Source organism: Mytilus californianus, unplaced genomic scaffold (genome assembly GCF_021869535.1).
Source record: "Mytilus californianus isolate M0D057914Y unplaced genomic scaffold, xbMytCali1.0.p SCAF_2, whole genome shotgun sequence".
NCBI lineage: Eukaryota > Metazoa > Mollusca > Bivalvia > Mytilida > Mytilidae > Mytilus > Mytilus californianus.
This window is the reverse complement of record NW_026262668.1, coordinates 127,516,344-127,660,522: the sequence shown is the minus strand read 5'-3', so window position 1 is coordinate 127,660,522 and position 144,179 is coordinate 127,516,344. Positions and strand designations below refer to the sequence as shown.

At 33.1% G+C, this 144,179-nt stretch overlaps 3 protein-coding genes across 5 annotated transcripts; 1 reads left to right on the top strand and 2 right to left on the bottom strand.

Moving 5' to 3' along the window:
* Window positions 1-9,423: 9,423 nt before the first annotated feature.
* On the bottom strand, window positions 9,424-18,840 carry LOC127730968 (ADP-ribosylation factor 2). Of its 2 annotated transcripts, none has more exons than XM_052239606.1 (5): window positions 18,683-18,840; window positions 17,433-17,632; window positions 15,146-15,256; window positions 14,224-14,348; window positions 9,424-11,032 (listed from the first exon to the last, which is right to left on the bottom strand). In XM_052239606.1, the coding sequence occupies exons 2-5, from the start codon at window positions 17,578-17,580 to the stop codon at window positions 10,871-10,873; spliced, it is 546 nt and encodes a 181-aa protein (XP_052095566.1). In that variant the 5' UTR covers window positions 17,581-17,632; window positions 18,683-18,840; the 3' UTR covers window positions 9,424-10,870. The 2 variants fall into 2 exon arrangements, with proteins under 2 accessions (XP_052095566.1, XP_052095567.1); XM_052239607.1 differs by having other exon boundaries at window positions 18,696-18,835.
* Window positions 18,841-47,023: 28,183 nt separating this feature from the next.
* On the bottom strand, window positions 47,024-76,352 carry LOC127730967 (RING finger protein nhl-1-like). 2 transcript variants are annotated; one of them, XM_052239605.1, is made up of 3 exons: window positions 76,254-76,352; window positions 57,995-58,096; window positions 47,024-50,203 (listed from the first exon to the last, which is right to left on the bottom strand). In XM_052239605.1, the coding sequence occupies exon 3, from the start codon at window positions 50,192-50,194 to the stop codon at window positions 47,561-47,563; it is 2,634 nt and encodes an 877-aa protein (XP_052095565.1). In that variant the 5' UTR covers window positions 50,195-50,203; window positions 57,995-58,096; window positions 76,254-76,352; the 3' UTR covers window positions 47,024-47,560. The 2 variants fall into 2 exon arrangements, with proteins under 2 accessions (XP_052095565.1, XP_052095564.1); XM_052239604.1 differs by lacking the exon at window positions 76,254-76,352 and adding an exon at window positions 60,087-60,401.
* Window positions 76,353-76,575: 223 nt separating this feature from the next.
* On the top strand, window positions 76,576-141,646 carry LOC127730966 (mitogen-activated protein kinase kinase kinase 20-like). Its single transcript, XM_052239602.1, has 21 exons — window positions 76,576-76,623; window positions 83,696-83,869; window positions 86,240-86,327; window positions 87,514-87,612; window positions 88,887-88,952; window positions 91,281-91,309; window positions 92,717-92,800; window positions 95,082-95,135; window positions 96,022-96,108; window positions 96,565-96,694; window positions 97,770-97,821; window positions 101,146-101,281; window positions 101,970-102,014; window positions 106,265-106,292; window positions 108,138-108,274; window positions 110,741-110,803; window positions 113,221-113,319; window positions 130,428-130,553; window positions 134,821-134,895; window positions 135,499-135,736; window positions 138,333-141,646. The coding sequence occupies exons 2-21, from the start codon at window positions 83,723-83,725 to the stop codon at window positions 139,427-139,429; spliced, it is 2,880 nt and encodes a 959-aa protein (XP_052095562.1). The 5' UTR covers window positions 76,576-76,623; window positions 83,696-83,722; the 3' UTR covers window positions 139,430-141,646.
* The last annotated feature ends 2,533 nt before the right edge of the window (window positions 141,647-144,179 follow it).

The following is a 144,179-nucleotide window of genomic DNA, read 5'->3' as shown; positions in this document are numbered from 1 at the left end:
ATGAAGGCATTTATGTAAAAGACATTTTATGGCAAAATAACTGTGTTGAATAAACTCATCTTCAGTCTACAGATATGAATACAAAGGACTTAGTTATGACATGTAAAGAGTTTCTGAACTTCTTAAGTTGAATTCAATCAACAATTTCAGACGAAATGCTCATGTTCTATCACTGACATTTCGTAGCATGTTTACCAGATGACCCTTCATTTGTCTTTATTCTAAATCACTGTATTACACGTTACTGCTCGCTCTGTAGTGTGTGGACGTGGTATAAATGAGGGTCCGGATTAGGGGGGTCTTCGTTTCTGTATTCTGTAATTTTTAGGGCATTTGTCCCTATTCAGTAAAAAATATGCTTATTCTATAAAATTATTGTGTTCGGGTCCTACATATGCAAATTTCCTATCATATCACAATTTTTCCATGATAGTTCTTCTTGTCTGTTTCAACCTCCAGTATTATTGAAAAGTGATGGTTGCTCGTGTGTGCCTAAGTCTGAGAGCGTTACAAAGAGGGGACGTCAATTTGCGAAAACATTATAGATACTGCCGAGCGGAGGGAGGCAAACATTTAAACAATTTTATGCTAAAAAATTATATATTTTCCAATCAAAGTACGCTTATGATGTTCAAAGTTGGGGTATGGCGACCATACCCCCACCTCCGTGAATCCTTCACTGCACACCACAAAGGACACCATTTATCCATTTTGATTAATATCTGATTATAACCAAAAATGGAAAAAAAATAAGTCATCTTAATTTCTTTGTAACAATCTGGATATTTGGGATAATAAGCAGTAGATAAAATTGGGTATATTTGATAATATTTGATATGTGCTATATGTAATAGTATTGAGAAGCATCATAGTTACCTTGTTCAGTTAACAGACAATAGAATCTGACAGTTAGAAATCACAAAATAAAAAAGCTAAATTTCGTCAATTTACATCACTGAATAAATATCGAGAACCACACAGACAAGTATACGGTGGCAATTTGTATATTTGATATGAAAAATTAAAATTCGATCGCCTGAACTAGATAGCCTAACTTTCCAAAACAAATATCGAAAAATTGTCTATCAATAATTGTTTGGGCGGGAGAAGATTAAAATATATTTTACATTTATTGGAAGTGAAAAAAAATGTTATGTCCAATCTTTTATGAGACACTGATTTGGTCAAAATTATTGTATTTTAGGAGGTTCTGAAATACTTCCATAATTCGATTTCGGGATATCTTGAAAGATTTCAGGACCTCCAAATTCCAATTTCGGGAATAATGGAGGTCTTGAAACGAATTGTAGAGGTCTTGAAACATTGCAGGAGATCCTGAAATCGAAATATGGAGGTCCTGATATATTTCAGGATATTGTCTGATTTTTTGGGGTATATTTTAATATTTGCAACAACAATTCAGGATTTCCTTTAATACAATAATTTTGGTTAAATCCCTGCATCATAATCATTCTGAAAGAGAAGCAGAATATTTCAAAGGGATATTCTAACTCATAAGTCGAAACGAACTGACAATGCCATGACAAAAAACGAAAAACTAACAAGTTAACAAAACACAACATAGACAACTAAAGACTGAGCAACACAAAACACAACAAGAACCGGGGTGATCTCAGGTGCTCCGGAAGGGTAAACAGTCTCTCTGTCATATCATTTGTAACATTTAAAATACTAAAAGTATACACAAAAAAGAGTCAGTCAGAAGAAATTGAAGTTATATATCAAATAAAGAAAAAGATCAAAACCAAAATGTCAGTCCAGAAGAACAGAAATGCAGAGACAAACCAGGGGACAATAAAAAGGAACATGTCCTCCTATTATATGCTTTATACGACTTCTACAGATACGATCAGATACTCTGCAATTTCTTTGTATTGCTATGCTTTTTGTCGTCAATGATTATCCTGGTCTGAACTCTGTCACAAACTGCTTTATCGGTGTTGCAATATGTATATCATTGCTGGTACAATGCAGGAGAAGGATGTAGGAATAACTTTGTCTGCACTTGCGCACAAACTGATAATTCGAGATTTTTTAACTTGTGCAAGATCGTGTTTTCGGAGGGAAAATATCGATACCTACGATGGTATAGAATTGGCATGGCTAAGATCAATGAACCGATTACGATCATTTCGACATTTCATACCAAATGATCTACTAATTTATTGTCAATTATCAATAATAAATTGTATGTGCAGAAAACGCGCAATTTCATTATTATGTTAATCATTTATTTCTTTATTTCTGTAATCAATTTTTTTACCTTATTCTTTTTTTTTTACACAATTATTCTTTATATTTTAGCACCCCCATTATTCTCTTTATTTCTTTGCCCATTTTCTCTATTCTTTGTTTTTTTGGCAATTATTCTCTATTCTGTAAACCCCATCCACATCCTCATAAATAATAAAGTTATGTTTCAAGAAAGTAGGAATTACATTAATCATTTTTTCCTGTGAAGACGGACGTATTTGTTAGACTATTGATTTTGAATAGTTTATGAGGGAATAATGTGCCAACCATTTTTCGGGACCTTTGTATACTATTGTCAACAAACTTATATTGTAATCTCTTAAAGTTATGCATATTTTGCTTTGTTCGCTTGATCGCCAGCTTTAGTTTTTCATCAAATTCAGACTTGATACCAAGACAGCTTAAATTGATTCGTTATAACATTGAAAGTAGCTGTATTTCATCTTTGTCAAGATTTTGCATCGCTGAGGGTTATATTTTTTTGAATTACATGACAACACATATATATTATCATTAAAGAGATTTTAATAAACAAAAAGATTAAAGGATAAGTGTACTATTTTAAGATTGGTACGTAAAAATGTTGTTAGATGTTTTGAGAATTGAACAATAACTCTGTAACAATTATGTATCCAAAAATGCCGTGTGGTGCGTTATCATGTTAAGTTTTGAGATTTAAATAAATGTTACTATCAAGTCATCATCTTACTACCATAGTCTTACACATGTGTTGTTTAACTTTCAAAGTTATAAATGATTGTACAAAGCGGAATAACTCAATAATCACGTTCAAAATCTGCTTGATTATTACAAAAATGACATAATTAAACATTTCTCTCATTTTAATTATACGATTGAAAAAATTACACACTAATTCAAAAACAGTCGGTGACGAATATTTTTTTAAATCTTCATGTACTTACGAACAAATGAAGATATTAAGGGAATGGAATATATCATATATTACACTAAAATCCCTCTCAGTTAAATTTACTATCGTCATATTGTAATTTGCCAGTTTTGACAAAACTGTGCACGTTTCTTAGGCGTAGTGAAAAGATATGTTAATAACAAGTTGGTATCTTTATAGATATTATAAACATAAGTTTTATTCACATTACATTTGGAGGTATTTACTCAGCTATCGGTTATATACTTCAGTTGTTATGTATTATATTGGTCATTTATATTTACAGTCTGACATGCTTGCAAATGTATAGTTTTGTATTTGTTAATGTAGAATTGCTATCATCTTGTCGCACCTTACATGTGCCTACGTTGTAAATAAATTGTCTTGTCTTGGCTAAACAATATTGAAAATAAAATCATTACTAATTAAAATTGTTATTTTCAGTATATTATCTATAAGATTACAACATTCGCAGAAAATAGTAAGATTATATATATTCAGAAAATAGTAATTGAATATTGCACTCCCCAAAATATTTTAAGTTGATAACTCATACATGTTTGTAATAATGTAGAAGTGTTTCGGTTTTTTTTTGATTTTGTATTAACAATATACATAAAAAGCGGCCGTTTTTGCTGTTTGAGTCATTTTGAAAAGTTTTAATAATTTACGAAAGCTTAAAACAGAGCGATGTTAGTATACACTTGTTTTGTTCTTTTGATGCTGTTTTCACTCTACATATCGAGGCTAATTCTACTAGATAAACGAATAAATGTAAAGCATTTATTCCAACATTAACCAATGAACCATACAAATGAGGTCAAGGTCATATGATCCCTGACACACAGACATGTACACCTTACAATGATTCTACACATCAAATACAGTTGACATATAGCTTATAATATCCGAGAAATAGACAAAACAACAAAAATTTAACATTGTCCAAAGAACCACGAAAAAGGTCAAGGTAAGATGAAACCTGCCAGTCGAACATGTACGTCTTCGCCATATAGTTGACCTATTGCTTATAGCATGTAAGATACGGACTTGACCACAAAAACGTAACCTTGATCACTAATCCATGAAATGAGATCGAATTAAGGAGAACTCTGACGGACATGTAGACCTTGCAAGAAACCCATATACCAAATATAGTTTAACAGACTTATTCACAAGGGATATATATAGTAACGATACTGTTGTCAAGTCATTAAAGATGGCATTTTTTGGAATTAATATTGATTCAATCATAAAGTCTTTGCATCAGAAGCAAACACATTTATTCTAAAATCAGTTTTTGGCATGATACGGGCTATGTTTTCCCGTTTAATTTATGATGGCATGACACTAAACCCCCAACGGGAGGGATTGTGGTTGATTTTCATATGATGAAGACATAATCTTTCTATCAGTTTAATTGAGATCTGGTGCTGGCATGTCAGCAATTGCTAGTAGTGCTTTGTTAATTTATGTTGATCATTTTGCTTATTTTCTTCTGATACCTATATTCAAACATCGGACAAGCAGCGGTGCCGACCGAGTGGTAGTAAAAAAACAAATGGTATAATCTTTTTGTGTCTGTAATAACTTTCGTTGGGTATGCTCTTCATAAAAATACTTTACACACAAGGCAAAAAGTATAAAACATGTTGAAAGCATAAATACAAAAAAGGTCTAAATACAACAGCTAAACTTGTTAAAGATAAACTTTGTCTGATATTGATTGATTGATTGATTGGTGTTTAACGCCACTTTCAGCACAGTGCTATTTCGTGGCGGTCTGTTTTTATTGGCGGAGGAAGCCGGAGTGCCCGGAGAGAACCACAAACCTTCGGTAGGAAAACTGACGATCCTAGTCAACTTTGTCTGAGAGATAAAGCCTTAACACAACTATATCATTTTATGAACTCGTTATTTACAAATATAATGTACATGAACCATTTAAATCCTTCCAGTGTCGATGATAGTCTTCAGCTGTCCAAACTACAAGCATGTGAAATTAAATTGCAGCTAACCCATGCATTGAACGCGGTTTTAAACTTTGAAGTAGCCGGAGGTCATGGGATTCTTTTCACAAAAAAAAGCTTAATTATCAATCCTTTAAATAAACTTATTCTAAAAGGTTACCAATTCAACACTGTAATTAGATGCTTGAATATTTTTTTTTATTGGTATAAATATTGATTTTGTTATCAATGAATTAAAACCATACTAAATAGTGTTGTTATACACATATGGTATGGGTACTACAATATGTCGGTACCTATATGTTAGCATTGCACAAGGTCATGTTTTTCTCTGACTGTTAATGACGGTCTTTACACTAAATCCATTGGATGTTGGATGTGTACTGATTGATAAATTAGTCTTAGATACATGATTTCTTTTATTAGTTGTTATTGGCTTTGAACCAGCTGTCAGTAACTGCGAGCACTCTCAGATCTGTACATTGTGTCTTTTGTTGTTAGGGATGCATAAATACCCTGCCACGTCCAGTCTGTTTTTTTCTGTTAGATGTTTTTCTGCTTTGTATCGATCTGATGAGTTTAGCCATTTTCAACATATATTTATAGTTTGTTCTTATGTTCTGCTGTAACACCACTGTCATATTGTTTTTCGTTAACTGTTTTGTTATAAATTAGGCCGTTAGTTTTCTCAATAGAAAGGCCGTACGGTTGCCTATAATTGCTTACATCCACTTCATTTGAACTCGGATGGATAGTTGTTTCATTGGCAATCATACCACATCTCCTTATTATTAAATTACTATAAAAATTGATCGTAAATTAAACTGAAATGTTCATGACTTACGAGTATTTGTTTTCTGGCAATATTTTAATTGTGAAAAAATGGTACTAAATTTAGATACTTATTTTAAACTAAAATATTAAAAGTTGTTTTTTCTCGCTTATCTATATCTTTTTTTCAGTTGATGTGTGTTTTTGGAACAAGCTATATACCATCAAGTGATCGTTATTATGATTTGGATTAACTGTGTCCCCTTATCACAAATTTGTTTCTTTTACTACAAATATATCATAAACTTAACATTATCATTGATCCGTGAAAATGCGGTCAATGTAGATAAACCAAGATGGACAGAAATAAACAACTAACAATCATTCCAAACCCCAATCGAAGTTGACCTATTGCTTATAGTATACAAGAAACAGACCATGCCATGAAAACTTTATATTGGCCAATGAACCATAAAATGAGGTCAAGGTCAGATGAACCCTGGCAGACATAAATTTACACCTCACAATCATCCCATGCATAAAACGTAGTTGACCTAATAGCTTGTGGAATCTAAGAAACAAAATTAACCAGGAAAACTTAACATTGAGCAATGAACCATGAATATAAGATCAAGGTCAGATGACACCTGCCAGACAAACATGTACACCTATCAATCATTCCACACCAAATAAAGTTGACCTATTGCTTATAGTATCTTAGAAGAGGACCTAACTACTGAAACCTAATATTGACCAATGAACCATGAAATTGGGGTCAGAGACATGATATTCACGACAGACATGTACACCTTATTCATTCCATACACCAAATATAGTAGACAAATTGCCTATAGTATAAGAAAATAAGACCAAAACACAATAAAATGCTCCGCTGGGCGCAGCTTGATACGACCGCAGAGGTCGAACCCTGAACAGTTGGGGCAAGTATGGACACAACATTCAAGCTTGATACAGCACTGAATTTGGATTGTGATTAAATATTTGAAAAGAAAAAATCCTCCCCCCCCCCCCCCAATTTTTTGAACCCCCTTATGATTCATCACACCCAAACTCAATCCCAGCCTTCCCTTAGTGGTATGGTACCATGCAATACAATTTCAGAGAGATCCATACACTTGAACACAAGTTATTGTCTGGAAACTAGAAAAATGCTTGTTTTTAGGCTCCTTTTTGGCCCAAAATTCCTAAACGTTTAGAGCAATTACCCCCAAACTCAAACCCAGCTTTCCCTTTGTGACATGGAACCTTGTAGTACAATTTCATAAAGATCCATACACTTACACACAAGTTATTGTCCTGAAAATAGAAAAATGCTTGTTTTTTGCCCCTTTTTTGCCCCTAATTCCTAAAATTTTGAGGCAATTACCCCCAAAATCAATCCCAGCCTTCCCTTTGTGCTATGATACCTTGCAGTACAATTTCAGAGAGATCCATACACTTGAACACAAGTTATTGTCTGGAAACTAGAAAAATGCTTGTTTTTTGGCCCCTTATTCCTAAACGTTTTGGGCAATTACCCCCAAACTCAATTCCAGCTTTTCCTTTGTGATATGGAACCTTGTAGTACAATTTCAGAAAGATCCATACACTTACACACAAGTTATTGTCATGAAACTAGAAAAATGCTTGTTTTTTGGCCCTTAATTCCTAAAATTTTGAGGCAATTACCCCCAAAATCAATCCCAACCTTCCTTTTGTGGTATTGAACCTTATGGTTAAAGTTCATAGAGATCCATTCACTTTAACTAAAGTTAGAGTGCGAAAACCAATGTGTCTTCGGACAACGACGACGAAGCTGGACGACGATGACGCCAATGTCATACCAATATATGACCACAAAATTTGTTTGCGGTCGAATAAAAACTTAACACCAACCAATGAATCATGAAAATGTGGTCAAGGTCAGATGAAACCTACCATACAAACACGTACACCATACATCTTATAGTTGACCTTTTGATTATAGTATTCAACAAGAATGTGTCCATAGTACACGGATGCCCCACTCGCATTATCATTTTCTATTTTCAGTGGACTGTGAAATTGGGGTCGACAATAATTTGGCATTAAATTTAGAAAGATCATATCATAGGGAGCATGTGTACTAAGTTTCAAGTTGATTGGACTTCAACTTCATCAAAACCTACCTTGACCAAAAACTTTAACCTGAAGTGGGACAATTGGACAGACGAATAGACGCCCAGACCAAAATACATAATGCCCCTAGGTGGGGCATAAAAACAAGAATGTGTCCATAGTACACCGATGCCCCACTCGCACTATCATTTTCTATGTTCAGTGGACCATGAAATTGGTGTCACTCCAATTTGGCATTAAAATTAGAAAGATCATATCCTAGGGAATATGTGTACTAAGTTTCAAGTTGATTGGACTTCAACTTCATTAAAAACTACCTTGACCAAAAACTTTACCCTGAAGCGGGACAGACGGACAGACGAACAGATGGACGCACAGACTGAAAAACATAATGCCCCCTAGGTTGGGCATAAAAACAGTCCAAAACACAAACACTTAACATTGACAGAGTAACTGTGAAAATGAAGTCAATGTCAGATGCAACCTGCCAGACTGACATATACTTCTTACAATAGTTCCATACACCAAAATAACCTTCTTCTTATACTCATAACAGTATCAGAGATTAAACCTCACCACATATCTTTAACCTTGATCACTGATCCATGAAATGAGGTTGAGCTGGGGTATTATTAAGCTTTTACAATAGGGATATATCTCAAATATTGCACTACATTTTATCCCAAATACAGTCATACATGTAATGTTTGGAATGACAAAAATAGTTTCATTACTAAATAACTTTTACAGTAGGGATATCCACATCATTCATTGTTCGAAATTTTTCTTCATTTTATCAAAAATCAAGACTTATTTAGGTGGAAGATAAATGGGGAATGTGTCCATGGGACACAGATGATGCCCCCGCTTGCATGTGACATTATTAAGGGACAAAACTCAAAGAAAGGTAAAAGTGACGCTACCCAAATTCGTACTTGATTTGAGTTTTGTGGTAATAAGCATTGTGTATAAGATTCATAGCATTTTGTTGAAGCAAACTAAAGTTAGAGAACTGAAACGAAAAATTCAGCAATCTTTCCATTTGTAAAGGGGCATAACTCAGTGCATCACCCAAATTCGAACTTGATCCGTGTTTTGTGGTAATAAGCATTGTATATAAGTTTTATAACATTTGGTTGAGGCAAACTAAAGATAGAGAACTGAAACCAATTTTGGGACGTCGGGACATATGGACGTGGGTCAAACTTAATGCCCCCTCTGCTACCGGGCAAAATTTATGAACAGTTGGTTGAGTGCAGGAGAAGTACATTTAGGCTTCGCCTATCCAAGAGAATTGTCTAAATATGATCTTTGCCTGAGGAAGAGAGTGGCTTTATGATACCAATTATGCTAATGACTGGCCATAAAATTGAATATCAATTTCTGTATTGGTATCCATGTTTATTTTCTACAAAATACATAAACAGTTAACATATCTATGAGATTTCTACCAAGATAGAAGTAGAAGTTTCATGGATATTACATATCTGATCAGTGGAATATCCACCATTGATGAATGTGGTGGAGACACCACTAATTCTACATAACATTCACTAGATAAATATACAAAACTCCCATCAGAAAATCTCATCATTACAGCTTCATGACAAGCAGTGTTATTGTTATTAACATTGTAGATTAATGTAGGCTAAATAAGAAGACATCTTTTATTAGAGCATACTCTAATACACAAATTTATCTTGTCTGATATTGATCTCCATTGTCTGAATTCATTACATGGAGTGTGTATTCTTAACTAGACATATGCTTGATGGAAATGAGGCTTTCAAACAATTTTATTCTCATTTTTCAATTCTAAAACAATTAATGGGAACAATGGCAGTATATTCAATCCATCCTCTGTCAAAATAATAACAGAGTTCAAAGTTTAACATTCAATTAGGAAATTTAAATGCATGCTAGGTTCTTAATCCATATAAACCTTAACAAAAAAAAAACAACTTTTGAACAATTTATAGATTTAATGGGAAGGAAAGTTAGAAGAAAATATCCCCAAATGAATTAAGCAAATTAAGTATTACCAAAATTATATGAAATATAAGGGATAAATAGTTTCACTTTAATACAGTTGTGTATCAACATACATCAATCATCCACTTGTAAAATGAAAACAAAAACAAAATGATAAATAAATGAATAATACAATATAAATCAATTTCAAAACTTAGTGAAAAATGTCACAATACAGTATGTACATGTTTTACACTTTAGGTCCAGAACATGAAAGATTTTGTTCACAAATACTATCTTAAGATAAAATAAACATATATGATTTGTTTTTTGTTGAATGATAATGTACATGAGAAAAAAATTGCACACATCCAACAATTGTTTGTCAAGAATTATATCCGACTTGTTCCAAGTGGAACATGATGATCCACTAGTAACAAAAAATCATTGGATTTCCTTTATCTTAGTGCCCTGTATTTTATTCTATACTTGTACATATATTCTGAGTGAGAATTTGTTTTTGAATATTTGCTTGCTGAATAACCCAAATCAAAGTAGCAAACAAGATTTCAATAGTAAGTGATAAGGGCATTCTGAAGAACTTACAGTATAATAAGGAACACTGTAAAAAATTAGGCCCAACACCAATATTCCTTGGAATGTTTATACTTAGAGTCTGAAAAATACTTCAGTTGGTTCTAGGAGAATATTGATAAGTGATAAAAACAAGATTTCATAGTGACGCTAACCTTCATCAAAACATTTCTGTCCATAAAAACACCTTGAAACATACTTATTATTTTATCCTCAACAAAAACTGATAATAAATTATATTATTCCCGGCTCTACTTTCATTTTACATATTTTTTTTTAGTGTATTTGATAACCAATCAAGTCCTTCATATAGTCCGTCTCCACTTGTAGCACAGGTTGCCTGGATATACCATCCACGTTGACGCAGACTATGTAGACCTAGTTTATCTGTCACTTCGGCAGCATTCATTGCATTAGGTAAATCCTGATGAAAATAAATAAATGTTAATATTATAAATTATCTTTTATCTTTCAATAATGTATTTCAACAAGAACAGGGTTTGAAATTAGTGGTCGCCCTCAAGCCATTTGCTAGTATTTTTTTATGTGGGATCATAAATGTGTAATCTCATTAGCCCACATGCAGAGTACATTTTAAAATTATCATTCATTAAAATCGCATGATATCAATTGTAGTTCACGGAAAACCAGTTTTAAAACGGTCACTTTTTTTCCAAAGCATGGTATCCTTGCTCATTATTCGACTGACACAAACTTCAAATTGGGCCAGGATTACCTCATCAATGACAATTTCATTTACACATGTGTGTGTCAAACTCTTCTTGCTTTTCTGTCTATATGGTTTCTACAGGTAAATTTGTCATAGAACTGTTTTGGTCTGATACATGTTATATTCGTCTCGTAATATTACTTTCCAAATCGCTTGTCAAACAGTTTATTTTTGTAAATTTTCCTTTGTCCATTGAAATACATTACGAGAAACGGACCAACTATAAACAAAATCCATATTCTAGCAATTATAGCTTCAGACTCACTAATGACACAGCTGACAGAAGAATAATAATCACAAAAGTGAAAATTACGCATTCCACACACAATTAGAGACATTTGGTAGGATCACCTTAGTTAAATGTACTTATATCAATGCAAATGCATTGTTGCATATTTATTGAATTAAGTTGCTTAAATTTGTAAAATTTATATATCTTTTATATAATGCAATTCAATTCAAATTTTTATTGTCTTTATACTAAATTTCATAGCATGAATTTGAGGGCTATTAAAGGGGCATTAGCTACGAGATATAAAAAATAAACAGCTGCGCCAAGAGCGCATGATACGCCCCTCGTCTTGTGTGTGAGGTTGTAAGCAATAATCATAAATATTTTCTGAGATACGGCGTGACATGTGAAAACCCCCATTTTTTTTATAAAAAAATCAATAACTCTAAAATAAAAATTTGAATCATCACCAAAAAGTATACAGATCTTTAGATTAATATAATTAAGAAGTGTGTAAAGTTTTAAGCAATAATAATAAATCGTTTTTGAGATACGGCGCGACATGTGAAAAAAACACCCCCCTGTTTTAGTTACAAAGTCCCGTAAAACAAAAAGTTTTAATCTTATTTTCACCAAAAAGTATACAGATCATTTGACCATCATAAGAAACAACTATGCTAAGTTTCATGAAATTTGGATAAGTCGTTCACAAGTACCGGTGCGACATGTGGACGCCGGACAGCAGACATTTGTATACCATAATATGTCCCGTTAAAATTTTGACGGGCGTATAATAATTAAAATATGATTTTTTTTTGTTCAATCATTAATGAAAGTGAAAAAGTGAAATAATAATTCGCTCTTAGCAGCCAGTTTGGTACAATTTTGTCAAAATAAGTTAAGAAACATCGCTTATGAATTATTCACTTGCAAGTGAATAATTAGACCTCATTGGATCCGTGTTCATGTGACCTTCAATTTAACTCCTTAGCTAGAGATGGGTTATGCATGAATTAGGCGTGTTCAGTTATTATAAGAAAAAGAAGGTCAACATTGAAAGTGAAACAAGGGTAAACCATTTGATTGACAGATTCGATCCACAAAAACTTATTCTGATACAGGTAAAAACGATGATTAACATGTATTTTTAACCTATAATATGAAATCAAACAGACCTAGAAAAATCCAATTGCATGAGTTCGCTATCTATTTATATCTATATTTATGTTTATATCGGGTTATATGACCGTCAACAGTCTTCAGAGGTCACCTCGATGGTTAATTAGATGGCTTCTCGACTAAAATACACACGAAATTGTGATACATATTATAGAGCTCATGCATTGTAAATTGTTTAAGACTTTTTATAATTTGGATTTACGTTTTAGTATGTTAAAAATCAAATATGAGAATTTGAGTCTATTCGGTGAACATGACTTTGACAGCTAATTATATATATATATATAATGCCCCTTTAAGATTAACTGTGGGCCTAAAAGTCTATCATACTAGGGGCCCACATGGCTCCTTGAAAATAATCAAAAGTTCAAACCCTAAAGAAGTTACACACAATGTAATACAAAAATATCCCAATTTGTTTTTAAATATTGACAGAAAATTCGGTGTTCAGTGGGCATAATCCTTACTTTGACCTATAATTGTTTACTTTTTACACATTGTGACTTGGATGGATAGTAGTCTCATTGGCACTCATACCACATCTTATTTATATAATAAATATTCCAAGTATCAAAGAAGAAAAGATTACCTTGCAGATTAAAAATCAAGCAGAGAAACAAACATCTTTACAGCTTTTCCAAAATTAATTGAATAGGGTCAAAGGCTCCATTATGAAAATTTGATAAGTGATGGTTATTTTTAGACATATAGCCTTAACATTCTTATGAAAATTTGATAAGTGATGGTTATTTTTAGACATATAGCCTTAACATTCATATAAAATATTTAATACATTCATTTCTGGAAAAGCCCTTAGACAATATTTGGAATTGAGATATCTGATTTTTTTCAGGGGCATAAGGAGATGTGGTATGATTGCTAACAAGACAACAATTATATTTTATAGTTTATACATCGTTATACCGGTTCCCGTCTGACAACTACATCTTGAACCATAGTGTTTAATCAAGTGGATTCCAGTTTGCATTATGCAATGCCATTCAAAAAATGAGAAATTTGCAATTAAGCATTTAATTTTCATATTTATCAGTTTGTAATGGATTTTTAAATCAAAATTGCATATCAATATGGATATGGTAAATTATTAGTGTTTTGAAAAGATATAATGACAGCCTCTACCATTTCAATAACAAAAATGTAGAACTTTAATATTGAAGTTTCTTCTTCTATTTCTTCCTCTGTAATACATATCCTTGCCTGGGTATTTTATTAAAAGACTGAGGACAATATAAGACAATAATTTGGAAAAAACATGTTCATTTCTTCGAATATCTGAATCATGTACATTTTGATGGTCAATTTTTTCAAAATCATAAGGTGACATTTAGGAATTTTACTGAAAATCCAGGTTGACATCAACTTCTCCTTAAAGATTCATTATCGATGTCTGGAACACTAGGACGATAATATCTCTCACTTGGCATAGTGTGGTGACCCCTGTAATATTACCCACCTGTTTATTACAGAACACTAATAAAACAGCATCTCTAAGTTCATCTTCTTGTAACATTCTGTGTAATTCTTCCCTAGCCTCATTAATTCTTTCCCTGTCATTACTATCTACTACAAATATCAAACCTAAAAAAGAACAGGGTTCAATTCACATTATTCTAATTTTTCTAATTCAATTACTCATTATATGTATATTTTCTGGTACATGTACCCAAAACAAATCTAAATTACAAACTAGTGATCTGATGTGTTTTTTTGTACATCTAAATGAAAATAATGTGTGCAGAGGTTATGTTAACAATTGGTCTTTTGTTGGGCAATGTATGACAAATGTATATTGAAAAACCTTGTCCGTAATTATAAATTATGTAATTCATTGACCGCTCCCGACATGTGTAACTTCAAGGCATATTTTAGCGGCATTCTTTCAAAATTACTGCACTTTTCTTGTATCCCTGGTGCTTTCGACTGGAGAACTGTTGTACACAAGCATCGCACAAGTTGGCACTCCGAGGGGGGTGGGGAGCAAGAAGGTGAACTGTGGTTTATTTTTATCAATAGTACCGCTTAAGTCGACGCTAGGGGTCGTCTTGACCTTGTTGTAGGGTATGAATGATTTGTTCATTGTTGAAGACCCTACATCAACTGTCAAGATGAAGAACAGGAATAAAAGCCCTGTTCATTGATAATTATCTATGTATTGTGTGCTATTTTGTCCCATGTACATTTACTCCATATCCTTTCATTTTCTAACTATCAAATGTAAGCTTGTATCAGCACATATAAAAAGTATGACTAAAAAAAGGGAGATAATTTTTAATATTTTGGGGATATTTTCAATTCACACATACATGTATGAGATAGAACCCATCTATGAGATCCTAAATGATGTATACTGTACTTTACACTTTAGTCATACGTACCTTGTGTATTTTGGAAATAATGTCTCCATAAAGGTCTTATTTTATCCTGCCCTCCTACATCCCACACCGTAAAACTTATATTCTTATATTCTACCGTTTCTACATTAAAACCTGAAAAATATACACTTCTATATTGTAGAGTTTTTCAAAAGAATTGTACATTTTACAGACATCTTTGAGTTGCAAGGAATGAATTTTCTTTCTAAAAAAAAGTAGAACATTTGACAAAATATAAGTTGACATTATAACCTGTAAACCACATGTTCCTGTACAAAGAAATCTGTAAAACATACATTTAATATGAAATAAGGAAATGTGGCACATTTATGCATGCCAATGAGACAACTATCCAACATACAAATGTACATATACATGAATCTCTTAATATTCATTTCACGCTAAAATGTCACGCCTGCTTAAGTTATCATGATTGAATTCTAGTTGACCAATTGATTACATTGAGATACGGACTTGACCATGTTAACTTAACCTCGATCACTGATCAATAAAATGAGGTTGAGGTCAGGTGAACCTGTCTTTAAACTAACATGTAGACCTTGCAAGGAACCAATATACCAAGATAATTATCCTATTACTCATAATAAGTGAAAAATTCCCATGACAAAATAAAAACAATTTTTCAAGCAGTCCTACCTTTTCCATGAAATTGATGTCAAGGATAATGGACATACCTGTATGACAGATGAAAAATTTGTAACAAAAGGCATCTGCATACATGAACAAGGTATGCAAAATCCAGGTCTTCTACCTTCAGAATTATAAAGCTTTAAACAAGCAGTAAATGCCGCCCCCACCAGATTGTAATCCCTATACAGACGATATAAAAAACCATTATCACCTTTATCAATACCATGAATACCATTCATTTGAAAATATCAAACAAATGTGAAATTTAGGAAAACAAGCATTTTAACAAATTAAATGCTTTCTCATCATGTTCAGTTACTAATTTATTTGGAGAGGGTTTTCTGTGGGTTAATAATGTCAATATTCTGTGTTCTTTCACAAAATTATGCATATCAAAACCAAATCTGTATCAACCCCAGACCAGAGATGAACATGGCAGCTCACTGTCGAGATTGTTTATTGATACTTTGGAAAAATGATAAACCATTTTTGTCAATAACGGCAGTATATAAATTTCTCAAACAAGTACAAAATTTTAAAAATTTGTTCTTTCTACAAGTAAAGTATCATGGTCACTTGCCCAAAGGCCAAAAGGTTAAATAAGTTAATGTTAAACCCTGTGTTGTACACAACACACATATCACATAAGTAGTGTTAACAAAATAGCAAAATACAGTTACAGCAGTCACTTTCAGAATTATAATAATAAGGGGAAGTGAAAAGAAAAAAAAAGGGTGCACTCTACATTGAAATAAATGGAGAATGTGTCTATGGGACACCATGGACACTGATGATGCCCTGGCTTGTATCTAACGCAACGTTATTAACGTAATAAAGGGACTCAACTCAAGAAAGGTAAAAGTGACACCACCCAAATTCAAACCTGATTTGAGTTTTGTGGTAATAAGCATTGTGTATAAGTTTCACAACATTTGGTAGAGGCAAACTTAAGTTAGAGAACGGTAACAACTTTTCCATTTGAATTTTAAGGACACAACTCTAAGCGTAAAAGTGACGGCACCCAAATTCAAACTTGATCTGTGTTTTGTGGTAATAAGCATTGTGTATAAGTTTCATAACATTTGGTTGAGGCAAACTAGAGTTAGAGAAAGGAAACCAATTTCGGGTCGTATGGGTGTACAGAGGTAACACTTAATGCCCCCTCCGCTGCGGCAGAGGGCATAAAAAAAAGATGGTGGAACATAAATAAGCATCTCAAAATCAAGTTTATCACTTGTTTCTTGCTTGTAGTACACTTTAATCAGCAACCTGTCTGGCTATTTTAATGTAGGAGTAAAAGACAATTCAATTTCGAATTCGGGAAAAACATGTTTGTTACGGCGATTATCAAATCATTTGGGTTTGAACTGAGATATTACCAAAATCATGAGGTGACATGAGGGAATTTTATGGTTAATTGAGGGCAATATGGTCGCTTAATTTGCCTGGTGATGTGACCACTGCAGTTATATTATTAGAAACTTGCATTGTTGTCTTGAAAAGAAAACATGAGCTACTGCACTTCTGTCTCACCATTTTTATACATGAGACATTGGACAAACGTTACTTCTCATTTTTGTTCAGGGTGCAAAACCCTTTGTAATATTGAAAGATACATTTGTAGAAATGTTATTCTTACCTATAGTAGGTATAGTTGTCACTATTTCTCCTAACTTCAACTTGTAAAGAATAGTAGTTTTACCGGCAGCATCCAATCCTACCATTAATATTCTCATTTCCTTTTTACCAAATAACGAGGAGAAAAGTTTCCCAAAAACTGATCCCATGTTGATGAATTATTTAATTAAAGCTTCTAACGATTTTCCAATTCTGTGTTATCTGTAATACAAATGTCATAAATATCAAAAGGACATTGCTTTAGTTTAATATCTTATACATGTGATATTAAAACAAACTCTAAAATTGTTCAAAAATCCTCATTAATTAGGGCAATAACTGTTATAAAGACATAATTGTGTACATGTAGATCCTGTCATGCTTTTTACTTTCACTGGTTTAACTTTTCTATCTACTAAAGATGTAGCTGCGGAACTGTAGGTGTTAGGTCCTTATGATATTTTTTGACAATTTGCGGACCATAGAGCTACGGATTTTTCCTATTTCAAAACATTCGGAATTGCGACCCAGGTTCAGGCCACACTTATTTCCCAAATTTTTATTATTCATCTGCCCCTCATAGCTTGTCAATCTGGGTGACTGGTCCCTACTCATCCATCATACTCACTCACAGTGTCAGTGTGCCCACTTTTCCCCAACCTACATATAGCATTAACAAAACTACTGCCTCATGAATGATTTCCTCTAAAGAATTAGCAATCAGTGAGCAGCCAAATGTGTACCTACCTTCAAGAGAACCCTGACAATAACTCTACAAATGTAGCAAAATTGTGAACTCCTACTTACTGATTTTAATCTATACAGGAACTAACAAGCTTGAGAAGCAAGTCTCTATTTAAGTGTTTCGAATGATTTTTATATAAAGAGAATGTTATAACAGCTTTTCAACACAGTCTTTATACAGATTCTAGTTACTATAAACTTAGTGTAAAATAAGTATTATTTTGAAGCCGGTGAATTATAACCTTCAACTAAACAAAAATGACGATGGGGCGGATAGTAGAATGTAATTATCAATGTTTAATAATGCCACTTTTACACATTGTTTTAAAAGAACAACTTTAATATTTGAAGTATCAGGATTTCGATTAAATAGTAAGTTCAACCTTAGAATTAACTCTTAACAAATAAAATTACTAAATGTCACTTCGCTCAGTCATTCCTTTATAAACCGGAAGTTCACATTTTCATTAGTATTCCTGTATCATTTAGGTTATATTGTACATAAATATAATATTTTCATCAACAAACCTGTTTAATGTACCTGTCTGCCAAAACTGTTGCAGTGAAAGTGTTTAAGTAACGATATATGCTTGATTTCGTATCTAAGACCTGTCAAAACAATGTAAAATGGCGGACGTGGAGAATATTTCGTTGCACATGCCACGTCAATATCCCGCATTTGGGATGTATCAATTGGTCAATACAAAGTACCCTGTCATGTGATCTTTAGCGTGATATATCAAAGTATTGAAAGTTCTTTAAATCAGATTAAAAAAATCTGAATCATCTGACTTCTATCAGAGACATATATACACATATATATGTCTCTGCTTCTATAGGTCAGAAATGAACAATGGTTTTATTCAAATAAGCGTTAAAAAAACCCGCTGCATTTGTTTGCACCTGTCCTAAGTCAGGAATCTGATGTTCAGTAGTTGTCGTTTGTTGATGTGGTTCATAAGTGTTTCTCGTTTCTCGTTTTTTATATAGATTAGACCGTTGGTTTTCCCGTTTGAATGGTTTTTACACTAGTAATTTTGGGGGCCCTTTATAGCTTACTGTTCGGTGTGAGCCAAGGCTCCGTGTTGAAGACCGTACTGTGACCTATAATGGTTTACTTTTATAAATTTTGACTTGGATGGAGAGTTGTCTCATTGGCACTCATACCACATCTTCTTATATCTATATAACAAAAACAACCAAACTAGACATGCAATTCCCCCTGACCAGGGACTTTCTATACTAAAGAAAGTCCCTGCCCTGACTGGGATATAGAAAATCCAGGTTCCACACTGACTGCAGTCACTATAATGTTTGTAAAAAAATAATTACAAGTATTAATTCAGTTTGATACATCAGCATATGCACATCAATATTTCCAGTCAGGTATGCCCCCCAAGTCAATAAAAACAGTATACTAGACAATATTCATTGTTGAGGAACCCCAAGAGTGACTGGAATACCCTTTACCGTCAGGCGTCAAACAGTAATTTTCGGCTACCGTTAGCGTCAAATTGATTAAAATTTCACCGTGATTCGTCAAAATATCCTTATCGTGATTCGTCAGAAGTCTCAAATAATTATCGTTACCGTTATTTTTGGAAAAAAAATTAACGTGATTCGTCAAAATCAGTCGATTTTTTTATCGTCTAAAAGAAAGTACATTTTATCGTCATGCACCAAAAATCAGTACCGTTATTCGTCATGAAGGTATCCCCCATTACGACCCTCAGAAATATGAATCATTCTTGGTCTCCCGTTCCGATCGTCAGTAAAACCCTTGCCAAAGTGAGGTGTCCGTTTGGTTGTGCAGATGTATGCACATCACGTCGCGTCAGAATGGGGACGTTAAATCTGATGCCTCCTGTAAAGAGAGTGCAAGGCTCCGATGGTCTGCACATGATAACCCATGCCTTGCAACACCTCTTTGGTTGGTGCCGACCCGTATGAGGCCTGTTGCAAGGCTACATATCTGTCCCTATACAATTTACCCTCACTTTCCATTGGTAGTGCAAATTTCCATATCCAGGTCGACCCCTATTACAGGACCTACCTATTGTATGCATTGTTAATTTGTTCTCGTCCTGAACATGGGTAAAATAATTGTCACTGGACATTTTCAACTACCAACTAGTCAATCGATCATTGTTGAGGTAACAACACTCATGATATTACATGCTAAAATGCATTTACAAACATTCGTTCAGCGCATGTCTATATATATACACCAGTAAATCAGTAAATCAATATCATGTTTCTAAATTAAGTTACAAAAGGGGGTTGGGGTCTTGGAAAAATCTATGAGAATTTTGTTTTTTTATCCTACATTGCATTAAGTAAAACTTATAAATAGTTAAAACAGACCACGTTAACTACTCTAGCACCCCCCACCCCCCTCACCCACCCACCCACCCACCCAATTAAGTGTATGCTAAACAATGAATCAAACAGCACTGGAATATTTTATATACCTTATAATACTTGAAATATAATCCGAAGTTCAGTACCTCAGTACTTTGATTTATATAGATTAGACCGTTGGTTTTCCTTTTTGAATGATTTTACGCTAGTTATTTTTGGGGTCCTTTAATATAGCTTGCTGTTCGTTGTGAGCCAAGGCTCCGTGTTGAAGGCCGTACTTCGACCTATAATGGTTTACTTTTACAAATTGTGACTTGGATGGAGTGTTGTCTCATTGGCACTCATACCACATCTTCTTATATCTATTTATTTTTAGCAATAAGATTTGACCAATCGGAAACCGAGATATGTATAAGAGAGGGGAAATATACCAAAGGGACAATTATAATTGACCGTTTACTGCGAGATTAATATTTCCAAATGCTGTGAGAAGACGAAATAATTACGTTTGACATAGTTTGGGAGGTCTGCTACGAATGATACCGACAACAAAGGTAGGCGTGTTATACACCATTGTGTAGATGAATCAATGTAGATTCACGGCATAACAAGTTTTAGTGGGGTAGACAACCGAGGAATCGAAATATAACGAAAGTTCGCGACCTATTGTCATTTTTTTTTTTAAAAATGCGAGTTTAAAAGTACCTTGTGTCATATTAAGGTATATTAGGGGAGGGGGGATTTCAGAGACAAGTGCCTGTGGAGAAAAAGATGAAATGAAAGCCAAAAAGGTAATATAATATGTGTGATGTCATCTTTGTATTTATAACTTCTGGTAAAACAATCCCTCGAAACATAAAATGGTATCTGGATGATTCGTTCTAACTCCGATTCCTACAAACCAATTCGCCCTAAGATAGTTAATAAATGCGTTCCAACTTAAATTGTTTAGGGAGATGATGATATTTGTGTGCAACTATACAAACACTTTAAGAATAAGCTTATTACATTTTCTTTGTATGCTGCAAGCGAATACATGACAAATCGGACCAATTAAAAAAACAAATCGGACCAATTCAAAAAACAAATCGGACCACGTTTAAAGACAACTACGACCAACTTAAAGATATAACTCGGACCAGTTCGATAGACAATTCGGACTACAACTACGACCAACTTAAAGATATAACTCGGACCAGTTCGAAAGACAATTCGGACTACTTATTACAACAACTGTTTTATATTTGTTTCTTAATTATTCTTTATTTTTGTAACATTTTCCCGTCTATTCTTTATCTATGTTTTCCCATTATTCTCTATTCCTTATATCTTAACACCCATATTCTGTCGATTCTTTATTTTTTTGCCTATTTTTCTCTGTTCTTTATTTTTTTCTTTTATTCTGCACTTTTTGTCCTTATTCAATATTATGTAAACCCCTTCAATACTCTCTTAAGTTGTCCGAAATTGTCTTCAAACTGGTCCGAGATGTCATACAAATTGGTCTCAGTAGTAGTATTTTCAAACCGGCCCGAGTTGTCTTTAATAAAGGTCCGAGTTGTTCAAGTGTGTTAAATGTTATTTTTTTTTAATTCTTTTCTTAAGTTTTTTTTTATTATTATTTGTTTAATGACAATTTGTTGCACCTTGGACATATATAACTAATACAATTTATCTTTACGTTCCAGGTTGTCTACTCCTTCTGTTGTTGTTTTTTTTTTTTGTATATCAAAGACTACCTGCTAACTATTTTTAGAGACATTATATTTGATTATAATTGCTTATTGTATTTCAATACTAGACAAATAAAAGTTTTTAATGTGTTCATCAAAAGAAAATATTTGTTTTAGGTGTATATCAGGAGTGATTTATATCGCACAGTGTGCAATCGATTGCTTGTTAACGGCAAAAGTTTTAAAATCTTTATTAGAGATTTGTTATAATAATACCAATTACATCATATAAAAGAAAACAAAAAAACATTCATGAATTATGAAATGTAATAAATAAAATTTATTCGACAATCTTTTATAGAAAAAAGTTTTCACTTTGAATCGGATAATGTTTCTAATAGTTTTAACTGTTGTTTATCAATGATGTCAAATCGAAGGTCGGTGGTTTTCTCCGGGCGCTCCGGCTTCCTCTACCAATAAAAACTGGCCGCCACGAAATAGCCCAAAAGCGGTGCTTAAAAGTGGCGTTAAAACACCAAAAATCAAATCAAATCAATGATGTCACGCTGATCTGCTCACTTTCCACAGGAGTACGCTCTTTGTTTAAGTCTAAAAAGAGATAAATGTGTATCTAGATGTTTTAGTTCAGCTTTACAGGTCCTAAATAGTTTATCTGCTACCTTTATCAGTCATCTATTTAGGGAAATTAGTTATCAGAGGCGAATTAAGGTTTGTACAGGGCTTCCTTTATGGAGCTATAAGTGTGGTTGATGCATATAGACATTTTACAAGTCCTACTATTGTTGGATTGGTGGACCCTTTTTTCAAAAGCATGGATCCGCGTCGGTTTATGATTTTATTGCAAAGTTTATTTCTTTATATATCTTCTAATACACTTTGTTTCTATATGACAGAGTTTTTTTTCACATTTGAAAATAATCATTTTATCTAATATGCAGTAGGGTTTCAGAAATATCCACCTTTCATTAGGTCTTTCCACTTTTCTGTAGTCTTATTGGAGTTATTGCCCCTGAAATGTTTTATTTTAAGGTAAATTGATTATTTCTTCAGATTGGTACATGATAAAGCCATAAGCTCTTTTGCAAAATGTTGGGTGACATATGACCTTGAAAAATGTCAACCGGAAGTGACCTTTAGTGAACCGGAAGTAGTAATTTTTGCACTTATTTCATGTAAAAGTACATAGAAACCATATATTTTTTGAATGGTCATACATTAACCTATCATTTGAGACCGGAAGTGATTTTTTGGAATCAATGTGAATAAATCTATCATATGAGACCGGAAGTAGCATTTTCTAAACCGGAAGTATCCAATTATCTCCCTTTTTACAGGCAAAAGTATATATAAACCATATATTTTTGGAATCAGTGTAAATAAAGCTATCATATGAGACTGGAAGAGAAATTTTCTAAACCGGAAGTTGGCAATTATCTCCCTTATTTCAGGCAAAAGTCTATAGAAACCATATGTTTATTGAATCAGTATGAAGAAACCTCTGATTGGATGCCAATAGTAGCTGTGAGTAAACCAGAAGTATAGCTTCTTATCAATTATTTAGAAAATTGATGTAGAAAGACCTTCAATTGTTCTTTGAACAATTGGTTTTTAATTTTATAAGGATTTACATTGTAGTAGATAATGAAATTCATCATTGTATTATGATGACTTCTATAATACAAAAATATCGAGGTCCAATTTGTTAGTCGGCATGCAGTTAAAACGACGAATCAAAGAATTCAACTTTATATATAACTAATTATATAATACAGAACAATGATACTGATTAAAAATTACACCATTCCATGCCCTTTTGTTTTCCACATAATTAATAATACCAATAATTAACAAGTTCAGGGTCGAATCTGAATCCGATACCAATAATATATGTCACATGTAGTTTCCGGTTGTGTGTATGTTCTGTATCTTCCTCCTTAAATAGGAACACCACCAAGGGTTTGGTGTAAAGAGGGAAATTTAACACAGTGTATCGGTACAGATTTAATGTGAGCATTTGTCTATACCCAGTTTCCAAGCCTGGTCGTGACGGGTCTTACTACCGGAAAAATAACCTTCCCCAAAAACAATAAGTATAATGCAATAAAACGGGTTCAAAAAGAAAGATTTTTGAAAGCAGAGAAAACTGTGCACCTTATAATTAGCATGACTTTATCAGATGACAATACCAATACTAAAAATCCAAGCTAAAAATAAGGCGAAGGTACTTAAATTCAGTCACGGATCCGCGATGGCGCGGGTGTGTTCTAGTAGTGTTTAAAGATCATTGACTGGATAAATTTATTTTTGCCGACGCCGTGAAAGTACCATGCCAATACATTGTGGTGTCCCAGCACAAGTTCACCCGCTACCAGAGAGGATCAGAGAGAAGCCACTAAGCGATTAATTCCAAGTTGATGGATCTTTGGGACGACTACAGAAGTCAAAAGATCACTGTGACTGAAATTATGTCATCTGTTGGACTTACCATTCCTCCAACCGTTGGCCAGTCTATGATGAGTTGGAAATACGACAAAAGCGAAATGGTGACAAATTCATTGTTCAAAATTTATTTCCAAGTGTTATTAATTTCTAAATTAAACTCGTTTCGGGAATTCATATATCTATGACTAAACAACAAACATAAAAAACAAAAAAACAAAACAAAACAAAAAAACAGATTATTTTGGAAATAAATCTTATTCTTACTTATTGACAAATGTATAGGTCGAAACCGAAAGAAAATGAATCTGGCGTGAAAAGGTTTGAAAGAAAATTGCAAATAAATGGGAAATTAAAAAAATATATTAATTTACACAAACAACTTTAAACTTTCAATCTAATGATAATGCTAGTAATATTTTCCTTGTCAATTTTAATTATAGCAAAAATTACAAAAAGTTTTTGGAAATATCAAAATTTATTAAGAAGAACAATTTATATTAAAATTTTGATTTATCAAGTCGAATACCTTGTGTGGTCTCTGAAAACATTGTCGAATTTGGATTTGGCTGACCTCAAAGGACGTCACGTTTTATATCAATAATCTAGATGATGTATTCTTTTTTTGCCTTTTTTATTGGGGGGGGGGGGGGGGGGGGGAGGGTTATCTCGCCCCCTAAATTATTTTTTTTACAAAAATAGGTTTTAGGGTCAGGGCTTGCACATAGGTTGCTGATTGGAAAAAAAATGTGACAGATAGCCATGCCTACATTAAACTGATGTCCATCAGAAACATAGCAAACATGGATACAGTTACAGAGATTTGGTTGCGTATTTTATTACTAGGGGGTGTTTAACGATATTGACTACCCATGAGGGTCTTTCACGGTCGGTTTCGATATTTAATAAAGTTTATATAGTTACCATTGTGTAATAAAACGTCCAAAGTTAAATTGTGGGAAATTGTTGTGTACACCCCCCCCCCCCTTTAGACTCTGTACCAATCATTTCTTATACCTATACCAAACCAATTGCAACTAAAATTTTCAATTACAAACACGTGTTGCAGGATCTCAATATTGACGACTTCAAGTCTAAACCTCCTGATTGCACCTGTGCTAGTTCCCCATTCTTATATAATCCGGCTGGCCACGTTATTACCGGTGACCTCAACATTGTCAATAACACTTCCCTGCGAAATGTGTTATCCAGAGGTCCGAAATATCGTGAGCCTAAATTCATCAATTGGAAACACAACTTCAATATACTGATGGATTCAGTCAAGGATTATGCCAGGCAATGGGTTAAACGCGAGAAAGAAGACCTAGATACTCTTTGCGAATGGATTAAGGCTGTGAGGTCGTTGATACAAATCAGAATTAAGGATCCGAACTAAATGGGTCTATCAATATCCATGCTACGTCAATCTTTAAAGACCTAAATCTTGCAAAACACTTGTCCTACCTCCATGACAAATATGTTGTCCCCGCAGATAAAGCCCCAAACAATATCGTTTTTATGTGTAAATCACATTACATAAACTGCTTGATAAATGAATTAGGTATTGACAATTCACGTGGAAACCCAACATATACCCCCACGACACTTATTAAAGAAGAAATCCTGGATAATCATAGGTCTGTTCTATGTTCCTTTTGAATTTCAACCAAAGATGAAAAACTGGATCTTCTATCACTGTATTGGATACCTAAACTACATAAGTGTCCTTACAAACAAAGGTATATTGCTGGGTCTTCCAAGTGCTCCACGAAACCTCTTTCTAAATTATTAACATCAATTTTATCAGCAATCAAAGCCGGGCTTCAAAGTTATTGTGAAACTGCCTATTCTAGAGGTGGCGTGAATCAGATGTGGATACTAAAAAAAAATCCAAAGATCTTTTAGAGTACATATAATCTAAGACTCTTTCATCTTGCAATAGTATTAAAACATTTCACTTTTCTACACTTTACACAAGAATTCCCCATTTCAAACTAAAAGACAAATTGAAAGAGTTGGTATTGCTTTGTTTCATAAAAAGGAATGGCCAACGTAGATACAAGTATCTTGTCTTAGGGAGGGATAAATCCTACTTTGTAAAAAATCAGTCTGATTCAAACAAAAAATTCTCTGAAACTGACATTATCAAGATGCTTGATTTCTTGATCGGCATTCCCATGGGAACCAACTGTGCCCCTCTTCTTGCCGACTTGTTCCTTTATTCTTATGAGGCTGACTTCATACAGGAACTTCTTAGGAAGAAAGAAAAGAAGTAAGCAGTATCCTTTAACTTTACTTTCCGCTATATAGATGATGTTCTCTCACTAAATAATTCAAAATTTGGTGACTATGTTGAACGCATCTATCCCATTGAACTAGAGATAAAGGATACAACAGATACAATTAAGTCTGCCTCTTATCTTGACTTACATCTAGAAATTGACAATGAGGGTCGGTTGAAAACAAAAGAGATGATTTCAGCTTCCCAATTGTGAACTTTCCATTTCTATGTAGCAACATTCCCGCAGCGCCTGCATACGGAGTATATATCTCCCAATTGATACGATATTCCCGGGCTTGTATTTCCTATCATGATTTCCTTGATAGAGGGTTGCTGCTCACAAGGAAGCTATCAAACCAACAGTTCCAAATGGTGAAGTTGAAATCATCCCTTCGTAAATTTTAAGGACGCCATCACGAGTTGGTTGACCGTTATGGAATATCCGTTTCACAGATGATAGCGGATATGTTCCTAATGTCGTAACTACAATCCCGTTCCCTTTTCACGAATGTGACGTACCGTATTAGACTATTTACCGGGTTTGTACTAACATGAGCAACTCGACGGGTGCCACATGTGGAGCAGGATCTGCTTACCCTTCCGGAGCACCTGAGATCACCCCCAGTTTTTGGTGGGGTTCGTGTTGCTTAGTCTTTGGTTTTTCTATGTTGTGTTTTGTGTACTATTGTTTGTCTGTTTGTCTTTTTCTTTTTTAGCCATGGCGTTGTCAGTTTATTTTCGACTTACGAGTTTGAATGTCCCTTTGGTATCTTTCGCCTCTCTTTTACCAGGCTTTCATGTCTGACGTGGCTGTAATGCAGTAAATATAGATATTTGACGGTATATATAGATATAAAATCGGTTTTCCCGAAGAACGATATTAGTCGCCTACAAATGTGTCAACTTACCTTGAAGGAAGCCGTTTTTATTTTGAGAAAAAAGTAATGGAAAAGTAATGGACATACGCTCACCGTTTCAGTCTAAAACAAAGCAATGCACATATTCATGTCACTTTTATATGTTCCTCGACACAATTTATATAAGGTTACAATTGTAGCATAACGAACTGCATTTTCACTGAATCCAACTTTAAATTTTTGTTGAATCAGTTTAACATCTAAGCGGTGATTCGTGTGTAATACTTGCCGTTGGACATTAAATAGTAATCAATGTATTTCTAACAATCATTTATTTACAGTAAAATACTTTTGAATATACAAGTATGATACCAATGCCTTTAATTTAGTATAATTGCATTTTATTTGATCGAAATTAAAATGTTATAAACTGCTCCCGGTTATTAGTACACGTCAGTTCGTGACGTTACTATATAGCTCTTTTACAAATCCCTAAAAATCATAAAGGAAAAATTAATGTTCTCGGTAAAAGAAATGATCCCATCGGAAAAATATTTTCCCATGGGAAGAAAAATGAGCTCCATTGGGAACAAAAATTCCCTTGAGAAATTTAGAATTTCCCATGGGAACAAACAATTTATAAAAGTTCCCATGGGAAATTGTAGTTCCAATGGGAACTTTAAATTTTCACATGGAACTTCAAATATTCCCATGGGAATTCTTAAATTTCCCATGGGAAATGTATTTTTAATCAGCTGTAGTGACAACAGTGACAACAGCGACAGTCCCGTACAGTGTTTGTTGATACTAAAAAATTCCGAAGATCTACAAAAAGAGTACAAACAATCTAAGACTCTTTCATCTTGCAATTAGTATTAAAACATTTGACTTTTCTACACTCGACACAAGTATTTCCCATTCCAAACTAAAAAAAAAATTGAAAGAGTTGGTCCTGCATTTAAAAAGAATGACCTACATAGATACACGTAGATACAAGTTTCTTGTCTTAGGGAGGGATAAATCGTACTTTGTAAAAAATCACTCTGATTCAAACAAAAAATTCTCTGAAACTGACATTATCAAGATGCTTAATTTCTTGATTGACAACATATTTGTTACGTTTGAAGGACGTGTTTTTCAACAAACAATCGGCATTCCCATGGGAACCAATTGTGCTCCTCTTCTTGCACTTGTTCCTTTATTCATATAAGGCTGAATTCATACAGGAACTTCTTAGGAAGAAAGAAAAGAAGTAAGCAGTATGTATCATTTACTTCACATTCCACTAAATAGACGATGTTTTCTCACTAAATAATTCAAAATTTGGTGACTATGTTGAACGCATCTATCCCATCGAATTTGGGATAAAGGATACAACAGGTACAGTTAAGTCTGCTTCATATCTTGATATGAGTTAAGCCTTTTTCAACTGATTTTTATAGTTTGTTCTTATGTAGTACAGTTACACCCCTGTCCCAGGTTAGGGGGAGGGTTGGCGCCTTTAAACTAGTTTAACCCCGCCACATTCTGTATGTGCCTGTCCGAAGTCAGGAGCCTGTAATTCAGTGGTTGTCGTTTGTTGCTGTGTTACATATTTGTTTTTCGTTCATAAGTTTGTACATAAATTAGGTCTTAGTTTTCTTGTTTGAATTGTTTTACATTTTCTGGGCCTTTTATAGCTGACTATGCGGTATGGGCTTTGCTTATTTGTTGAAGGCCGTACGGTGACCTATAGTTGTTAATGTGTGTGTCATTTGGTCTCTTGTGGAGAGTTGTCTCATTGGCAATCATACCATATCTTCTTTTTATATTAACATCTAGAAACTGACAATGATGGTCGGTTGAAAACAAACTTTACGACAAAATTGTGAAATTTCCGTTTTTATGTAGCAACATTCCAGCAGCGCAAGCATACGGAGCATATATCTCCCAGTTGATACGATATTCAAGGGCTTGTGTTTCCTATCATGATTTCCCTTGACAGAGGGTTTCTGCTCACAAGGAAGCTATTAAACCAAGAGTTCCAAGTGGTGAATTTCAAATCGTCCCTTCGTAAATTTTACGGACGCCATAACGAGTTGGTTGACCGTTATGGAATATCTGTTTCACAGATGACAACGGATATGTTCTAATTGTCGTTACTACAATACCGTCCCCTTTTACCCGAATGTGTCCTACCGAATTAGACTCATCACCGGTTTTGTACTAACATGAGCAACACGACGGGTGCCACACGTGGAGCAGGATCTGCTCATCCTTCCGGAGCACCTGAGATCACCTCCAGTTTTTGGTGGGGTTCGTGTTGTTCAGTCTTAGGTTTTCTATGGTATTTTATGTACTGTTGTTAGTCTGTCTTTTTCTTTTTTAGCCATGACGTTGTCAGTTTATTTTCGACTTACGAGTTTGAATGTCCCTTTGGTATCCTTCGCCTCTCTTTTACTAGGCTTTCATGTCTGACGTGGCTGTAATGCAGTAAATATAGATCTTTGACGGTATATATAGATATAAAATCGGTTTTCCCGAAGAACGATATTAGTCGCCTACAAATGTGTCAACTTACCTTGAAGGAAGCAGTTTTTATTTTGAGAAAAAAAGTAATGGAAAAGTACTTTGCGTGTGACGTATTATCCTGGCCATGTATTTAAACAAGTAAATACGCTGACGTGAGAGTGAATTCTATTTTTATCGATTCGTAATCCTTATTAAATTTATAAAAAAAAACATGGGCCGTCATGGGTGGATTATTTGATAAAAAGCGTCCACTGTTTTTAAACGAGACGCATAGGTTGAGAAAATTTTGAGTTTCCCACCCTATCCCTCCCTACTTTGATAGTAATTCATATTTATATAAAATCGAAATGTTTGTCAGTTAGGACACTGCTGTAAATTCGAGAGTATAGATATATCATCCTTTACATTTCACAGCTATTAAATGATCACATCAAATAACTACGAACTCTCACACACGAAATCTCATTCGAATCTGTGTCATCAAATATATCTAGACAACTCAAGACCAGCAGTCCAAGACTAAAATCACAAACCTCAACGATAAACTGCATACATTTCATTAGTACGATCAACGATGGAACATGCAGCAACAGTGTGTGACCAGTACAGTATATATGTAGGACTCACATCCATATGGCGAGTTCCAGATATATGGCAGATTCCCAATATATGGTAAATATGACGTCATGCCATCCCAAATGTATGGCGGAATTTTTAAAATCCAAAATTTTCTAGTTTCCTAATCTATGGTGGATTTTCTAGTTTTCAAATCTATGGCACAATATGAATGCGGCACAAGTCGCAATGCCAAAGTAACGAAAAAGCCGGTAGTAAGTAAGACCCCGTTCACACTTAGACATTTAGGTCGATTTTAAACTAGATCGGTTCACTAAAAGATCGATTTAAGCCCAACGTAAACGATTTGAATCGATCTTAAATCGGTCTAAACTAAAACACCAAAAGAGGTAGTTTAGTTTGAATCGACCTAAAGTGAATCGACCTAACTTTAAATATGAACGCAAAGGTCGATCTAAACTAGTACGATTGAATCGAAAATAATTTGTGCGCATGTATCATAGTATGGAAGGGAATATCCGCCATAATTATACATTTCTTAATTTGTAAAATGCAATTTCTTAATTTGTAACATGTAATTTCTTAATTTGTAAAATATAATTTCTTAATTTGTAACATGTATTTTTTCCATCCGTTACATGCATTTCTACATTTCTTGATTAGTTAAATGTAACTTCTTTAATGTGTAAATGCAATTTCTTAATTTGTTAACGTATTTTCTTCGTTCGTTACATGAAATTCTACATTTCTTAATTTGTGAAATGTTATTCTTTGTTTGAGTCACGCTTTGGGAGAATGTGTCAGTGTAATTGTTACCGCTGCCAACCAATGAGAAGTTCCGTTTCTCAAGAAAAACTACAAGTTACAAATCAAGAAGTTTTACAAATCAAGAATGGAAATAGTTCCACAATATTCCGCACGAGGTCGCTGTGGATCCATATCAAGTCGTACCTTAGCCAACTCGTACTTAATATTTACCAACTCGTACTTCTACCCACTCGTACTTTTTATACACATTAAAGTTTTTATGTTCTTTTATAGAATATACAAAATACAATACGGTACAACTTTATTGATTGGTAATCTGATGCGATTAGTTTTCAAATCACAAATATCTAAAGTTAATCATTCGTCTTTAGAAGTAAGTGATTAATATATGAAATTGTTTGAACGATGATTTATTTCATATACATGTTGAATAATTATAATCATACAATATTCTAATCAGTGACCATTAGTCAGTGGCGGGTTGGGATGGAGAGTCCGGGGGTTGATACCCCCTATATGTTTGACAACTAGTGCTTTTATATGGGGACATATGGTAGGAAACCCTTCTTTTTATATGACTTGCATGTGTTGGAACACCTTTTTAAAAATAGCTGGATCCGCGCCTGATTAGTGGATAATAGGCCCGGACCTACAAAAATAGAATGGGGTTGTTTAAATGAAAAATAAACATAGAAGGGTTTATGAAAACACAGATTTCGGAATAAATGCTGCACTTTTAACACAAAATTCCGTTGAGTTTTAATTATTAACTTTGTAAAAAAGTCCGTTGAGTTTTACTTATTAACTTTGTAAAAACCAAAATTTTCGGCGAAATGTATGATCTTACATTTGTAATCATGGTTCGTATCTGTTATAGTATTTAAATAACTGTATATGTAAAACGTTTGGACTATGTTTAATTCCTGCACTGCCTTTATCGCTTCAAAAAGATTAGAAAAGCCTTCATATTCTATGGAGCTTTTATTTTTTTACTAATTTTTGCGTTGAACATGTGCTCAGGAAGATTTTTCTAGTCAGTTTGAATATGAATGCCTTTTGAATCTTTTTGAGGCGATAAAGTCAGCAAAGAAATAAAACATAGTCCCAAAAATATAGATATAATCGTCTGATAGGTTTAAATCATCTAAGACAGTTAACATCGTTTCAACAAAAATACTGATATCATGTCCAAGCAAAATGTCATTGAAATCCGGAGACAGCAGTCTTTTCTTCAGCCCACAAACGTTTAAGAAAAAAAAACTTTAAGCTATCGTTGTTCAATTTATATTTACTATTTACAGTTCCATTACTGGTCGATTTCTTTTAAGATAGTCATCTTACACCAATCCCCTATCTGCCAGAAGTCGGTGGAGCATTTGCGTTCGGTGTACGATGGGACGGCCCAAGTCGCTGTCTTTTGCTAGGTGGGATATCACTAGAGTAAGACCTTTTTGGGGTCGTGTTATGATTTGTTGACGAAGAGCTGGTACGCTCTGTTATAGATTCGTCTGAAACAGTACCAGGAATGTAGAGCTGATTGTCTAAGGCGAATGATAAACTTAAGATACTTCTGATTTGAAAACAAATTGCATCAGATTACCAATCAATAAAGACTTTATTGATTGGTAATCTGATGCAATTTGTTTTCAAATAAATTGTACTTTATTGTATTAAATATAAAAATAAGGAGATGTGGTATGATTGTCAATGAGACAATTATCCACCAAAGTTCAAATAAAGTGGATGTAAGCAATTATAGGCAAATGTACGGCCTTCAACACTGAACTACAGACTCCTGACTTGGGACAGACACGTAAAAAAATGTGGCTGGGTTAAACATTTTTGTAAGCGCTCAACCCTCCCATAACCTGGGACAGTGGTATAACAGCACAACATAAGAACAAACTATAATAATCAGTTGAAAAAGGCTTAACGCACCAGGTCGATACAAAGCAGAAAAACATAAAAAAAAAAAACAACACAGACCGGACGTGGCAGAGTATTATCCATTCCTCATCCCTAACAACAAAAAGTACACTTAAGTACAAACCTGAGAGTACTCGCAGTTACTGACAGCTAGTTCAAAGCTAATAACAACTAATAAAAAAATCATTTATCAGGCTAAGACTTAAATATCAATCAAAAAACATAACAACTTTAATGCGTATAAATAATAAAAATATTTTGTACAAGTTGGTGGAAATACGAGTTGGTGAATTTTGGGTACGAGTTGGCTAAGGTACGAGTTGACACTGATCCACAGCGACCTCGTGCGGAATGTTGTGGAACTAATTCATTCTTGATTTGTAAAACTTATTGATTTGTAACTTGTTTATTTGTAACTTGTAGTTTTTCTTGATAAACGGAACTTCTCATTGGCTGGCAGCGGTACAATTACACTGTCAACACATTCTCCCAAAACGTGACTCAAACTAAGAAATTACTTTTCACAAATTAAGGAAACGTAGAATTTCATGTAACCGGAACGAAGAAAATAAGTGAACAAATTAAGAAATTGCATTTACACATTAAGAAGTTACAGGTCACAAATCAAGAAATGTAGAAATTCATGTAACGGATGAAAAAAATACATGTTACAAATTACGAAATTTCATTTTACAAATTAAGAAATGTATAATTATGGCGGATTTTCCGCGCCCTTCCATATGTATGGCGGAAAAATTACACGTGCAATGTATTACAATATGGGTGACCAATATAAAAGGGCTGAAAATAAACGAAAACTATACGAACAGCAGTTTCAACATTTGAACTTGTAATTCAAGAGAATCAATTACTTCATCCATTATTTTTTTGTAAGCGTGTGTATCAACACATTAATTTGATTAAATATTTCTATACTATATATACACAGTGTTTACAATTTCACGGGTAATTTGTAGATCAGATTGATTGCATTTTACTTGTAGTGTGACGGAGTGGTTCAGATTAGACCGATAGAGATCGTTAGGATTAAAGATAATGTGAACGCTAACTGGTTTTATTTAGATTGATTCAAATTTAGATCGCTTAAAAAAATGCTAGTGTGAACGGGGTCTAAAAGTCGTTATAAGAGAAACCGATTAGTACAACAACGGGAGCATATCCATAACCATTTGTGAAATGAACCTTCCATAATGGTCAACCAAATCATGATGGCGACCATAATGTTCCCTAAGTGAGGAAGTGATATACACAGAAACAAACTCTAGGATGGAAATGGTGTGCCCTGGAGAATAAGCATTTCCTACTTTGTGCATGATACCTGTTTAACCCAGTCAATAAACAAACTAGTCACAATGAAAGTCCATTAACAAACCAAAATGCAGTTTGATTAAAAAGGATTAAACAGTTTGCCCTTTTCCATAATATTTATTTGGGCGTTAAGAAATCTGTTTTAACTGATAACGATTTAAGTCAAAGTGGTATCCTGTGATTTCATCCCTCACTTTATATACTTTGCCAGCCGTAGACGATACAATATTAACTATAATTCCTTTCCTGAAATATTCGCTTCTAAAAACAGTGGTGCCTTTATTCATCGCGGGATTATTACGGTACAACACATAAGCTACGCAAGGACTTTCTGTCACTGAATCTAAGTTTAAAAAACAGCCTTCATGTATTTGATCATACAATTAAACCTATTCTCTTATATAGTTCAGAAATTTGGGGATATTTTAAACCTTTCAAAAACCAATTAAAATCTATGACTACAAATGTAGATCAGGCTTATCCTAAACTTCTTTCAGAAAGGCTACACATTAACTTTTGCCACTCTTTCTGAACTAAGTAGATTCCCTCTGCATTTTGACATTGCAAAGTCTATGATCAGTTACTGGCACAGCTTGATATTTTGGGATCATCTTTTCCACTACTAAAGGAGGCATATTTAGAGTCAAAATTACTACATGAGTCAAAAATTCCTTCTAAAGAATATTAAAGGGGTTGTCAATTTAGCTTCTACAAGTAATTACAGCTTTAAATTTTTATACAAAAAAAATTCTGTACCAGTGCTATGAGGATCAGTGGAGACTCCAAATGCACAACTGTTCTGATGGAAAGCTCTGTAACTATAGCACTTTCAAGACCAATTTTGGTTTTGAAAGATATCTTATTTTATTGCGATCCCCTGAGCGGAGGAGAAATTTTACTCGATTGCGTATTTCCTCATATAGACTTAGAATTGAACAAGGTAGATATCATGGTGTTTCTCGACAAAACACAATATGTCTCAGGTGCACCTCAAATGAAATTGATGATGAAAAACATTTTTTTATTTTCATGTACATCATCTTTAACTAGAAGAAACTGCATATACTCCATGATCAACTCACTGTGTCCTAACTTTAAGCACTTGATTCCTAGCCAAAAACTAATCTGGCTTCTTGATGTAGAGAATGTTGATATATTAATATGTGTTTGTGATCTGATTGATGAAGGCAAAATATAGATCTAGCTTATCTGCATCAGGCACGAGGATGGCATGGTGGTTACCTAGATTCACCTATAATAATAGTAATGTACCTTCTTGTATTTATTTTATCATTGACAATCAGAATTATTCCCATATATATTATTTTTAAGTATTTTTCTATTTCGTACTATGAAAACTTGGGCATGTCATTTAGCATCGTCCCTTGGTGCCTCTTGCAGTCGGGTCATCTTACAATATGTACCAACCCTTTCTGCATCAGGCACGAGGATGACATATCAGGTTTGTGCATCTGCTCATAATATCATAACCAAATTATCTATTTTACATTCATGTATACCATATGAGTCTATCTCCCACCTTGCCATGCAGCACCGTCCCTTGGTGGCTTTTGCAATTAAGTTAAATATCCAATACATTGCCAATTTATTTTAGGAACTTTTTCATGTTGGGGTGTACCTGAGAAGGAGGGAAATACTATTGAACGTATATCTATATATATTTATATATGTGTGTAGTTCATGATGTTCAAACTGCTTTTTTCTTTTCTTTGTATGTATACTAGACTATTGTTGTTTCTTTTTGTTATTGTCTTATTAATGTCTTATATTGTATTATGCTCCTTGTGAGCCCATTTAATGGAAAATAAAACATCTTCTTCTTCTTCTTCTATTGTCCCTCCTCTGGATCAAGGCCATATCTTCCTGTAAACCATCAAGAGGGAAAGAGGGAACTATTTCCCTGTGTATTTAGATATAAGAAGATGTGGTATGAGTGCCAATGAGACAACTCTCCATCCAAGTCACAATTTGTAAAAGTAAACCATTATAGGTCAAAGTACGGCCTTCAACACGGAGCCTTGGCTCACAACGAACAGCAAGCTATAAAGGACCCCAAAAATGACTAGTGTAAAACCATTCAAACAGGAAAACCAACGGTCTAATCTATATAAAAAACGAGAAACGAGAAACACTTATGAACCACATCAACAAACGACAACCACTGAACATCAGGTTCCTAACTTAGGACAGATGAAAACAAATGCAGCGTTTTAAACGTTTTAATAAGCGCCAACCTTCACCATAACCTGAAACAATAGTGTAACATCACAACATAGAAAGACATATTTGTTTGTAAAACTCTCTTTGAGTCCCGGGTTATATGACGTTTTTAATTGCGATCTTTTCCCCGGACAATTACGCAATTTCAAAATCTGCCATAGATTTGGAGAAAACAAAAAACTGCCATAGATTTATGATTTGTATGGCGTTTGTGACGTCATATTTGCCATAGATTTGAAATCTGCCATAGATCTGGAACCCACCATAGATTTTAGTCCTACATAAAGGATACCAACAAGCCAGAAAAAAATACAACGGAAAGAGGCAAGGTTCATAAGAGGCGATTACTAAACAAAGGAAAATGGATGCATGATAAACATGCTTGCCAAACTAAAACTCCAAGAAATACAAAATAGACGTACAAGCCAAACGCTAATATTTTAGTTAAAGGTGGCTGAGGGACTAGTTCCTGCTATTGACCTAGACGATTATATAAAATCAGCAAAACCTAGGAGAACCATTACAGCTAAAGCGTCTGCTAAACTTTCAATCATCAAACATTACAACCAGTAGAACTCATGTTATTGTGTCTACAATAATATAATGGAGCCGTAATTAGACACTGGCGTACGAACAACAAGCGTAGAGAGCTTTAATTTTCTCGAGAACCACGCCTTCACCACGTTGTATTAAAGCTAGTATTGGGTATTTCTACAGTGCCCATATTACCCAGTCATTGTTTCAACATAAACTCATCATAGATACCAGGATTAAAATTGTGTACGCCAGACGCCCGTTTCGTCTACAAAAGACTCATCAGTGACGCTCGAATCATTAAAAGTTAAAAAGGACAAAACAAGTATGAAGTTGAAAATAAGTAAATGAACAAATTCATCCTTGTGTTGGTCGGTTATCGAAAACAACAACCAGACCAACACAATGATATAGACAAAGGTCTTTTATTGTGCAGATATTCACTATAGGGCGCAACACAGAACAGATGGAAACTAAATTAAAAATAAAACTTGTTTATTAAAATGAATTTGTAGTTACTAGTAGGATTAGTTTATAGATCACCTTCAAATAGGACACACTATTTATATTAATAAGCTCAACACATAAACAACTGAAGCTTGTAACAATAGCTTCCCACATATCTATATTATGGAAGATATTGATTTTTTCCAGATATAATTGGGACAGTTGGAATTCTCCAGGTGACAGTACAGCAAGCATTGAATCTAAATTTACCGAAAACCTACAAGAAACAAGAAAACAAACCAGGGAAGCAGACCTCCTCAAGATTTTGCATCAAAACATGAGGACACTATAAAATGTACATATAAAAGACATAAATCTTTCTAGTAGTCCTTTGTTAATTTACTAGTATGTTAATCCTTGTTATTTTGCTTAGCTTCTTCTGTCAAATATTCTAACATTGGACTCGGATTTCTCATAAATTTAGTTTTATTGTGTGTATTGCTGTGCGTTTGTTTATTCCACATTGGATAGATGTATAATAGGAGGGTTGAGATCTCTCAAAACATGTGTAACCCCGCCGCATTATTGCGTATGTCCAAAGTCAGTAACCTCTAGCCTTTGTTTGTCTTATGTTCTTTTTAAATTTTGGTGCATTTGTATGTTTCGGAGTTTAGTGTGGCGTCCATTTCGCTGAACTAGTATACATTATTTTTTAGGGGCCAGCTGAAGCCCGCCTCCGTTTATTGAATTTTCTAGCTGCATTGAAGACCCGTTGGTTGCCTTCGGCTGTCTTCTGCTCTTAGGTCGGTTTTTTGTCTCTTTGACACGTTGCCCGTTTTCATTCTCTATTCTACTCAACATATAAGCCTCCGTAAAACACTAATTGTTAGATATTTTATCGATACCATCGAATCATTAAAAAACTGAAAGAACGCTTACATCTAATTTATAAAAGTAGACAACCATGCTGACAATAATAAAAAAGACATAGACATAAGACATAGGTGCGATCAACATACTACCAACTTTGCATTAAAAGTGTAAAGGACAAATCGGTTTTCCGTATAGCGTATCGTGAAGTTATAAAGTTTAAAGTTAGCTTTTGATTGTTCTAAAAAAAGATTCTGTATGACGTCTTGTTCATATAAATATGAATAAAAGAGAAAAGGGGGGGGGGGGAAATACCAAAGGGACATCCAAAATCACAAGTCGATAACAAACTGGCAATGCCAATGGCAAAACACAAATTTGTCACAAGTCGATAACAAACTGGCAATGCCAATGGCAAAACACAAATTTGTCACAAGTCGATAACAAACTGGCAATGCCAATGGCAAAACACAAATTTGTCACAAGTCGATAACAAACTGGCAATGCCAATGGCAAAACACAAATTTGTCACAAGTCGATAACAAACTGGCAATGCCAATGGCAAAACACAAATTTGTCACAAGTCGATAACAAACTGGCAATGCCAATGGCAAAACACAAATTTGTCACAAGTCGATAACAAACTGGCAATGCCAATGGCAAAACACAAATTTGTCTCACAAGTCGATAACAAACTGGCAATGCCATGGCAAAACACAAATTTGTCTCACAAGTCGATAACAAACTGGCAATGCCATGGCAAAACACAAATTTGTCACAAGTCGATAACAAACTGGCAATGCCAATGGCAAAACACAAATTTGTCACAAGTCGATAACAAACTGGCAATGCCAATGGCAAAACACAAATTTGTCACAAGTCGATAACAAACTGGCAATGCCAATGGCAAAACACAAATTTGTCACAAGTCGATAACAAACTGGCAATGCCAATGGCAAAACACAAATTTGTCTCACAAGTCGATAACAAACTGGCAATGCCATGGCAAAACACAAATTTGTCTCACAAGTCGATAACAAACTGGCAATGCCATGGCAAAACACAAATTTGTCACAAGTCGATAACAAACTGGCAATGCCAATGGCAAAACACAAATTTGTCACAAGTCGATAACAAACTGGCAATGCCAATGGCAAAACACAAATTTGTCACAAGTCGATAACAAACTGGCAATGCCAATGGCAAAACACAAATTTGTCACAAGTCGATAACAAACTGGCAATGCCATGGCAAAACACAAATTTTGAGCAACACGAACCCCACCAAAAAAACAAGGGGTGATATCAGGTGCTCCGGAATGGTAAACATGTCCTGCTCCATCCGTCGTGTTGCTCATGTAAGTGTGACAGAGGAAAATGCAGCTTCGTTTATTATTTTGGACTTTAATATAAAATTCTCAATTTTGATATTTTGGACTTTAATTCTCTGTGTTTCATAATTTCTTTTTAATTTATGTTTTCGTTTCTATTTACATTTAATATCCAGGACTTAAAATCAACATGCTTTGATATGCAATTTAATTCTCAGTTTGGACATTGAGTGACATGTTTTATTCTATTAGCTAATTAGTGACATTATACCTTTTTCATTATTATATATTTTTAAATATCATAATCAGATTAGTAAATTAAGTTTATTCTTCAAGTTCTAAAAATAGTTTAATCCTTGTCAGTGAACAATATTACTCAAATTAATTGTTATTTGTTATGTCTATACTTGTCAATTCAATTGTGTATAAATACTTGTTTATAATTTTTATAAGCAAGATTTGGACTCAGGACTTTACACTGAACACAGTCCATCTGTAATAAAAGTATTAGTATTCCATGCTGAATTATTGGTTTATTCATCGCTAGTTCCAGAGTCTCAACAGTTAGTTTTCACCAGAGTTTCAGTCTCAGAAGTGTTATTGCTATTCAGAGCAATCGTTCGTTGTGTGATCAGGTGCATCACACAGTTTCAGTAACAAGAGGCCATTCAGTCAGGCTCTTGTTACACAACCTTACAAGTCACCCAGTTTCCCCGGTGACAGATTGGTGGACGACGACGGCGTGCTGACTTTTTAGCTCAGCACACGATCCAGATACCTCAAGCAGCCAAGCGAGTTCCCCAGACAAGTTGCGTAGACAATATTCAGCGATGGAGTACAGCTTTCGACCACAATGGAAACCATGGAACGTCCAGTCAGGTTATAGTCCAGCATGTGGAAGATGCGGTAAATTTCATAAACACTATATATGTAATTCCATCAATCAGAGATGCTTTTCTTGTGGAAAATTCGGACATTATTCGAGTAAGTGTTTTTCAAAAGCAGCAAAGAACAGACAAAGTACACCAGTTCATGTAAAATCTCGAAAGCAAAAAGAACGTGATATAGCTAGAATACACAGCTATATTGAGCGCAAAAATATTATCCGAGCCTTACCGTTCTCTGGTATGAGAAATTCAGCTTTCGTTCAATATTTGGATATTGCAAATGTGCTTAAAACAGAACTAAATGGTGTTAAGCTGAAATTATCAGAGGAAAAACGTAAAAATTCAGAACAACAAAAGTGCATCCAGGACTTAAAATTTCAATTGAACAATATAGAGAGTGTTAAATCCGAGAGAGACCAGTTAAAACACGAACTTGAAAACATTCGGCAACACAAAGAACAAAATGTTTCGCCTATAAACGTACAAGAATATGTACATCAAATTCAGGAATTGGAAGACCAGGTTATTGAAAAAGACAAGACTGTGAAAATGGTCCAGGATCTTTACTATTTACGTTCCACCGAATTTACGGATGAAATACAAACATTGAAAAATGAAAAATCAGACCTTCATTCAAAACTGCAATTTCATGAACATTCTATCAAACAGCTGACAGAAGAACTTCAAAGCCTTCGTCATGAAAACTACATGTTGTCTTCCAGCCAAAACCAACAGCGACCCAACTATAACAACAGACACTATAACAACCGCAGAGGAGGCCGATTTAGATAGTGCTAAGTCCGAGGACGGACTTAATTGGGAGGAGAGGCATATGTGACAGAGGAAAATGCAGCTTCGTTTATTATTTTGGACTTTAATATAAAATTCTCAATTTTGATATTTTGGACTTTAATTCTCTGTGTTTCATAATTTCTTTTTAATTTATGTTTTCGTTTCTATTTACATTTAATATCCAGGACTTAAAATCAACATGCTTTGATATGCAATTTAATTCTCAGTTTGGACATTGAGTGACATGTTTTATTCTATTAGCTAATTAGTGACATTATACCTTTTTCATTATTATATATTTTTAAATATCATAATCAGATTAGTAAATTAAGTTTATTCTTCAAGTTCTAAAAATAGTTTAATCCTTGTCAGTGAACAATATTACTCAAATTAATTGTTATTTGTTATGTCTATACTTGTCAATTCAATTGTGTATAAATACTTGTTTATAATTTTTATAAGCAAGATTTGGACTCAGGACTTTACACTGAACACAGTCCATCTGTAATAAAAGTATTAGTATTCCATGCTGAATTATTGGTTTATTCATCGCTAGTTCCAGAGTCTCAACAGTTAGTTTTCACCAGAGTTTCAGTCTCAGAAGTGTTATTGCTATTCAGAGCAATCGTTCGTTGTGTGATCAGGTGCATCACACAGTTTCAGTAACAAGAGGCCATTCAGTCAGGCTCTTGTTACGCAACCTTACAAGTCACCCAGTTTCCCCGGTGACAGATGTACAAACCCGGTGATATAAGTTTAATTCAATAGGTCACAAGGAACAATGCGATATGATTGCCAATGAGACAACTATCCACCAGAGACCAAAGGAAAAGTATATAAACAACTATAGGTCACTATACGACTTCATAGTAAGTTAAAAATGACCCGACACAATTTCAGACAAATTAAAAGATTAAATCAACGGGACCTAATTTTTGCTAAAAACAATAAACGTATGACAGCTTGCAAACCAAAGCTAACCAATGAATCAGCTTCCTGACTTAGGACAGGCACATACAGAATGTGTTTCAGAGTAAATAGGTGGTTTGCTCATTTACTCATCTCGATGCAACGTTAACAATTTATAAATAATTATTGGTCAATTAGTATCAGGGAATAAGTTTTACACTAAATACATTGGATGTTGGATGTGTACGGATTGATATTTTAGTCTTAGATACATGATTTTTTATTAGTTGTTATTGGCTTTGAACAAGCTGTCAGTAACCGAGTACTCTCAGATCTGTACTTTGTGTCTTTTTTGTTTGTAGGGATGTGTAAATACCCTGCCACGTCCGGCCTGTGTTTTTGTTATATGTTTTTTCTGCTTTGTATCGATCTGATGAGTTTAAATCCTTTTCAACTGATTTTTATAGTTTGTTCTTACGTTGTACTGTTACACCAGTCTCGTTCCAGGTTAGGGCTTTCAAACATGTTTAATCCCGCCAGATTATGTATGTGCCTGTCCCAAGTCAGGAGCATGTAGTTCAATGTTTGTCGTTGGTTCATGTCTGGCATATTTGTTTTTCGTAAATTGTTTTGTTATAAATTATAGCCTTTTATAGCCGACTATAGGGTATGAGTTTTTCCTCATTGTTGAAGGCCGCAAGATTATCTATAATTGTTTACATCCATTTCATTCTAACTGTGGTGGATAGTTGTCACATTGGTGTGTCTTTTTGTTAACTGTAGGTCACTTATTATGCGAGAACTGATCAAGAACGTGAATCGGTTATTAAAGCATGGAACTTTGGTCAGATTGATCTTATTTCCCCAGCAGACTACTATTCATCTTTAATAAAAATGGATCCTTACACCACGTTATGTGGTTGTAGTAAGATAATTATTTGTTCACAGAAAATAAAAGCCAATGAATTGTTCATATACGAGACATGTACGGTGAACTGTAATTATTCCTTCTTTGGTCATTATGGATAGTTGTCTCAATGATAATCATATCACATCACCTTATTTTGATTTATAGGAGTAATTCAGCACCAATACGTCACCTTTTGTACCGTATTCATTCTCTCCTAAGGTCACGTGTTTACATATGGTGCTGCCCCAAAAGTGGCTGTGAATGCGGACCTGTAAGCAGATGTTACTCTACGTGTAATGACCAATGGTTTATTGTCCCCTCCCTCCTTTAACTTCATCCTGAGAGACTATAGAATAAAGATAAACACATCATAATTTAATAACAAAAAACAAAATAACACAAAAAAATTTACATCTGATTAGCATTTTAAGAATTGGCACAGAATAGACATATTTTAATATAATACTGTATGATGACTGGTCAAACGTATTTGTCATGATGCTCACTTAATCACCTTTACAAATGTATAGAAAACAGAAAACAGAAAAGTGAAAAGTGAAAATGTTACCCATGTTCAATTGAAGTTTTATTGTTAAACAAATTATCTCAATCCCTTTATTTAAATAAAAAAAGGCTTTGATTCAAAATGAGGTTTGAAAGATATGTACTGAGATGTCCACGTGTCTAATAATGTAGTAATAAACGCTTACGGTCACTGCGTCGGGCGGGACTATAGTACATCAAATTTTAGTAAAAAGTTATTTCCATTTTTTCTTATATTTGTTTCACTCAAAGTTAGTATAAGAGGTAATAAACCTTAAAGTTTTACAAAAATGAACATTCTAATAAAAAGTTTAAAGAATATCCATACAATCAAGTTCTAATTCAGTTCTCAAGATTGATATTGATGACAATTTTGATAAATCATTGTAAAAATGAAACGATTTAGTAAATTATTGCACTAATCGATACCCAATATAAGTAATTAATTAAATTTTTATCTACAAGATAATGCCAAAATGTATTTGCAACAGCATGTTATTTCTCTTTTTCTCTTTTTTTCTTTAGATTAGTAAAACACCTATCAAATTTGCAGTTTTGGGTTATCTGTATTTATTGATAATATGATAAGTCTTTTTAAAAGATGCCAGCATCTCGAAGTATACATAAAGCTATGATACAAAAAAATTGAGTAAAGACTCCGAGGTTTATTTGAAAATGACTCCGTTCGTGAAATATTCGAGAGATACAGTAATATTTAGACTAGTAATTGCAGAAAAACATGACCAAAGACCTGACAAGATGACCCCAACATAATCGTTGGATCGAGGTATGAAAAATATCTCACCCGCTTTCAACAATAATTGCAAAATCAATCTAATCTGACGAATGTTCCCATACAGCAAGTATGACGTATGTTCATGGGTTTAGTTTTCAATAATTAATCATTTCTAAATGTGACCTTATATCTAAAATGAATGATTAGTACTTACGTAAAACACTTAGTATGTAAAATAAGCAAAACGTGCAATGTTTCTGTTCTTTGGTCGGTTGTTGTCTCTTTGACACATTCCACGTTTCCATTCTCAATTCTAATGATTGTAGAGCAGGGATATGTAATCTTTGTGGATATAAAATCCGCTGATGCTGAGGCATACTTAAATAGCATATCATAAACTAGCCTTGGCATATTATTAAGACCTAAAAAGCATTCACTATGTCTTGACTTTTGCGATTTTCGACGCCTTGTATACGAAAAATGGTTAGCACTACATCTTAAATACAATGTCCACATGAAGAAAATATTCCAATATAAACAAAATTAATAATTATTCCATTGGTTGTTCGTGTTTTCGAAAATATACAAACTGTGAAATAGTGCACTGAAATAAAAGTTATCTACACTTCTTTAGTGCTAATGTTCACAAATAAATAAATAATTTCAAGAAATGATGAGCACGTGAATTAAAAACAATTCTACATTGCATACAATATAAAATACATACAAATACTTAAACTTAAATAATAAAACATCTTTTAAAAACATTGCACACGTGAACATCTCGACTGGTGTTTCGGGTATTCTTTTCAACCCAAACGTATCCATGAGACTTTAACACAGAAGTCATGGGCATATTTCACATGATTCAAACTATGAAATGCTAACAACTTCTATATCCGTCTTACATTGTCGAACAGTAATTGCATAAAAAAGGGATAGAAAACGGAAATAAACTGCAGCAAAAAATCGGCAGTAAAACAGTAAGAATGTGTTTCTAACATGAAATTTACAGTGGCTATTTTGTAAGCTCTGCACGATATATAAACAAACCCAAAGTCGTCATACAGCAGGATCCGTAAATTTGTAGACCATATATAGATCGTTGTTTGGTAAACACCCCATGGCAATAGAATTCATACAGTGTCAGGACAATCTATAATCTTTATTGCTTATTTGGAAACATATTCTAAAAAGCATAAAATCTGCCCCTTGCAGTATAGTAAAACAAAGTTGGATTTCGAAGGAAAATTGTGTCCCGAATGCTTTGTTTTGATTTATGTGTGTTTGAGGATCTTAGCTAGGCGTTTAATATTATTTGTTTGGCCCTCTGCAGTACTGTCTGTACATACCGTAGTGTTTACCACGGAATAATTTCTTAAAAATTAATATCATAGAAATGATTTTTCCCTTTGTTTTTTTTAAATTTGACATAGAACGAAATATAAAGTAATAAATGAAAATAGAAAACGCAAATTTGACTAGAGTGGATATTTAAATATTCAAAATTTACTATTCAAATTATTAGACTAAGTATTGAATTGCATTACATGAATGGATTATGTTTACAGCACTCAGCAAATAGCTACTGAGGGTATATTATTACAGTTGTTTTAATGCATCTGCTATGAAATGATTAGATAGACACTTAATATGTATGTGTTGGTGTTTCCAAAGGATATCATAAAGTCATTTGCCAAACTGGAAAGGGATTTTAAGTTTCTATTTTATCGATTTTTCAGCTATCTGACTTGTGAAAGAAAATCATAACAAACCTTCGTTGTAAAAGCCTACAAAAGTATAAAAGAACGTTCACATTGTAGCGCGAAACCATGTAGAGATATGGTGTCATGGACAATTATGGTGCTTTTACCTTCTATTCTGAAAATATTACATAATTGTACCTGTTTAGGTATACAGACAAAATAAAATCTCTTTCGTTTATTCACATCACATTCCTTCCAAAATTTGAAAGAAGAGGGGAAAATTCAGTCAATTCTATGGTTCATTGAAATCACAAGTAAATAGTTCTTAACAAATAACAACAACATTTACTTTTCGAAAAAAAATCCCAGAATTATTTTGACATTTTGTTTCTTTTTCCTTTAGCAAAACGTGAACCAAAAACATACATCGCTATTAAAAAGATGCTCTTGAAAAACATGTTTTAGAATAGCCTGTCGAAAACTAATTATAGAACGTAATTTGTGGTCTGATACATATATATCAATAACGACGTCACAATGACATTACTTTAGTATAATAATTTTGCCAAAAAAATAACCATAATAATTAACTGGATTACCAAAGCAAAAAAATTAATTGACATATTTTTCAAAGTTTATGCTTTTAGGACTAACTGATAGTACAACCAATACCTCATTGTGGTCTAACGAGCGGTTCACATAATTTGTATGATATGTCTTATTTGTGTTTACGAACTTTATATTCACAACCTGTATCCTTTAAAAAATCTGTATTCTATGGTTTTCTCTGTCGCTGACAACCACATTTCCGTTTGCTAAAATGGCGACACCTTCTAATCCTTTGAACTGACCATTTCCACTCCCATAAGTTCCAAACATACAATAGAATCGCCCGTCGCCATGGAAGACTTGAATACGATTATTGCCACTATCCGCCACCACAACAAAGCCTTGTTCATCTATAGCAATTCCTTTAGGAAACTTTACCTGTCCTTGCATTGTTCCTGGTGATCCAAAGCTAAACAAGAAGTCACCATACATACTAAAAATTTGTATCCGGTGATTACTACTATCACTTACGTATATGCGATTGTCGGGGCTTATCGCTAGATAGTGGGGGTTTTCCATTTGACCAAACCTATGCCCAAGTCCTCCTATCTTACGAACAAAACTACCATTCGCTTGGAATACTTGTATCCTGTGATTTTCCTTGTCACATATATAAATGAAACCCATTTTATCACATGCAACGCCCCATGGATATAGGAGTTGACCATTATCTACACCTTCCTCTCCGAACATATGCTGAAACGTACCATTGTGATCAAATACTTGGATTCTATGGTTATAGCGATCAGATGTGATTATTTGGCCAAAAGTGTTCACAGCTACACCAGCTAAGCAATCGAACTCGCCATCACTCTGACCGTATGATCCAAAAGTTTTAATGAAGCGTCCTACTGAATCGAAAACGTGCAGTCTATGGTTGCTACTATCTGCAACAAGAATTGTATTATCACGACCTGAAACTGCCACACCACGTGGCCAAGTGAACTGCATTTCATCACTACCTCTTGTTCCAAACCTTATAATAGCCCGACCTTTGTCTTGATAATTATTTATCGCTTCAGAAACCATTGTACTTTCATTTCCTTGAAAAGACACCACCTGTAAATTCATAACTTGTTCTTCTCCGGAATCTGAGTCTCCAGAGCCATTAATATCAAATCTTACAGCAGGCCTTGATCTTAGTCTCGCTTCAGCCGAATTAACACGTGATAATGGATGTCCCGGGTCTGGACTTTCCTCTCTTTCAAAAGTCCGACTACGTGCATTAGCATAAACGAGTGCGGGTTCTTCTTCTTCAATTGAGTGTTGAACGGGTCTTTGGTAAAAGCCAGATGCTCCTTGAATATCCATTAATGTCGCACCTGTGGTTAAACTTCTTTGCCTTCTCGGCTGAGTGGCTGTACGATTATAAACGGAAGGAGCACTGCCACTTAACAAACCTGCTAATCTGCTATCAGTCATGTGGTGTCGCCTGCGCTCTTGCAAACTTCGTCGATGTATTGTACCACCATTTGGTGGAAGGGGTCTGAATTCTGGAGTCAGAGAGCGTCCAGGACTTGGTGTTTGAAAATTTTCTCTGCCTCCAGATCGTATCAGAGCGATTGCGCGATCAACTGCTTCCATCGAAGGCGCCCATGAAGTCGAAATCGATGAAGGCGTTGAAGTTGAAGTTGATAATGTCGATGAAACTGGTATTGCTGGTGACGACGATACGATAGGTGTTGACTGTGATGCTGGGGCATCTTGTGGAGATTCTTCTCTTGACGGAGTAGTGGATTCTGGTGGAACATTGGAAACAACCACTTCACCGTAGTTTGTTATTGCATTTAACAATCTATTTTCTTCAACAATGAACTGTAGATAACGCTCTCTGGGAACCTCGAAATTGCCATTCTCATAGCCTCTTAGAGCTTCCATGTATTCTACACATTGTCTTCGTATATCGACTAAATCCCTAACAGGTATGTTTGCCTGCGACCGAGCAAGAGAAGAATCCGTCGTGTCACTGAAACTCGAAATACTCGCTATTTCAACTTCAAGATTTTCAACATGCATTGACAATGATCTAGTCTCTCCTTGCAAAAACATTTCAACCTCACCATGAAGAAGACGTTGTCTATTTCTAAGTTCAGTCATGTAACGTTCAATCGCTTCTGAAATATCGGATTTAATGGCTTCCGTTCTCTGTCGAATTTGTGTAGACTTTCTCTCAATGCTACTAATAGCGTTAGATATAGTAGGAAGACCACGTCTTATCTGTCCCGTCAGACGTGCAATATCCAGTTTTATTTGTTCAGTGTGAGAGTTTTGACACGAAACACAGACAATCATGTCACAGTGATCACATCGAGCCAAAAACGCTTCGCGACCACAAACTGTGCAACCGCTTCGTGATGCCGCAGCTACTGACGGTGTCTGTTCATCAACGACGGCATTTATATATGCACTTGCGGCATCTGCTGCCGCTTCCGCTGCGGAATTCGCTCTGTGGGGTGCTTGATCAACATTTCCAATTGCTCCTCCCGTTTGTTCTTGATACCTGTTTTGGTTTCTTTGAGAGCGCAGATCAAGAAATCCTTGGATGGTAATATTATTTGGAAATCCTCTTATTCCTTCGTACGGTACACGATGCTCTGCACGGCATTCTGGACATTTTATGTATCTCGTGATTGGATGGACAAGTCCTTCTAAGCATGGAGTTGAACAAAAAGTATGTTGACATGGCAATATTTTTGGATTGGTAAACCTATCGAGACATACTGCACATTTTAAGAGCTGTTCTATTTGTCCAGCCGAGTATAAAAAATCATGTTCGTCATCCATGTCTAAAGTCTGAAACGAGAAGCAACATTTGTTATACATAAGAATCCGTTACAAAGATGGTTCGTCTCTTTCTGCAGATTAATAGCTGGCACTGAAAAAGTACGCACAAACTGTACCCCCAGAAAAAGGAGGCTACTTCCAGTTAGAGTTTATGTTTATCAAGCAACTCTTTATTTGTTTAATAATTTAGCAAAAACTTGCTGAAAAAATGCATGCAGTTAGGGGAGGGTTGGCGCCTTCAAACTAGTTTAACCCCGCCAGTCTGTATGTATCTGTCCCAAGTCAGGAGCCTGTAATTCAGTGGTTGTCGTTTGTTGCTGTATATCATATTTATTTTTCGTTCATTATTTTGTACATAAATCAGGCCGTTAGTTTTCACGTTTGAATTGTTTTACATTTGTCATTTCGGGGCCTTTTATAGCTGAATATGTGGGTGTGGGTTTTACTCATTGTTGAAGGCCGTACGGTGACCTATAGTTGTTAATTTCTGTGTTATTTGGTCTCTTGTGGAGAGTTGCCTCATTGGCAATCAAACCACATCTTCTTATTTTTATTACACATATACACAAAAAAATCCGAAAATGAATAACAGTTTTATAAGCTTTTATTTCTTTATCCGATTTGATAGTTTGATGAAGGATAACAACAAAATATATACCAAACAAAAGCATTCCAAGTGTTGTGAACATTCAATAACGCGGTTTTACCTTTGTGTTAACGTAACGTTGTTCCCGGCAAAATTGGCAGTTGCCGATTTAGCGTTACGAAATTCCGCCAACATGTGGCATTCGAATAACATCTTTGTTTTCTAACTTGTTATTAATCCTACATTTCTTTAGTTACTTGTGTTTATATGCTTTATATTGATAAATCGGTGTCGAGACGTATGAAATCGTGATTGCTTTCTTTATAATCCAATATTTACGTATGTATTGACAGTGATTTATATGATTAACCTTGACCAGTAGCGACCTATTTTCTTACGCGCAAGGATAAGGCGTGCTAAGTATTATAAAAAGGGGATTTTCCGAATAGCAAAACGAATTTGAACTCATCTTTACAGAAACTTAATAGGTAAATACTTCACGCACGAAAATCACAGAAAACCGTTAAACATATTGTACTTTCATTCTTTGTAGTAATTTATAGTAATAATAATAATTTCTATTTCTTAAAATAGTAGTTTAGTTGTTATTTTATTTAGAAAACCTGGCGGCTAATGTATTTCGAAAAGCTATTGAATAGAATAAATATCTACAGACTAAAGGTATTGTAAGAAAGATTGAGAACAATCTTTACACTGGTGGCAGCGAATTTAGTTTTCTTTTTAAAGAAAATTTTAAGAATCTACGTGAATATTTTATTAGGCACGCAATTGATAAGTAAAAATATTTTAAATTGTTACTGTCCATATTTGTTTACACTTAAAAAAAAACAAAACTGAACATAATAAAAAAGGACACTTCAACAAAAGGTGAAAGAAAAGAAAAGTACAGTTGGTGAGATTAATTAAGCTTATAGTATATCTTTCAGTAGTTTTAAATTCAACAAGGATAAATATAAATCCAAGTTGAAAAGAAATAATATAGTTAATCAAAATCTATGTCAACAAGGATAAATTCTAATCCAAGTTGAAAATGTTATAATTATTAAATTTGAGTATATATCAACAAGGATAAATATGAATCTATAAGTTGAAATAAAATAGTTAAGGGGTATACATCAACAAAGATAAATTCTAATCTAAGTTGAATGTTAAAAGATAAAAAAATTTAAGTCAAATTTCAACAAGGATAAAATAAAATCCAAGTTGAGCTAGATTAATATTGAATACCATATTCAATAAGGATAAACTTTAATCCAAGTTGAGTTTTAAAGTTAGCAGTCTATTTTTAACAGGAATAAATCTGAATCCAAGTTGAATAATAATATTATAACCATAATTTTTTCAATAGGGTCCAGTTGTAAAATTTATAGTCTATTTCAAAGTTGTAAATTAAATAGTCCATTTCATAAGCTTATTTTTAACAACAAGGATAAATATAAATCCAAGTTGTAGTTATAATAATTTTTCGATAGAGTCGAAGTTTTAAAAGAAAATATAGTCTATTTCGAAGTTGTAAATTAAATAGTACATTTCACAAAATAAGTTTTACAACAAGGATAAATATAAATCTAAGTTGTAGTTATATTTCATTAAGGTCAAAGTTGAATGTCTATAGTCTATTTCAAGTTTGTAATGTATATACTGTAGTCTATTTCACAAAGTAAGCATAGATTCATAATCCAAATTGTGTTTTAAAAGTAAGGCATAGGAAATTCTTTATCAATTTCAACAAGGATAAAAAGTCATCTAAGTTGAACAATTCTAAAAATAAAGCACAAGATTAACAAGGATAAAATTTAATCCAAGTTGATTAGTAAATTGAAACTCTTGATTCCATTTAGCAGTCAAAAGTAAGATGTATAATTTGAGAAATAGACAACCTAGTATGTCTACGGGATCAATGTCTTTAGGAAGGGGAAGAGGAAGGGGATCTGGAATAAACCCACCAAGTAGTTTAGCCATTCCCAACCATGCCATATCATCTGGGAATATGGAGGCCCATTTTTCAGGGGAATCTAGAAACTCTCATGATTATTTTAATGCAAGGTTTAATATCCCTGAATTCAGTAATGGGGAGACAATAAATAAGTATCCAAATATATTGCCTACTTCAATTAATGAAGGAGAAAGGGAGATAACTCATTTGACTGATGAAAATCCTTGTACCATGGATCATACTATCAACTTACCTGCTATAAGTAAAGAAATTGAGAATAACACTAATCCGTTCCTTGTTCCAACTCAAAGTCGAAGTGATAGCGCTTTAATTTCAAGATCAACCAATTCTGATAGTGATGAACTCACACAATTAAGAAGACAATTAGATGCCTTAAAGAATGAAAATTTTGAATTAAAGAGAACAGCCCAACAAAACAGCCTTCCGTTACCAAGTTCAAGTCAAACAAACCCTAATCAAAATCTGGTTAACACAATTACCCAGTCAACAGAGTATATAGAGCCAAATGTATATGCTGGTACCCATACCCATGTAAACCATGATATTGTTAGCAGCAATATTTCACAGAATCCAGTTCTTAACAAGAACATGTATACTCAGAGTCAATTTGTGAGCAACACATATCCTCATAATACAATGCAAAGAAGTAACTATTCGCAAAATACAGTACAGAATAGCCGATATATACAAAATAAAGCCCCGAACAGTATTTTTTCACAATATCCAGTTCAAAATAGAAATTTCCAACAGTATCAACCAATCACAGAGCCAAACTTGTTACCAATGCAGCATCCCAGTAGACCACAGTATATCAATACATCAGAAGTTCCAAGATTTAATGATAATGGACGCAGAACAAGAGTGCCATTCTATAACGGAAAGGATCCATGGAATGCATATGTGATGCAATTTGAATTGATTGCAGAAATGAACAATTGGACTCCATCAACCAAAGCCATAGAACTGGTTACAGCCCTTAAAGATGAAGCAATGGTATATGCCTCATTTCTTACACCAGAGACAAAAAGATCATTTTCAGCACTTTGTGCAGCCATGTCAAATAGATTTGGAGATCATGGGTACCCGGAAACATACAGACAAGAGCTTCATACTCTGAGAAAGTATGATAGAGAAACAATTCAGGAGTATGCTTCAAGGGTCGAGATGTTGGTCAGGAAGTCTTTCCCCACAATTGACACAGCAACACACAGTACACTCAGTGTGGAGTATATGCTTAGAGGATTGCCGGACCAGAGTATTGCTATTGAGCTACTGACAAAAAGGATAACCAGCATAACAGAGGCAATACACCAAGTTACCCTGTATGAAACATATAAGAGAGGTACAAGAGATAGAAACATCCGTCAGCTTGGTACAACAGAGGACATTTATAGAAATGATTGCGGGTCCGAAGATATAGAGGTCAGAAAAGTAGGAGGGAAAAGATTTGTTACAGAAGAAAGAATGACTCAGTTTGAAAGAGGAATTTCGGAGTCACTAGAGACAACCATTAAAAGAGAAATGGCAAAGTACTATACACAACAGGAGTATGACAGTAGTCCAGGGCAAAATAAGCAAGTGTATAAAGACCATACGACCAAGATGAAGAATTCCAGATGCTTTAACTGTAATGAGGAAGGCCATTACATACGAAATTGTCCAAAAGAAAAGAGAAGCCCCTATCATAAAGAAAACAGAAGTGGTTTTATATGGAATAATGAAAGGAGTCAAAACCAAAATGAAGAGTCTTTAAACTGCTAAGGGTTGAGACTATCGGCCAAGTGTCAGCCCCTAAACATGGTAAAGAAAAAGTTAAAGAGAATAATTTGAAATATGAAGAGAAACATTGCCAAATGAAAGAGCATTTGGTTGAACCGAAAAAATCAGTGAATACAGCTTATATAAAGAGATCATTTGAAGAAGATAGCCTAGATATACGGGACCTAGATTTAAGCCTAGAGATGTTGTTTGAGGAGTCTAAGGAGATACAACAGAACACACCAGAGAACACACCAAAGGAGGTAATGGGTAGTGCAGAACCGATCAACGGGATAGAAGGAAATATTATCATTGCTCGGGTGACAGCAGCTAGCATTACAGTTCCAGTGGTCATTAACAAGATTGTGACGAATGCAGTTATTGACACTGGAGCAGAGGTGACGGTTCTAAGTGAGAAGTTGTATAATCAGATTCCTGGGAGTAAACGGCCAAAACTAAGGAGAGCAGCAAGAAATTTGGTAGTTGCTGAGGCCGGTAAGAACTTGACAACAAGAGGGATTACAGAGGTGGAAGTTAATCTGGGAAGTGAAACCTTCAAATGGCCAGTTTATGTAGCACCCATTGGAGATAACATGTTATTAGGTTGTGACCTAATTGATGAAATGAATATCACAATCAATCCTATGCAAGGCTTACAGTTTAATGGTCAGCGGATTGAATGTGAGACTAAGAGACAAACTGATAGAGAAGCCAGAGTCGGAGTAAAGGACACCAATTCTGGGCTTATCATTGACAAAGAAGCGGAAAGAAGTGAGTTCCTGTCAATCAGAGATTCAATGGTAGAGCCGGTAATGGCCGATGACAGAAAACCCATGGTAGCAAGTACGCAGGACATGCATGTACATATAGGAAATATTACCAGTACAAGTTATAAGGGTACACAGACGGACAAGGTCGATGTCCAGATGTTGCCTGAGCTCTTGCAAGAAGAAAATGTAAATGTTACAGAAGAAAATGTAAATATTAAAGGAGAAAATGTAAATGTTACAGAAGAAAACGTTAATGTTACAGAAGAAAATGTTAATATTACAGAAGAAAATGTAAATGTTAAAGGAGAAAATGTAAATGTTACAGAAGAAAACGTTAATGTTACAGAAGAAAATGTTAATGTTACAGAAGAAAATGTAAATGTTACAGAAGAAAACGTTAATATTACAAAAGAAAATGTGAATGTTAAAGAAGAAAATGTAAATGTTAAAGGAGAAAATGTTAATGTTACAGAAGAAATTGTTAATGTTACAGAAGAAAACGTTAATGTTACAGAAGAAAATGTTAATATTACAGAAGAAAATGTAAATGTTAAAGGAGAAAATGTAAATGTTACAGAAGAAAACGTTAATGTTACAGAAGAAAATGTTAATGTTACAGAAGAAAATGTAAATGTTACAGAAGAAAACGTTAATATTACAAAAGAAAATGTGAATGTTAAAGAAGAAAATGTAAATGTTAAAGGAGAAAATGTTAATGTTACAGAAGAAATTGTTAATGTTACAGAAGAAAACGTTAATGTTACAGAAGAAAATGAAAATGTTACAGAGGAAAATATAAATTTTACAGAAGAAACTGTAAATGTTACAGAAGAAAATGTAAATGTTACAGAAGAAATTGTGAATGTTCCAGTAACAGAAGAAAATCAAAATATTCCAGTTACGGAAGAAATTGTAAATGTTTCAGTTAAAAAAGAGGATGGAAACTTTTTCTGTCAGGTGGAAAAAATAAGTCAACTGAAAGAAAGTTTCCGTAAAACAGATTTAGACCAAACTAAGAAAGAACATGAGAATGAAAAACAGGTAACTCAAGACACACAAAAAGATTGGAGAAAAAGGAAGAAAAGAGCAGAAGAGGACACAGAAAGAGAAAAGAACAGAAGAGGACACATAAAGAAAAAAAAAAGAACAGAAGAGGATACAGAAAGAAAGACAAAAAGAGACGAACCAATAATACAGTGAAGTTGTTGGACAAAGAAAACATTGAAAATTTTATAAACAGTTTATTTATTATATTGAAAGACACAAAACTACAAAATTGTTGACATTATTTATATGTATATTGTTTTATATATCATTGGTACACTTTTATTATTATACGTGTCAAGAATTGTGATATATTCGTGATCTAGTCAACATTGACAAAAACAAATTTTCTTAATTTTAATATTCTATTGAGATAGCAGGTGCTTGTTTAGATTTTGTTTAATTGTATCTAATGATTTAATATTTCGCAATTATTTAAATTTCAAGACGAAATTCTATTTTTACGGAGGGCAGTGTTGTGAACATTCAATAACGCGGTTTTACCTTTGTGTTAACGTAACGTTGTTCCCGGCAAAATTGGCAGTTGCCGATTTAGCGTTACGAAATTCTGCCAACATGTGGCATTCGAATAACATCTTTGTTTTCTAACTTGTTATTAATCCTACATTTCTTTAGTTACTTGTGTTTATATGCTTTATATTGATAAATCGGTGTCGAGACGTATGAAATCGTGATTGCTTTCTTTATAATCCAATATTTACGTATGTATTGACAGTGATTTATATGATTAACCTTGACCAGTAGCGACCTATTTTCTTACGCGCAAGGATAAGGCGTGCTAAGTATTATAAAAAGGGGATTTTCCGAATAGCAAAACGAATTTGAACTCATCTTTACAGAAACTTAATAGGTAAATACTTCACGCACGAAAATCACAGAAAACCGTTAAACATATTGTACTTTCATTCCTTGTAGTAATTTATAGTAATAATAATAATTTCTATTTCTTAAAATAGTAGTTTAGTTGTTATTTTATTTAGAAAACCTGGCGGCTAATGTATTTCGAAAAGCTATTGAATAGAATAAATATCTACAGAATAAAGGTATTGTAAGAAAGATTGAGAACAATCTTTACACCAAGGATAAATAGTTCAGTGAAATACTTTTATAATAAATACATTCTGTAGTACAGACGAAGAACGGGTGTGTTACACGTGCAACTGTCATGTCAAATTCCCCTTTGTTAACCGTGATACAAGTGTAGGCGTCGAATGATGTATAGTTGAAGTATAAATCTAGATTAAAGTACCAATCCTGCATGTTCTTTTACAATGCGTCTTAGATTATATATATATATGTTGTCTTATTTAATGTCAAGCTACAGTAAATGGGCTATGTCACAGATTTTGGTAAATTTTGCATACATTTTTGCTCATTGAACTATAACTGAAAACCGAAAAAAAATAATGCATTTATCTCTTTTATCATCTGAAATATTACTGATTGAATTCTTTCAAAATAGGTGAACGTTTTTATAGAAAGCACATTAAATCTGTTTCATAGCCCATTTACTGTTCCAAGACCTTAAAACGACGTTTTTTTAAAAGTGTAGGTAAATCACCAGAGAGGTAATGCTTTCCTACCAAGTATTTAATGATGAAGCAGTATAGAAAATAATTATTGCATTTCAAAATATAACTCACATTCTAGTGATATTCCTCATATGTAAAGATGACTGACAGATGGCTGAGGGGTTTTGCTGCTTTGTTACAGATCTTATGCATATCCTTGCATATGGTCTGTTTCTAAAATGATATAATGTACTCTGTTAGTAATAAAAAAAAATACGCATTTCAAACTTATTTGTTTAATTCACCTTACATACGGTCTAGGTTTTGCTCATTGTTGAAGTCCGTACAGTGACCTGCAATTCTTCACATCTTCGTTCTTATTGGAAAGATGTCTCAATGTCAATCTTCCCACATCTCCTTATTTTTTTAAATGATGGTATAACGGCAAATCCAATTAAGGATTTAATACTGTAGAACATCACAAGATCATGCTCATGAAATTTCTGACTGAGGAAAAATTAAGTAAACCCGTCATGTTCTGGTATTAAATGCAATAATTATAATACCAATTAAGGCTAAAAGTATACACATACAAAACTGAAGCAATGAAAAGGGAATATAAACTGACAGCCACGTCTATTTAAGACAATATCTTCGATATATCGAGTACGTGTACCTATAGCATGCACTCTCTCTTTTCTATTTTAATCAAATGATTTAATGAAGCGATTTTAAACCTTAGTTATAGACAGAAGCTTATACAGCATACCCGAGAAAAAAATATTGTCATATTTTTTTTTACTCTTTATTGTGACTGCTGTTGTTTTTTTCATCTTTTTTGTCTCTTTACTTTTATTTAATTTACCTTGGAGTTTGGTATTTTTATTAATGCTTTTTTCCTCGACTAGCGGTTTTTTGATGCTGTTGTTTTTTCATCTTTTTTTGTTCCTTTATTCTTATTTAATTTACCTTGGAGTTTGGTATTTTTGTTAATGCTTTTTTCCTCGACTTACAGTTTTTGATTGTCTCATAAGTATCTTCTCTCCTATTTATAAACTAAATTAGAAATTATCAAGAAACAAAGGTTCCAACTTCCTCAGACAAAGATGACATTAAATGGATTTGGCTATTATTATTTTTATGTCCCATTTGGTCATATAGCTCTTCACTGGTTTCAGGTCTTATACATCCTTGGCTACCAAATATTTGGCTTCGATCGTTCCTGAAGAAGGTAAATTCAGGAAAGCGCTTCGGACGCATAAAAATAACAAAGTGTTATTTTCAGTTTTGAAATTTTCGAAATCAAAGCATTACAGAACAACTTTGAAACAAATCATAGAAGTAAAACAACTGTCAGATTCAACCACCGAAAAACAACTGTCAGATTCAACCCCCGTAAAACAACTGTCAGATTCAACCCCCGAAAAACAGCTGTCAGATTCAACCACCATAAACAACTGTCAGATTCTACCCCAGTAAAACAACTGTCAGATTCAACTCGATTCAACTCCAGTTAAACAACTGTCAGATTCAACCCCAGTAAAACAACTGTCAGATTCAATCTCTTGTACATCAATCTAGCAATGGGTTTAATTTAAACGTTCTGCAATGATGGTTTAGTGTGTAAATGGTTTCATAATCAATTTCCGATGGTTCAGTATGTATAATATTGGAATAGGATAAGCTGTGTTTCGTTGCGTTCTACTGACCATGCTGACGCCATGGAATTGAATATTTGATATATTTTCAGCAGATCAAATATTTCATTGATGCAGAATTGTTACGCAATCATTAATTATTTCTGCACGTGCTTACACGTCATAGCAGGATATATGACTGTAGTCTATGGTTACAGAAGGAAATACGTCTTTGTTGTGAAAATGTCAATTATAATTAAACCAATTAGTGAAAAACTATAATAAAGGCATGACTCATGTAAGTGATCTTCTGGGTGAAAAAAATACTGCCAAAATATTTGCGGGCTTTGCATCAAAATAGAAAAAAAAAATCATACAGAAACCAAAACGCTTTTCGCAAACTGAATCCTTCTAAAATTTCATAAAAGGTGACGACGCTTTAAAAATATATTAAAAGATTGAAATATAGTTGAAATCTTAGAAGGTTGTAAAATTCAAAAATATGAATTTACTATCATGGAATTAATATTAATTTGATGCAAGAAGAATTTGTTTTTAATTTTCATCTCATGCATAATCAAACATACCTGTGAATAGTTTTAATGTATTATCCTATTTAACATTGCACACTTATCATCGTTTGCATCTTTTCATAAAGCACGCACATATATATTATACTGTTTTGATAATGTTACATACAAACTTCAGGTAACAAAGGAATTCCAAATCACCGATTTCCCAATAGCATTTTTTATCAACATAATGCCATGCCAGCACACGTATTTCTATGTAAAATTGACCAGGTCTACAGATTTAGCAGGTTTATATTCAAACTAATTAGAAAATTACAACCGAAACGTATTAAGATGAGGATGAAGACTATACTACTGTGTTAGTAAACAATTGAGATATTTATAAACGCACATCATATGATCATACGCAGTTGCTTTTTTGGCATCACAGCTACACTTTGAGGCTCTATATGAAACGTGTTCGTCACTTACAATGTAAAGGTTGATTGATATACGAGAAATCTGAAACACCTAGTTCAAAAATAGACACCATAATGTTACTAGGACTGTATGTTTCAAAAATATTCGCACCAGACGACAAACCAAACCCAAAGAAATGTTTCTCTTTTCGTTAATGAAACTTGAAAGAATCAACTGGAGTACACCCTTTAAAACACGAAGGAGTTACATCAAATGAGACAGTTAACAAAGTAAACAAACTGAACCAGTCAATTACAATCAGTGTTTATTGAAGACAATAATAAATTATTCTTAATATCTTTATTCTCAATAACCCCCCCCCCCCCCCCCCCCGGCTCTGGGTGACTGGGGTATAGAAGTATGGTCACCATTGGTCTTCCTCCGACCGGCATTAAAACCCTCGCCAAAGTGGGGCGTCCGTTTGGCTGTGCGGGATGTACAAATTTGCAGCCACGTCCGGACAGGATGGGGACGTTAAATCCGATGCCTCGTGTAAAGAGAGTGCAACGCTCTTTGCACGTTAAGAACCCTTGCAACAACTCTTTGAGGGGTCCGTAGGCGACCTGTTGCAAGGCTAAATTTCTGTCCCTATCCAATAAACCCTTATTTCTCGTGGCAGTCTAAATTTCTCCGACCTTAATCCCGGACGCTTCTTTTACAGAACCTACCTATTGTATTTATTGTTAACTTGTTCTCGTCCTGGAATATGTATGAAATATTTGCCACTGGACGTTTAGCAACCAACAATCAACAATCAATCAATCAATAAACCATATACATATGTATAGAGAAGACATTTATGTACAATATTTACAATAAGACAGAACAACAAAACAATGGCTAAGACAATATATGAAGTACATTTAGCCAGGAGCACACATACCTGTGTTGATAATCTTTATAAATTTACAGAGTTTGATCAATTCTGATTTGTTTTTTGAAGACATAATCTGCTTGTATTTAATAATATTTGCATTTTTAAAATAATAATGTAACATACATTGTTTCCTGTTTTCTTCAAAGTATTTACATTCTAATATGTAGTGAAATTTATCGCCAATATCATGTTTATTACATAGAACTAGAAGACAAAGTCTATTGTTTCTAACTATATTATTCCATCTACCCTGTTCAATAGGGAGCTTGTGGTTTGTGGTCCTAAATCTACACAAATCAATAGATAGTTTGTTCTCAAGAATTTCAAAATAATCTTCTTTTTCAAAATAATCTTTAAAAAGTTTGTAATTTAGTGCTTTTGGTGAGTTTTCAAGCAAAGAATGCCAGACTTGTACAAACTGATCTTGAAGTCTGAGTTTGATGAATGAAACTCTAAAACCATTTACAATTCATAAATGACTGCGTTTCCCACACATTTATATTACCGCATTCACTTAGAATAGTCTTTATTCTGTTTAACCATGAAAACTTCACATTGTCATTAATAGACATGTGATAGCACAATTTATATAAAGTATATGATAGTTTTGTCTCTTTACCAGAGTTTAACTTCCCCCAAAATGAAATCAATCTAGTTTTTATGTCCAAGTCTATAGTATATCTCCCAAGCTCCCCATAAATCATGTAGGAGGGTGTTGATGTTCTCAGACTTAATAATAATTTGCAAAATTTTAGATATACCCTTTCAATTATGTCATTATTTCCAATACCCCATACTTCACAAACGTACAGTAATATTGGTTTCACCATTTTATCAAATAAATCCAAATGACTACATATAGAAAGATTATGTAGACGACCGAGTTTTAACACTTCGTAAAGAACCTTAGTAGCCTTTTCTACATTGAACTGTTTTGTTTTATCAAAATTGCCTGTTCTTGTAAGAACTATACCCAAGTAGTTAAATTCATCAATGATGTCCAGTTTTTTATCATTAAAGAAAAATTGAAAATAACATGATGGTCGTCTTCTTGAAAAAAACCACGACCTTTGTTTTATCAACATTAACTTTCAGCCTCCATAAATCTGTGTAATCTAGAAAACAATCTAAAAGTTTTTGGAGTTCAGTTGCGGATTCGGCCATCAAAACAGTATCATCAGCATACTAAATGATAAAAAGTTTTAAAAATATGTCAAGTTTTTCTTCAAACTCTGTTGACACTGATTTTAGACCCTCTATATTACAGGTTTGCAAATATGAATCAAGAGCATTTAAAAATAATGAAAAAAGAAAAGGCGATAAATTTTCGCCTTGTCTAACCCCGTTACTACATGGGAAAAATCAGAAATGGAATTGTTATATGAAATACATGACTTAGTACCTTGTTACGTATTTACAATTACCGGGACATCAAACATACATCCATTCATATTATTTAAAAGTATTTTGTACCACAGTGGATCTCGCCAAATCGTGTCAAACGCTTTTTCAAAATCTACGAATGCACAAAATATTTTTTTCTTTTTTAATTTTAAAATTTCAAACAATGAATGAATTACAAACAAATTATCAATTGTCGAATAACTCTTTCTAAAACCACATTGGTTTTCGTTTAAAATCAGAAATTCTTCGGAGAAAAGATTTATATAGTCGCTCGCATAAAATTGCGGTATAAGTTTCCCCATACAACTCAAAATGGTAATAGGTCTAAAATTTTTGGGGTCCAACTTTCTACCTTTATTTTTATAAACAGGCTTAATGTAACCAACCAGCCAACTGTCAGGAATAATACCAGTGCGAAATATAATGTTAAATAATTTTTCGTATAATTCAATGAATAAACCAGCTGTCGACTTGATATATTCATTTATTATACGATCATCCCCGAATGCTTTATCATTTTTCAGGTTTTTAATGCCCTTAAGAATTTCCTCTTTTGAAATTCTCGTGTTTAAATTTTCATTAAGCCTGTCAACATCATTTGGGTTTAGAGTTGGAATATTTATGTTTTCTTCATCATCTGGGGCGGCGTTCAAGTTTTTGAAAAAATCGAACAATTTGGTAATAGGGATGTCGGGTTGGTCTCTTTTTTTTTTTGGATCTCAATATGTTAATTTTTTTTAGCCATTTTCTTTCTATGTGCACTAATTACTTAATCTAAAGTCTTTTTGTATTGCTTCTCCGAAGATTTCATAATTTGGCGGTTTTGTTCTGAACTGTTATTCTTAAATTTTCTTTTGAGCTTGCGATAATTTTGGCTAGCAAATTTACAATCACTGTCAAACCATTCTTTATCCAATTTTACAGGATTCTTTTTATATTTCTTCGAACCACTAGTCTTAGTTTAATACCCCAAATGTTGCCCTGGCAGAGTCCAAGAATAAGCCACACATGTTATTAACAATCAGGTTCAATTTATTTTTGTTCATATTTGCTTCAACTTTATCAATCTCTTCAATTAGAGCGTAAACCACTTCCACATCTCATGATCCCATTTTGAAAATCCCAAGTTTTATCCTTGTCCCACTTTTTGATATTTTCCGGACGGTCACATTTATCTGTTCCAACGTTTAAACACTGATTGCTTTCAACAGCTTGTTTAGTGCTCGTCAAAGTTATCTCTAATGGGGAATGAACATCAGAATATAAAGTACAAAAATCAAGTACATGAAAATTAGTAAATTATTTTAACAACTCAGCACTACTAATACAATAATCTACAATGCTGCTATTTCTACATGTTAATTTACCATACTGTCTATCTTTACAAATTCGACCATTTACAATAAATAAATTGTTTCCTTTACATAAATCTAACAAACGTTTTCCGTATCCATGTTTGACCTTGTCCAAAGAGTTTCTTTTCTTTAGAATATTTAATTCGTCAAGCATATACACTAAATTTTCTATAAAATCTGTTAGATTATTTGTATGTTTATCATTATGTATAATAACAAAATCGTCGTCGTCTGCTGTTCGTCCGTTGAAATCTCCAAGCAATGACACATATTTATAAGTATTAGAAATAAAAATGTATTCATTTTCTAACTGACTGTAAGCATCTTGAGATGAGTAATTTGTGTATTCCGGAGGAATATATACTATACCAAAAACTATATCATCGTCAATACTAATTAAGTCTGATGATACTTTGAACCAAAGAACAAACTGACTGTCAGTTGTTAATATTTTAATTTTATTTGCTAGTTAATTTGTATCCTAAAGTAATCCCACCTGACCTATTTCTCGACACTTTCTTTCTATTTTTCATTTTAAATTCATAACCTGGTAAATCAATAATATCTATATCGTCAGTTTTTGTTTCAACTAAACAAATTATATCGTTATTATTCAACAATGATCGAAATTCAGGATAGTTCAATCTTTTTTTACACCACAACAATTTAGACACAAAATATTTATATCACTTCTAATTTGGACAATTTTAGAAGTCTTTAGAGTATCATTATAGTTAAAAGTTACATCTGTAAAATTTTGGTTATGGTCTCCATGGCATTCCTATAGGAGAGTTGATTCACTACTTGGGCTTGAACCAGATCTTTATCGTTTTTAAGGTCGATCGTTAGTATTTGCTTGGGTCATCATTATGTCTTTGAACCCTCCATTCGGATGCCCTCTGTGCTGATCACTATATTATTTTGTTCGGTGGTTGCGAATTGTTCTCCGTTAATGAATAGTTTGTCCCGTACCAATGACACCTGATTTCCTTCTCGCTTCGCCTGTTTCATAACAGGATAGAGTTTCCTACGGCGAGCTTCAACTTCAGCTGGGAATTGTTCATTTATACCAAATAGCTTTCCCTTGAGGCGAAATGCGTTTTGGAGAACGCATGAGAGGTCGCGTCGGTAAATGAAACGCGCCACAATTGGTTTGGCTCTATTCCACCCAATTTTCCTAAATCTATGGACGTTACCAAATTCTATATGGTGTTCAATTTGCAGCGCCTCGTAGATGAAATTTCTCAATTTTGCTTCACAATTTTCATTTTTATTATAAGCTAAGCCAGAAAAAAATTAAATTGTTTTATATGGATCTGTACTGGAGGTCTAAGATGTTTGATTCAAGTTTATGGATCTGTACTGGAGGTCTAAGATGTTTGATTGTTTTTTATGGATCTGTACTGGAGGTCTAAGATGTTTGATTCAAGTTTATGGATCTGTACTGGAGGTCTAAGATGTTTGATTGTTTTTTATGGATCTGTACTGGAGGTCTAAGATGTTTGATTCAAGTTTATGGATCTGTACTGGAGGTCTAAGATGTTTGATTCAAGTTTATGGATCTGTACTGGAGGTCTAAGATGTTTGATTCAAGTTTATGGATCTGTACTGGAGGTCTAAGATGTTTGATTGTTTTTTATGGATCTGTACTGGAGGTCTAAGATGTTTGATTCAAGTTTATGGATCTGTACTGGAGGTCTAAGATGTTTGATTCAAGTTTATGGATCTGTACTGGAGGTCTAAGATGTTTGATTCAAGTTTATGGATCTGTACTGGAGGTCTAAGATGTTTGATTGTTTTTTATGGATCTGTACTGGAGGTCTAAGATGTTTGATTCAAGTTTATGGATCTGTACTGTAAATCTAAGATGTTTAATTCAAGTTTTTCTATCTTTTCGTTTTCTACCCTAAGTTTGCCGATTTCAGATTTTGTTGCGTTTTCAAGTTGGTTAAATTTCGACGAAAGATTTTATAGTTTGGCCTTGAATTCTTTATTAATTTTATTAACTTCGTCAAATACATTACTGATGTCCTCAATACTACTTTCCATCTCAGAATTCTTTAATTTTATGTCATGAACAGTTTTTTCCAAATCCCAAATTCTCGCTACTATAGATGTGATAATAGTTTTTAGCTCATCAATTTTGTTTACACCTTTCTCTATTTTTTGCATTCTATTGTCCATGGTTGTAACGACTTGAAGGATCATGTTTAAGAGCACACACGAGTCATCTTCTTTTGATTGGTTGACTATTTTTCGACTTTCAGCTTTCAGTGACATTTTTACACTTTAGTTATCCTTCAAGCAAACATTATAAGTTCAAAGGCTAACAAAAAAAAACGTCATTTCTAATTTGCATATTATATACACATAAAGTCCGAAGTCCAACTTTGTCTGCTCGATCGAAACTTCTTTGTTTAGTAATCAACACAGAAAATTTAGAGTGAACGATGCTTAGGTTGTGTTGTGTATATAGCTTTGTGCCCGTTTGTGAAATAAAATAATAATTGTGCAAAAGTTAAATTTCACTTCAAAAATTCGTCGTTAACACTCACGCATCTGCACTCCTAAAGAAAGTTCATCTCCAAAAATCAACTAATAACTTAAAACGACATTTTCAACGAAATTCAGCAGAGCAAAACTTTCCGTTCCATCTTTCAAGGGGACATTACTCAAGTCTGTTAACACAGAGATATGTTTCGCCTTTTTGTTATTTTGATAGTAAAATGCAAATTTTGAAATTAAAATAGCAATACTTAAACATGCAAGTTATGCAAAATATTCATGCAACGTCAATGAACCATGATTGACTGAAGGGGCGCGTCCAAATAGTTTCCATGGAAATGAGATGTACCATACAATGCAAATACAACTGCATACAAAATATCATTGACCTACCACTAGTGGTTCCTCATAAACTGACCTAATCACAAACTAATAAATGTAAACTAAGAAAAAGTTTCAAAGTCAATAGATCAGAACTGACGGGGCAGGGCCAACTAATTTCCATGGAAATGAGATGTGCCAATGCTTATACAGCTGTATACCAAATATCATTGACCTACCACTAGTGGTTCCCCATAAACTAAACTAATCACAAACTAATACATGTAAACTAAGCAAACGTTTGAAAATAAATAGACCAGGGCTGAAGGAGCAGGGCCAACTAAATTCTAACGAAATATGATGTGCTAATGTTTATACAACTGCATACAAATATCATTGACCTAACACTAGTGGTTCCCCATAAACTGACATAATCACAAACTAATACATGCCAACTAAGCAGAAATTTCAAAGTTAAAAGACCATGACTGAGGGGGAGGGGCCAAATCATTTACATGGAAATGAGATGTGTCAATGCAAATACAACTGCATACCAAATATCATTGACCTACCACTAGTGCTTCCCCATAAACTGACCTAATCACAAACTAATACATGCAAACTAAGCAAAAGTTTCAAAGTCAATAGACCATGACTGAGAGGGCAGGGCCAAATAATATCCATGGAAATGAGATGTGCCAGTGCTTATACAACTGCATAACAAATATCATTGACCAACCACTAGTGGTTCACCTTAAACTAGACCTAATCACAAACTAATACATTGTTGACGCCGCCGCCGTCGCCGCCGACAACAGCATACCTATGTCTCGCTTTTTGACTCCGTCAAGGCGAGACAAAAACTATACTATATCATGTGTCATCTTATTTTGTAATCAATACAATTAACATAGCTTTGAATAATTGAGTTTTTAACACTTTGAATTTCTCAAAGATTTAGAAAGACTCTTATCATACCTTTTCTTTTGAAATTTAATAGTATGCGTATAATACCAGCGGTGACAAATTTGTGAATAGTTTCAAAAAGTTACCATAAAGCAATAAAAATCCTAACTTTGGGAGAACAGAAAATATCAATAACCGAAAGAAAAAGAAAGGCAAAGAAATCAACAAACCAGAAAACTAAAGATTGAACAACACGAACAAAACAATGGATGAAATCGAGAATCTCTAAAGGGAAGACAGTTCCTATTTCACTCACACCCACAGTGTTGCTCATGACAGAAATATTATGTAATAAGTATAAATAGGTGTAAATAAAATTGAGAATGGAAATGGGGAATGGGGAATGTGTCAACGAGACAACAACCCGACCGAAGAGCAGAAAACAGTCGAAGGCCACTAATGGGTCTTCAACACAGCGAGAAAATCCCGCACCCGGAGTCGGACTTCAACTGGCCCCTAAACAAAAATGTGTACTAGTACAGTGAAAATGGACGTCATACTAAACTCCAAAACATATAAATGAACTAAAATTAAACAAGAGTGCACACGCTGAAATGTCTCGCTTTCTTTACTAATCATTGATATTATGTTGATAGTCCTAAATATAAAGCTTTATTAGAACTGTCACATAAACTTAACATTAACGAAGTAAACTAAACATTGACCAATGAACCATGAAAATGAGGTCAAGGTCAGATAAACCATGCTAGGCAGGCATGTACAGCTAACATTTCTTCCATACAACAAATATAGTTGACCTATTGCTTATAGTTTAAGAAAAACAGACCAAAACACAAAAACTTAACACTGAGCAATGAACCTTGAAAATGAGTTCAATGTCAAATAAAACCTGCCTGACTGACATATAGATCATAAAATATTTCCATACACCAAATATAGTTGAGCTATTGCATATAGTATTAGAAAAAAAGACCAAAACTCAAAAACTTAACTTTGATCACTGAACCATGAAAATGAGGTCAAGGTCAGATGACACCTGCCAGCTAGACATGTACACCTTATAATCATTCCATACACCAAATATAGTAGACCTATTGCATACAGTATAAGAAAAACAGACCAAAACACAAAAACTTAACACTGAGTAATGAACCTTGAAAATGAGGTCAAGGTCAAATAAAACCTGCGTGAACGACATATAGATCATAAAATATTTCAATACACCAAATATAGTTGAACTATTACATATAGTATTAGAAAAAAAGACCAAAACTCAAAAACTTAACTTTGACCACTGAACCATGAAAATGAGCCAGCTAGACATGTACACCTTACAATCATTCCATACACCAAATATAGTAGACCTATTGCATACAGTATAAGAAAAACAGACCAAAACACAAAAACTTAACTATAACCACTGAACCATGAAAATGAGGTCAAGGTCAGATGACACCTGCCAGTTGGACATGTACACCTTACAGTCCTTCCATACACCGAATATACTAGACCTATTGCTTATAGTATCTGAGATATGGACTTGACCACCAAAACTTAACCTTGTTCACTGATCCATTAAATGAGGTCGAAGTCAAGTGAAAACTGTCTGACGGGCATGAGGACCTTGCAAGGTACGCACATACCAAATATAGTTATCCTATTACTAATAATAAGAGAGAATTTAACATTACAAAAAATCTGAACTTTTTTTTCAAGTAGTCACTGAACCATGAAAATGAGGTCAAGGACATTGGACATGTGACTGACAGAAACTTCGTAACATGAGGCATCCATATAAAAAGTATGAAGCATCCAGACCTTCCACCTTCTAAAATATAAAGCTTTTAAGAAGTTAGCTAACGCCGCCGCCGCCGGATCACTATCCCTATGTCGAGCTTTCTGCGACAAAAGTCGCAGGCTCGACAATAAAATCGTAAGGGTTCCGCGGAACCCAGTGTCTCGCCTACTTTTTCTATTAATCGCAGGCTCAACAAAAATGAGGAAGTAAATCAATAAAAATATTCCTCTTGATACTATCTTTTGATTGTAAGAAGCTTCTGTCCAAGTTTGGTAAAAATCCAGGATAGTTTATGAATCTAATAAATGTTTAAAAACTTTAACTGCATACTGAATGTAATGTTAACTGGAAGAAAACAAAATTTCCTTCTAGATACTAGCATTTGATCATCAACAAGCTTCTGTCCAAGTTTGGTACAAATCCAAAATAGTATAAGAAAGTTATTAAAATTTTAAAAACTTTAACCACAGAGTGAATGTGTTGTTTCCTGGCAGAAAATCTAAGTCCATTTAAAAGTAAAATAAGGAAAAAATGGAATTTTATTTTTACAAAATTTACTTCTGGATACTATCTTATGATCATAAACAAGCTTCTGTCCAAGTTTGGTAGAAATCCAGGATAGTTTAAGAAAGTTATTAAAATTTCAAAAACTTTAACCACAGAGTGAATATTTGTGGACGCCGCCGACGACGACGCCGACGACGCCGACGGAATGTAGGATCGCTATGTCTCGCTTTTTCGACTAAAGTCGAAGGCTCGACAAAAACATACAAGACTAACAAAGGCAAGAGGCTCCTGACTTGGGACGTCACATGCGCAAAAATGCGGCGGGGTTAAACATGTTTTGTGAGATCTCAACCCTCCCCCTATACCTCTAGCCAATGTAGAATAAACAAACGCACAGCAATACGCACAGTAAAACTCAGTTTAAAAGAAGTCCGAGTCCGATGTCAGAATATATAGGTAACAAAAGAAACTAAGCAAAATGATAATGATACATAAATTAACAAAGGACTACTAGCAGTTACTGACATGCCAGCTCCAGACCTCAATTAAACTGATTGAAAGATTATGTCTTCATCACATGAAAATCAAGCACAATCCCTCCCGTTAGGGGTTTAGTATCATACCATCATAAAATATATGAGAAGAACATAACCCGTATCATGCCAACAACTGGCTTTAGAATAAATGTGTTTATTTCCGATGCAAAGACCCTATGAGTGAATCAATATTAATACCAAAATAAAGTCTGAAATGAATAAAGAAGGACGAATTAATCGAGCTAGGCTTAATGGAACATATCCGTGGTCATCTGTGAAACTGACAACCAAGGAATGATGGCTATGATGACCCTAAAAATCGCCAATATGACAAGCCTTATCATTTAGAACCAATGGTTAAGTAGTTTAGTAGTAAACAGCAACTATATTTCAAGGAAATTCTTATCGGAAAGTAATTTTTGTTTTGTAATTTGGATTTAATGCCACTTTCAGCTACATTGACTATCATGGCGACCAGTTTTTATTGGTAGAGGACGCTGGAATACCTGTCGATAACCACATACTAATAAATTGAACTATCGTTTCAACTGGAAAATATAAACTCCACATGCAGGTGCTCAAGCTCTTACATTAATAAGGAAAATTAAGTCTAGTTGTCAACCAACCCTAAATGACTGTTTCTATGGGTTGTCAACCAACCCTAAATGACTGTTTCTATGGGTTGTCAAGGAATAAAGAAAACATAGCTGTGACAACATTTAAGGATGAAATTATCACTTTTAGCAATAATTCTAAATAAAAAAAAAAGATGAACGAAGTGGGGCAATCATAATTCAAAGGACAGACTCCTCACCAAAAGATAAAAGACGAAAAACAATCCAAATATAATTACACTCAAAAATAAAGAATAAACAACACGAACCCAACAAAGAACGAGGGTAAATAGTCCATGCTCAGGATCATGATGGGCTATAATGTTCACCGTGGTTCATGAATTTACTAACGACATGCCTTCATTTATATAATTCATTCTCTGAAACTGCTTTCAATACTTGTATATCTGTATGTCATGTAATCAACTGATTTAAATTTCAAAAGAGCATGCCTTTTTTTAAATAAAATTACATTTTAATAATTCCAAATAGTAACAGTTTATTTTTGTATAGTCATAATCTATAGCCTCGGTGGGTTTATACATCTATGATTATAGCTAACTAACGAATACAAAATCTTTCCCACATAGCCTCATCAACATATGGTTATTAAAGGTGAGGTCATCGACATTTAAACATTAATAATACCAGAAGACTTCTGATAAATACAAAGTACAAATAAGAAAAGATAGGTCAATATGTTACTAGCTTGTTTCGCTATTTTTAGAAACTTTATCTCTGAAGCAAGTTTTTATTAAAGCATGTCTTATGCATAAATCTCGGAATAGATGTAACGAGTTACGACCACACACACACACACAATTACAAGTTTATCAAGCATGTAAGGCAAACATACACTTGCATTATACTATTATATAATTTACATCAATGCAACCACATATCAGACATACGCAAGCATGTGTTCTTCAATAGAAAAGAAATGATATGGGGTATCAATCCACGACACAAAATCAGTACATGCACAACAAAAAACACAAAAGTGAAGGAACATCGCTTTTATTGCTGTTCTAAATACCAATGCAACTGAGTCTGGAACAAAGCACAAACTTACGATCATTAAGACAACCCTAATAGGAAACCACTTGGCATCTGTTGTTAACTAAAAAAATATTCTCCAAAAATGTAAAGTTAAGTTATTGTATTCCTCTCAATCAACCAAAACGGCCATAATTAAAAAAATATAATGCTATGGATAAGGTAAAATGCAAGCCATAGTTTAATATCTTAATGAAAATCATAATAGAAAAAATCTGACATAGGCAAATATGCTATGAATGTGAAGATCTTAATACTTTCTATTTCCATCAAAATTTCCAGACAACTTCTGATAGGAGTTATACAACCTTATATTGTTGTCTTGATTTTGCCATTAGATTGATTTTGTAGCTGTAACTATGGACTAATTACCATAATATTGATACATGTATTTTTTTCTAATAAACACAGCACACAACAAAAATTACCAGACGACTTCTTATAGGAGTTTTTGCCCATAATTGACATTAGTTAGCCAATTTTGGTGTTATTTTTGTTTTGCCTATCATCTTGAAAACTATGATAGCTAAAAAGAAAATCTGTATTGAGCCAAAAAATACAAGATCTACAAAAGTTGTCATTCAAAACTTCTACAATGAGTCCACGGATGATTTTGGCCATGTTGACTTATAATGTTTTATTTGAAGATCTTTGTCTAACTGACAAGTTCTGTATTGTAATTTTTTTCTATTCTACCATAGTTTTCATGAATGCAAAAGTTTGATAAAGTTTTATTCAAGGGCATTACTCCTAAATTGGGTCCATTATCGATTTTTTACTTGTCAGTAAATCTTATTATAGAGAATTGTTTTACTATTTAAATTATCACTATCAGTGACAGTTTTCAAGAAGTTTAACCAAAAACTGGAAACTTTGCTTAAATTGACATTTCAGGTGGAATAAACTCAAATAAAGAATATCAGATTTTTTCTGAACATTTCAAGGTAGATACTTTCCATCATAGATATTGACCTGCTGATCATTTTCACCCAGTCAGTTTTGCCCTAACCCAAACCCTAACCCTTACTGCTTTAGTTATTAGGATATTAGGCAAAACCTGCAGTTTTATGCCTGACACCAGCTGTCATATTTGTAGATAGATCAATCCTCTGGATGAACTTTGTAAACTTGATACCCTAAAAAAACATTCAGGGAAAGTTTGGCCCACTATTTCTAGAGGAGAATTTTTTTTAAAGTTGACAACAATGGATGATGACCCCTTAGTAATGAAAAAAGCTCACATGGCCAGGCCGCGAGGCAAGATAAAAATTGCACATTCCACTTTCAAAATCCTGAATCTGCAATGAACATTCAACTTTACAGCAAAATCAAGACAATGGTGTTATTTTCTGCAGGAATCTTTAATAATGATACATTGATAAAATACATTGTCTTTGATGAAAAATACACAGGAGCCAATCAATAATGGCAAATGAAACTGGTGAAGTGGTCAAGCAAATCTGTCATTTGCCAACGGAACATTATTTGGGAATCAAGCTTAAATTTGTTGCTTATTTTATTAATCTGTATCCGATGTTCCTAAAATATGCAAAAAATAAAAAAACAGAAAACCAACAACTGAGATTTGTTTACCTAAATATACATTTGCTGACAATGTCAAATGTAATCCTAAAAGAATTAACAAATCAGACATTTTATCAAGAGAGAAATCTTTTATACAAATGTATTTTATTCAGGAGGGGAGTAATTACATTGGATATGCTGCAAATCAGTCTGTTTTGGGTATTTATTTGTAAAATATGAAGAAACATTTTATGTATCCCCATTTTTTTTTATTACCTTAAACTATTCATCTAAATTGTCTTTTCTGAAAGAAAAAAATCCTTCATTTCTATCAGTAGGTTTTTATTTCATTCACCAACAAATAAATTCCACCTTTATAAACTTTACAAAAGTATGGAATTTTAAACTTAACATTTCTTGAAAATAAGTACAAATGTACTGATATTTAAAAAAATATTCTGAAATGTCTTTCAGAAAAAATTAAGAAGAATCTATTTTAAATGGAAAGAAGAATTTATCTACCTTAAGACAAAAGTGTGTGTACAATCTATAGGAATTTGTATGGTTTCTTCACTTAGATACTTGAATTTACTGTAAAGTTGTTTATTTTTATGGAGATTTAATGTCATGATATCCAAACAATAATAAGTTGATGTGGTTTATTTTTTGTGGAGATTAAATGTCATGATATTTAATGCAAAAATAAGTTGATGTGGTTTATTTTTGTGAAGACTAAATGTCATCATGGTCATGATATCCAAGGCAAAAATAAGTAAGTAGATGTGTTTTTCTTTTTTGTGGAGATGAAATGTCATGATATCTAATTCAAAAATCAGTTGATGTGGATTATATTTGCTTCAACCTTGATCACTGATCCATTAATTGAGGTCAAGTTCTGGTGAAACTTGTCTGATGGACAGGTAGACCTTGCAAGGAACCCATAAACCAAATATAGTTACCATATTACTCATAACAAATGAGAAATTCACATGACAAAAAAACTATAATTTTTTTTCAAGCAGTCACTGAACCAGGAAAATGAGGTCAAGGACAACAGACATATGACAGACAGAAACTTTGTAACATAAGGGTTCTGCATACAAGGTATGAAGCATCCAGGTCTTCTACTTTTTGAAATATAAAGCTTCATACATATAGTTCAAACTGCCGCCGGATAGTAATCCCTATGTCTCACATACTGCGACTTTTGTAGCAGGCTAGACAAAAATGACTTCTCTGGGGAAACTCATCTCAGATCAATCAGGCAGATTTTTGTATGTACAAAGATCAGTAATAAGCTGAATTTGTAAATTCATTGTTTTTAGGTAGACCAAGTCCCCAATAACAGTAAAAAAATCAATATAAAAAAAATATACTAATGAACTCAAAATCGTGAACTTTTTTCTAACAGTTGAGCTTGCCCATTATCCTGTTCCTGTTCTGTTGAAGTATGTTGTAAGTCATACGATTTCCTGCAAATTTGTATAACTGATTACCAAAAAAAATAATGACAAGCATTTTGAATTTATTCTGTTTGTGTACGTAATAAAATCAGTCTAGAGCTTATTGAACAATACAACATACAATTTTATAGCAAACAAAATGAGTTCTCTGGGGAAACTCACCTCTGACAGATCAATCAGGCAGAATTTTGTATCTGTACAAAGATCAATTACTTCGTATATTCTTTGTTTTTAGGTATAAATTATTATGTTTTTAATTAAACTATATTATAAAACAAAACAAAAAACGCTACCTGAAGATACTGTAAGTGTTTCTTTGTTTACATTAAAAATGACATCATACATGTATATAAACTTCCTAACAATAGGACCAACATCGGATACATGTCCGTAATTTAGTTACTTTTTCACCAATAATCATGCTAAGATATTTTTGCAATATATTATATATATCAACATCTGATGTTAACGTGATATTGTATAGTATTCTAACATGTTCTAAAGATTTATTTCATCCCCTTTCACAGGTAACACCTGTCTCATATTATCTTAAGGTACACAGTATGCAGATTTTAAATTTGATAGTGCGTGAAACAGTAAACTACTTATAAGATCCTATTCGGTTGATTGTGTCATTGAGTTGCTGTCTCATTTACATTTGCAGTAAGTGTGTGAAACAGTAAACTACTTATAAGATCCTATTCGGTTGATTGTGTCATTGAGTTGCTGTCTCATTTACATTTGCAGTATAGTATCCCTTCTTTTATTTATATGTGACAAGTACTGGAGTAGATTTACTTTCTGGAATATGGGAAATTTAAACATTCATCTTCCACAAACACAGTTATATAAACAGTAAGCAATCTAAGATTTACCAGTGTTTTACTATTTTCAATTGAACAATCAACTTCCTCAGTGAACTGTTAAATGTCCAAGCCATATGGTTCCTGTTTGTTTACATTGGTTGCAATCAATACCGTAAATAAATTTTACGACTTTTAGAGGGGATTCTTTGGTAAAAAAAATTAAATAGAAATCCTTCTGAATTTTTTGTTAATATATTTAAAACAGAAGAAAAGTTATATTGTACTTGAAAAATGTTATTCTAAAGTGTTGCAAAAAGGTTTTTTTCTGAATCAAATGAACGCTTGAGGATTTTATAGAAAAGGGTATTTTTTAAAGCGCTCAAATGGTCCTGGTTTATAAAGAACGAAGGTGTGAGGGTACAATCTTTAACTTTCTTCGGTAAGCTAACAAATTAGTTTGTGCATGCACTACAGGTGGCGATCTATGTAAAAAAGATGTGCATTTTTAAATATGCTTGCCTTCGAACTCACCCGGCCTGACTACTGCCGGATATAGAAACTAAGAAAGGACTGTCGACTGGCCCTAACAACTAGCCTAACAGTAACAGTAAGCCTGTCCCAAGTCAGGAGCCTCTGGCCTTTGTTAGTCTTGTATCATTTTTAATTTTAGTTTCTTGTGTATAATATGGAGTTTAGTATGACGTCCATTATCACTGAACTAGTATACATATTTGTTTAGGGGCCAACTGAAGGACGCCTCCGGGTGCGGGAGTTTCTCGCTGCATTGAAGACCCATTGGTGGCCTTCGGCTGTTGTCTCTTTGACATACTCCCCATTTCCATTCTCAATTTTAACAAGTCAGGAATAACCAATAATTCATGGATATCTCAATTTACACCTAATTTAACATTTTCAGGGGTGGATCGAGATTTTTGAATGGATACCTAATTGCAGATAATTATAGAATATTGTTGATCATCTCAACGAGATTGATTTTCTCGCTTAAGCCGGTACAGCGATAGTGAGAAAAACAATCTCGTTGAGATGACCAATGATCATCTGTTTATCGTTATTTTACCTATGACGACGTTGTCAATTTCATTGACAACGCCACGTGCCCCTCTTAGTTTCTAGCGATAATTTTCATATCACTCGACTCCGCTGAGAAAGGAAATTATCAGTCAGCAAGATCAAAGGAAAATTTTCGGAAAATAGTGATAACAAATATTATTTTGAAGAGGGGCATGAGGATATAAGATTATTTAATGATTTTATGCAAAAAAATTATATTACCCGGTATTTCACATCAAAGGGGTGGCGTATGGAATTCTAGTCACTTCAGCATTTGGTCAAATTTGCATCCAGTATAGTTATTTCTGTATCTAGTCAAATAGACACCTGGTTTATTAATTAGGCAGCCTCAGTAGTTATTTTGGCACCCATGGTTCACATGATGTTCTGAAAGTTAATTACAGTAGAATCCCTGTGTGTGTGCCGCAGGTGATATTGCACATTACCAGATTTCGTCATATCCGCAATATAACATAAAAAGAATCGTTGTTGTAATTGATTCAGTCATTTGAAAGGGACAGAAAAGATTTAAATTGATAAGTTCAAGCATAAATTCATGATTTTAAACCCATGAATAATTTATATTTAATTGTTTTCCATAAAAAATATGACATCATCAAATAAAATTGGTTTTATTTTAGTGCAAATTTTATCAAATGAAATGATTTTTGCTCTGCATCCTTGGCAGTCTGTTCAGTTCAAACTGATCTGTATTTTGTAGTATAAAATCTTTCCTATAATATTCAAAATTGATTATTTTTAGATGGCATGCACGAAATCACCGGACATTTGAAGAACTGTCAAAACAGGGGTTTCCCTAATTTTGGACACACATAATACAAATCTTAAGGTTAAAATCAAAGGTTAATAAGATTTATGTCATGAATTTGTTCTTACAATATTATCAGATTATTGGTTTTATGAATGTACATGTACATGTACACAAATGTACCAAGTCTTAGGTGTGGGAATACACTAAACTGCACTGTACTTCCTTTTTTCCTTATTTTTGTAACTATTTTCACTCCAGGCCCACTTACAACAATACATAAGTAAAGAGATACTACTGTTTTGCCATCTGACAGTGTGATAGATCAGTGATGTCAGTAACTCAATGACTTCTAATTTTCACAAGATTAAACCATGGGACTGGAAAATACACACAATTTAATAAAATTGAGAATGGAAATGGGGAATGTGTCAAAGAGACAACAACCCGACCATAGAGCAGACAACAGGCGAAGGCCACCAATGGGTCTTCAATGCAGCGAGAAACTCCCGCACCCGGAGGTGTCCTTCAGCTGGCCCCTAAACAAATATGTATACTAGTTCAGTGATAATGGACGTCATACTGAACTCCAAATTATACACAAGAAACTAAAATTAAAAATGATACAAGACTAACAAAGGCTAGAGGCTCCTGACTTGGGACAGGCGCAAAATTGCGGCGGGGTTAAACATGTTTTTTGAGATTTAACCCTCTTTCTGCCAGAGGGACACAAATGTCCATAAGTTTAATTTATGAAAGCATCTGTTCATTACTGTTTCTCTTTCAAATAAAACATCAAAGATTCTACAGTGTTATATATTTTTCTTCAATTGGTCTCCAATGTACATGTAACGTCATTAGGGTTTAACTACATATATTGAATGACGTTGTATTTGGGCATGTGATGTCATAGACGTCCAGCTGCTGTATTTTCTGGCCCATGAAATGTAACCATATTAAATTAGCTGTAGCAAGAGAGTTAAGTCTTATAATTTAAGATGTTATTTTATATTTCTTATATATTTGTATTACATAAGGCCAATTTAAATTAATTGATAGATTTTCATCCCCGCCCACCCCTCTACAATTGTCCTGCCCCATTTTTATGCCCCCGCCATAGTGGAGGGGACATTTAGGTTTACCCGTGTCCGTCAGTACGTCCCGAAATTGGTTTCCATTCTCTAACTTTAGTTTGCCTTAACCAAATGTTATGAAACTTATACACAATGCTTATTACCATAAAACACAGATCAAGTTAGAATTTGGTTGCCGTCACTTTTACAGTTCTCTAGTTATGTCCCTTTATAACGTTTTATGCAAGTGGGTGCATCATCTAGATCTGTGTCCAATGGGTGCATTCTCCGTTTATTTTTTAAATTTAAAAAAAAAAATTGATTTGCGAATTTTGTGTTTCCATTACTGGTAACCTCGTCGATAATTTCGTTTCATTCAAAACTTCCTGTTGTAAAATTTGGTTTTGGTATTTCTTCTGAGTAATATAACCAAAATAATTAAGTCAATATATTCTGCTACTCTATGATGACTACATTATCTTCTGAAAAGAGAGATTGATTAAGGGAAGGGCCTGAAATATTGGGGTTACTAGTATAAAGCGGTGTCAAAGAATGCAAATTGCGGTATGTCACAAATTTCAGTGATTAGAAAGCCGTGGATTTTTTTATGTATACAATGACTTTGTGTCAGGAAATTTGGACTGTGAATTATATCCAAAGCGCAAGAATCGTGGCGCACATTGGTATAAAACCACAACTGGAAAAAAAATTGACACAAGCCATGAACTTGTACGATATAATTTAAACTGTTTAGGAACGAATATTGATTACAAAAAGTCAGCCAACTTATAGCAAGATTTACCCTAAAACTGTCCTTTTTTTGTTGACAAACATCAAACAACCTCTGTCCCCACTCACCCAATAAAGTTATTAAACAACTGATTCTTATTGCATGTATAAAACTAGTTAATAAAATTATAATTGCAAAAGGTTGCATAAGAATCTTAAGAGCATCAACACAAGTATTTTCAAAACAGTTTTAGTTTTCATTTTACCCTGTAACCATAAAACTTGTGTTTCATACCGATGCATATGCTTCATATTATGGGCATAATAAACCATGCAATGAAGCTTAGAAAGCAAAAGAAATTTGATGTATGTAGTCTAAACAGTCAAGGGTGTAACTTAAATAAGGAAATAAAAATCAAAAACTAAAATCCTCCCACCTGCTCCATTTTTTCAGAAAGTTGGATGAAAATCTAATTAATTTTAGTTGGCTGAATTGAAAATGACATTAAGATTTGCATATTTACTAAACATAGTAAAAAGCGCATTGCTAACAAACATACAAATATTGATGCCAATGGTATTCATTTATACATAGACTGGAAATGAGAAAAAAATTGAATAACTGTAATTCAAATTTTTTTAATACCTGCTCACCAAGTCCCAGTGCTGAAGTTAGGGAATGTGTTTGCTTTCCTGATTGAATACTATTGCCCAATGCTTTTGTTTAATTAATGAAATTCCTGGTATCTATTGTCAGCAATTTTTTGTCGAGCCTGCGACTTTTGTCGCAGAAAGCTTGACATAGGGATAGTGATCCAGTGGCGGCGGCGGCGTTAGCTAACTTCTTAAAAGCTTTGTATTTTAGAAGGTGGAAGACCTGGATGCTTCATACTTTGTATATAGATGCCTAATGTTACGAAGTTTCCGACTGTCACATGTCCATTGTCCATGACCTCATTTTCATGGTTCAGTGACTACTTGAAAAAAAAGTTAAGATTTTTTGTAATGTTAATTTCTCTCTTATAATGAGTAATAGGATATCTATATTTGGTATGTGCGTATCTTGCAAGGTCCTCATGCCCGTCAGACAGCTTTCACTTGACCTCGACCTCATTTCATGGATCAGTGAACAAGGTTAAGTTTTGGTGGTCAAGTCCATATCTCAGATACTAGAAGCAATAGGTCTAGCATATTCGGTGTATGGAAGGACTGTTAAGGTGTACATGTCCAACTGGCAGGTGTCATCTGACCATGATCTCATTTTCATGGTTCAGTGGTTATAGTTAAGTTTTGGTGTTTTGGTCTGTTTTTCTTATACTGTATGCAATAGGTCTACTATATTTGGTGTATGGAATGATTGTAAGGTGTACATGTCTAGCTGGCAGGTGTCTTCTGACCTTGACCTCATTTTCATGGTTCAGTGGTCAATGTTAAATTTTTGAGTTTTGGTCTTTTTTTCTAATACTATATATAATGGGTCAACTATATTTGGTGTATGGAAATATTTTATGATGTACATGTCAGTCTGGCCGGTTTTATTTGACCTTGACCTCATTTTCACGGTTCATAGCTCAGTGTTAAGTTTTTGTGTTTTGGTCTGTTTTTCTATTACTATAAGCAATAGGTCAACTATATTTGTTGTATGGAAGGATTGCAAGCTGTACATGTCTGCCTGGCATGGTTCATCTGACCTTGACCTCATTTTCATGGTTCATTAGTCAATGTTTAGTTTTCTTGGTTAAGTATGTATCTTAGAAACTATAAGCAATAGGTCAACTATATTTAGTGTATTGAATGATTGTAAGGTGTACATGTATTTCTTGTTTGGTTTATATGACCTTGATCTCATTTTCTTGGATCATGTTAAGTTTATGTGATAGTTGTAGTAAAGCTTTATATTTAGAACTATCAACATAATATCAATGATTAGTAAAGAAGGCGAGACATTTCAGCGTGTGCACTCTTGTTGTTTTAAAAACAATAACAAAGCTATAATCCTGTTAGAACTTCACTTCCAGCATATGTCAGCTGATCGGAGGTCAATGAATTTTGTAATCACACACCTGTGCATCCACAATCACAAACAAATTAATTACCCGAGAAAACTGTTGGATACGTTTAAACCAAACATATAATTCATTGTACTGCTGTCAATATTCTTTTAACAAATTTGCTGGAAACTTTTGCTCTTCAGATACAAATTGTGGGAAATCATATGCTCTATCAGGCCCTATAATGTTTTAGGAATAATCCAGAAAAGAAAGAAAAAGTTTTATTGTGACAATGTTGTTAGAGATTTTTCCGTGCCATGATGTATCGAAAAAATAAAAATGACCTTCTACAATTTATTCTTCAGGAGCATAAAAGTTGTATGCAATGTGGGTTTCAGAAAATGAAAACTTAATTTAATTTTGAGATTCCTTTTTTCAAACCTGCAGAAGAGATGCTAAAATGATTAAACTGCTGAGTTTTACTTGATAGGTCCAACTAATCTGTTGTACATTTTAAATAACCTATTGTCATGATTGTTGTGCAGATATCTATTATCCATGTAAAGCAATAAATTCACTATAATGATTTCATGAGCGTAACATCTTAAAATGTTTTGACAAATTTATTTATTTTGATATGTTTTATGCCCCCGCCGTAGCGGAGGGAGCATTAAGTTTTACCCTTGTCCGTCCATCTGTACGTACGTCTGTATATCCCATAATTGGCTTCCGTTCTCTAACTTTAGTTTGCCTCAACCAAATGTTATGAAACTTATACACAATGCTTATTACCACAAAACTCAGATCAAGTTTTAATTTGGGTGCCGTCACTTTTACCTTTCTAGAGTTATGCCCCTTTACAAATGGAAAAATTGCTGAATTTTTCATTTCCGTTCTCTAACTTAAGTTTGCCTAAACCAAATGTTATGAATCTTATACATAACGCTTATTACCACAATACAAAGATAAATTATGAATTTTTGTGGCATCACTTTTACCGTTTTAACCCCTTTACAAATGGAAAAATTGCTGAATTTTTCGTTCTGTAACTTAAGTTTGCCTCACCCAAATGTTATGAAACTTATACACAATGCTTATTACCACAAAACTCAGATTGGGTAGCGTCACTTTTACCTTTCTTGAGTTATGTCCTATTATAACCTAATATGCAAGCGGGGGCATCATCTGTGTCCCATGGACACATTCCCCATTTATTTTTGAATGATTAAGATGCATAACAAAATCCATTGAATTTTAAAATTTTTGGAAACATAAAATGCATTTAAATTTTATTTATCTAGGTCCTGTCATGTCTTAAAACATCTCCATGTGAGCAGTTGTGTATGTACTGAGTGTAAATTTTGTGGTGTAAACACAGCCATATACAAATGTATATAGTTGTCAATACCGTGTGATAAACCTTAAGGTTCATAGTATAGTTATAAAGTACTTTAAAACCCTGCTTTTTGCCAGTATTTGGATAAGACTTACACATATTTTCTACAAAAAAACAAGTCCTGTTACCCAATAGGATAACACATTTAAAAAAAAAACACAATGAAAAATGTCCTCTTATTCAATTTTAGATTGAACTAATTTTGTTATTCTTGGGGCATGTAGCTAATATTTTACTTCATAAGAAATGAGTACTGAGCATGCTCACTATTTCTGCTGTAGAATTACTAGTACTGAGAAAGAGTCAATATTTCCCATAATTATTAGATGATTCAGGGTCCTTGGTGCCTCTAGTAAGTTTACTTCATATTCTTAGGAATTTGTACAAAATGTACATGTATTTAAATGAACATGATCATACAATGATATTTTGACTTTTGATGTAGTACTGATGAAACCTCCATAGTATATTTTATTTTACAGATGACTATGTGAGGGAATTCACTGGATATGGCAGCATTTTATGAAATAGATTTTGAAGATCTAGAATTCTATGAAAGGTGTGGTGGTGGATCTTTTGGAAGTGTATACAGGGCAAAATGGAAGTCAGAGAACTTGATTGTGGCAGTTAAAAAGTTGTTAGTACTGGATAAAGAGGTACTTCATGATTTGAATATAAAAATAAGGAGCTGTGGTATGATTGCCAATGAGACAACTATCCACCAAAGTTCAAATGAAGTGGATGAAAGCAATTATAGGCAACCATACGGCCTTCCACAATGAGAAAAACCCATACCGTATGGTCGGCTATAAAAGGCCCTGACATGAAAAATATGAAAAATTCAAATTGAGAAAACTAATGGCCTAATTTTTCAATGTTTATAATAAAACAATTTACAAAAAACAAATATGACAGAGATGAACCAACGACAACCACTGAACTACAGGCTCCTGACTTGGGACAGGCACATAAAGAATGTGGCGGGTTCAACATGTTTGTGAGTGCTCAATCCTCCGCTAACCTGTACTTATACATCCCCACAACAAAAAGACTAATTCTAGATCTGAGAAGTCTTTGCTACACTCATAGTGTATAGATTTGTTGATGTACCAAAATAATTACACACAGTAACAACACATAAAACAATTCATAAAACAAAAACTGTCATCATGGTCATCACATACATGACATACGTTGACTTTGATATTGAAGGGTATTTATTTTGTCATGCTGAAATACATCACAGGCATATAGTTTTAACCTTGTTTGTACATTTGTGTGTAAGCCGATACATGTAGATCACATATATGTTTTCCTTGCAATACATTGAATTTTAGCTAATGTTCTTAATCTGAGTTCGATTTTTGAGTGATTTTATAGCGGTGGGGGCATTTAGTTTTACCCTTGTCCGTCTGCATGGTCTGCACGTACTAACGCTCAGGGTAAAATAATCAAATATAAATGCCCAACCCATGGTTAAATGAAAACAAATCTACAGCTGCCATGAATTATTTCGATTCTAATAGGACAAATTCGGTAATTATGTTAACCGTGAAAGCCCTATACATACGATACTGTTTTGGCTGTTCCGTTTTACCCAATTTTGATTATATTAGTAATATTATATAATTCAATGATTATTTTTTTTTAATCACATTTTTCACTTAAAAATTTTCTTCCAATGTAATTTTATTCGTTCTGAGGCGTACAAGAAGCTTTAAAACACCCGGTATTTACATTTGATTTTTTGTTTACGGAAACATATTTGTGATGTCACCTTGTTTCGTTGCCATGCCAAGACAATAAAATCATTTCGCAGAATTTTCTTTTTATGAAATTTTACCATGAAAAATAAATTGAAATGGACTGATTTGTTTATTTTGCTGTAGAATAGAGATAAATATATTGTATCTGAAGCTTAGCCTTCGTAATCTGGGGATTTTGATGTCGAAAATTGAGAATATCTGGCAGTATAAATAAGTTGGTCGTAACGCGGAACAGCCGTTTATGTGTATTACTGCGTTTGCGCTAAAGGTAGATATATTGTGATTGTACTGGTTGACGATAATAGGTCGTCATATTAGAATTTGTCAAATATCATATACATGTATGTTATGTCTGATAGAATATTTGCCCCTTTAAATTGCCTAAAACATTTCTACTCAATAAATTAAAGTTTGCTTCACTCAAAATCATATGATAATTTTGATGGAAATATTCACATTGTCATAACCACAATCCTGTCCTCTTTTCCTCGAATGTGAACTGCCGAATCAGACTTATCACTGAGTTTGTACTGACATTTCATGAGCAACTCGATGGATGCCACATCTGGAGCAAGAGCTGCTTACCCTTCCTGAGCACCTGAGATCACCCCCAGTTTTTGAAAAAGGGCTAATTACCACTTACCAAAAGTCCAGTTTGAATTTGACTTGTTTCAAAGTTGTTTCCTTATAGTAAGTATGCCTCTAATAATGCAGAAAATACATGTATTGAAAGTTTTATGCAGTCACTTAAGTATGATGGAACAAAATCATCTGAAGGTTTAACACGGTGCTAGAAATTTACTTACAATAGATAGAGTGTGAAATTGACAAGTTTGTAATAATGGTTTGCATAAAAATGCACACAAAAGAATTGGAAAAGTCTGATTTAAGCACTCATTTCAGTAATTTTCTACTTAATCATTTGATATATAAAGCCATTGCAATGCAGTGAACCATCAAATACATGTAGAGTTGGAATTTGACACCTTTTGCTTCAGAGTTATGTCCCTTCTATAAATGTTTGGTCAAGTTTGACATATTTATAATTTCCACTTGGCTCTGTGCTAGCCTATCCTCCAGTAGAGATTGGGGAATTTGTGTTCATGTACATTTTCTTTTATTTTTGATTGAGTGTTGGTAGAAATATCTATTTATTTTTGTCAAAATATAGACAATTACAGTAACGAAATGTTTGTTAATAGTTTTGTACATATTGGTTCATTGTTATAATCTGTGGTGATTAATTTGTTATGTTTTTAGGCACAAGTACTAAGTGTATTGAGTCACAGAAACATTATCCAGTTTTATGGAGCTGTAGATGAAGAACCAAACTTCTGTCTTGTTACTGGTTTGTATATATGAGTTTACTCTTTGTTCTTCAAATAATTTAACATGTACCGGGGTAAGTGTTGAAGAAGTAGAAAATTAAGGCATCAGTACTATAAAAACCTATCTACTTCATACCAATCTTAAATAAATAGCTGGTGTGTGAAACCTTAGTGAAAACTTTTATACCTAGATTATAGCAGTATTTGTATTGTGTGATAGGAAAACACTGCAACATCTCTTCAGGTACAATAAATTTTAACTATTTTGAAAGCCTTAATGTTTGGACAATCGAAAATTTTTCATCAGTTATTTGTTTAGAAAAAAAGAGGCAAAAGATACCAAAGGGACATTCAAATTCATAAGGAGAATATAAACTGACAATGCCATGGCAAAAAAAGAAAAAGACCAAAAGACAAACAACAAAGAAGCATCCAATAAAACAACAATTCTTTTCCTTTCACATTACATATTTTGTGTTACAAACTTTGAATAGTTACTACCAAATAGTTGTATTAAGGCACTTCAAAAACTGAAATATAATGTGAAATAATTAGTTTTTGTCTCGCCTGGGCAGTAAGCGAGACATAGGGATTACTATCTGGCTGCGGCGATGTAAACTATTTGTATAAAGCTTCATATTTCAGAAGGTAGAAGACCTGGATGCTTCATACCTTGTATGCTGATATCTTATGTTACTAAGTTTCCGTCTGTCATATGTCCATTGTTGTCTTGTCATTAAATTTGTATAGCAATTAATTGAAAGTTTTTTACATTTAAATTATGCATGATTAATGCAGTACAGTCTACAAACACAAAATATCTAATTAAAAAAGTGTCAAGAGAGTTTTGTCTTTTTTAGAATTTATAAAATCACAGAAGAAATATATTGTTATTTTCCTGAAGTTATAAAAGAACAAACTGTGATTTAATTATGATTTTTCTATACTATTTTAATGTAATGGCAATCTGGTAAATTATTTTAATTTTGAAATACAGGTAGTCATAACATGGAAGAAGGCTAAAGGTCAATAGATTAAGTTCTGCACTGCAGTTTGAATAGCAATAATAAATGATTGGGTGAAATGTTTTTGAACTGTTAACCAGTAAGATTGTATGAGATATTACAACCATCAGTTGTACTTTAATATCACATGAGAATGATTTCAAATGGTTTGTATGTGATGATTTATTTTCTTTTTTTCCAGAATTTGCTAAGAATGGATCTTTATATGATTATCTGAAGAATGATAAAGATATGTTAGATTTTGCCCACATTGTACGATGGGCCAGAGAAATTGCGCAGGGTAATTATTTATCATATAGAATATTCATTGCAAAACTAAAAAGACAAAATACATGTACATGTACATTGTATTGACAAAACTGCTCGCTGAAAAACAAAGGTAGAACAATTTTATTCATAAAATATGAAAGATTCAGGTTTATGTTTCTTTATAATTTCAGATGATATTTTAATCTGTTTACTTTTAAGTAAAATATTGTCCTTCTGCATTTTCAACCATCTGTGTTGTTCAGTAGATGTACTTTTCACGAAAGAACTGCTTGCTGATAAAGTCCTGGAGCAAAATTATTTTCCAGATAGTTGAATGATTTCCCAAGATAATATAAAGTTTGCATTGTATATAAATCATACAATGAATGCAATATGACAGAGGTCCACAACTGTTTTTTTATTGGAATTTGTAAAACAGGATGAACACATGGGATAAACACACATTACCTCATACATATAGTAACATGGGATAAACACACATTACCCCATACATGTATTAACATGGGATAAACACACATTACCTCATACATATATTAACATGGGATAAACACACATTACCCCATACATGTATTAACATGGGATAAACACACATTACCTCATACATATATTAACATGGGATAAACACACATTACCTCATACATATATTAACATGGGATAAACACACATTACCCCATACATATATTAACATGGGATAAACACACATTACCCCATACATATATTAACATGGGATAAACACACATTACCCCATACATGTATTAACATGGGATAAACACACATTACCTCATACATATATTAACATGGGATAAACACACATTACCTCATACATATATTAACATGGGATAAACACACATTACCCCATACATATATTAATGCCATATAAAATAGTCAGTGTTTAGTCAACAGTGAACTCTGAGTAAAATCTTGAAGGAACAAATATGGCTGACAATATTATTTGTCTGCATTATACCTTCTCATATTTAAAGCAAAATAAACAATTCTTAGAAATAATAACATCATAAAGTATTTACTGTTCAAAAAAATATAGAACAGATGATAATACCTTATTGCAAAACATGGTAAATGTATTCTATAGGTATGAACCATTTATTAATGCATACCATACTCTTACCTGCATGCATTACTTTCTGAAAATGTTAAATGTAATAGATTAAAAATTATTTTTATACTGTCAATGTTTACTCTTATGATATATATTTATGTTAATTACTGTAAATATATATTTTTATTATATAGGTACTAACTGTAAATGTTTACTCTTTTTAGGCATGAATTACTTACATGAAGAAGCTCCAACCAAAATAATACACAGAGATTTAAAGTCCAAAAATGGTAACTATAGATTTCTATGAAGCTAGAAAGTGGGTTTTATCCTCTAAGGCCTGTATTCATAAAGTATGTTTAAATTTAAACAAAGTTTAAAAATGATTTAAACTCCAAAGGTTAAAAATGATTTAAACTTAAGTTTAAAATTAAACCGTTTTCATAAAAGTGGTTAAGTTAAACCTAGTTTATAATATCAGTTTAATTTAGACCTGCTAGTAGCAGGTTTAAATCATGGTATAATTCAGCATTATTTTGCTCAAAAGTCACAGGTCAGTGGAAAGGGCAGGAACAATAAGTGCTAGTCAAGAATTAGGGAAATAAAGGAACAAAAGCATGCTATATGAATACAGTTCATTTAAAACTCCAATCCTAGGTTAACTAAACTGAATTTAAGCCTAAACCAAGTTTATTTTAAACCTCATATATGAATAAGGCCTTAAAAGTCATTCTACTTAACATCATGAGGATATAGATAGTAGAGGGAAGAAAGATACCAGAGGGATAGTCAAACTCATAGATCGAAAACAAACTGACAACGCCATGGCCAAAAATAAAAAGACAAACAGACAAATAATAGTATAGATGACACAACATAGAAAACTAAAGACTAAGCAACACGAACACCACCAAAAACTGGGGGTGATATAGGCTATATTGTATGTACTGGTCATATATATCCTGGGTTGTAACATAATAATTACATTACATAGAAGTATCATACTAATCCATAATTTTGATTGGACGAGGCATTCCAAAAGTTATATTAAAAACAAAAGGCATATTTTAACTCTTAATTTCATGGTTTTTGAATGAAAATGTTATAAGAATTAAATGCTTCTTTTATACGACCGCAAACAAAAAATGTTGCGGTCGTATATAGCTATCACGTCTTAGTCGTCGTCGTCAGAAGAAATTTGGTTTCCAGACAATAACTTTAGTTTAAGTGTATGGATCTCTATGAAATTTAAGCAAAAGATTCAATACAACAAAAGGAAGGTTGGGATAGTTTTTGGGGGTGATGGTCCCAACTGTTTAGGAATTAGGGGCCAAAAAGGGGCCCAAAACAAGCATTTTTCTAGTTTCAGGACAATAACGTGTGTATAAGTATTTTGATTGCTCTGAAATTGTACCAGAAGGTTCAATACCACAAGTAGAAGGTTGGGATTCATATGGGGGTAATTGCCTAAACCGTTTAGGAATAAGGGGCCAAAAAGGGTCTAAAACAAGCATTTTTCTAGTTGTCAGACAATAACTTGTGTTTAAGTGTATGGATGTCTCTTAACTTGTACCACATTTTACAAAAAGAAAATTTCTTCAAATATTATTTTTTTGGAAAGTGGGGGGGGGGGCACAGTGTATTGCACAACATCAAGAAATCTTCAATTGATATAAATTCAAATCATATAACCAATTTCAAGTTCTTTGACTACATTTATTCTGTGTCAGAAACCTATAATGTGTCAAATATTTAATTACAATCCAAATTCAGACCTGTATCAAGCTTGAATATTGTGTCCATTTTTGCCCCAATTGTTCAGGGTTGGTCCTCTGCGCTCGTATCCAGCTGCGCTCGGCGAAGCAGTTTAATGTAATTTTATAGGATGTAAAAGCGTTGCATTTACACACATTTTTTTGAATGAGTGCTTCCACACTTCTTACACAATGTTTTTTGGTCGACGCTTCTACACCCCAATAAAAATACAAAAAGTATCATTTAATTATTTTAAATGGCCTCTTTCTGTATATGAATATTAGGTCATGTGTATTATATACTTTCATGAGACAGCAATCCAATGACACAAATAAACAAAAGCCATGTAGAGGGCAACATAAAGTCTTCAAAAATAGACAAATCTCTATACAATATGTCAAGCTTTAAATCTTCTAAATTCTAAAAACCAATAATTAACATCTGCCATTAACCCCAAATTCTCCAAATAACAAAATAACATTAAGATGACACAAGACAATCACAGATGAGGTCATGACATGGGGCAGACACAATAATATGTGGCAGGGTTAAAGTAGTGTTTATGTATCTTCTGCAGTTGTTTTGGAATTATAGGATAGTTCATTTTCTTGTAATCACATGGCATTTCTTCTCGATTTTGCAGAATGTACAAAAGACACATTGTACAGATATCGTATATTTAATAAACTTTCGTAATTAAGTTAGTTACCTGTATCATTAGGAGTTAAATATAACTGAAATTATTTATAAAAAGAGAGATTGGTATAAAGAATATATAGCTGTATTAACAGTGAGATACACTTGTCTATAAATAGATTTTCAGATTTATTAAGGTGTGTACATAACTTGACTTTATTTTGTAGTTGTTATTTCCCATGATATGATCTGCAAGGTAAGAAACATTTGACTATAATGGTAACACTTTACTGATGATCAAATAAATTGTGCACTGTCTGAAAAAGTCTATTTAACCTGAAAAACTGGCCAGTTGAAAAGACATACTTCATAATCGTCTTCATTGCATGCAGACATAAGAGTTTCTAAATGCCATATTTATAGTTAGTTATCAGTGTAGTTCGGTCACGAGTTGAATATTTTTCGATATTTTAATTCATGGATTAGTTATTCTTTTTATTACATTGACCATGGACCTTTTTAATGGAAAAAATGAAAGAAACTATATCTTTTCCACGCATTCTCAGTTGTATTGATGCAATGTCATTCACAACGTTTTGACAACACTTATTGTTGTATGAAGTCAGTGGAGAGAAATTATCAGATTTATTTCACATGCGAAATTATTGGTTTTAATTTCACTGAGAAATCATGGTATTCATTGCAACCAATGTAATAATATATTTTTAATTGGTCTATTTCTTTACAGTAACTAAGTAAGAAGGTCACCATGACTTAAATATTAAGCAAAGATGAGGAATAGAAATAGCCGTTACTTTTGGTTACTCCATTTCTTTATTTCACTTTATGTGCTGGAACTTTAAAATCAGTACCAATATTCATTTTGAACTAAAAAACACCAAGTTCTATTTTAAATGACCAGCAATCATGGACATATGCCATTGTATAAATGTATTTTTGTGCTGATATTATAAACAGTAGAAAATTATTACTAGAAAGATACTAATGCTACAACAGTTAAGTATAAAGGAGGAGATCTGATGAGGGCCATTATCTGGTCCTTGAAATACCGTAGTGTATCTTAGCTTTATTGATGTTATGATCTGGATATGTTAGCATATAAATGTCAGTTGTGATTGCATTGTGATGGCATTGTGGAATCATAAACATGGACATGATGGACATATTTGAACAATGATGGCCATTTTATTCATAGTTTTGGCAAAATTAAATATGAACCAAGGCCTTACCCAAAATATAATTTACACAGAAACATCTTTGCATGATATGTTGTAGCAAAATGTCTTGGTATTGCTGGGCTCAGGAAATATTAAACACAATGAAGCTATTTTGGCATTGTTTTCAGTGGTGTGTTAAAATAAAGAAAATATGTAAGGCACAATTAGATGACCCCCTAATGTCTTGTGAACATCTGAAGTGTGGGGTTTTGTATGATAGATATTTTATACTTTTTGATTTTCAAATTCAAAGGGTCAAAAAGATGGCCTTATCATACCTTCTCCTTTTGAATATGGTACATTCTATAATATGAAATAGTTATAAATTTGAAAATTGAAAAGTATGGTAACCATTTACTAATTTATTTCTTATTATTTTTGTGAATAAATATAACTATTATGGTATATATTTTGTTCTTGTTTAGATCTGTGATTTTGGAGCATCAAAGTTTATGGGTAGTACAACTAAGATGTCTCTTGCTGGAACGTTTCCATGGATGGCCCCAGAGGTTAGTTTTGTCATTCATTGTTAACCTTTACCCTCATCAAAATCTGCCAAAAAATGGTATCTCCTAAATAATGGTATCTCCTAAATAATAATGAAACCACACTATATGTTGAAAAATTAAATTTTCGATGTTTTGTTTGCCATCTCAGTGTTCTCCCTAGGATTTTTGAATAGCACCAGGGTAACGCGTGTGAACAGCTTGGTAAAATGATTCATACAATCAGTTGTGTCGCGTGGCGTTGCTACATTTCTAGTTACTGCAGTTTTTATGTCTCTTGTTTAGTTTTAATACTGTGGTACTGTGTAATGTCAGAATATTATTGGTTAAAAAGATCAATAAACAGTTTGTATACTTTTAATATTTTTTAAAAATAAATTAAACATGATTCATTACATAATATTCATCTAAATTTAAAGTAATTAAATCTTTTATAAAATCCATGATCAATAAAAATAAAATATCATTCAAACAGGAACATATATATTGTTAGATATTCTGTTCCCAGATTCAAAAGAGAACAAAAATGTTCAATTTAAAAACCTTAGAAAGAAAGTTGTTGTATGTGATAGGATTCTTGTCATAAGGGAGATATAAAATTAACAAGAACAAAAGGTACAAAGTTGTGTATAAATTTGAACCAGTTTCTATCTTAAATTTTAAAAGAAATTTTTCATAAATTTTAAAACATTTTGCTATAGATTTCATGAACATGTAAATATTAACCTTTCTTGTCTTTGGTGATAATCAAACATAGATACAGACTTAATACTGCACTGAAATCTAAATCTTGATTTATCATGATCCATTTAAAAAGAATTCCTAAATCTATAAATTTATCTTAGGTCTATAGATCTTAAGGATGTTCGCTTGGCATGTTTTGGATTTTTTGTCAGATTTTCGGAATCCTCTGGTTTTATCCATTTGAATGCCTTAAAAATTTTTGCCCACTAACCCCCATTTTTCTTTTTATAACTCTTTTACATGTATAACTATAAGCCATCTGTAAAAGTCTTATAAAATCTTTGTTATTTTTTAATAGTTTTTGTGAACTTATACTCGTCAATGATAAAGCTATGAAAAAACAAGAGAGAACATTTTCCCGCCAAAATTTCAATGGCTTATATCTTGAAAACGAGCACACGGACCTATATTTTGTTTCCGCTCATTTGGTTCCTTTACTAATCCCCTATCAATATATACTAGTGTTATGAAAAGCTTGTTATTTTGAAACTGAGTAGCGAACTTCCTTAAAGTAACATATTCAATGTCAACAACAAAGTCTCCCTATTTTCCCGCCTAAATGACAGGAAGTAGATATAAATAGATTTAACATGTGCTTATGGATTAAAATTGCAAGATCACTTCTGTTATTCATTAATGATCATATGGATATATATATCCAGTTTGAAGGTACAGTCATGCATTTTATTTGTAAAATAGAATAGATTGCAGTTAATTGTAAATAATCTTGAATATTCTACGTGAACTAACTGGGTAATTTGATCCTTCCCCTTTGAATTACTTGTTGACAGTTTGAAACCGGAATATCATGCAATAACTATGTCATAATTAAAGATAATTTTGTCCATGGTTTAATCAGAGACATATAAAACTATAATATAAGTATTGAGCTAACTTTATAATGTACCGTCGTGTGTACAACTAGCGGGTCAACACGGTTTGTGTACAAAGTATTTGCCGACTTGTCAGGTGGTGAGTGAAGCCTTAAAATAGTTATCTTTGATCATAAAGTTATGATCTCTAAATTAAAACACAAAAGAATCATGTAAAAAGTGTTAATTACATCGATTAAATCCAATCAACAAAGGTTAACCTCATAAAGGTAAATCAATCACGTGGTGTAAATAATCCGTGTTGAACTGGTTTGAACTGGTCAAATTTCACCTGGAATTTTATACCGCACGGAAAAGATTTAACAAGTCGTTTAAAACTTTACCGATTTAAGATTTTTTAACTGAAAATTTTAGCACCACGGAGAAAAATTATACATCGCGGTAAGAACGATACCACCACGGTGAAAAATTATACATCGCGGGCCCGCGGTCCTTTAAGGGCCTGGGGAGAACACTGCATCTGTCTACATTTTACATTTAATTGCTTGGTTTGACTGATTTTTGCTGTCTTTTATTGTACCTCATTTTAATTTACAAAACGCCATATGCATAAATGTATCTTTTGATATGACTAATGAAACCAATTATTGCTATGTTAATGGATTTGTAATCTAAATATGAAACAAGAGATTTTGTTGTTATTGCAGGTTATACAAAGTCATCCTGTTTCAGAGTCCTGTGATACTTGGTCATACGGTGTGGTAAGTTCCTAGAGTACTCTTAGTTACAAGGAGGAAAAGTTAACAAAAACCATGTGCTTTTCTAACGGTTTCATACGCCTGTTCAAAATTTTATTGGGTCTAAAGGTCAATGATTAAAAATCGATTCAAGAAAAACCAGTCAAACCCGGTGAGTGGAATGATTTTGATCCGTAAACATGTGACACCAACTTAGAAATATATTAACAATGTTTAGGAATGAAATATTGTAATAAATTGTAAAATTAACATTCGTATTTGTTTGCTGAACTTTTATTCCCTGGAAGTTTAGTAACTAATCACAGGGGTATTCAGAATAACGCTGTAATCTGAATTTAATTTAAAACAGCAGTTGTGCAATAAAGTTTTGTTTAATTGTTAAAAAAAAAAAAAAAGAGAAAATAGCTCATTCTCTGACTGCTGATGTCAGCAACAGATAACTTGGCACATCTTAATGAATTTATAACAAAAAATTGTAAATTACAAAATGACATCTGATCTTGACAGTGAACATTGACAAAAAATAATTCAAACACAATTCATTATTTAGATTATTTTGGAAAGTTAGGACATGAGTCGGCTATACATCAAAAGAAAAAAAAAACTTAGATAATCACCAAATTGTCAAAGAATTGTAGTGCTTACTCACATCTTGAACATGTTGTACTGCTCAATATTTTTGGCAATCCCTGTAATCGATTGTATATATTATTAAAGGTTGCTTGAAACCCTTCAGCAAATAATGGAAAAGCTCACACCTGAATCATTATCAAGATGGTATCTGGGGTTGCAGCCTGTATATAAATTATATCTATATTTTTTAAGCAAGCACTGAAGTCTGTTGTGATGTAGACATGCATATAAACATTTGTCATGTTATTTTTTTCAGGTCTTGTGGGAGTTATTGACACATGAGGTGCCATTCAAAGGTATAGAAGGATTCCAGGTCGCATGGCTAGTTGTAGAAAGAGGGGAGGTAAGTATTCAAGTTTGTTGTTGGGTCTTCAATTTATGTATATGAAGTTTAGATCATCTGTTGCCTTCTGTGAATAGTGATTAAATATAATGTTATGACAAGTTCTTAGATAGAAGAGAAAGATGTGTTTTTGATGTGTTTGATCACTTGCTATCCATGGTGACTATTGTCCTTCTGTCATCCATTGTAAACACTGCAATTTTCTATCGTGACTATGTACCAATCTTTGTTACTTTGTTTCCAATTGGATAACAAACATGGTTACCCGGCCAAAAGCTGACTTTTGAGACTACAGAGATCTTCATCTCGAAAGAAATATCTAATAAAATCTATGCCTGTTGAGAAATACTGGGTGAAATAAATATTACAAAGAGTATTGATAGAGTATTGTATTTTTTTTTTTTGCCAACAGGTATAGTGTTTTATTAAATAAACTTTGACCTTTCCTAATTTCAGAGATTAACAATACCAAGTACTTGTCCTGCATGTTTTTCCCATCTGATGAGGCAGTGTTGGGAGCTGGAGCCAAAGAAACGTCCCTCATTCAGAGATATACTAACCAAGCTACATACTATATCACATGATGGTTTGTATTTTTTTGTTGTGAAAGTCTTAGAATGGATCAATGTTTAATAGCAAAATATCAAGAGATATTCCATTGAAATGAATGTGGGAGGGTATGAAGGATTTTTATGTTTAGACATGGGTTTTGTGTCATTATTGGTTGTCATTTTATATTCAAATTTACTCAAGGGAAGCATGGTGGTTGTATTATGGTTTTGGAATTCCCTTCCTACCCTCCCATATTCATTTTAATGGACTTTTCCTAAATATTGAGATACTATTGATTAAAAACATCAATGAGAAATTCATCTAACAATGAATACATGTGAAAGGTGTACATACAATGTTTCTTTTTGTAAATGCATAGTTTAAATACAGAAAAGGTAGGATAAGAGTTATTATTTGACCCCTGAAATTGAAAAATTGGTAAAATTCTTCGATCTTCAAAAAGCATGTTAGTTCTAATGATAGATATATATATGCATAAATGAATTGTATCATATATCTTGGACACTTCAGGTTAGAAAATTTAGCTGTGATATCACTTAAAGTCATAAACATGTTGAAATTGATAAATTTGACCTAAAAAGTCCATCTTACACATAGTTTGATAAAATTTATAATGAGCCAAGATCTTGCCCAAAAAGATATTTTACACTCACTAACATCTTTGTATAAGACATCATGTAGCAAAACATGTTTTTGATGAAGCCTAGGCTCTTATCTAAATATTGATAACAAGATCTCAATATGAGACTTTTTTGGAAGTTTTTGTGTGAAATACAAGAAGTTTGAAGGCCTTACTTCTCACAGACTAATGTCTGGATATAATTTGTTAAATATATAATACATTTGGAATTTTGAATTCATGGGGCAAAAAAGTTGCATAATCATATCCTTTTTATCTGTAGGCTGATGATGTTGGTAAATAGTTCCAGGATGAACACATTTCTACCTCCCTTTATATACTTATACTTTATTGACTTATATGCATCTGTATATCAGATTTCTTATCTTTAATACTAAGTGATCCACAATAAAATATAACTTTGTATGATTTCATTATTAATTTCAACTACATTTTTTTCTTCTAAAAGATTGTATACCTGACCAGACCAACTCATTTCTACAGCACAGAGAAGATTGGAAGTAAGTTGTCATTGAGTCAAATGTCTGGTAACATTGTACTGTCTATTTATCACCATCATTGATAGAATGATACTTGAAATGATTTCTATAATTTCTATTACAAAGTCAAAAGTTGTTTCATATACAATCATTAAGTATATGATGCAGTCCGTTAAATCCGCCCACATAAGGCTTTGATCGTATGTATTTCTGCTTAATTATATACAAATTGTATGAAATTTAATATAAATCAATTCACTGACAAATCAATTTTGAGTATTTTATCTCATTTCCCCCAATATATCTGAAATAAAATTAGAAATCAACTAAACAAGTGGGTCATCTGTGTTTTTATCGGAAATGTGTTTATCCGGTAAATCCGCTGATGTGCAGTAAATATGTATGGAGGGCCAGTTTATCACATATTTATGAAAGGAAAATAGTGATCTATTAATAGACCACTTAAAAAGGGATTCCAGACAATCAAAAAAAAAAAATGAGTTTTGTAAGCAATAATATGATTATTGTTAGCTTTAGGAACTGTATTATATATATCACTAGATATTTTCGTAATAAAGGATTTTTATGCCCACTTAGGGGCATTATGTTTTTCGGTCTGTGTGTCCGTTCGTGCGTCCGACTGTCCGTTCATTCGTTCGTCCGTCTGTCCCGCTTCAGGTTAAAGTTTTTGATCAAGGTAATATTTGATGAAGTTGAAGTAATTAACCCCAACTTTTTGAGTTATCTTTCTTTGTCCATAACTAGTTGAATTATGGCCAAGGGATGATATGTTGTCTTCCAATGCTAAATACAATTCAATGTTTAATTCTTAGTTGGTAAATTGATGCAATCTTGACCCTTCAGTGCTTATAAGCACTTTGATTTTCATAGTGATTTTTGTAGTTTTCCCAAATAATTAAGTCTCCCAAACTTCGTTTGGGAAGACTTATTGGTTTTGCTCAGTTCTTATTATTCTTCTTCTTCTTCTTCTTCCGCCGCTTTTAAATTTGAACTTGTCCGCACCCGTTCTCCAAAACCGCTTGTCAGATTAACTTAAGGTTTCAAAATATGTTAGACTAACATGTCTAGTGGTGCAATCAGGGTTTTGTTTGTGCAATGGGGTTTATAAAGGGGTACTTTGAGGGGCAAAAAGAAAGGAGGGTTTTACTATAGAACCCTATGGGATTTTATTTTTTAAAATTTTCAAATGATTATAAATTGAAAACCGTTTGTGATAGACACAATCTTTTTAATTGAAAATGTTCTAAATGATAAAGCACATTAAATGAAATACAGGGTTAGTCCCCAGGGGTCACCCCCACCCCCTGCCATTTAAGAAAGTTCTAATATCTTGTAAATGGTCGAGATCCCCACCCCTAAACCATATTTATTCTGGTTTGTCATGCTAAGATGGTTTGAATGATATACAGGGTTAGTCCCCAGGGGTCATCCCAACCCCCTGCCATTTGAGAAAGTTCTAATATCTTGTAAATGGTCGAGATCCCCACCCCTAAACCATATATATTCTGGTTTGTCATGATAAAGCACATCAAATGAAAAACAGGGTTAGTCCCCGGGGTCACCCCCACCCCCTGCCATTTAAGAAAGTTCTAAAATATCTTGTAAGTGGTCAATATCCCCACCCCTAAACCATATATATTCTGATTTGTCATACCAAGATGGTTTGAATGATACACAGGGTTATTCCCCAGGGGTCATCCTTACCCCCTGCCATTTGAGAAAGTTCTAATATCTTGTAAATGGTCAAGATCCCCACCCCTAAACCATATATATTCTGGTTTGTCATGATAAAGCACATCAAATGAAATACAGGGTTAGCCCCCAGGGGTCACCCCCACCCCCTGCCATTTAAGAAAAATCTAATATCCTGTAAGTGGTCGAGATCCCCACCCCTAAACCATATATATTCTGATTTGTCATACCAAGATGGTTTGAATGATATACAGGGTTATTCCCCAGGGGTCATCCCGACCCCCTGCCATTTGAGAAAGTTCTAATATCTTGTAAATGGTCGAGATCCCCACCCCTAAACCATATATATTCCTGTTCGTCATGTCTCGAACAGTTGAATGACATATAGGGTCAGTCCCCAAGGGTCCCCCCCCCACCCCCAATGTTCTAGTATCTTGTAAATGGTCCAGATCCCCACCCCTAAACCATATATATTCTGGTTTGTCATGCCAAGATGATTTGAATGATATACAGGGTTAGTCCCTAGGCATCACTAATGCATATAACTTTACTGGACCAAACCAATTTTCACTGGACTTTGTCCAATGTCAGGCGACCCTGTGAATTACGAATTATGGGAGCTTCGTTTGGGAGACTTCGTAACAGCATCCTGTTACAATCATTTCTTGTTTATTTTTGGATCGATTTACAATTGGGAGGAATTTTTTAATGGGAACTTTTTCTTTTGCTAGACATTAACTTTGCAATTCTATATAAATTAGAGACAAGATATGAAATAGAGTATCAAATTATTCTAGTCTGTACAGATCTGTTTAATTTTGCTTAAAACAAAATAAAATATTCCTTGTTGAGATCAGATTTAGGCTAGTGTACAGTTCAGATTGTTTTATTAGTCCCCTACCAATGAAGTCAAAGGGGACTTAAGGTTTGCACTCTGTCTGTCTGTCTGTCTGTCCATCCGTCAGTCCACCAAATCAGTTTTCCACACTTTTTTTCTTCGTACTTGAAGATATTGATTTGATATTTATTGTATTGTTTTATCATGACAAGTTACAGATCAAGTTCGAATTTTGTTCTGGTCTGACGATTTTGTGCAGAGTTATGGTCCTTGAACTTAGAAAATTCACTCAAATAATCAGTTTCCCGCACTTTTTTTTGTCATGCTTGAAGATATTGATTTGATGATTGGTTTTTAGTTTTATCATGACAAGTTATAGATCAAATTCGAAATTTGATCCGGTCTAATGATTTTGTGCAGAGTTATGGTCCTTGGACTTAAAAAATTCACTCAATAATCAGTTTTCCTCACTTTTTTTCGTCATGCTTGAAGGTGTTGATTTGATAATTGCTATATAGTTTCATCATGACAAATTACAGATCAAGTTCAAATTTTGTTCTGGTCTGATGATTTTGTGCAGAGTTATGGTCCTTGGACTCAAATATTAAATTTTCAACATTTTTTTTCGTCATGCTTGAAGATATTGACTTGATATTTGTTATATAGTTTACACCATGACAAGTTGTAGATCAAGTGAGCATTTTGTTCCAGTACAATGAATTTTTAACCGGTAGGGGACTATGGATTGCCAGGCAATACTCACAGAATACTTGTTTTATTTTTATTTTTGATAGAAAAGAAATACAGGCAACTTTGGAAAGATTGAAGAGAGCAGAGAGAAATCTGACAGCAAAAGAGCAGGAGTTACGAGAAAGAGAAATGAAACTTAAAGAAAGAGAAAGGAGTTTGGAGCAACAGTTTAAAGTTGTTGTAAGTCTTTTATGTTAATTTACCAGGGGGGAAAAGGATTTTAAAAATATATATAAAATCTTTTCACTTTTTTTTGTTCCTTTAAAGCATACATAGTACCAGGGAAGGTACTTTATAATCTCATTTATGATTTAGGGTGCTTTTTTACAGTGAAAGTATAAGAGAAATTCTAAGTGCTTTACCTGGGTACCATATATGATATAATGGAACAGTCAAGATAATTGAAAATTCAGGTAAAACAAAATGAACATAAATTTTCTCTAAAATTAAATGTCTCAGATACTTTTATTTTATGAAAAAACACATACAGGTCATTAGAGGAATGATTTAATGTAGATGATGTACAGATTATCTTTCCCCAAAAAAAATAAGGACATGCCTTTAAGGAACAACCCTAAACAAACTTTGCCTATAATTGCTAACATCCACTTCATTTGAACTTTGGTGGATAGTTGTCTCATTGGCAATCATACCACATCTCCTTACCTTTATTTTGAATTGAATTAGTTTTGGGCTAGACTGCACATTTTGAACTTGTTAAAAAAATGACAGGGAACATTTAGTAATTTAACAAGGGTATATGTTTATGGAATAACTAGAAAATTATTATTTTATTTACAACACTGTGGGGAAAAAATTGTTTTGTGATGTCAAAAGGACATTAATATTTCTTGCTTCTTTTTTCCAGCATTTGGAATCATTTGATGTCAACACATGGAGAGAAGTTGATGTGGTAAGTTTTTCATAGGTTAGATTCGGTCAGGTTTTAGGATTTTTTCATTAAAATATTAAGAGATGCTTTTATTATCTAATGGCATTTTGTACCTCTTATTTGAGTTTTATCTAAATGATGTCAGGGTTTCCAATAATGAACAGATCGATCTAACCATATTTACAAAAGGGGTAAGCATTTTATATATGTAACTCCTCCTAACACCAGCACTGAATTGGATTTCTGTGTATTTTTCTGAGAATTTTCAGTACCTAATGGCATTATGATCCTGCTGTTTGAGTTTATGATCCAATTGATTTATGGACTTTCTCATAAGCAATACATTGGCTCTCTTGTTTGTAACATTCATGCAAATCCATGATAAGGGGTATGGTGCTCATATTTGTTTTTATTAAAAGCTATGCTTCATTCCTAGTGGTGACAAAAAGACAACTTCATTACTAGCTGAAATTGAACATTTTTAGCTCACCTGACCCGAAGGGTCAAATGAGCTTTTCTCATCACTTGGCGTCGTCCGTCGTCCGTCGTCGTCGTCGTCCGTCGTCGTTAGCTTTTTACAAAAATCTTCTCCTCTGAAACCACTGGGCCAAATTTAACCAAACTTGGCCACAATCATCATTAGGGTATCTAGTTTAAAAAATGTGTCCGATGACCCCGCCAACCAACCAAGATGGCCGCCATGGCTAAAAATAGAACATAGGGGTAAAATGTAGATTTTGGCTTATATCTCTGAAACCAAAGCATTTAGAGGAAATTTGACAAAGGGGAAAACTGATTATCAGGTCAAGATCTATCTGCCCTGAAATTTTCAGACAAATCTGACAACCTGTTGTTGGGTTGCTGCCCCTGAATTGGTAATTTTAAGGAAATTTTGCAGTTTTTGGTTATTATCTTGAATATTATTATAGATAGAGATAAACTGTAAACAGCAATAATGTTCAGCAAAGTAAGATCTACAAATAAGTTGCATGACCAAAATTGTCAGTCGACCCCTTTAGGAGTTATTGCCCTTAATAATCAATTTTTAACAATTTTTCGTAAATTTTTGTAATCTTTTACAAAAATCTTCTTCTCTGAAACTACTGATACAAATTTAACCATACTTGGCCATAATCATTATTAGGGTATGTAGTTTAAAAAAATTGTCCGATGACCCCGCCAACCAACCAAGATGGCCGCCATGGCTAAAAATAGAACATAGGGGTAAAATGCAGTTTTTGGTTTATATCTCTGAAACTAAAGCATTTAGAGCAAATCTGACAGGTGGCAAAAATGTTCATCAGATTTAGATTTATCTGCCCTGAAATTTTCAGACAAATCCGACAACCCGTTGTTGGGTTGCTGCCCCTGAGTTAGTAATTTTACAAAAATTTTGCAGTTTTTATACGACTGCAAAAATTAAAAATTTTTTGGTCGTATATTGGTATGACGTTGGCGTCGTCGTCGTCGTCGTCGTCGTCTGGCGTCGTCCGAAGACACATTGGTTTTCGCACTCTAACTTTAGTTTAAGTGAATGGATCTCCATGAAATTTTACCATAAGGTTCAATACCACGAAAGGAAGGTTGGGATTGATTTTGGGGGTTATGGTACCAACAGTTAAGGAATTAGGGGCCAAAAAGGGGCCAAAATAAGCATTTTTGTAACTTCCAGACAATAACTTGTGTGTTAGTGTATGGATCTCTCTGACATTGTACCACAAGGTTCCATATCACAAAGGGAAGGCTGTAATTGATTTTGGGGGTAATTAACTCAAAATTTTAGGAATTAGGGGCCAAAAAAGGGGCAAAAAAACAAGCATTTTTCTAGTTTCATGACAATAACCTGTGTGTAAGTGTTTGGATATTTCTGAAATTGTACTACAAGGTTCCATATCACAAAGGGAAAGCTGGAATTGAGTTTGGGGGTAATTGCCCGAAACGTTTAGGAATTGGGGGCCAAAAAGGGGCCAAAAATAAGCATTTTTCTAGTTTCCAGACAATAACTTGTGTTCAAGTGTATGGATCTCTCTGAAATTGTACTGCAAGGTACCATTCCACAAAGGGAAGGCTGGGATTGAGTTTGGGGGTGATGAATCATAAGGGGGTTCAAAAAATTTGGGGGGGGGGGATTTTTTTTTTTTTTTTTTTTCCTTTTTACCTTTTTTTTTCTTTTAAAATTTTCCATTTTAGGTTGGTTATTTCTGATTTATATTTAAAAGCAAATAATGATATGGTAGGAGATACACACCAAACAGGATGTGTAAATTATTATATAATAAGTATTGTGCAATAGCAAGAAATTTTCAATTGCACAGTATTGCACAATAGCAAGAAATCTTCAATTGCACAGTATTGCGCAATAGCAAGAAATCTTCAATTGCACAGTATTGCGCAATAGCAAGAAATATCCATTGGCACAATATTGCGCAATAGCAAGAAATTGTCAATTGTACAGTATTGCGCAATAGCAAGAAATATTCAATTGCACAGTATTGTGCAAAAGAAGATACTTCGTATAAATTGCTTATTTCTTGATCAATTTCAATGGGGTTTTATTCTTGAATTCTTGGGGTTCTTTAATATGCTGAATCTTACCGTGTATTAAGTTTTTGGATTTTGGGCCCCGTTTTTAAATTGGTCCACATTGAGGTCCAAAGGGTCCAAAATTTAACTTTGTTTGATTTCATCAAAAATTGAATAATTGGGGTTCTTTGATATGCCGAATCTAACCGTGTATTTAGATTCTTAATTTTTGGTTCCGTTTTCAAATTGGTCTACATTAAGGTCCAAAGGGTCCAAAATTAAACTTAGTTTGATTTTAACAAAAATTGAATTTTTAGGGTTCTTTGATATGCTGAATCTAAACATGTATTTAGATTTTTGATTATGGGCCCAGTTTTCAAGTTGGTCCAAATCGGGGTCCAAAATTAAACTTTGTTTGATTTCAACAAAAATTGAATATATTGGGTTCTTTGATATGCTGAATCTAACCATGTATTTAGATTTTTGATTTTTGGGCCCCGTTATCAACTTTGTCCACATTGAGGTCAAAAGGGTCCAAAATTAAACTTTGTTTGATTTCATCAAAATTTGAATTATTGGGGTTCTTTGATATGCTGAATCTAACCATGTATTTAGATTTTGGATATTGGACCATAATAGGTGAATGTCCAATTTAAAATTTTTAAGTTCTTAGACCACATTCATTCTGTGTCAGAAACCTATGCTGTGTCAAATATTTAATTTCAATCCAAATTCAGAGCTGTATCAAGCTTGAATGTTGTGTCCATTCTTGCCCCAACTGTTCAGGGTTCGACCTCTGCGGTCGTATCAAGCTGCGCCCTGCAGAGCATTTTATTTGTTATTATCTTAGATATCATTATAATATCTAATATCTAATACTATTAATTATGATTTTAACCTTATTTTACATGATTTCCAAAGCATCAGTAAATACAGGTGAGCGACACAGGCTCTTGAGAGCCTCTAGTTATTAATGTTCCTTTGAATAATGATTTTGATTCAAAAACCTAAACAATATTGAATTAATTTCAAGATGCATGTCTCAGTCAGGCTATGATACATGTGAAAGCAGATTGAGTTAGATGGAATAAAAAAGATAAATAAAACAAACAACACAATTTCATCAACAGTAGACATTTAGATTTTCAATGATGCCCGAGTGTCTGTACCTAGTTGGCATCTTTTAAGTATTTGTAAGAATGTCTAGGACAATTCTGTTGCTAGCTGAGAATTAATTTTCCACTGGTTCTTGATAGTAATTTTTATATGCCCGTTTACAGGACATATTATGGTATACCGTTGTCTGTCCATCCGTCTGTCTGTCCGTCATGAGCATGTCGGACAATCACTTAAAAAGGCTTTAAGAAATTTTCATGAAACTTTGGTGAATTGTTTATATCTATTGACGTAAACTCCCTTTTGGTTTTTATGAATTTTAGATTTTTACGTTTCCAAGTTATGGGATTTTATTCATAAAAAAGAGGGGATTTTCCAGTTTTCTGACAATAACTCAAAAATGCTTTGAGCAGTTTTCATGAAACTTTGATGACTGGTTTATATCTATTACGATAAGCTCCCTTTAATTTTTTTTTATAAATTTCTGCTAATATGACATTGAGAAGTTATAGAACTTTGTTTGTTGAAAAAATGACGGCGTATCATGCACTCATGGCACAGCTCTTTATTAGATTGTGGTGTTCTACAGCATCAGTATCAGTCTATATCTAATTCTGTCTATATATTTTCAGTTCCAGTGGATACTACAGATTAGTAACAGTGAGTATATTACTTGGAAGTATAGATTTTATGTAACCAGACCTATATCACATGCATTGATAAGTGTATGATTTAAGATAATTTCAATAGGATATATAAATTGAAATTTCTTGGTGATTCAAAAGTTAGAAATAAAGCATTTTAAGTGACTTTTGCACATAACAAAAATATGTTGAGAAAAGGTGTCAATGATTCATCAACTCAACAACACAAACAAATCTAGAGGTCAACATGCAGTCCTCAAAAATATATACTTTATCTTCAAAAATATATACTTTTATCTTCAAAAATATATACTTTATCTTCTAAAAGTGGACTTTTAACAAACAGTGACCAGTCAATCAACAATATACAAATGTCTTTACATTATTTCTAGGTTCCTGACTTGGATGCATATTGAGCAGGATTAAACTACTGTAAATTCAGTAATTATTGCGTGCATTTATTATTGCAATTTTGTCATTTTAGACTAAAATGAGATTTTAATTTTTGCAATATTGAGAAAAATCCTGTTTAATTCATATAAAAAATTTCAAAATGCGAGTATAAATTATTGCGATTATAACCATGTCGCATTTTTTACAATAGTTTCTGAATTTACAGTAAGTTTTTTGACATCTCAAACCTCTCCTACTGAATACTGTAAATTCAAAAATTATTGCAAGGTTTGTATTAATGCGAATAATGCGACTACTTGAGTATCGTGATAATAAGAATTCGCATTCTGATATCAAATACATATATCTGTATGTAGCTTATCCTAAATTTGCAATAATTAAACTCACATTTTTGTTAATTCTTCAAAAATCCCAATTATAAATGCACACAATAATTTCTGAATTAACGGTATCAGTCAGTAGGATTAAAAAAAAAGATACAATACAAATCAGTACAGGAAAATCACAGATGACTATAATACACATAATAGTATCCTAGGCAACAAATCACATATTAATTTCTCTGTGACTTCTTTCCACATGTGGTTATGATGATGTAAACATCAGTAAATAACTCATCACTTTATTTTGTTGCATTGTTTTTAAACAGTTGATTCCCTGTTATCATTAACTTGTATTGTACAACATACAACTTACAATTCAAGTTAGCCCTGTGTGTCAAATAAACTTGAGTTGTTCAACATAAAACTTACAACTCCCATTAGCACCGTGTGTCAAATAAACTTGTATTGTACAACTTACAAATTACAACTCCCGTATTAGTGATGTGTGTCCAAAGAACTTGTATAGTACAGCTTACAAATTACAACTCCCGTATAAGTGATGTGTGTCAAATGAACTTGTATAGTACAGCTTACAAATTACAACTCCCTGTGTCAAATAAACTTGTATTGTCCAACATACAACTTACAACTCAAGTTAGCCCTGTGTGTCAAATAAACTTGAGTTGTTCAACATAAAACTTACAACTCCCATTAGCACCGTGTGTCAAATAAACTTGTATTGTACAACTTACAAATTACAACTCCCGTATTAGTGATGTGTGTCCAAAGAACTTGTATAGTACAGCTTACAAATTACAACTCCCGTATAAGTGATGTGTGTCAAATGAACTTGTATAGTACAGCTTACAAATTACAACTCCCTGTGTCAAATAAACTTGTATTGTCCAACGTACAACATACCACTCTTGTAAGCACCATGTGTCAAATAAACTTGTATTGTACAACTTACAAATTACAACTGCCATATTAATAATGTGTGTCAAATGAACTTGTATTGTACAACTTACAACATACCACACCCATTGGCGCCTTATGTCAAATGAATTTGTCTTGTACTATCGTAAAACATAAATGTAATATATTTATATTCATTGCAATTTCAGATTACTCAGATGACCTAGAACAGTATGCAGACTTATTTTTACAGCACAATATAACAGGGAAGAGGCTGTTGAGAATGACTCATGCTGATATAGAAAAGTTAGGAATTTCATCCTATGGGCATATCTTGGATTTATCTGTAAGTTAGGAATATCACCCTATGGACATATCTTAGATTTATCTGTAAGTTAGGAATATCACCCTATGGACATATCTTAGATTTATCTGTAAGTTAGGAATATCACCCTATAGACATATCTTAAAAGATTTATATTTAAGTTAGGAATATCATTGAATGGGCATATCTTAGATTTGTCTGTAAGTTAGGAATATCACCCTATGGACATATCTTAGATTTATCTGAAAGTTAGGAATATCACCCTATGGACATATCTTAGATTTATCTGTAAGTTAGGAAGATCATCCTATAGACATATCTTAGATTTATATTTAAGTTAGGAATATCATTGAATGGGCATATAGATTTGTCTGTAAGTTAGGAATATCACCCTATGGACATATCTTAGATTTATCTGTAAGTTAGGACATATCTTAGATTTATCTGTAAGTTAGGAATATCACTCTATAGACATATCTTAGATTTATATTTAAGTTAGGAATATCAGTGAATGGACATATCTTAGATTTGTCTGTAAGTTTGGAATATCACCCTATGGGCATATCTTAGATTTATCTGTAAGTTAGGAATATCACCCTATAGACATATCTTAGATTTAGATTTAAGTTAGGAATATCATTGAATGGGCGTATCTTAGATTTGTCTGTAAGTTAGGAATATCACCCTATGGACCTATCTTAGATTTATCTGTAAGTTAGAAATATCACCCTATGGACATATCTTAGATTTATCTGTAAGTTAGGAATATCACCCTATGAACATATCTTAGATTTACATTTAAGTTAGGAATATCATTGAATGGGCATATCTTAGATTTGTCTGTAAGTTAGGAATATCACCCTATGGACATATCTTAGATTTATCTGTAAGTTAGGACATATCTTAGATTTATCTGTAAGTTAGGAATATCACCCTATAGACATATCTTAGATTTATATTTAAGATAGGAATATCATTGAATGGGCATATCTTAGATTTGTCTGTAAGTAAGGAATATCCCCCTATGGACATATCTTAGATTTATCTGTAAGTTAGGAATATCGCCCTATGGACATATCTTAGATTTATCTGTAAGTCAGGAATATCACCCTATGGACATATATTAGATTTATATTTAAGTTAGGAATATCATTGAATGGGCATATCTTAGATTTGTCTGTAAGTTAGTAATATCACCCTATAGACATATCTTGGATTTATCTGTAAGTTAGGAATATCACCCTATGGACATATATTAGATTTATATTTAAGTTAGGAATATCATTGAATGGGCATATCTTAGATTTATCTGTAAGTAAGAAATATCACCCTATGGACATATCTTAGATTTATCTGTAAGTTAGGAATATCGCCCTATGGACATATCTTAGATTTATCTGTAAGTCAGGAATATCACCCTATGGACATATATTAGATTTATATTTAAGTTAGGAATATCATTGAATGGGCATATCTTAGATTTGTCTGTAAGTTAGTAATATCACCCTATAGACATATCTTGGATTTATCTGTAAGTTAGGAATATCACCCTATGGACATATATTAGATTTATATTTAAGTTAGGAATATCATTGAATGGGCATATCTTAGATTTATCTGTAAGTAAGAAATATCACCCTATGGACATATCTTAGATTTATCTGTAAGTTAGGAAGATCATCCTATGGGCATATCTTAGATTTATCTGTAAGTTAGGAAGATCATCCTATGGGCATATCTTAGATTTATCTGTAAGTTAGGAAGATCATCCTATGGGCATATCTTAGATTTATCTGTAAGTTAGGAAGATCATCCTATGGGCATATCTTAGATTTATCTGTAAGTTAGGAAGATCATCCTATGGGCATATCTTAGATTTATCTGTAAGTTAGGAATATCACCCTATGGACATATCTTAGATTTATCTGTAAGTTAGGAATATCACCCTATGGACATATCTTAGATTTATCTGTAAGTTAGGAAGATCATCCTATGGACATATCTTAGATTTATCTGTAAGTTAGGAATATCACCCTATGGACATATCTTAGATTTATCTGTAAGTTAGGAAGATCATCCTATGGACATTTCAATTTTGACATTCTATTCTTTTTAATAACTGAACATGCTGAATATACATTATATCTCCAACTAAGAGTCAAAGACATTTTGCATGCATACGGACACAAATGACATACGGACACAAATGACTTTTTTTTTTAAAAACCACACAAAAAAACAAAATACAACACAAAAACAAAAACAAAAACAATAGTTAAAACAAAATGATTTCAATGATGAATAATATTATCAGTAGAAAATATTTAAATTGCTATAAACAGCCAAATGAAGTGGTATTTCAAATTTGATATACTTAAAAACTTTTTTCAGAGAATCAAATTCAGTGTACAAAATGACTGAAATGAGTTAGAGTTATCTCCCCTTTTGCCATATCTGCGCTTACAATTTAATCTTATTTCCTTTCAGACAGAGATAGGGTTATTGAAAGCTCATAATCACAGACTGCTCAATTTCCCTCCATTAGCAAAGGTAAGGAACTGTAAACCAGGTTATTTTCACGAGCTATTACTTTACACCAATTTCTCAAGTAGATTCAAATATGATCACTGTCCTGACAAAAAAACATTTTTGAAAGAGCATTATGAAAATGGGATAACCACCTAATAGGACATTTTCTTAATCTCTCTCACATTTTCCTAACCCCCCACCCTAAATAAAAAATGACACCCACCCATAGTTGATATGAAGTGCCTTCCCTGTCCCACATATATTTTTAATGGGACAGTCTTACAGAGAACACAAAAATATCTACAATAATTAATTGAGATTATGAAAAATTATATTTTTTTGTACGTCCATTCGTACGTCCTAAAATTGGTTACCGTTCTTTACCTTTAGTTTGCCTCAACCAAATGTTATGAAACTTATACACAATGCTTATTACCACAAAACACAGATCAAGTTTGAATTTTGTTGGCGTCACTTTTACAGTTCTAGAGTTATGCCCCTTTACAAATGGAAAAATTGCTGAATTTTTTGTTTCCATTCTCTAACTTAAGTTTGCCTCAACTTAATGTTATGATACATTAACACAATGCTTATTACCACAAAACTTAGATCAAGTACAAATTTGGGAAGCGTCACTTTTACAGTTTTTGAATTATGTGCCTTTATAACGTTATATGCAAGCGGGGGCATCATCTGTGTCCCATGGACGCATTCCACATTTATTTAAAAAGTTATTACTAAATATGTTGAATACAAAAGTGGAAAATGTTACTTTTTCTTTGTGTAAAAATTTGTTATTCATGATACTTTTTGATATGGTGAAATATTTGGCTATATCATTAGCTCACCAGTGTAAGCTTTTGCCATCACTTGGCGTCCATCACTGTCATCCCTTATCTGTTAACTTTTTCAAAGGACATCTCCTCTGAAACTACTTGGCCAAATCTAACCAAATTTGGCCACAATCATCAATATCTAGTTTTAAAAATTTGTCTGATGACCCCACCTGCAGACAAATATGGCCAACACAGCTAAAATTAGAACATAAAAGGAAAATGCAATTTTTGTTTATTATCTTGAAAACTGTTATAGATAGAGAAAATCTGACAAGGTCAAAAATGTTCACAATGATGAAATCTACCTTTGATCAATGGATACAGTCAGATGTCTTCTTACAGGAGTTACTGCCTTTAAATGACAATTTTTATGCCCCCGCCGTAGCGGAGGGGGCATTAAGTTTCACCCTTGTCTGTCTGTACATCCGTCCGTCCGTACATCCCAAAATTGGTTTCCGTTCTCTAACTTTAGTTTGCCTCAACCAAATGTTATGAAACTTACATACAATGTTTATTACCACAAAACAATATTTTGGTGGCGTCACTTTTACTGTTCTAGAGTTATGCCCCTTTACAAATGTAAAAATTGCTAAATTTTTCATTTCCGTTCTCTAACTTTAGTTTGCTTCAAACAAATGTTATTAAACTTCTACACAATGCTTATTACCACAAAACACAGATCAAGTTTGAATTTGGGTAGCGTGTCTTTTACCGTTCTTGAGTTATGTCCCTTTACAATGTTATATGCAAGTGGGGGCATCATCTGTGTCCCATGGACACATTCCCCATTTATTTCCCAATGTTTTGCATTTTTGCCTATATAGACAGAATCTTTAATTAGCAAAAATGATAAGCAAGACAAGATCTACAAATAAGTGAACATGACTGAAACTGAATTTTTTTCATTTTTGCCATTTATTTTTAAATCTATAATAGATAGATAGAAACTATAAACAGCAAAAATGATCAGCAAGACAAGATCTACAAATAAGCCATCATGGTCGATATCTTCAGTTGACTCATTATTGCCCTTTAATCATGTTAATGATAATTTTTTATATTTTTTTTGCATTTTTTGTCTATTTTCTTGAAAACTATAATAGATACAAGATAAATAGAAACTTTAAAAAAGAAAATAAGATCAACAGGATAAGACCTGTAAATATGTCAACATGACTTAAATTATCATTTAACTCTAGATAGAGTTATCCACCTTTTCATAATGATTTTTACTCAAAAGTGGCCATTGTTGAAGATGTGGGTGAGCGACACAAAGAGCCTCTAGTTTATATATATTCATGCTTGTAAAAATTGTGCTCAGAATATAAATTTATTAAATATTATGTATATTTCAAACTGTCAGAAGCAAGAGTACAAATTTGGCATCTATAAATGATTGGTTGTTTAATGTCATTATGGATTCATATAAAAAGCTGATACAGCAATGTTAATTAATGAAATATTTATAAAGAAAATCAAATTATTTGAAGAACTTTGATTAATATATATAAGAATGCAATAAACAATACTATAAGAACTGCCATTCTCAGCATATGAGAAAAACAGAAATGAAATGGCATATATTTTGATATATCATTTTAGGATGCCTCTCCAAATACAAAAGATACCTCATCCTTATACAAGAAAGTGACCTTGACATTTATATTTGGACATCACCATAGATTATCACCATCAACAGGGGTATGTATAGACATTTATATTTGGACATCACCGTAGATTATCACCATCAAAAAGGGTATGTATAGAAATTTATATTTGGACATCACCATAGATTATCACCATCAACAGGGGTATGTATAGACATTTATATTTGGACATCACCATAGATTATCACCATCAACAGGGGTATATATATAGACATTTATATTTGGACATCACCATAGATTATCACCATCAACAGGGGTATGTATAGACATTTATATTTGGACATCACCATAGATTATCACCATCAACAGGGGTATGTATAGACATTTATATTTGGACATCACCATAGATTATCACCATCAACAGGGGTATGTAAAATTCTTTAATTTTTTATTGTCTCGCCTGGGAAAAAGTCACAGAATGAAAGACAGGAATGTGAGCCATTTATTTCAGAAGGTTGAAGAGCTGGATACTAAATGTCTTGTAAACAAATGCGGTATGTTTTTAAATTTCCAACTCATACATCCAGTGTCCTTGACCTCATTTCAGGGACTGATTGAAATATGTATAATAATTTTGTCACATGAATTTGCCACTTATTATGAGTTATAGGATAACTATATTTGGTATATTGGATCCTTGCGAGTTGTACGTGTCTGTCAGACATGGTTCACCTGACATTGACCTCATTTCAGGGATAAGTGATCTTGTAAAGTTTCGTAGATATGTCTGTATCTCAAATACTATAAGTAAAAGGTGAACCATATTTGGTGTATACAAAGATTGTATAGTGTACATGTCTGTCTGGTAGGTTCCATCCTACTTTGACTTCATGGTTCATTGGTTAATGTTACGTTTTCATGGTTTGTTCAGTTTCTCAGAATCTATGAGCAATAGATCAACTAGAATCAGTGTATGTATTTTTTCAAGGTGGACAATTTTGTCTGGCAGATTTAATCTGCATAACCATAACCTTATAGAAAACTACAAGTTGATCAATTAACCATGAAGATCAGATGAACTTTCTGAGATGGATATGTACACCTTGAAACTATTATAATATTAGGAGATGTGGGGTATATTTTTAGAGTACTTTTGAAAGTTAATACCATATATTGTGGATATTGTATTTTTGATTTCATTCTTTGTTCATATCAAATAAATCATAACATTATATTATTTTAAGCTATATTTTCTGTTAATTTCCTTGACCATGGTAAGGCTTGAAAGGTTGGAACGATGTCTTATCTTATAGTTGGATGGAGTTTCAAAAAGTCCTTTCCTAAAAAATTCGTTGCAAATAATACATTGGATGTCTGTTTTCTTTATATATATCTGTTTTCACAATGTTTCTGATATAAACCTCTGGTGATTCTAGAAATTAAGTACCCCAGGGGCCATATTGTTTTCCAGTATGAGTGTCTGTCCATCAATTAGTATGTCTTCATTTATCCCTTCGTCTGTCACATATCTCTTTTTAGCTCACAACAATCTTCTCCTGAAACTACAGGGCCAAATTTATTCAAACTTGGCCACAGTCATCATTGGGGTATTTAATTTTAAAAATGTGTCCGATGACCCCGCCGCCCAAACAAGATGGCCGACCTGGCTAAAAATAGAACATAGGGGTAAAATGCAAGTTTTGTCTATTATTATGAAAACCGTTATAAATAGAGAAAATCTGACAGGGAAAAAATGTGCAGAATGTTGAGCTCTACCAATTGTTCACATATGTCAAAACTGCCAGACGACTTCTCATAGTTCTACCCTTAAATGACAAATTTAACCATTTTTTTTACATTTTTGACTATTATCTTGAAAACTATAATAGATAGGGAGAAAATTTAAAATGCAAACATGATCAGCAAAACAAGTTCTAAAAATAAGTCTAATGGTCAAGATCGCCAGTCTACTCCTTATTAGAGTTATTGCACTTTGATGATGATTTTTACCATTTTTTTTGCATTTTTGCCTCATATCTTAAAAATTATAATAGATAGAGAGAAACTTAAACAAGCAAAAATGATCAGCAAGACAAGATCTACAATTTAGACAATACGAAGGAAATTGTACGGCGACTCCTTATTGGAGTTATTGCCCTTTAATGACAATTTTTACCATTTTTTTTGGCATTTTGTCTTATATGATAAAAATTATAATAGATAAATTGACACTTTAAATCACAAAAATGATCAGCAAGGCAAGATATACTAACACGTCAAATTTTGCCGATATAGTAAGTAGACTGTCACTCTTTATAGTATAAGAGGGATTGACCTTAAATGAGGATTTTTTACCCTCTTTTGTGTTTTGTGCACAAAAAAAAAAGAAGATAGAGAGAAACTAAACAGACTAAATGATCAGCAATACAAGATCAACAAAAAAGAGATTTTTGTCATGAATTCTATTTTGTTTACAATGTTGGAGAGTGTCCTTTGTTGAATATGCACATAGACAAAGATGAGCGACACAGGCTCTTTAGAGCCTCTAGTTCATTCTTGTGTTCAATAATTTAGTTTCTTGATCTCCATTTTTCTACTTTCATGAAAGTAAGTTTGATATACTAAAAGTTTGCATTAGTTGTTCAGGATATTCATTGGATTAAGGTATCTGAACAAAAGCTAGAGTTTTGTCATTGTAATATTATTTGTGAATTTATTTGAAAATTTTGCGACATAATCTATTGAAATTTATAGATAGACTTTACCCTTAACTCAATTATGACATCTTTTGATGCCAACTTCTTTTCTCCATAATGAGCCTTTTGACAGCACCTTTTTTTTACATGCTCTGATTTTTTTGTCTTGCATGCAACAAAAATATTTAAGGTCCTATTGTTTCATCATTGGTATTCAATATTTAAGTATTTTACTGACAATTTGAGTTTTTTTATGTTAACATTTTGATGCAGTTTGTGGTTTAAGTTTTTAAATAACTTTGTCAAACCATCTTTGAATGTTATTAAACTTGGACAGAATGTTTTTCATGATTAAGAGAGTAAAATTTTAAAAATATTTTTTTTCTTTTACCAATTATTGAATAAATAAACACATTTTTCCTTTCTGGAAAATGTCAGTTTTGTATTTAATTCTGTTACTGAAATTTTAGTATATTCATCTTTCATAAAGATATAGTTCTTTTAACAGGGTGAGAAAGTGCAATCTTTTTAAACTGTCAGACTATACTGTAGACCTGTTATTGTAGTAGGGTAGTGTTGCACTTTATTTAATTGCTGGTATTTTACCTGTGTTTGTTTAAGGTAACATTGAAGGTCAGTTAGGGTTAATACCTGTCCATCATCATAATGGGGTTGTCAATTTCTTATCCATTTTACTTTGAAGCCTAAAACGAAAGTGACAGTGTTGAATTGATTTTTAAGAGTTGTTCAAATAGAGGGTGGGATGGAGGGAGGAGTTGTTATTTGAACAAGATTTTTAAAATAAAAAATATCAATCGCTTTGGTGAAATAATTATTTACATATAGAATTTTAATAACATATTTCAGATGTTGAGAATATTTATTTACAATTACATAATTCTCTGTGTAGGTAAAGTTGTTAAATGTTAACATTTGACTTAATTGAAGTTTTAATGATTTTTGGAAGAAGAAGTGTTAAGAAATTTATATTTTTTCTAATGAACAGACTTTATGCTGCTTAATTATGAGGCTAAACATGGATGTTTCTGGAAATAGCACGACAGGTTAAATTACTGGAGAATGTAGAATAATGGCATTTTGTTTTTGTCTTGCCTTAACAGAGTCAAAAAGCGAGACATAGGTATGCTGTTTTCAGCATTGGCAGAGGTGGCGTCAACAATGTATTAGTTTGTGATTAGGTCTAGTTTATGGTGAACCACTAGTGGTAGGTCAATGATATTTGTATGAAGTTGTGTTAGCATTGGCACATCTCATTACCATGGAGATTATTTGGCCCTGCCCCCTCAGTCATGGTCTATTGACTTTGAAACTTTCGTTAGTTTACATGTATTAGTTTGTGATTAGGTCAGTTTATGGGGAACTGCTACTGGTAGGTCAATGATATTTGGTATGAAGTTGCATAAGCATTGGCATATATCATTTCCATGGAGATTATTTGGCCCCGCCCCCTCAGCCATGGTCTATTGACTTTGAAACTTTTGCTTAGTTAACATGTATTAGTTTGTGATTAGGTCAATTTATGGGGAACCACTAGTGGTAAGTCAATGATATTTGGTATGCAGTTGTATAAGCATTGGCATATCTCATTTCCATGGCGATTTTTTGGCCCCGCCCCCTCAGTCATGGTCTATTGACTTTGAAACTTTTGCTTAGTTTACATGTAGTAGTTTGTGATTAGGTCATTTCAAGGGGAACCATTAGTTGTAGGCCAATGATAATTGGTTTGCAGTTGTATAAGCATTAGCACCACATCTCATTTCCATGGAGATTATTTGGCCCTGCCCCCTCAGTCATGGTCTATTGACTTTGAAACTTTTGCTTAGTTTACATTTATTAGTTTGTGATTAGATCAGTTTAAGATGAACCGCTAATGTTAAGTCAGTTCAGTGATATTTGGTATGCAAATTTATTGACATTTGCAAGTCTCGTTTCCATTGAGATTATATAGCCCCACCCCCTTATCTTGAATTTTTTACAAAGTTTACAAGTTAATGTTCGTGTTTAGGTTTTTTTTTAAAGGGAACGACTTATGATAAGTCAATGGTATTTGGTATGCAGTTGTACTAGCATTGGCACATCTCATTTCCATGGAGATTGTTTAGCCATGTTCCTTCAGTCATGGTTCATTGACTTTGAATATTTGCATAACTTACATGTTAAAGAATTGTTATTTTAATTTCAACATTTGCATTATCAAAATTACAAAAAAGCGAGACATATCTCTGTGTTAACAGTTGATTTGATACTGACTTTATCGCCAAGAATTTCAAGCGAGCCTGCTAGGGTGAGCTGATATTCCAGCTGATGAAGTCAGTATCAAAAAATTAAGTGCCGTTATTCTTTTTATTGGCAATCCTTATTTTTGGTTTCTTTTTTTAGAATATGAAATAAAATGAAATAGTAAGTAAAACTATTTTTGAGCATACAAAATGTTGGGGTAGTTGTTAGGTTGTATGATTGAAATCGTGTAAATTTCATTGATAAATTGACATGAATAGATATGAACGTGTGATGTTGTTGCACTGATAGGTGATGTCATTGCCTAATATTTTCAAGTATCAGGTCTTGTGGTCAGAAAAATTTCCGAGTATGATTATCATAAAAAAAGATTTGGTCCTGTTGATGATATAGAAAAATATTAGACAGTAAGATCAAATAGAAAAAAGTACAAATTGCTGATAAAAGGAAGTATTAGCAATTTGTACATTTTCCCTTTGATCCTACTAATATTTATTGGGATTGCAGACAGGAGAGGACATGATACTAAGTAATTGATAATATTAGCCAATGATGTCATGTTCATTGCAAAAACATCACATTTTTCATGTCCATCTGCATTTATCAATTTATCAATGAATTGCATGGGACATCATTCAAACAGTGGTATGCGTAAATGAGTTTTGATTTAAGTACGTCATGTAATGTCATATTCTGCCCAAAGAATTATATTGTTACGACAAATTGCCGATAAAAAGAATAATGGAATGTTTTACTTTTAGCTCACCTAGTCCATTGCCTTTCTATTACAATCACTTGGAGTTGGATGTCATCATTAACTTTTACAAAAATTGTCTCCTCTGAAACCACTGTACCAATTTCAATCAAACTTTGACTGAATGATCCTTAGGGTACCTACTAAAAAGACAACATGGTCACCTTGGCTAAAAATTTAACATAAGGATAAAATGCATTTATTGTCCAATATCTTAATAACCTTTGTTGAGATAGCAATCTTTTAAAGATTTTATTATTACAAGAAATAAACTTACGCACCTCATTACCAGAAACGCAAAGCAAGCCATTAACCAGTTCAAAAGCATGACAACAAAAGTATAGAACAGGTCAAAAGAAAAGAAAATATAACAAACAAAAGAAAATAACATAAACAAAAGAAGATAACATAAACAAAAGAAGATAACATAAACAAAAGAAGATAACATAACAAACAAAAGACAATTGCCCTATGGCAGTGACCTGAACCTGGTTAGACATAATTCAAGTAACTGAAGCCATATTATGTAGCACATTATTACAACAATAGCTCATGATATTTCTGAAATTTTGCATGATATTAACCACAGTAAAGCTACACTAGATTTCATTTTGAAACTTACTGAGTAAGCCATGCCACGGTGCCATGTATCGTGAATTATTGCCACTCTGATAAACATTTAAGCCTTAGATACATGATTTTTTTTGTTATTGGCTTTTAACTAGCTGTCAGTAACTGCGAGTACTCGCAGATCTGTACTTAGTGTCTTTTTGTTGTGGGGAGCCTGTAGTTCAGTGGTTGTCGTCGTTGGTTCATGTCTGTCATTTTTGTTTTTCGTAAATTGTTTTGTTATAAATTAGGCCGTTAGTTTTCTCAATTGAATTGTTTCATATTTTTCATGTCGGGGCCTTTTATAGCTGACTGTACAGTATGGGTTTTTCTCATTGTTGAAGGTTGTACGGTTGCCTTTAATTGCTTACATCCACTTCAGTGAACTCTGATGGATAGTTGTGTCATTGGCCATACCACATCTACTTATTTTTATATCAACCTAAGTTATGCATTCTTGAGCAGTTGTTTGAAAATTGGTGTAGAGATAGGTCTATAGATCATAGATGCCTAACAGCTTTTCAGTATAGAGGTCATCCTGCTGATTTTGTAAACTTAAAACTTGCTATAAAAAAGTATGAGGCAACCAACTGTTTCTGTCAACCCGCCCTTTATTAAATAAAGTTACTATGACCTAAATTTCAGTCCTTTTTACATCATTTTTGTAAATCAGTTTAATGATAGAGCTGATAGATAATCTAAAGAACAAGGTACCATGTACTGTTACATAATCATTGTGATCATTTGCCCTAAATGGAGGTCATAATTTCAAAATTGAAAATTTATTTGGTACATTTCACATAGTAGTCATGAGGTTTACAGATTTGTACATTGTAAATATTTAGGAATAACTGGATCTTTTTCCATCGCTCAGAGAGAATTGTATAATAAGGCATTAAAAGCCTACCACAAGTTATGCAAGGCTTTCTGTCACTGAATCCAAGTTTAAATCAAAGTATTGAAGTACTGAACATCGGATGACTGCAAGTTCTTGTGGATGGTCACAAGCACTTGTCTCAGAAAAAAAATCCCATCTCTATACCTGAAGTGAGGTTAAGGTACATAGATATATTTTTTTCTGAGACAAGTTTGTGCGTGGATGATGAATAAATGACTGAGAATTTAACCTCACCATAATAACTATTATATTGTAGTGATACAAATCAGTATACTCTGGTTTGTTGTTATATATTATATTAATATTTGTATATAACAGTTACATGTATATATAATTTTCATCAATTTGTATATCATTCTATTCTACTATTCTAATAATAGTGCAGTGCAAGTGCATGGTGGACACTCTTCTGTAATAATTCGATTTTTCTAATAGATTGGATTTGAGTAGGCATTCATATTTTCCCGCAAAACGTTCATGGGATATTCTTTCAATGCGTTAACACAAATTTTCTGTATTCTTGAATTGTTATTGATATACATATTTCTCATGACAAAACATTTTCATATCATTTATCTATGTTCTTAAAAATTATTTTCATGAATATTTATTGATGAAATTGATATATAACAAGCACTAAGGAATGTAATTTTTCGTTCGGTTATCAGTCAAAAACGAAAGTCACGTGGGTAGAAATGTCTGTGGCAACAATACACCGGAATGCCCTCATGGTCATCTGATGTAAAAACAGCCATCATGTATTTGATCATACAATTAAACCTATTCTTTGATATAGTTCAGAAATTTGGGGACATTTTAGCCCTTTCAAAAAAAAATGAAATCTATGACTACAACTGTAGATCAGGTTTATCCTAAGCTTCTTTCAGAAAGACTACATATTGAATTTTGTAAACTTTTACTTGGCGTTGGCAAAAGGGCAACACATTTTGCCACTCTTTCTGAACTAGGTAGATTTTGACATTGCAAAGTCTATGATCAGATACTGGCAGAGGCTTGAAAATTTAGGTTCATCTTTTCCACTACTAAAGGAGGCATATTTAGAGTCAAAATTACTACATGAGTCAGAAATTTCGTCATGGTATAGATCCTTAAACTTCTTTCTAAAGAATATTAAAGGGGTTGGCAGTTTAGCTTCTGCAAGCAATTATAGCTTTAAGTTTTTATACAAAAAAATGCTGTACCAGTACTATGAGGATTAGTGGACACTTCAAATGCACAACTGTGCTGATGGAAAACTCAAGCTACAGCACTTTCAAGACAAACTTCGGTCTTGAAAGATATCTTATTTTATTGTGATCCCCTGAGCGGAGGAGAAAATTCTCAGGTGCACCTCAAATGAAATTGATGATGATAAATATTTTTATGCTCCCGCCGTAGCTTTCAAGAGTAATGCCCTTTACAAATGGAAAAATTGCTGAATTTTTGTTTCCGTCCTCTAACTTAAGTTTGCCTCAACCAAATGTTATGAATCTTATACACAATGCTTATTACCACAAAACACAGATCAAGATTGAATTTTGGTGGTGTCACTTTTATCGTTCTAGAGTTATGCTCCTTTACAAATGGAAAAATTGCTGAATTTTTAGTTTCTGTTCTCTTACTTAAGTTTACCTCAACCAAATGTTATGAAACTTATACTCAATGCTTATTACCACAAAACTTAGATCAAGTATGAATTTGGGTAGCATTGTTTTTATCGTTCTTGAGTTATGTCCCTTTATAACACTATATGCAAGCAGGGGCATCATCTAAGAGTGTCCCATGGACACATTCCCCATTTATTTTATTTTATGAATGGCTTAGGTGCACCTCAAATGAAATTGATCATGAAAAACATTTTTTATTTTCATGCACATCATGTTGAACTAGGAGAAACTGCATGTACTCCAAGATTAACTCACTCTGTCCTAACTTTAAGCACTTGATTCCTAGCCAAAAATTAATCTGGCTACTTAATGTGAGAGAATGTTGATATATTAATATCTGTTTGTGATCTGATTGATTAAGGCAATGTATAGATTTAGCTTCTCTGCACTAGGCACAATGATGGCATGGTGGTTACCTAGATTCAACAATAATAATAATGTTCTTTTTTGTATTTCTTTTATCATTGACAATCAGAATTATTCCCATATATATATTATATATATATGAGAATTTGTCAATTTGTACTATGTATACTTGGACATGTCATTTAGCATTAACCCTGGTGCCTTTTGTAGTCAGGTCACCTTACAATATGTATCAACCCCTCTGCATCAGGCACGAGGATGACATGCCAAGTTTGTGCATCTGCTCAGAATGTTTTAACCAAATTGTGTATTTGCCTACATGTATACCATGTGCGTCTATCTCCCATGTTTGTCATGCAGCACCATCCCTTGGTGGCTTTTGCAGTTAAGTTACATATCTAATAAATTGCCAATTTATTAAAAGCACTTTTTCATGTTGGGGTGTGCCTGAGAAGGAGGTATTACACTTGTAAATGTATGTGTGTTGTTCATTCATGTTCAAACTGCTTGTTCTTCTTTGTATGTATACTTGATTATTGTTTTTGTGTTGTTGTTTAAATAATGTCTTATATTGTAATATGCTCTTTGTGAGCCCATTTAATGGAAATAAAACATCTTCTTCTCCTTCTTTTTCTTCTATATAGTTGTTAAGATAATCTTTTATAAAGCAATGTCTAACCTTATTATATGTTGAGACACTGAATACAGAATCAAATTGTCATAATATGATGTGATGAGGGTCGTCTCTTTTCCACCCTCATGCTTGTTTTTTATGTACCCAACATTTCAGGCGATTATTAGCTTAATCAAACATTAGTGTTTGTTGTCAGACATAATACATGTCAAACCAGGCAGAAATTAACTTGTCCTCTTTGTTTATATATCATTATCTGCCAAAGCTGACATTCAAATTTAAATTTTGAGGATTTTTTAATGGAGTTATGTTTGTTTTTCAATATTGTTTTACACTAATTGAAACTTTAGGAATCCATTACATATAGAAAATTGTGGTAATAATAGAGAATATCTTGGAAGCTGAATATGACTATAATATTAGTCAAAAGGATGAGCACTATCAAAGTACACTTATTATTTTCACTTTCTGAAGTTTGCCAAGGAAATCCTGGTTTATGTTAGAAAGGCCAATTATACACTGAGATGAATAATTTCCTTCATTGTAAATTCCTAAGTATAACACTTTGATCACATTTATGTAACTACTATTGCTAGTTTTCCCTATTACAACTCCTTACATATACAATGTACTTAGGGAATGACCATTGTGTACAAAAATGAAGATCATTTTCGTGCATATTACGTTAGACAAAAGCCATTAAAGTTTTACATGATAGAAAATTGGTTCCAGGACTAAGAGGTGTAATGCTGCAATTTCACAAGAATATATTTGTAAGCCCTAGGGTAATTTATTCAATCATTAAATATGAAGGAAAGGGAATAAATTATGATGTTTGTCCCTTTAACTATAGGACACCATATGAATATGTGTACCACATATGTCAGTTGCACGTATGATTTGGTTTTTGACATGGCTTTATTAGAATTGTTATGAATGTTATATCTGAATCTGAATTTGCTTTCTTGTTTTCAATTGAAATTTTCTAAGTTTAAAACTGGAATATTTTTGATTAATTTTTGTGTTGTCTGATTTTTTTGTTTTGTATTTTATGATATTCATTTGTATTACATCAAAACATCAATTATCTATCATGGTTGGTTTTAATGATGATAAGCAACATACAATAATTGTTATACTGAAAGAAAATACTTTTATTTTTATACCAGCTCTTTAGAATGCAACTGAAGATAAAAAGGGTGTCTACTAAAACTAGGAATGGATAATTGGCTAGAACTTATCAAACAAATATACTTCCTTTTTCTGACGCAGTCAGTATAATTTTGGTTTGTGACCCATTATAAAGGATGCTTCACTATGGTAACGGCATGCATGATGTCACAAATCTTTACTTTGATTGGACGAAATAACTGAATTGAACAAAAACTAACAAAAAAGATATATGCTACAATAAAAGGACAACATTACGGACATAAAATCAAACTTAAAAATGAAATTATCCAGATAAATAAAAATAAATTCAGGTAAAGAAGGTGTCATTATCACCACTGTCAAATTATTTGGTTTTTGTAGGCTTAGCCTTTAATACATGAATAGGTAAATATCACTGACAGGTTCATAAGATCTACATTGCCCCAGGTCAATTAGGCTATTAATAGCTCAGTGCTATAAATTATATATCTTATCGACTAAAACTTCTAAGGGGTAATAATAATCTCAAACAGTACAAAATATTATACTTGAAATAAAGAATGTCTAAATACATATATCACTAATTTAATTACTTGTCAAAAGCTGTATTAGATCGTCTCTCTTTGGCGTCCATCCGTCCCCAACGTTTTGTATATATGACTTCTCTTCCTATACAGTTAACATCCTTTTAGTCAATGAACGTTTACACTGACTATGTATTGCATTAGTCCTGGCATAGTTTTCCACAGGGATTCTTGGGAAATTTAATTTGAAATGACTGTTACATCATCATTTAGTACATAATGTACATCTCTGGTAATTTTATTCATCCAATATGTCTGTATTTTGTTTACATAACATTAAATAAAACAAACTTAAGGGACATATAGAATTAATACCCAGCTTAGTATGCATAGTAGATTGTATTCATTCAGGATGTACAGTAAAAAGATAACATAAGGTTTGGTGGATCTAAGGCTGACATAACTTTGATCTGCTTTATGTCAGTGGTAGCTCTGCTTTATGTCAGTGTTAGCTCTGCTTTGTGTCAGTGTTAGCTCTGCTTTATGTTAGTGTTAGCTCTGCTTTATGTCAGTGTTAGCTCTGCTTTATGTCAGTGTTAGCTCTGCTTTATGTCAGTGTTATTTCTGCTTTATGTCAGTGTTAGTTCTGCTTTATGTCAGTGTTAGCACTGCTTTATGTCAGTGTTAGCTCTGCTTTATGTCAGTGTTAGCTCTTCTTTATGTCAGTGTTAGCACTGTTTTATGTCAGTGTTAGCTCTGCTTTATGTCAGTGTTAGCTCTGCTTTATGTCAGTGTTAGCTCTGCTTTATGTCAGTGTTAGCGCTGCTTTATGTCAGTGTTAGCTCTGCTTTATGTCAGTGTTAGCTCTGCTTTATGTCAGTGTTAGCACTGTTTTATGTCAGTGTTAGCTCTGCTTTATGTCAGTGTTAGTTCTGCTTTATGTCAGTGTTAGTTCTGCTTTATGTCAGTGTTAGCACTGTTTTATGTCAGTGTTAGCTCTGCTTCATGTCAGTGTTAGCACTGCTTTATGTCAGTGTTAGCATTGCTTTATGTCAGTGTTAGCTCTGCTTTATGTCAGTGTTAGCTCTGCTTTATGTCAGTGTTAGCTCGATTTGGTGTATCTTATTTACACCAAGATTTATGGTTAATGCAAATTGATAAATTTCAGTAATTTACTTTAGGAGGGTTGTCTTTCCACAATTTGACTTTTTTTAACGAAAAGGATAATAAATTACATTTGATAACATCTTGTTAATATAATAGGTCTCTATCCAGTATTTCTAGGTTCATGTTATAGTGTATGCCTTGTTGATAAAGAGAAATGATGTCATTGCTAATTATACTTGTAAAGACACAGAGATGTGAGAAATGTACACTACATAGGTTTTAATCAGCCTTTTCAGATGTAGAATTTCTAGTGGATTGGAAACATGACTTCTAGCAATTATTTTAGACATCAAAAGTCAGGCTTAATAGGAACAGAAGATGTTTCCAAGTCTGCCACTTTCATAAGTAATTATTATGAAGGTTAAATTGTGTGATCAAAATATAACACTCATGTTCTCATAGAAATTCACATTCATCCAGTACTTTTGTATAGTTATCAGAGATTGAAACCTGTTAGAAGTCCTTACATTTTAAAGTTATATGAAAATATGTATATTTTATTTTAATGATTTGGAATACAATGAAAGCTCCTCAGAATACAAATTATTCCAATAAGAATTGGTTTGAGTTTTTCGGAAGGTGGAAACAATATCTCAATTACATCATATTATGGTGTATGCATCCCTGCGCATTAAGTGTTATCCTTGACCGTCCGTCTGTCCCATTTTCATTTCCGTACACTAACTTAAGTTTGCCTCATGCAAATTTTATGAAACTCATACACAATGATAAGAATGAAGACTAACAGACGAGGTTTGAATTTGGGCAGTGAGTCACTTACTGTTCTAGAGTTGTGCCCTTTATCACTTGAAAAATTGCAAAATATTTTCGTTTCCACACTCTAATAAGTTTTCCTCATCCAAATTTTATGAAAATCATACACAACTGCTAAGAACTAAAACTTGCAGACAGAGTTCGAATTTGGGCAGTGAGTCACTCACAGTTCTAGAGTTAAGCCCCTTTATAATTTGGAAAATTGCAAATTATTTTTGTTTCCTCACTCTGACTTAAGTTTGTCTCATCCAAATTTTATGAAACTCATACACAATGCTAAGAATCAGAACACACAGACAGAATTCAAATTTGGGTTGTGAGTCATTACTAATAAAAAAAATATCTACTGAAGAAGTTAGTTACTTAAAAAACATATTTTGAATAATGATAAAAACTAGGATTCTATTGTAATTATGTCTGCAATGAATTGTAGAATAAGTTTTCTTTTTATATTCTTGTTTTTCTTTCTATTTTTCCTTTTTTTTTTGAAAGATATGATTGAATGTCTTACTTATGTCAGTTTTCTGTTTGGAAGTTAAGTTGTAGATTACAAAGAGTAGTGAAGTAATGTGTTTTTAATAAGCTGTTAGATTAATGTAGTTATGAATTGTTTTGACTTAGATCTATGAGCAGTAAAATTGAGCATGTCAAGAAATGAAGAAAAAAGTCAGATTTATTAATGGGATGGAACTAGAAATAAACATACACAATTTCTTTATCTTTTTGATTTAGTTAACAGGGAGCACTTCTTTTATGTCAAGGCTGCTGCATGTTTTATTAAATGGTTGAAAGAAAACTTTGATGCATTATGTTAGAAAGATGAGATTACATTACACAAGACTACTTTGAAAGTCTTCATGCATTAGAGTATTAGGATTAATAAAGATCTTTGTAGACAGTTTTCACTTAATGATGATGTTTCATAAGATTTGAGCTTTACTGCTGAAGATTTCTGACTACACTTTTATTTGATTAGAGTTTTCCTTGTAGTTTTGATATGATGGCTTGGGGACAAATAATTATGTGCAGCTGCTCAGTAATTAGTTTGTACATTTTGTTTATTGGAAAAAATAAGTTCTCCTGCACCATAAAATATGATTTCCTGCTAACTGAGATAAACAAAATCCACTGAAGAGAGGATATTGTAGTGGTACATTTTATAAAAGATATCAAACATTATTGCTGTAAAAGAAGGGGTATTCTGGTTCATTGAAATGGCAAAATTTGTATTGTATAGAGTATGAAATTATATGTCTGCCATATTAACTAGCCACAACTGACAAATGTCACTTCAATCAATATATACCATCTATATTGGCCGTGAATTAATATATACTTATTTCAATTTGGCAAAATTGGTCTTCAAAAAAAATTTCACTTTTTCTCCAGTTTGTGAAATAAATGTTATGAAACATAAAAAACAGGTCAGGTTCAATGTGGATTTTGGTTTTGCCATTTACTGTTAAAGAGTTTTTCTGCAAGTAGGGGTCTAGTAATCTTTGAATTCATGTTGAGCATAAAAGTACCTGTTATCTTATTTATACACTACTACATTTTGCAAATATCCTTGAATTGAATCATTTATAATAAGTCAGATTAAAAAGCATATTATATTATTAAGTTTACATGAAAATGCTACAAAGACTTTTCCATCAAGAGTCTAGTGACTGCAGAGTTTAATTCACATTTATATAACAATGTTAGCTTTTACATATTTTATACAAAAATTGATTAAATTAATCCTCACTATCAGAGGACTCAGAGGAATTCTTCAATTAAGTTAATTGAGTCACTGCATGAAACCAGGAAAACTTTGTTTTTATGTGAAGACTTAAACATAACATGAAATACATCCAGGGCTTTGACAGAATCTAAAAATATTCATTTCATGCAGTGCAAAGTACTTTCTGCTATCCTGCTAATTCCCATATCTGCAGGTTACAGAGGAAATAAATTCTTACACAAATCTGTTTACAGCTTTAAAAACCGGTTAGTTTGATCCCCGTGGCTTAGTTTTACATCATGGTATAATTTCATTATCTTTCTTGTAAGTAGTAAGTATATTAAAAATGTGAGGATCTTTGCAGGTTTCCTTAAATTATTACAGTGAACTAGAGTATACAAAAAGAAAGTAAACAATGTGGTTGTCAGAAAGGCAATATTAGATTTACTTCCACTGTTCTCCATAGGTTGTCATACATCCATCTGATAGATATTGTTTATATCAGTTCATTAATTTATATAGTCCCAAACAAAGTTAAAATGTATCTTCAATTTTTATGGTACCAATTTTGTGGTCATATAATCATAATAGTATGACGTTTTTGTCTTCATCGTCCAAAGACATTGGTTTCCAGACAATAACTTGAGTATAAATGTATGGATCTCTATGAAATTGTATCACAAGGTTCCATACCACAAAAGGAAGCTTGGGGTTGATTTTGGGGGTTATTGTCCTAACTGTTGTAAGATTAAGGGACCAAAAAGGGGCCAAAAACAAGTGTTTTTCTTGTTTCAAGACAAAAACTTATGTATTAATGTATGGATCTCAATGAAATTTTACCACAATGATCCATACCTTAAAAGGAAGGTTGGGATTGATTTCTGGGGTTATTGCCCAAACCGTTTAGGAATTAGGGGCCAAAAAACAAGGATTTTTTGGTTTCTGGACAATAACTTGAGTATTAGTCTATGGATCTCTATGAAATTATACCCCAAGGTTCCATACCAAAAAAAGGAAGGTTGGGATTGGTTTTTGGGGTTATGGCCCTTATCGTTTAGGAAAAAGGAGCCAAAAACAATATTTTTCTAATACTTGGTATAAATTGCTTATCTCTTGACCAATTTCAATGGGGTTTCATTCAAAGTCTTGAATTCTTGGGGTTCTTTGATATACACATCAAGATCCAAAGGGTCCAAAATTAAACTTTGTTTGATTTCAACAAAAATTGAATATATGTGGTTCTTTGATATGTTGAATTTTACTGTGTGTTTAGATTTTGGATTTTGTGCCCTGTTATCAAATTGGTCCACATGGAGGTCAAAAGGGGCCAAAATTAAACTTTGTTTGATTTCATCAAAATTTAAATTCTTGGGGTACTTTGATTTGCTGAACCATGTATTCATATTTTGGATATTAGACTATAACAGGTAAATGTTTAATTTCAAATATTTTAGTCTTTAGACCACATTCATTCTGTGTCAGAAACCTATGCTGTGTCAAATATTTAATCACAATCCAATTTCAGAGCTGTTTCAAGCTTGAATGTAGTGTCCATACTTGCCCCAACTGTTCAGGGTTCAACGTCTGCGGTCATATCAAGCTGTGCCATGCGAAGCAATTTTTCTGCATTGAAATTCTGTACAGTTTGTCATGGACATTGCACATATTGTGACTCCCTGTACTGTTTGTGTTGATGAATCTATTCTTATATAAGTATGTAGGACCTTTTGCTATTCCACTGACTAAGAATTTAAGATGTTTGTACAATAACATGCTACAAGAAAACTATTCTTTACGTGATATATGTATATCAGTCTATTTACACTGGAGCTCAAGGAAGCTAACTGAGCTGTTTTTATCACATCAACATGTGGAGAGAAAATAACTACCAAAAAAGGTTACAAAAGAATATTTCAGACAAAGTTTTTATTATGCATTCACTGAAGCCATATGAATTTTAGATATATTATATATTCCAGGAATTTAAATGGAAGATGTACATGGAGATAGATGAAGATGAAGAAATAGAAGAATTCAATGCAGTCACATGTGTAAAAGATGTAACATTCTTATGTTCTAATGGAACCTCATATAAAATCTCACATGTAAGTCATCTCGTGTTAAAGATGTAAGAATCTTATGTTCTAATGGAACCTCATATAAAATCTCACATGTGAGTCATCTCATGTGTTTAAGATGTAACATTCTCATGTTCTAGTAAACCCCCATAAAAGCTATCATGTAGTCATCTTATGTGTTTAAGAAGTAACATTCTTATGTTCTAATGGAACCTCATATAAAATCTCACATCTTTGTCATCTCATGTGTTAAAGATGTAACATTCTCATGTTCTAGTGAACTCCCACAAAAGCTATCATGTAGCAATCTCATGTGTTTAAGATGTAACATTCTTTGTTCTAATGAAAAGTCATATAAAATCTCACATGTGTAAGTCATCTCATGTGTAAAATATGTAACATACTGAAGACTTGCTTTAATTTCAGAATTTTGACAACAGTGCTGGGGGATAGTTGTCTCATTGGCAATCACACCACATATTATTTTTATATTGATAATTTTTTCTTAGCTTTTAAACTTTCTTATGTTTTAATAAAATATTTATGGAAAAAGAGGCATCTTTATTTTACAGGTATGCAGAAAATGTTTCATATGAACTTTAAATGACATGAATTTTGTTTTTCATATGCAAATCACCATTATTTATATTTTAATTTAGATTAGACTACATACAGATGTCTACATCATTGTTGTCATATATAAAACAAGCACATACATAAACTTAATCCAAGTTATCTATATGTAGATAGGAAGTATGGCAGACAATATAAATCTGTAACAACTTCAATTAAAACTGCAGATAGTTCATTTTAGTATGCAGATTTAAGAATGAGAGTCATTGCTTGTGGTAAACTGACAGACTCATCCTATATCTTTTCTTTTTATATCCCCAACCCAGGGGGTGGGTCTTTATTACAATCACCCTGTATGTCCTTTCTTCTAACAAATATTTTTTGTCCCACTTAAAAAAAAACAAACTTGTAACAGAATGACTGTATAATCATCAGCTTGATAGTGATGTGTTGTAATGTGTGGGCAGTTTATGGATCTGTCAGATATCATTTTCCTGTTTTAATACCAATACTTTGAATTTTTCAATATGATGAATGAGCTTTAAAATATACGTCACATTTTCCCCCCAATACTAACCAACAAAATGACTTGACATTTGGTCAGCAACTGAACATTGTTGAGTTGAAATATGATTTTTATACGACCGCAAAAAAATTTTGAGGTCGTATATTGGTATGACGTTGGCGTCGTCATCGTCGTCCGAAGACACTTTGGTTTTCTCACTCTAACTTTAGTTTAAGTGAATGGATCTCTATTTTACCATAAGGTTCAATACCACAAAAGGAAGGTGGTGATTGATTTTGGGGGTTATGGTACCAACAGTTAAGGAATTAGGGACCAAAAAGGGGCCAAAAATAAGCATTTTTGTAACTTCCAGACATAACTTGTGTGTTAGTGTATGGATCTCTCTGACATTGTACCACAAGGTTCCATATCACAAAGGGAATGCTGGGATTGATTTTGGGGGTAATTGCCTCCAAATTTTAGGAATTAGGGGCCAAAAAGGGGCAAAAAACAAGCATTTTTCTAGTTTCATGACAATAACTTGTGTGTAAGTCTATGGATCTCTCTGACATTGTACCACAAGGTTCCATATCACAAAGGGAATGCTGGGATTGATTTTGGGGGTAATTGCCTCCAAATTTTAGGAATTAGGGGCCAAAAAGGGGCAAAAACAAGCATTTTTCTAGTTTCATGACAATAACTTGTGTTCAAGTGTATGGATCTTTATGAAATTGTACTACAAGGTTCCATATCACAAAGGGAAAGCAGGAATTGAGTTTGGGGGTAATTGCCCAAAACATTTAGGAATAAGGGGCCAAAAATAAGCATTTTTCTAGTTTCCAGACAATAACTTGTGTTCAAGTGTATGGATCTCTCTGAAATTGTACTGCAAGGTACCATACCACAAAGGGAAGGCTGGGATTGATTTTGGGGGTAATTCCCTCAAAATTTTAGGAATTAGGGGCCATAAAAGGGCAAAAAAACAAGCATTTTTCTAGTTTCAGGACAATAACTTGTGTGTAAGTGTATGGATCTTTATGAAATTATACTGCAAGGTTCCATATCATAAAGGGAAAGCTGGGTTTGAGTTTGGGGGTAATTGCCCTAAACATTAAGGAATTTGGGGCCAAAAAGGGGCCAAAAAAACAAGCATTTTTCTAGTTTCCAGACAATAACTTGTGTTCAAGTGTATGGATCTCTCTGAAATTGTACTGCAAGGTACCATACCACTGTCACGGATAGACGAGAGCTGACTTAGGAGTTTGTACTTACAGATAATAAATGACTACTACTTTAAACAAAATAACAATTTAATTAGGTACAAATTTACAAATATAAATAGATGAAATCAAATGAAATAATACTGTCAAATGTTTAATGAACTGTTCCTTCTTCTTTATATTAAACTATGAAATCTGGATAAACGATACTACGGAATTTTACGTATTTGGTTTTCGGTAACTACACAAAACTGGCCCAACATAAGCGGTGTACACATTACGGCTGCCCTATTGTCTAGACTCGACTCCAAATATTCTATGTTGCCAAACTATTGATGATAAACACGGAACGCCGCACTTTCAACAGGTTTCACCACCATCTGTACTATATCTCCATACTTTACAATACAAAACTACATACACCTAGCCCGCAAACTGGGACCTATTGAAATACATACTGTACGTTAAGATACAATACTATACTTAAGAAATATACATATGGGAAGGCTGGGATTGAGTTTGGGGGTGATGAATCATAGGGGGTTCAAAAAATTGGGGGGGGGATTTTTTTTCCCCTTTTTTTTCTTTAAAATTTTCCATTTTAAATTGGTTATTTCTGATTTATATATAAAAGCAAATAATAATGATATGGTTTGAATAGGTAAATTAAAAAAAATTAAGTTCTTAGACCACATTCATTCTGTGTCAGAAACCTATGCTGTGTCAAATATTTAATTACAATCCAAATTCAGTGCTGTATCAAGCTTGAATGTTGTGTCCATACTTGCCCCAACTGTTCAGGGTTCGACCTCTGTGGTCATATCAAGCTGCGCACCAGCGGAGCATTTTATTGAATCTGTCAGACACCTACTTCCTGTTTTTTGATACTTTGAATTAGGAGTGGGGGTATGTAGTAGAATTTTTTTTCATTATTTTTTAGGAGAAAAATACTGGTAGATAATACACCGTATCGCTATTTATTCCATTCGGATAAGTTTTAGAATTACACAACTCTTTCAAACCAGTTGAAGCTATCTGGGGCCTTGTTTAAACAATGACTGTGCATAAAAATTTTCAAAGAGTTATATTTAAACCATTGTAAACACTTCAAACAAACCATTTTTCTTACTTTAATTAGTGCTTAAAAAATTTGATCATAAACTATACAAAGGAGTAGGTCCGGTAAGGGCCGATTTTGGCCCAAAACTTCAGGTTAATCTGATGATAGATTTTGGACACTTGTCAAACACTTAAGTGTCTACTTTAGTAGATTCAATTAGTTTATGTGACAGATTTGGACTGATTTAGTCAGTAATGACGCTCAAATTCAAGCTTAAATATTAAAAATCTATCAAATATGCCATAATATGTCATTTTTTAGATGGTTTTTGTCAAAAATAAAAATGGCCGCATCCGTGTTCATCCTCAACCGTTATATATGTTATGTATTATCATCAAATACAACTTACATTTAAATATTAAGAATGAACTTAAATGCAGCCACTTCCATTTTAGACGAAAATCGTCTAAAAATTACCTCAAATGCTAAAATTGTGAAGATTTCAGTAATTTAGCATGACTTAATGATGCTAGTACCTGATACATGTGCATTGTATGGTCAAAAAAGCCCATATTCATGTTACAGAAGTATTCTTCTTTCCAATAAATAGCTAAAAGTTTACATTTTAACAATTTTGTAAAACTGCTATATTTTGGGGCCAAAAAGGGGTCTTACTGAACCTACTCCTTTCAAAAATGTTCACTTTCTACATGTTTTCCTCCCTCAGCTCATTACTGATGACCTTTGTTTTTGCAACACTTGACCCAAACAGGAAGTTGTCTAAGTGACTGTTTTTTTCTGATTGGACTAAATAGCTATATGGTGTATTTTATGTTTTGTGCTTATACTGGTTGTTTGCAAATGGCCAACAGTAGTTATTTTTTTAAAAGTATATTAAAAATTTCACATCAATAAATCTTTATTTTTTATTTTCAGCCACCATTTATCATGGAGAAGTGGGTTACCGGCTCCACACTTAACATGATTATCGATTGCCAAGTAAATTTTGAGGTACAGATTGCTTTAAAAAAGAAATCAGTATTATTTTTTATTAAGATATTTTTATAGAAATTATTTTTTATTGTAACTATTTAATTGATGAATATTACTGTAAATGTCACATGATCTTGTAAAAAATGCCAACATACAAATGTACATTGTATAATGTAAGTTTATCTTAGCGAGACAGAAACCCAATGATACAAAACAATACAAAACATCTAGAGGTCAACATACAGTCTTCAATTGTCAATACAATATGTCAAGTTCTAAATTATTTAGTCTCTAGAAAAGTTTTAAAACAATTAAACAGAGACCAACAAAGATATGTCACCAACAGCAAAGTTAAGTTATAAGTAAAAACAACTATTGACAAGATTCTTTTTTTTTATGTGTTTATTGGCAAAACTACATATAAATAATGATAGTATATGGTATAATTACGGTATAGACAAGATTCTTGTTATTGGACAGACACATGTAGCAGGTATGTAATACAGTAAACTAACATTTGTTGAAGACTAACAAATTATATTCTGCTTCCATTGATTAAACACTCAAGGCTAGGAATCCATTTTAGTTATCATTTTATCTTTTTGTTTTGTTTTGTTTCAGAAATCTGTAAGGAAGCCTAAAATGATAAGGTATCAGCACACTCTGGATCCACAGGGAACCAGTTCTGGTCAGCATGTTGTGACTCTTACCTTACAACAATTGGAAGGGACAGAACTATTAGAAAGTAATTCTTCACCAACCCATAAAGTTGTACATCAGAGTCAGAGCTCTCCTGATTTACAGGGTGTGTGGTCACAGAGAAGTTTATTCACAACTCGGACATTACCAGAAAGTAAAGGTTAGTCAAAGTTATCCATATTTACAGGGTGTGTGGTCACAGAGAAGTTTATTCACAACTCAGACATTACCAGAAAGTAAAGGTTAGTCAGAGTTATCCATATTTACAGGATGTGTGGTCACAATGAAGTTTATTTACAACTCAGACATTACCTGAAAGTAAAGGTTTGAGTTTTAATCTGTTACAAATAAACTTTTTGCAGATACTCAATATATGTCTGTCAAGATATTGTTTTGGACACAATCATGAACCATAAACAATATCTTTACCATACTTGATTTGATAAAGACCCATGCTGGGAGTGAGGAGGCACCCTATTAATTTTAGGGTCAGTAGGTCAAAATTCAAGAGTCAATGTAGCTATTAAGAGACTGCAATTTGGGCAAAACTTGACCAAACTTGGTTTGACAATGCTACTTGTGTTGAGAAAGAACCCTTTTGATTTTTGGGTTAAGGTCACAGTAGCTATTAATATACTGAAATTTTTCTGGATAACAATTTTTGAACTGTTTATGCATTTTTTCTCAAAACTTGGAATGAAGAAGCCCTCTATTTATTTTTGAGGTCATAGGGTCAAATGTCAAGGTCACAACAGCAATTGATGGATGAAATTTTGGCCAAATTTGTTATCTGGGTTAAATCTTTTTCACCTTAAGTCCAACATTCACCAAGGTTATCTTGAGAATACCCCTTTGAAAAAACAAGATTGTTGATTTGGGATCAATAGGTAAATTATTTTTCAAATCATGTGACACACTACTTTGTTAAACCTTAAACACCGGAGAAACATTGTTTAGGAATGGAAATCAAAATGAAAACAAATAGAAATGGCAACCACTGTGATGGAAACCAAAAAATACTTCAGCGTGCAATTGAGCTTGAGGCCAAGTCAGAAGCATATTCATGTATATTTCTTGCAGCCAAACTACATACCAAATATAGTTGATTTATCATATATAGTTACTGATGATTGGACTCCCAACAAGAAAACTTAACCTGGATACTGGAGTGTGAAATTGAGTTCAAGGACATATGATAAACATGATAAATGTCAATAGAACAACAGATTGAAGTAAAACATTTTTGTTTGATAATATTTATGTTTGTTTTTGGAGATACAGTATATCATTCCAATGTGGACAAACTGTGTGCCACTTATTTTAGATTTATTCTTTACTGTTGCAAATCAAAGTTAATTGCTAAACTACATAAACACCACTTGGTATATCTTTTTGATAATACCTGCAGATATCTAAGTGATATTTTGTCTGTAAAAGGGGCATTAGCTGTCAAATTCATGTTCACTGATTTGACTCAAATTTTCATATTTGATTTGTAACATACTAAAACATATGTCAAAATTACAAAAAGTCTATAAAACAATTAACAATGCATGGACTTGATAATATGTATCAACATTTCGTGTGTATTTTTGTCTAGACGTCATCTAATTTACCATCGAGATGACCTCCAGAGACTGCCAACGGTCATATAACCCGATATAAACATAAATATAAATTTTAACAGATAATGACCACGTGCAATTGGATTTTTCTTAGACTGTTTGATTTCATATTGTAGGTTAAAAAGTATGTTTATAATCGTTGTTACCTGTATAAGAATGATTTTTTTGTGGATTGAATCAGTCAACCAAATGGTTCATCCTTGTTTCACTTTCAATGTTGACATTCTTTTCCTTATTAAAAATAGCTGAATGCATGCGTAACCCATGTCCAGCTTATGGCTTGAATTGAAGGTCACATGAATATGGATTCAATGAGGTTGAATTATTCACTTGCAAGTGAATAATTCATCAGTGATGTTTATTTTGACAAAATTGAACCAAATTGGCTGCTAAAAGCGAATTATTATTTTACTATTTCACTTTCTTTAATGATTGAACAAAAAAAAATAACCTTTTGATTTTTTTCATATCTCGTAGCTAATGCCCCTTTAATAATCTAGTTTTTTCTAATCATACAACTTTATTTGGTAAAAAAAATAAAATTTTGCAAAAGAAAAATTTCCAAGGTTTCTTGGTTGCAAGAAATTTATGTGCATCTGACATATGGCCTTGAGCTCAACATCATGCTCTATTGTCCAGGTTAAGTTCAGTTCTCAGTATATAATCATGGTTAACAATAATATTTTGTAATTGTATTGGTTGCAAGGAGTTTATATCTATCTGATATATGTCATATGGCCTTGACCTCATTTCCAGTGTTCATTTTAGTTTATTAAGTGTCGTAGCTCAGAAATTGTACATCATAAGTTGTTAATATTCTGCATGTGAATTAATTACCTTACATGAACATGTACACATTGAAGATTTCATTTGACCAGTGAAGTGACCTCAGTTTGAGTGTCAATTGCTTTTAAAAATTCCAATATCAAAGCAGTAAGACCTTTATATATGTTTACTCTTGTACCAAAAACCCTTCTTTAAAGTATTAGCCAATGGTTGGAGATGGTTATAAATTGAATAAAACACTAACACAATAGCATACTGGGCTGTTCCATTAGAAAAGATTATGTTTTGGACAAAGTCACGAAAATGAAAGGAAACTCGCCCATTGTATTTTTCTTTTTGTTATAGGAACAGTTGCCAATTGGTCATCAGTAGTGTCTGGCAGGAAACCTTCTAATCCAGACTTATTTTCTGTTCCAAATATTATATATCCTTCACCAAAGCCTATTCCTGGAACTCCTCACCAGTTATACCCATCCCCAGGATCTCCCTCACTCCAACGATTTGCTTCATCATCACCACAAAGTTCTCCAGGAATGACGTCATCCGACTCTCCCTCACTTCAACGATTTGCTTCATCATCACAACAGAGTTCTCCAGGAATGACGTCATCAGGATCAGGATCTGGTTCACTGTCTGTATCAAGTCAGAAATCTCCATGGTTCTCAAGCAACCCAAAATCACGTAGGGCGTCAGGGTCTAGTGCGGAATCTGCTAGAAATCCTCCACCTCAGCCACCTAACAAGAAAGACCAGGGGAAAGAGGGCTCATCAAAGAAAAGATCTGGGGAACATCAGAAAGAGAGCAGGGTAACCTTTGCCCTTTCTGGTTCAGAATCATCAGTTAACAGTGGCAGTGCAGAATCAGGATTTAGCGAGAAGACTGAAAAACCTGAGGGGGCATCCTATGCTGATGTTTGTAGCAAATGTTTGGAATCAATGGAAACAAAGTCACATAGTGAGTCACACAGAGGCAGAGGTCATCACTATAGTTACCAGACTAATAGAGGTCACCATCACCAAGTTGCTCATCAGACACGTCCCAGTAGAGGCCCATATAGGGGTAACCAAAGACCTCAAAGTGCTGATGTATATAGGAGAGGTAATCAAGACTATCATCAGAATGAGAGTTACCGTGGTTATAGAGGTCGAGGTCAAAGTCAGAGAGGTGATAGAGGTTATAGAGGGAGAAACAGAGGTAATTTAAGATTAAGTAGTGGGCCAAGGGATAGACGATTCAGATCAGGAAATGACTATCATAGAAGTTTTAGTGATCCAAAACCAGACATTGATAAAATGACAAATAGCTTAAGTTTAGAGGACAGGGCAAGGACAAGTAGTGCTAATCTGAGACATTCTAGTGGGCAACGAGATAATAGTAACAATGAAAGACATACCAGACATTTTAGTGGAAACCAAGACGACAGTGATAAACAAGAAAAGTAATTCTGTATGAAAGTGATGATGTCAGTGATTTTATTTTGTTACAACTTGAAAAAGATATCCTCTAATGGTGCAGCTCTGATTCAGTTTTTCACTGAACCATTTCTGTAGAACTATATGTAGCCAAATCAAGAAATCAAATGAAATCTTCTCAGGACACATTGTTTACTGGTTGTAAATGGCTTATGTTGTACTATCTTTACCCCTTTAAAGGGTCAGTTCAAGTTCAGTGACAGAAATTATGTAAGTTATATGTGTCTTAACAAATTGTAAAACATTTTCTGAATTTGTTCATTAATTCAAATGCATTTGTCTTCTTTCAAACTAAGTCTTTATATTACAACTAAAAAACATTAAATGGTGAAAGATTTAGTTTAGGTAATATATTGATGAAATTTTATTTATGTTTCAAAATAAATAATCAATAAATTTATGCACCCATGATAGATTTATGGAAGCATATATATAGCCTCAACTTTGTCCCAATCAAATGGTTTACGGTTGATAACTCAGGTTTGCTTTGGAGTACAATTTTGTAACTTTTAATAATTACTTTTTATTATGAAATAAAGTTCAGTTCTTGCTGTTGCCCCATTTTTCATTTCATGGTTAGCCCCTTGAATTGTTGCCAAATGGTAGAAAGGGATTTCCTATAAGCCACGACCTTATAAAGGAGTAGGACTGGTAAGACCCTTTTGTGGCCCCACAATATAGCATTTAAAACTTTGTTAAAAATGTAAACTTTAAGCTATTTATTGGAAAGAAGAATACTTTTGTTACATAAATATGGGTTTTTTTTTTACATTACACTGCACATGCATCAGGTACTAGCATCATTAATTCATGCAAAATTACTGCAATCTTGAATCACAATTTTAGCATTTGCGCTAATTTTTGGACGTTTTTTTGTCTAAAATGGCGGTGGCCGCACTTGCGTTCAGTCTTAATATTCAAATATATGTTGTATTTGATGATGATACATAACATATATAAAGGTTGAGACTGAACACGAATGCGGCCACTTCCATTTGAGACTGAACACGAATGTGGCCACTTCCATATTAGACAAAAACCATCTGAAAAGTGACGTTTTGTGGTATATCTGATAGATTTTTCATATACAAGCTTGAATTTGGGCGTCTTTAATGACCAAATCTTTTACATAAACTAATGGAATTAACTGAAGACAACACTTTTTAAAAAACGTCAAATGTACTTCAAATTTTAGGCCAAAATGAGCCCTTACCGAACTTCTCCTTTTCAGTATTAAGTTTGATTTTCACCAATCACATTTACTGTTGGAGATTTATTCTCCGTTTATTGTCTGGAAATGGTACAATTGATAATTTCTAGTAGTTTCTAGATGATAAATTGGTTTGTTATGAGATCTAAATATGTCTTTAACCTTTTTGGGGTTCTGTCAGGATGGGGTTTTGGGAGCACCTGTTGGCTTTACCTGATGTTCACTTGTTTATGCTACAGAAACTGATCAATTTAAATGCAGTAATTTTCCTTAAGTTTCCAACTTCTGTATGCAAATTGATAATATGCTAGGTCTGAAGAGGAAGTCATTTGAATAAGAAATATTAAACCCTTGATTTGACAATCATTAATGGAGAATAATCATTTGTCACAAAGATTAGTTAGTACCAGAAAACTTATTCTCCTAGATGAAGAAAAGCAGTAATTATTGATTGAAATAATTAAAAAGAAGAATTTTGACAATCCTTTAACTCCTGAGATCACTTGTCAGATAAGTTTTGTCAGCACAATGAGTTTTTGACAAATTAATCAGTTTTTGTAATGATTTGTATAATCATTTGTGTTCAGCGTAGAGGCTTTTACAGGGGTATTATGGGTCTTCATGGAAACAATTTTAAAAGATATACCAGTAACAAAATATTAAACCTGTTCTGTAAAATTTCATTTGCTTAAAATTTACTACATATAATTGTATTAGTTTTTTATTATGTTAAATTGAATTACATGTACAACATATTAATTCATCAAAATTAATATGTGAATAATTTGTGAGTTAGAATTAAAAGGTGTCATTTCAAAGTAATTAATAATGATTTTATTTTCCATTTCTTAACAATCAAATTAGGTTTTCCACTAAGTTTATGAATATTTTCCCTCAGGGCCTCCTTTCATTCCACTTAAGTGATAGAATAACAAAAAGATTATGGTGCACTGATAATATTTGTGTTTTATTCATAATAATTACACAGGAAACAAACCTGCTTGGAGACATGGTGTCTTTTACTTCAGTTGATTACAGACATGTTCAGTGGTTCTGAAAGATGCACTGATAATTCCTCATGTTAATAAATATATTGAATCGTAATTTTATGAAATTGACAGACTTTTAAAATTTTCTTTCAAAAGACTTTGTTGTAAGAGCTGTATTCCCTTTTAAGATCTATGATAAAGACACATAGAATTATATATTTCGATGTTAAAGCTTTTTATCATCTGATTTTTTTACTAATAATGTTCAGAAGCATGTCCAGAAATGACATTTACCTCTACTCCATATCTCTGTCAATGTATATTTGTTCTACCTAACGTCCTCCACCATTCTCAGTCCTTGGGGGACTAAAAAGGACAAAATCGTTTCTAAAATTCAATTTTACTGCACTAAATATATTTGTGTGTGACTACCTTAACATGTGGTGGGAAAGAGAGAGAGAGAGAAGGCATGCTAATGAAATATGATACAGAGGATATAGATGATTATATTATTTACAAACATCATCCCAGAGCACCCCTGTGATTCAGGTATGATATGTACTGAACTACGTTTCCAACAACCATAATACAAATCAAGTATATAACATAACAGAAGTTCCCCTGGAAACTTTGTTCTAAACAATGCCATACAAATCAAGTATATAACATAACAGAAGTTCCCCTGGAAACCTTGTTCTAAACAATGCCATACAAATCAAGTATATAACATAACAGAAGTTCCCCTGGAAACTTTGTTCTAAACAATGCCATACAAATCAAGTATATAACATAACAGAAGTTCCCCTGGAAACTTTGTTCTAAACAATGCCATACAAATCAAGTATATAACATAACAGAAGTTCCCCTGGAAACTTTGTTCTAAACAATGCCATACAAATCAAGTATATAACATAACAGATGTTCCCCTGGAAACTTTGTTCTAAACAATGCCATACAAATCAAGTATATAACATAACAGATGTTCCCCTGGAAACTTTGTTCTAAACAATGCCATAATATCTGTTCCTGTTGGAACAAATTTGATACATGTATACCCTTTATTCTGTAAGGAACAAATACTGTAATATTTGTTCCAGTGGATATAATATTACATAATATTTCTTTAACTTGGAACTTATATTACTAGTATGACAGAACTTTTATTTCATGACATCCTGAGTTAATTAACAGTAATTATCACTTTGGTTATCCTGTTTTTCTTTTCGTCTTTTTTTAAGGGGTTTAGGGGTGGGTATGGCGGGAATGGTGTTTCCTGGTCTTCTTTGAATTATGATTTTTGACAGACTCTAGTTATCTTTTTTTATTGTGAGAAGTGCGAGACATGTTGTTGTTGCTGCCTTCTTCACAAAATAGTTATATTGTTATGATTTTGGATATTTATTGTATCTGTTGATTATTTTTAATTTGTATATGGAATATTTATATTTGTGAAGATTATTTTTGAAGGTGATGATATTTTATATATGTATACATTATTTTAAATCTAGTCTTTACATGGCATTCTGGACATTATGTATCTTTATATTATTTGTATACAGTTCAGGTCTGTATAAAGGGTATTTAAATGATTTTTATGAGCCTGCTACTAAGTGTAACCCCTGTCTGTTCTTCAATCAAATAGTGCTATGCACTTATATTGCCCTGCCTATGGTAAGAGTCTGGTCTATTCTTGTGTTTGTCAGTCATGTATCAGGTTAAAGCTTTTGATTAAGATTGTTTACCATGAAATTGTGGTCACGTCAACTTTAAACTTAGTACATATGTTCAATTTGATGGTAACCCCTTTAAAGTGTGCCAAATTAGGGTTTTGACCCTAACTATGGTTCATTGAACATGGAAATGTGATAGTTTGAGTAGGGCATGGTGTCATTAATGACATATATACTTCTTTGTTTATGGCTGCAGATCATGAACTGAAATTACATTTCATAAGGGGATAATGATAATTCCCAAATTGAGATTATGTTTCATCCTGGTTGACCAACTTTTTGCTAAATAACCACTTTTAAACTGTACTTCTCAATTTTTTTTATTGTCTTACCTTTCATATGAATTCAGAGAAATGCACATTTAACAAATAGGCAGCAGAGAAAGGACTTTGTGCCATACTGTCACATCCTGTATATATAAAAACACCAAATAGTTCCACTACTTTTAAAATTTGTTATTATATTATTTATAATTATTATGCCCCCACCGTAGCGGAGGGGGCATTAAGTTTTATTTTAAAATATGAAACTACTGTAAGCTTGAAATATTATGAAAATTCAAACTTAAGATTGAAGAAATGTTATTAAATACAATAGTTGCATTTTTTCTTCAATGATTTTTAATGTGTTCTTTAATCAAATGTTAACATTTATTTTGTTTGATCTCCACTTACTAAAACCTTCTCAGAAGAAACCACTATGGGGCAAGTTAGAACCATACTTTGGTACAACCATTCTTGCCTCAATTTATTTTTCCTTTTTGCAAAGGATATTTATCATTTGTTATTAAT

What these genes read in the sequence shown, in the direction of transcription:
- LOC127730967 (XM_052239605.1), bottom strand. Translation starts at nt 50,194, where the DNA reads ATGGATGACGAACATGATTTTTTATACTCGGCTGGACAAATAGAACAG.
- LOC127730966 (XM_052239602.1), top strand. Translation starts at nt 83,723, where the DNA reads ATGGCAGCATTTTATGAAATAGATTTTGAAGATCTAGAATTCTATGAA. An exon ending in CATGGAGAGAAGTTGATGTG is followed by an intron (nt 102,015 to 106,264) that starts GTAAGTTTTTCA and finishes ATATATTTTCAG; the next exon opens with TTCCAGTGGATACTACAGAT. An exon ending in GGCATATCTTGGATTTATCT is followed by an intron (nt 108,275 to 110,740) that starts GTAAGTTAGGAA and finishes ATTTCCTTTCAG; the next exon opens with ACAGAGATAGGGTTATTGAA.
- LOC127730968 (XM_052239606.1), bottom strand. Translation starts at nt 17,580, where the DNA reads ATGGGATCAGTTTTTGGGAAACTTTTCTCCTCGTTATTTGGTAAAAAG. An exon ending in TTATTTCCAAAATACACAAG is followed by an intron (nt 14,349 to 15,145) that starts GTACGTATGACT and finishes GTTCTTTTTTAG; the next exon opens with GTTTGATATTTGTAGTAGAT. An exon ending in TAGTGTTCTGTAATAAACAG is followed by an intron (nt 11,033 to 14,223) that starts GTGGGTAATATT and finishes TATTTTCATCAG; the next exon opens with GATTTACCTAATGCAATGAA.